A 121560-nucleotide genomic window follows, 5' to 3' on the forward strand; every position below is an offset into this window, starting at 1 on the left:
AGTATGGCAATATGATTTATAGTGGTGTTTAATTATGGACCTGAAATAAGGTCATGCATGTTTACAGCCTTTCCTCTTCCATAAGATTAGAGATCTAACACAAAAGGCTTTATACCCTTAATAGATTTAGGTTTCTGGAAAAAAACGTTTAAAAAGGAAATATTTTAAGAATATTCATTAAAAAGTAACTTTGTTAGTTTCTGGCAGAGGAAACTAATTTATCATTAAATTATCCAATATAATAAGAGGAAAAAAATAAGAAATTTGCTCTTGGCTTTGGTGAAATGTCTTGAGAAAGCTGGGAAAAAAAGCATTTAAAGAAATGGATATGGCTGTATCAGCCTTCAAGCCTGGGACATAAGACAAGAATAGATATCATGAAAGTTACCAATTTCATAAATTTAAAAAATTCTAGCTACAGTTGGATGCAGAATACTTTCGGGAGACTTTAAACCAAATTTGCACTTCAGATAAATTATGCAAAGAAAGTACGAATATGAATTGAGAAACAGTGCTATAAATAGATGCAAACATAACTTTTTTGCATCCTTGTTTTTTCCTGCTCTCTGTGAACAATTTTTACCATTTATTGAGATTTTGATAATGTTTTGAGTCAAGTGTCATGTGGTACAGTGGAAGATATCCACAGAAATACAAACAAGGCTTTAGTATCTGACTATTTCAATCAAGTTGTAGGTTTGTCTGCTCCCTAAAAAGGATTTTTGATTATCAGATGTGGCAGGAAAACAATGCATCAGAGTTGCCTTTCTCAAAAGCATGTATGTATGTAGCTCACAGGGATTTGTGGGTATAGAAAGAGCATAGAAAGAAGAAAAACTATCTGTTCAAAAGCTTGAAGGTGGGAGGCGATAGACATGCTTGCTTTTCCTATTTCTACATCTCCTCATGAGCTTCTAGCAGAGGTACAATAAAGGTCAAAGACAAGTCTACTACAGTAAATGACTTTTATTTTTTTAAAAATGAAATAACCGTGAACATATTAACAGGCCTGCAGGTGGCACTACAGTACAGCTGGATAGAAGGTAGATACAGTCCCAATGAACAGTAAAACAATGGAATCCATCAGTTCAATGGTGACAATTCTGAATACAACTCTATCAAGCAGGAACATTTTACTGAAAATATTTCTGGACAAAGCTGATATTGAAAATTATTTCTGGGAAGCAGTAGTCCCAATCTAAAACTGATAACTGGTATTTACCAGTTTAGGGAGAGATGTACAACACCTCCAAAACATAAAAGTTCTTTTCCCCCCTTTATATCTTTGTATTGGAAGTAAAATTATTTTTAGCTCTCCTCAGGCCAATTGTGCTATTGGGAATTATTTCTAAGAATAATTTCTGGAAAAGTTTTATTGAAAGGAAGACTAAACACAATGTGCCTTTCCTTGTAGTCCAGGAACTGTTGTGGTATTTCAAATTCTAAAAATATCTACTTTCATGAAATACTGTTTCACTACAAACCTAGTTTTTCACTAAATACACATTTTTTTAAAAAAATCCTGGAGCCCTCTGGGAAAATCAGTGGTTTCTCTCTGTGTTTCTGCATTTCTACAGTGTATAAAGAACTCTTAAAGGGAGCATGAAGAACAATTTCTTTTTTCCTTAGCTATGTCAGAGACAGGAGATCTCATGTTCATGTTCTTGCAGCCAGGATGCTGGCGTGTATAATCGTTCAGAGCTAGCTATTTAGGTCTTCAATAAAATGTCCAACCTTGCATCATTCTTCCTAACTGACTGGAAAGACTAATTAGGTACGAAAAAAGAGTCACACATTTTTCTATTCATCATATGCAGGAACACCATCTGGTTTCCGTACAATTTCAATTTGCAAAAGGCCACCAGAAAGGGACTCGGCACCCTTCATTCGTCAGGAATTCTGTATATTATTGTGACCATCTATTAGATATTCAAGACTGAGGCAGCATATAGGCAGTGGCTGGAGAGTGTAATGAATGCCATGGCATCTCTTAGTGAGAGGTTTCAGAGTCCTTCAGAGGCAGCCACGTGCATCCCCTTTCTATACTGTGAGCAAAAAAAAAAAAAAAAAAAAAAACTCCGGGGGGGGGAGGGGGGGTCAGAATCATCCATTCCTAAGATCTAGCCAGTTTGGATTCATGAGCTTTCAGTGTGCCAACAGCATCTTTGACTGCATGGTAGATAATGTTCTTCACCTGCAAAGAGAACGTAATGAATGAATGTCAAGAAGAATAATACCATAAAGAAATGTTTCCATCTGACCCATTACTAATTATCAGAGTTCTTTATCAATTGCCTATAAAGTTTGAACATGAATAAGGAAAGAACATTAACTAAATCGATGGAGCTATCAGTAATTAGCTGATTTTCTCATTAATATGCATATGCAATTTGTTGATACTATTCTGTATACGCTAAGATCTTTACAAAAGGCATGCTAAACAAGTTGAATTACTTTAATTTCCACATACATGGAAATTGTGATGTTCAACAACAATACATCAATACTAATGTAATTTTAAAAACATAACTCTCAAAAATTCTTGTACTCTTTATTAGGAAATTACAGAACTGCAACCTAAACCTTTTAACCGCTGGCATTTCTGAATAAATTTTGCAACTGCATTCAGCTTGCAAATATCAAACCTCTAAACAATTTACCACTGTGTCTATCTTAAGGGAACGAAGGACGGAAAAGGAGTTTCTTCCCTGTAACTATGAGAAGATCCAAGAATATTTCATTTTTAAAGTCTCCAATAAACTCTGTGCAAGTGTAGAACCTTTATCTTTTAATTGGAGAGAGTATTATGAGAAGCCAACATATTGTATGAAATGGTCTGAAATAAACCTGAAACTGACATAGCTGTGCCCTAGAATTCATGTACTTAATATGGCCACAAAATACGTTTTTCTATAATTTTTTAAGTAGTACAATTTATTTTTTGCAAATGGTATTCCTCCCTTCTTACAAATATGATATTCATCAGATATTCTACCAGGAGATTTGCAAACATTTACCTGCAGCTTATCCTCATGGTTTGTGTGAGTATTAGATAGGTGCCTGAATTCTTGAGTCAGACGGAAGCAGTGTTTCACATGTTCTGGAGATACAAAATCTTCTGCTACTTTAATGCAGCTATACAAATTATGAACCTGAATAAAGAAGAAAAACAATTACGGTAGCGTAACAACCCCATAACGCTAAGAATCCAACATATTCACCACTGTATCTGGTATAAGAAATCTAAATAGATGGATACTATTTTAAAGTTCTCATGGACAATTAATGATACTGATGAAAAAAAATCTATTAAAAGAACATATCTTAAACTTATAACCACAATTGGGACAAGAATTTCAGTTGTTGAAATTCATTAAGCAGTCATTAAGCGAGATGTCACCTAGCCACTTTGCTCAATTACTGCAATCCTGTAACTCCTGGTTGTGCTTGTTAAGCAATCTTGTGAGCTGATATTTGCCTCTCCACTCTGGGGCTAAAAATCCTCCATGGCTGAAAATCCTGCTTGGATTTCAGCACAGACCTTTTTCAGCCAGTCCACTTTGCAGCCTTCCCTGCCAGCTTCCACACTGACTTTCGGGAGCCATTAGGGAAGATTGCAAACGGTGATCACATGATCGTAGGGTGCTTGGCAACTGACTGTTAAGTGTGAACAGGTTGCCAAGCGCTCAGATTTCAATTAGATACATGGGTGCTACAATGTCCATAACTTCAGTCACAGGTCATAAAGTCCGTTCATCATCCTAACTTTGAACAGTTGTTGAATGAATGATCATAAGTCAAGATCTGTATATTAATTACTGGATACAGGTAGTTCTCTCTTAATACTAATTGGGACCAGAATTTTCATAGTTAAGCGAAGTAGTCCTTTGGCAAAACGTCAAGTAACTGTGAGGCTTAGTGATGGCAGTTCCAGTAGTCCTTATTGTGGTTATTAGATGAGACTATGTTGTCATTAGGCAAGCACTTCACGCTTTTCCTGTCGTCCTGCTGCTGCCTCCTCCCCAGCTAGACCTGATGTGCTCCCTTCAGCAGATGAGGTTCACTGCCCTCACCTCTGCTTCTATTTCCCCACCTGTCTAGCTCACCTCTATCTATTTCTGTCCTCTAGACTACCTGTACTCTACTGACCTTCCCCGTTGACATTCTGTCCTCTTGCTGCTGGCCTGTGATCCAGGTGCCAGACATGAGGGTGGTCCCAGGACATGTGTGGTGAACGTGGCAGGGTGATGGGGATCTGTCTGCCAAAAAAAGCTCCCTGGGCCAAACTGGCAGCGGAAGTAAGGTGGCAACTCCCTGAATGAAGGGGTTACTGTCAGGCAAGGCTTTGCAAGGACTTGCACAATGTCAATAGCTGTCAGCTTTGCCCAGGGAGTTGCTAACCTGCACCTCTGCCATGCCTGCTCTGCTGGCCCATCCTCCTCCCTCCTCCCTGGGCTGGCCTTCAACAGCTCCCTTCTGCAGATGAGTTTCTACTGTGCTTGGAATGGGCTGCATCCTTTGTCAGGTATATGGATCTCGGAACAGCAGCAGAAGACAAAGGACAGCTGGAGCCATAGGGATGGCAGAGGAGGCAATGGAGGTGAATGCAGAACAGTCAAAACAGTAGAGAAGAGAGGAGATAAATGTGAATAGGTTGCCAAATGCAAAATGTTCATGAAGGTGCTACCGGTGTATCTTTTTAAAAACCCAGTGTTCCGTAGGATGGCCCAAAATTCCACTCACCTGATGTGGAGCCCCTGCAGGAATAAATACAGCATCTCCCAGGAACTGCACGATTGCCCAACCTTGCACTCCATATTCCTCGTACAGACGCTTACGAAGGATCTGGTCCAGATACCAGCTTTGGTCATGGATTGGATCATGATCAGGAGGATTTTCTTGCCCCTGTTCTTCACCAACCTAGTGCAAAATGTATTGGGATTCAATTATTCTAAATCTACTGGACAGCTGAAGGAACACCTCCTATTTGGAATTATTTCATTACTGGAATATTAGCATTTTTAATCAGTTCTATGGCAATTCGGGGGGAGGGGGGGTGGAATCCAATTTTCAGGACTAAAATTGCTGAATGTATGACCAGATGTCAATATTAATTTTATAAAGGTAAATTTAAGAGTTAGGTAAATCTCAGAAGTTTAAAATAAATTATTTGGAAAAGCAAAACCTATGGTAAATTTTCTATGTGAAATTCCCTACCTTCCGAAGAAGCTCCCTGATTTTTTCAGCATCCTTAGCCGCATATATGTGCCACAGTGCCCCTGGCTTCTCCTTTGCTTCATGGATTCGCTGTTTTGTAACATCGTCGGCATCTCCTTCATCTATGGTTTTCAACACCTCTGAAATCCAATTCAATAACATATATCGCTTTTTTACTACAATGTGCAAGAAATAAGCAATTCTGATATAAATCATCATACCATAAGCGAGAGCCAGGAAAAGCCTGTAACTGTATTTTCTTCTGATAACAGAACACCAATTACCTTATGTACAACTTAATTGTCTTAAGATAATGTATTTTTATAAGCTCAAGAGCATACCTGCCTATCTATCCTAGGGGGGAAAAACTCACAAAGCCATTCTTAATTCAGGCGATATATGTATGATTGGGGCATTGTGCTCATGCGTTGCCTTGCTCAGTTAATACTGCAAAGGCGCATTTCATAATCTTCCTCATGACGCCTGGACAGGTATCAACGGGAGAATTGTGTTGATATACCTATACAAAACTAAAAAATCACTTGTGACTAGATAGTTGTTTATTTCTCCCATTGTTCTTCAGATGATTTTTGTTCACAAATATAATAAGAAGAAAGGGCAACATATGAACAAACAAAAATAAAAACAAACAGAAATTCAAGTTATTTCCTGAAAAAAAGATCAGCTTAGAAGAAAGCTTACCATCATCATGGGAACCATCCCCAATAGGAATTCCAACATACACCATAACATTAACTGCATCTGATACATCTAAATGTAAATTAGTTGTACCAACTCTTCGGTCTTCTGCCGTTATTAGTCCTATGAACAATGCAATAGACATAATTTTTATCCTACTGGTATTAGTATTTTTATCTTTGTAGAGCAAATAACTGCTTAACTATTTTCCCTATTACGGAATGACAACTCCTTGTTGCTTTATATAGATCATTACCCTATAGTGCTGAAGGGGCTTGTGCATCCCAAATAATGCTACGAATTAAACTGTGGAGAATCTGTACTCATGCAAGAGTCACCCCGATAGCCAACGGATAAGGCTACCCAAAATGACATGTAGCTCCTGGAGGCAAAAAAAAAAAAAAAGTTTGAAACTGAAAACAGCTGAAAACATGCACATCACTGCAATGTGGAATGTCAGAGCCATGAATCTTGATGCAATCAGAGCTGAAATACAACGATAAAACACCGATATTCTGCAAATATTCAAAATGAAGTGGGTCTGGAATGGATCACTTTCCATTAAAGTCTTCTACTGCTGACCAAGAAAATCATAGAAGAAATAAAATAGCTATCATTATTAACCAAAGAATGTCACTTCTTGAATATAATCCAAAAATGGCAGACTTCAACTAATATTAAATTAGCAAGCCAGCTAATAATAAACTGATCCAAATCTATACTCCAATCATTGATGCAGAGAAAAGTGAACAATTAATTGGCCAACTTGCATTGTCAACACCACCAAAAAAAAAGATCTCATGTTAATTATAGGAGACTGGATTACTAATGCTGGAAATAAAAAAGCTTTTGGAATAAAGGAAAAATGGTCCTAGAATAAGAAATGAGGCAAGGAAGAGTGCTGTCAAATCTCTCACTCTCTCCCAACAATCATCCAACCACTATAAATGGACATCACCAGATGGCAACACAAAAAACGAATTGATTATATACACAGCAAGCAAAAGATTGATGAAAACTCTATATTTAGTCAGCAAAAACAAGATTTGTTGCTGACTTCAGGGCAAATCACAATTATTTGCAAAATTAAACTCAAGCTAAGAAAAACAAATAAAGCTATCAGATTAACAAGAACTCAGCAATTCTTCACATGACAAAGAAAAAGAATACATTTAATGAATTAACTCTGATAAATAAGAGTGCCTAGAGAATTCTAGACTGAAATTTGTGACATCATTAAAGATGAAGCAAACAACAATATCCCCAAAAGCAAAAGAAGACAAACTACCTGACATGCTAAAAGTAACTGAAAAAAGGCAGAGCTCAGTAGTTAATATAGACAGAGGAAAATTTGCTCTACTAAACATTTCCAAGAAACAGCAGATTGAGACAAGGGGTTGTATTTAAATAAGCAAGACAAAGAAATGGAAGCAAACAATCAAACTGAAAGGCCCAAGGAATTAAGAAAATTACAGAAATCAAGAGATCTTCCCATGTAAAGATGATATAAAAATGACCAGGGCAAAAAGATATTAAAAAGATATTGTATAAATATACAACAGAAGTACACAAAACACATCCCCCAAAATGACATGTATAAATATATCATCACTGAACTAGTCAAGATGTTCTGGGAAGTAGATGAGTCCTAGAAAATATTGCTAAAAATAAAAGTTGCAGGAGTTGGTGAAATATCAGCAGACCTGTTTAAAATCTTACCAGATGCTTCAGTTTGAAGAGGTACAGTACATATTTTGTAAGCATGTACAGAAAACATCGACAGTAGTCAAAAGGAATAGAAAAGGTAGATTCAAATTCCAAATATCAAAAGGAGCAATCCTAGATAATAAGCAAGCTACAGAATAATTGAACATATTTCATATCTTTGGAAGGTAATGCTTAAGACTCTGCAATTTAGATAACAACGTACAGTACTTGAAACAAGAACTACCTGATGTACAAACTGGATTCAGAAAAGCCAAGGGCATTTAGGATCACATTGCTAAGATCTAATGATTAATGCAAAAGGTAAGTAAAGTCCAAAAATATATCCATTTTTGCTTTATTGATTATACAAAGACTTTTTATTATGTAGATCTTAAATGTTTAAAAACATGGATGTACTGGGCCATATCACCTGCCTAATGAAAAATTTATATGGTGAAAGGAAGCAACAGTTGAAAAGGAAAACAAGGCAAACGAATAGTTCAAAATTGGGAAAGGAATTTTATACAATTTTATACTATCACCTTATATTTAACTTGGAGAGGAAGTTGGGATTAAAATTGCTGAGAAGAAATTAGAAATAAAATTGCTGGAAGAAACAGTCATAATCTCAAGTATGGCATGAAGGAGAGAAACACATAAGAAACCTCTTACTAAAGATGAAAGAAGAAGTGCAGAAGTTAGTTGGGCCCTCATTATTAAAATAACTAAGGATATGGCAGCAACTAGTGTTAATTCAATACTAAGAAGAGAAAAAGCCAAAATAGTAATAAACTTTGCTTTCCTAGGCTTAAAAATTCCAAGAATAGACACAAAATAAAGAGATGCTTAGGACAAAAACAGATGTAGCCAAAAATTAAATTGCAGAAACGATATACTGACCACTAGGTATACATATTGGTTTGGTTTTCCCCACTGCAATATAAGGCTGTGAAAGGCTAAATGAAGAAAAACTGGTATCACTGAAATGTGATGTTGGAAAAATTGTTGAGTATCTTATATCTCAAAAAGAATGAAAAAAACGGTATGGAACAATTGTATCAGTTGTGCTAATTATATAAATGTATGTAAATGACATAAATTATTTAATGATGTCATTGTCGAAACACCTAAACCACAGTGAAAATTTGGCAGATGAAAGCTATTTGTATACTAGAAGAGATACCAAAATCTTATATAGAAAATAATTGGTGCACAAGCCCATCATATTTCAATGTGAAAGTTATGGATTCTTAAGAAATTTCTTTTACTATGCATATTTTCATTTTTGCATTAAATTAATTTTTAATTTTAAAAAACAAATTCTAAACAAATGAATCTATAAAATTTTGTATTCACAGTCATTTCTCACTCCAAATATTTTTTACTTTTAGGATTATTAATAGGCATCAAAACACAACTTTTAAATTACACACCATATGCATTGTACATTTTGGGGCCTAGATCAGGCCGCACGAAGTAACTTGGCAACCTAGATGCCAGATTCAGTCTTCCATCTCTTTTAGTATATTCTGGAAGAGGAAGATTCTCCATTAAATCTTCAAACCTGAAATAGGCAAATATTACATTAGACACAATCATATATATATATATGTATATGAAAAACAATACAAGCCCCAAATAAGCAACCTTTGTCTTCAATCATCCAACAGAAGTAACTTACCTTGTAGGCATCATATCCCTAAAATCCTCTCCTGGAGGCCAATCTTTTAACTTCAGTACCATAGGCTGCCCATCGTCTGCCCTTAGTCGTTCTGCAAAGTAGTAATTACATGCAGGTTATTCCTCAACGTTTTCTTAAATTATAGAATAATATGCAGGGTCCCTCACCTCCACACTTTTCTTTCCCCTTCTCCTCCCCACAGTTTTTTGTATTTTTGCATTTTATTCTATAATTTAAGAAAATATTGAGGAATATCTTATGAGTTCTGTTCTCACTTTTTAAACAAAGTATAAGAGTAACAACTTAGATTTGCAACTTTACAACTGAAGTAACAAATCAGAAAAATGTTAGATTCAAAACAATTTAGCATTTATTGATTAGTTTATATTGGCCAAATCTTTTATAGCACTCTTGTGCATATTTTGTATGAATGACAGAGTATGATGGCAGGATATATGTTCATCAAAATGTTGCCTGATGTTGATGAAAAACATTGTCTGACGGTTCTGTTTGAATAATCATAAATTAGTGTGATTACCTTTAATGGGGACTGTGAGAAATACAGAGTGCATAAGATTTGGTATTGGACCCAATGAAAAAAATACTACAATACATACTTATGCAAAAAAAATCTAATCATTACCACAAGTTAAACCAACTTTTTCAACGTCTAAAATGTAAAGAAGGATATTAACATAAAAGGGGAGGTAAGGTGGAAGAACTGATCTTCATAATATTATAATTAAAAATTGTGTACTATTAACAAAAATCGCTTAGGAAAACTCCATTGTTATAATAATTTGTTCTGCGCAAATATACTTTAAAAAAAAAAGCTAAACTGAGAAAATGAGCACATTTTTCACAACTTGTACGAATTTACAAAAGAGAATGGAAGTCAGAACATGATCTCATCTATCAGACTCTACTTACTAGAAATGATTTCAAAGCCATCCCAGAAGTCACGCACTTTAACATCTGAGATTATGGCACAATTTCTACAATTGACCAGATCTACATCCTGATCTCCAAATTCTTGGCTAAATGCATCTGGTTTCCAAAGTTCAGGCTTCAGTTTCTTATGAACACCAGAAACTAGAACAGGCTGCAGAAGGATAAATAAAATATATAAGGAATTATTCTAATATATAAGATTTCTTAAAAAGATAATGAATGTACGTAATAAAAATAATCCAGTGAAAGTCACTGAAACAAAACTGATTAAAACACACCTCACTGCAACAGAGTGAAAAAGAAAAACAATTATCATGAAGGACAGCTTTAAATAATAATAAAGAAGAGTTAACATAAGTGCTCAGTTTCTGTTTATAACGCTTTTGGACTCAAATGAAGAGTTGTGCATATTTACAAAACTAAGCCAGTTAGTTTTCTGTTGAGAACCACTGCTGCTTAGTGTGCAATTAATGAAAGTACACATTTACCTGCATAATTTAATTAAAAAGTAAAATTATTAATTTTACATGTTTTTCAACTATTTTTAGTCATGGTGAAGCTATGACTTTTACATATCTTGACTGCTAGGTATTGTGAATAGTCTATTGTCTGATAGTTTATCAGGAATTGTACATATGGCATTTTCTAATTATGGTTTGATTTTAAGCAAAGATTTGGCTTCTTAAGATATTATATTCTGTTCAGATAGTTTGCCTTAAGAATAACACGTATATTTTTATAATATAAAAGATGATCTGGCTTTTTAAAAAATTACCTGTCCTTGTTTCCAACATTCTCTGAAGATCTTCCAGTTGTTCTTGTTGCTGGGATCATGAAGACATAAAAGTCTTCCATCACAAAGCCAAGAATGAGAAGTGTGTGGATCCAGCACATTTAAACCCATTACCATTTCTTTTACTTCTTTAGGTGTATCAGCTACACTACTTGCTCGCTTGGCAGCATCAGTCATTTTCTTATTTTCCACTACTGATGCAATTATATGATCAAGGAAGTTTGGCAAACTGGCTTTACTCTTGGCCCCCTAGAAAACAGAATTCACATAACAATGCAAGCACTCTGCTAAATTAAGCAATATATCTTTGCCTGTGCCTTGTATCTTTCAACCAAATAAGCACTTCCAGAAAAATGATCAGCTAGCACAAAGGAAAAACCCTAAACCCTTGGATATGTTAATTGCATTCTCTAATAGTACAAATGAATATTGTACTAATAGGTTTTACTATTTTATAAAGTTAAACATATTTATCATCTATGGACTTAAAATATATCCACATTGCAAAAATGCAAGTCATGAATCTCAATGTAATATCTTTAAAGGAATACCCAATACATTGTTTCTGTGAGCTGAAGGGGCCAAAACCTTACTGCATTCAAGCTATGTTCTTCAAAGGGGCTTTCCTGGTCCAAAGGGACTGCTTTGGAGGAGGGACAGAGATAAGGTGAAGGAATGGCAACCTTTCTCGCAGAGTTCCACCTATTGTGGTCCAGTGCCTGTTTCATTTAATTTTAATCTCTTATATTTCATGGTATTCTCTCCTGCATCTACTTTTCCATTATCAAATCTTGTAGTTCTAACACTTCATCCCTTTCAGTGAAGTAACCACTTTTTAATCTACCTAAATGTACGTATACAGTTAAAGAAAAAAGTGTCCCTTACTGTGGAAGCTCCAGAAAAAACAGGAGGGAAAGGAATCCCTGCATCAAGTGAGGTCTGAGGCAGCTTTCCAGGCCCAGAGTTAAGCAAATCACGAAGACTGGAACCTTCTGTCTTGTTGCTTGAGGCAACTGGACCCAGCAAGAGACTATTAAAAAGCTTTGGAGTTAAAGGTGAGGCTTTTGAGTTGGAGTTAAAGGAATCCAAACCAAAAGGTGATGGTGATTCTTTATTGAGTACTGATCTCAAAGAACCTGCTTCTGAAAAACCATAAAGAAAAGCATATAGAAGAAAGAACAATTTTAAAAACAGAAGTACTTATTTTAGAACAATTTTAAAAACAGAAGTACAATAGTAGTATAACAGAGCTTGACTACAATTACTCATTAAAGATGCAAGAATAGCAATAATAACTGGCTAGGCATATGTGGGATTTAAATTGGGATGATGGTGGTGGAGGAGAAAGGAGAGGGGAAAAAAGGTTGGGTATGCAGCAGGTTACCTGTAAGACAGACTATACTGTATCATTCAGCAAGGAAATTACTTCATATTAAAGTGTTCAGGAAATGTCATGCCTCACCAAACATAATGCAGTTTTTTTAACACATTACAATTGTTGATTAATAAGCCATTCTTTGTATCTGATGAAATCAGGCATATAACATAATAACAGAATTGGAAGGGACCTTGGAAGTCCTAATCCAACCCATGCAGGAGACCTACGGAACATTACTATCATGTTACCCCATGTCTTTCTTTTCACTAGACAAGATATACCCAATTCCTGCAACCGTTCTTCATTATGTTTTAGCCTCCAGTCCCTTAATCATCTTTGTTGCTCTTCTCTGCACTCTTTCTAGAGTCTCAAAGTCTTTTTATATCAGGTGACCAAAACTGGATGCAATATTCCAAGTGTGGTCTGACCAAGGCATTATAAAATGGTATTAAAACTTTGCATGATCTTGATGATATTCTTCTATTTATGCAGCCAAGGACTGTGTTGGCTTTTTTGACAGCTGCAGCATGTTGCTGTCTGATATTTAAATAATTGCTCACTAGGACTCCAAGATCCCTCTCACAATTACTAATGTTGAGTCAGGTACCACCTATTCCAGGGGTGTCAAACTCAAGGCCTGGGGCCCAGATCTGGCCTGCGGGATGCTTAGATCTGGCCCACAGAGCTGCCCTCAGTGGAAACAGTGAAGGACTGGCCCGCAGTGCCTCTGCCAGTGAAAACGGAGCTTGGGAGGGTTGTGTTCAACCTTCCCAAGCTCCATTTTCGTTGGCAGAGGGTTGCAGGAAGTCATCTCAGCTGAAAACAGAACTCAGGAGGGCCGCAGATGGCAGTCCCAACTCTGTTGTCACTGGCAGAGGGTTGCAGGAGGCTGTTGCAGCCACAAACAGAGCTTAGGAGCCCATTTTCACTGGCAGAGTACTCAGGCCACCACAGGCATCCCCAACATGAGTGACATTGAACTAGCTACTCCCACCTTGGCCACACCAACCCCCTGAGGTCAAACACAACCCTGTGGCCCTCAGTGAAATCAAGTTTGACACCCCTGACCTACTCTATACTTGTGCATTTTACTATTCTTGCCTAAATGTAAAACCTTTTCTCTACATTGGATTTCATTTTTGTTAGATAGGGTCCAGTGTTAAAGTCAGTCAAGATCCTTCCATATCTTGAGCTATCTTTTGGAGTATTGTAGCAAAATATACTCCTATCTTCTGGAATATATGTTGCTGCTAAGGCTGAGGAGACTAATAGATCAGTAGTTAGCCTGAAGATTCAAGTTACCTTTTTCTTGAATTATTGACAAACATGTCATAGAAAATTAATAATTTCTCATCATCTGCCAATTATATAGAATAAAGATACCAAACATCAGAAAATGTTCAGTGAACATTGCCTGAATACCTAAATTATGCTAAACACACACACACACACACACGAAAAAATCCAAAGAATTATAAGGTAAAAACTATGCAAATTCTTTGCTTTAAACAGCAAAGTCAACCCTAAGTGGAAAAAAATAATTTCAACCACAGTTGCTCTTTTAGACTATGCCAATTTGATTTTCTTTTTTTTAAAAAATTTGGTAAAAAAAATGGTAAAGAATACTTGAGACTTGAAAAGGAGTTTATTTGGAAATGTCCTTGACACTTTCTGTTTTTGAGAACACTGTCCTCCTTGCCCCACTAGACACTGGTCCATTAACTAAAATGTTCAGCTTACCTTTTGTTTCTTCTTTTGCCTTCTGAGTCGCTAAATCTGCAAGCCAATGCAATGCTGATGAAGGACTTGCTTCTGGACACAGTGATTTGTTAGGCTTCATTTCCCCACTGTTGCTGGTAGCTGCAGCCTCTGCTTTAACAGGCTCCTCTACTTTGGCTTCTACAGTTTCAGATTTTGGAGCATTTGTGTCCAATGGCTCATTCTCAGTTGTCCCTGAGGCACGGGAAAACGTGCTTTCACTTGCAGGACCTGATACACCAGGATTCATGCTGGGCAGCTGCTGACATAGGATCACACTCAAAGAGTCAAAAATATCTTAATCAATTAATAAAAGCTAACATCAATACTAGTTAGAGTAAGAATAAAACTATTTCAAAACATAATAGCTATTACCATATTGTGAAAATCATGTTTACAAGTTCACTGACATCATTTGACAATTAACAATAAGTTGATATTAAGTAACCAGATCTATATTTTAATATGATTTACAGAATATTCAGTCATTTCTGGCTAAAGCTATGACTGATAACCAACAGAAACAAATACAGGATGCAAATGAACTCTTAACAAACTACTAAGGCCTCATCCATTAAAATATCCAGTAGCCAGAACCATTTTCTTCAAAATTCAAGATTCTTTATTTGATCATTTCCCCCTATAAACTATCTAGCGAATGTTATCCCCAATGCATTATATTCATAATTTTCCTTACTATGCCCCTATTGTCCAATAAACAGGTAAAGTACTTCAATGTTTTCCAGGATGACTTGATCTTTAATTTCGACATTTTCAAGTCATATGCTATGAGCTAAAACCTAATTACACCAATTCAGCTAAAAGAGAAGCAAAAATCTGTCGTCAAGTTGGGGCAGTAGACGTTGACAGACACAATCTAAAACAGCAGAAGCATTTCTGTCACCATGGTTTTGGTCTAGTAGTCTAACTTGCCTCCCTACATCTATTAGCCAGTATCCAGTCTATCCAGAAACGGCAATCTCGAACGAACACACACAGAGAGTTTTTAAGTAAGTAAATCACTAGGCCTCCGGTTGAAAGGATCTAACAACAGTCAATGAGATTTTACCATAAAATGTGGGAAATTAGGATTTATCAGAGTAGAAGCCTAATGTATAAGGGTTGCAACTTTCTAAAATTTTTCCATTTTGAAAAACAGACATTAATTGAAAAAAAGCCATGGACAAGTCAATAACATGCCAAGACTAGGTTTGGAAGTTATGTTTAACAGAGAAGAGGAATCTCTCTTAATCACTTGATGTGGAAAGCAGCAGGAAATCTGCTATTTGACGACTACAAAACTGTATATTTTCTAAACAAGATCTTCTTAAATGCATGGGGTCCAGTTGGATTTTTAGTGGAATATATACACACTTCTATTATTTTATCGTATGATCTGGGATTGAGTACCTCTTTAATAGATATAATGTAATAATGGTGAAAAGAAAGTAGCTTTTAACTGGTTATCATTAGGTCTGCCATATTATAAACTGCACAAATACAGATTTTGTTATATCTTTAGTAGGCTTGGTTATAAGTTTTTTTTTAACAGGTAAAGATAGAATTATTGTAACTAAAATTGGATAAGGTGACCAGAGCAGAAGATTATCATTTTAAAATGTAAAGGATTTTGTATTTTTTTGCCATATATCATTCAGAATAGATTAAATATGTAAAATATAAGTATCTTCCCAGGAACTACTTTGTGAGAGATCTAAAAAATTACAAAACATCCACTTAGTATAGGATATTTATTTATACCTTGCTATGGATAAGTTCATTTTATTCCACTATGCATAATGCACATTGGGATACTTTTAAGGAAAGTCCTAATTACTGTCAAACTGAAAATTCACATACCTGTGAAATCCCATTTGTGACAGCAGGTCGCAACACAGATTTGTTCTGCCGATTAATACATGGACAGTTAGCTTTAATTCCCCATTTGCCACGTGCTGCATGAACCATGTCTCCAATATTATATAATGCTAGAAAGTTAAAACATAATATAAGAAAATCTGGAAGCTTTGAAAAGCAAGCATATTTACGTTCAAACTAGGGCAGAAGTAGTGAAGGTTTTTTAAAAAACAAATAACCTACCTTCAGATAGTTCAAAAATTAACACATAACTCATTCTGAGGCTGATTAGTAAAGTTCTCTCTGGTGGAATATATTCATTTATTGTAGTATAATCTCTATAAAACTCCTCTAAGCCGCTTTAGAGGTGATTTTTTTTTAAAAAAAACCACCAGAATATATTCAAATCAGAATAAAAACAAAAACAAAATAGGTATGGAAAAGCATTAATGATTTTACCTGTTCCAGGAATGATTTGTGTTGGCATGAGATTCTCTGGTTCATGTGACTGCCCTTTTGCACACTTCAGCCATGAGAAAACCTCTTCATCACCCATCTCCTCTGTTTCTGGAATACAGGAGGCGGGGGAAATCCAGTTTTTCCAGATGTTATGCTTTGATGGCTTCAAAGTATTGTATGTTAATAATTTTTCAAGAAAGCCATCCTTTGATTTTAGTGGGCAATGGTTTCATAATAAGAAAATTTGTACTAATCTGCATCGTGTGCTAATTGCATATCTAGCACATATTATTTACATTGTTTAATATCCTGCTGGACAGTACCAATATAACAGGTTTATAAGACTAAAACCTAAACAAGCTTAGAATCAACCTTCCAACCTATTTCCCCATCAAATAAATCTCCCCAAGGTAAACTACTTAATCTCAGTAATGAAAACCTGCATATCTATATTCTATTTTTTCACATCATGTAAACAGAAACGCTATCACTTTGCATATTATACAGATAGTCCTTCACTGTTTGTTTAGTTATCAATTCAAAATTTCAATGCGCTGAAAAAAGTGACTTATGATTTTAGCAGCAACCCCGTACTCACATCATCAAAATTTGGATGCTTGGCAACTGGCATGCATTTATGACAGCTGCAATGTCCTGGAGTCATGTGATCACTTTTGCGACCTTCTGACAAGCAAAGTCAATGGGGAAACTAGATTCATTTAACAACTGTATTACTAATGTAACAACTGCAGTGATTAACTTAACTGTTGTAAAGGAAGGTCATAAAATGGGGCAACATTCACTAAACAATTATCTTGTTTAGCAACAGAAATTTTGGACTCAATTATGGTCGTTAAGTCAAGCACTACCTGTATTTTTGGAATTAAAGAATGAGAGTTCATTACTGCAGCCTAAGATATTGTTTTCTAGGCTAGACTTGAATTCACATATACTTATAATTGGAATCTCCTTCCCAGTATCCTTCCATCTTCAGAGTTTAACATCAAAACGACAAAAGAAGTCTCTTGTTCCTTCTGCTGCTAAATGGGAGAAACTCTTCATGATCAATACACAATACTCAGAGATCCATCTCTCCTCTAATCATGAATTGATCTCTTCAAAAGACAACCTGCTAGGTACAGACTATTTGTTTAGGTTTTACAATATTCTTGGATAGTTCTAAATACTCACCACTACGTGGACGGCTTTTTCTCAGACGGTAACAGTCCAAACAAACCCCAAAGCCACATTTGCGACATACCCAGTGAATATTGAACAAGGTTGTTTCACATACATCACACATCTCTCTCACACCACGTACAGCTCTCTTCCAGGCCACTTTCTCTACAAGGAAAAAAAAACAACCATTAAAGGTTAGCCAGTTATTCATAGCAGCCATTTTAAAAATGTAGAGTACTTTATAAAACACCTCCAAAACAGTTTATTATGATTTAATTCAATTTTGAGGCTGCTCAACTCCTCTGCAAGTTTAGAAATGAAAAACAATCATATATAGGAAAAGTAGCAATTGACTAGAAAACCACCAAACCATAAGGGATTTAGAGGGCACAAACCTACCCCAAGGCTGCATATCATTAAGGTGAGAACTATATGAATCCTTGGGAAGAATATTATTCAGGAGAGCAGGCCTGGCAACAAAGAAGGCATACTTCCTAAGTTCTGAGAGCTTATCTAACAGGATTTAGGACACGCCCATTCTTCCTGACTTCATGGAAAGGAAGACATAACTGGAGACAAGCAGTCACTCAACTATCCAGGCTCTATATGATGAAGGGCTTAGCACCTCCAATTACATCTGGAAGCCAACTGGTAACCAGTGCAGTGGGGGATGAGCATAACATGACACATCTGCTTTTGTCACTGCATTCTGGATCAGCTGTAGTTTCCAAATGGTCTTCAAGAACAGCTTCACGTACAGTGTAGCAAATTACAGTAATCCAATTTTGAGGTGACCGAGCCATGAGTGACAGCACCTCCCAATCCAGGAATAGGTGCAACTGATGCACCAGGGGAACCTGTGAAAAAGGCCCTCTTGCCAATAGATTTCTTCTGCTCGCATAAATATCCTTATGCATTTCTATACTGGATTCAGGATAACCTCTTTCATATTTTGAAGCAGATGTGTCACATTTTTGAAGATTTACATTGGGAACAAACTCTTGAAGTCCAACTCATCTGGAAGGTTCCATGCTGAGAAAAGCTGCATCAGCACAAGGCAAATAAAGGAAATTATGCCTATCTAATTCCATAGAACCTTATGTTAACCTAGCTTCAATAGAAAAGCAAGGGTTTTTTTACATTATTTACTGCAACAAATATTGGTTTTTAAGAGATTCTCCTGCATAAAATGCTGTTTTCACACCTCAAAAAGAAACATTTTGGAAAAAGAGGCAGCTCCTCTTCAAACTCCACAAGGACCAAATTTGCAAAAAAAAAAAAAAAAGGCAAATCATTAATAACGACTTCCATTTTTTTTCCTTTTGATTATTCCCATTTCTATACATTTCACAGACAAGATTAAAAAGAAAAAAGGAACTTACGGTGTGGTTCTACCATCATCATTGCTTCTTTCTCAGACATTACTAGCTGACAAAACTGATCACCAACATTGGCCAGGATATATTTAGAGGTCTCCAAATCAATCCCTTCTGCAGGTGAGGCTGATGGGATCCACAAGCTCATAGCATCAGAATCACTTTGCTGGGGATTTAAGAATCCTTCCACTCGCAATATCCCCTTCCTAGTAAATATCAGTCTGAAACAGAATTGCAGGTATCAGTTGCTCTTCAACAGAAAAATGGAATTCAACCTTTCTTTATGGTATCATTCAAAATTAGCAAAATCAATCAATCATTTATGAATTCTTAAAAAAAAAAAATCCTAAATTTTCAAAGGACCTTTTGGAAACGATACAGCAGAAGAGAAGCCTAGAATGCCACGGAAGGAAAATAAAGGAGAAATCCAACTGAACAAGGATAAGAGCCTAATCCTATAAGCAAAATGGTGATGTTTCCCCACTTATATTGCATTTTGAAAATTACCATGCCATGGCACTGTTTAAGGTGACCCCTTGGGAGGGTATCAGTAAAGATTATTTGAAGGGCTGCTGTGAGGAATTATTTAGATACCTGTCAACTAAAATTGCTCAGATAAGTTGCATACCTGTGCTGCTGAGTTGACTAAGGCAATGAGTTATATTGCTATCTAGGAAGAGTTTGAGCCTGCTGGTCTCTAGGAACCCTCAGAACTAATGCAAAACTGCCTACAAATTACAACCACGACCACAACTGAGACCAGAATTTCAGCTGCTAATGTGAGAAGGAGACCCTTAACTCTCTTACCTGTGTCTATGTTTCCTAGCCCTGTACCTGGCTTGTACTGATTCTTATACGACAGTATATTAAAGCACTAGCTTGATAAAAGACGCAAACTAAGGGGAAATTTGTAATATGTATTGTGTAAAACTTAAATAGTTGCAATTTAATCAGTTTTGGGGCTATTTTGGACATGACCATCTTGGATATTATGAGAATAAGGAACCTAAAGTGCAGATATCAAGAGTTTTTCAGATAAGCACATGGAAGTGCCAAGCAATCGGATGGCACAGTGAAACAGGGAAGTTACCCTGGTAATCTTCCAGAGGAACGGAAGAGATGAGAGAAAAAGGGTATATAAGAAGGGGTGGGCAGCTAAACAGTGGATTTGTTGGAGTCCTGACAGGAGTTCTATCTCAGATCATGGCCACTGGTGGTAGCTGCTCTTTGCTGGACATAGCTATTATCTGGCCCTCATTGCAATGAGTTATTGATGTAAGTACCATCTTCTGAAATGTTGTTTGTGCTAGGATGGCTTTCATGTTCCAAATTGCTCGTGAAATAAACTTTTGATTCAAAGCAGAAATGAGGTTGCATGCTTGTATTTCCTCTTTTACTTGTCTCGTCTTATGACATGAAGCAAGGTAAGTTATTGAGTAAATCATAACAAATGCCCCCCCCCCTTTTTGCCACGGTTGTTAAGTGTATCACTTCAATTCAGTGAATCATGTGGTTTTTAAGCCAATTCTGCCTTCCCACATTGACTTTGCTTGTCAGAAGCCAGCTGGGAAGGTAGCAAATGACCATCGCATGACTCCCTGGATGCTGCAACTGTTGCAAATACCTACTGGTGGCCAAGTGCCCAAATTTTGCTCTCTTAATTGTGGGGATGCTGTGATGGTCATAAGTGCGTGGAAATTTGAGTAGCCTTGTAACTTCAAACGGTCACTTAATAAATGACTGTAAACCGAGGACTACCTATATTAGATTTATGTTCCTCCTGGGTGGTGAAACGTACCGTAAATTCATCCTTGAGTGGTTCTCAGTGTGGTTGTGCTCACACTTAAGGATCCATCCCCTCCCTCTAGAAGCCCCCCCCAGGAATTTTTGAAAATCACCTTCCCAGTGATATTTTTTTTAAATGATAGCATGCTTTGATATACAGATCTGCAGTTTAAAGTACCAGCATACAGAATATATTCCAGGCTTATTACAGAATGGCCCATATATAAGCTTTTGAACCACAAAACTGTATTATTTAAACAACTGAAATATGGAAAATATTACTGTTGATTAATGCTCAACTCTATCCCAAAGGGTCCCTGGAAATTTTGGAAATGCATTGGAAAATTGTTACACGAGTGGAACTCTGCACATGTGATGCTGCACGTGATCTTAAGTAATTTTTTCCCCCTAGTTTGACTGCTTACATCCAAGAGAGTTAAGTAAGGTTTCTCATGGAAGCAACAGTGGTAAGAAACTCCAGTCAGATGTTTCCATGCCAGTCAAGGTATTTCCAGTTTTAATATTCGATATTATTCTATTGCACTGATCTGAGCCATGCATGTAGCATTTCTCTGGAACTATAGAGGACTGTGGAAACTAAGTAAGATCAAAAGAGATCTTACTTACTGTAATGACTTACAGAACAATGCTAACAAAGGAGAGAGTACAAATAACTTAAGAGAGCCTTATCACCTGCGGAAGTGAAAGAACCGACAGGCTACAGTAGAGTCATCCTGTTCCTGTTCCTTGAACTTTCGGTAGCGTTCCAACCGGCATTCTCGGCACTTGTGCAGATGTGGAGCCACATTGATGCAGGAGCCATCCTGGAGGAAGGGCTCCCCTGATTGCTTCAGCTTCCTCACCTTACTCATGTCTTTCAGTACAGACTGACCAACTACAAAGCAAAGCATCTATTAGAGTATTACAAGCAGGTTATAAAACAGCATTTTTGCTAGTATCGGAAAGTATTTACTTAATCTGTGAAATGTACGTTTACTTACACAGAGCTGTTTATTAGATAGGAGGAGAAGGATTCTACTTGCTGCGAGCTGGTAAGGCAATAGGCCTTATCCAATTTTTGTACAATACAATCAGCACACAGGTTTAATATTTAAGCAGAAACAGTAGTATAGCCCTACTCTCCCCACTATACTTATCCTTTGTTCAAATTAAATATTTAAATGACAATCAATATATTTCACACTACAGCTATCACAGAGATTATAAGTATGTAGGTCTATCGGATATGAGCCATGTATACTTAGATTCATTTTTTTTAGCAGTCACTTCTAACTTCCTATTCAGCTTGTACCTATATTTTTTCCCAGTAATTAGATTTCTTCCATTTTTAGAGGTTGGAAATGTGAATAATTTAAATAAATGCTTTCAACACCCAAATCTGATGCAACGATCTCAGGGACATGGTATATCCCAAAGGTGTTTGTCAAGAAGCAACTGGACTTTCTGGTTTTTCTTTGAAGATGTTTCGCTTGTCATCCAAGAAGCTTCTTCAGCTCTGAGAATGTCTTCAAAGAAAAACCACAAAGTCTAGCTGCCTCTTGAAAAAGCATCTTTGGGACAACCATGGCCTGGATGAGAATTTCAATGGACATGGTATATGTTTGCTTGTTAAATAAGCATGTTCAGTAAGGATAAATGCTATTAGATATATTGCCTTACTTGGAGAAATGCTGGTGTCAGCCATTTCCTAGTATAACTTCTAGACTGCTACAAAGAGCTGCAGAGATTTTTGTGATTATACAAAATGCCTCTCTGGTTTATTAATTTCTTTCTTTTTATGTTAATTCTCCAACCATTCTTTCTAGTACCTATGTAATGCTGCCTTCCAATTCCCCAGTATTTTGTCTTGCTATTCAAATTCCTTTTAAATCAATCCCACATATAAAATCTGTAATAACACAAAGTATTATTGTTTTCTTCCTAATTTCTAAATAACATTTACTATGGTAGAAGTATCATGAATCTGAATTGAAGGCCAAGCCACATTTCTTCTCTAAAATACCATCTATTTTAACTAGCCTTGTATACAGGGCTGAGTTTTACCACTGCACAACATATTTTTCCTGACATTTAGCATCTTTAGAAAACAACACTTTTAGGATTCTCAATTTTACTATCTTCCGAGTTTGCACACACCGGGGAGGAGGGAGAGAGAGAGAGAGAGAGAGAGAGAGAGAGAGAGAGAGAGAGAGAGAGAGCCACAAACACAAACACTTCACTGAAAAACCTTGCAAAATGACCTAAAATAATTACGATTCACTTAAACCCTGTTATGTATCATGTGATTGACAGTATAGCAGGTATATAAATACTGAACTAAGTAGCCCATCATCTGTCGTCCCCAAATTACCAGACTCTGCCTTTAAAAAAAAAAAAAAAACACATCACCTTTCAGGGGGGCTGTGCGAGGCCTGCCCTTAGGGGTTTGTTTCCCCTTTCCCTTGCCCATGAGTAGTTCAGCATTCCGCTCGTCATTGGGACCCAGTTTGCCAATCAAATGCTCTGGGATTCCCTTCAGACAAGCTTTGGTATGCAGTTGCTCCTCAGAATCGCTCATATCCGAGAGGTCACTATTGGTGCTAGAATCAGAATCCTGTTTAGATGGCATGCTCCGCTCATCTAGAGAAAACCTTTTTACAGATTCAAAGGGGGGTTTGTTCTCCAGTCCTAGCTCTGCCTGTGGAGAGAAAAAGCCACATGGATGTCTGCCAAACACATTAGAAAAAGTTTTCATTAAAGGATTGTCCTGTTGCCCAGGCCCAACAGATGGCTTTTCTTCTGTTGGACTAGAGGAGAGAGTGGGCATTTCAATAGGTTGTGCCAGACTGCCAACTGGCGAACTAGAACGGCCATTCCCCAGAGTAGATGAACTCTGAACACCAGCAAAGAGAGTTGCACTAGGCACATTGGGCAGTGTCTTGGAGGAATCTGTCATTATAAACAAGTTTTTCTTTTTAGCTGAAGAGTCAGTTGAGGTGTGCAAATCTGGCCAGCCAGAAGCTATCTTGGGACCAAGGCCTGAAGAGGGAGAAGTAGAAGCTCCTGACTGCTGAGCTGAAGATGCAAAGCTACTGAAAGGGCTAAGTTCTGATTTTTCTGCAAATGCCAGAAAGGGGTTGGAGGGCTCTTCTCGTGACAATTTGGGAGGTTGTAAAAAGAGATTTTCGTGATTATCAGGAGTTCGTGTGCTCATGAGGTTTCGTGGAAAAGCCGGAGTAAGAGTAGGCATGGATTCCAGTGGTAGCTTCCGTTCTGGAGGGGTGCCCGACTGAGTTCCAGGATTAATTTCTCCAGTGAGGCCTTTACTTTTGCAGATCCCCAAACTCGAGTTCTCTGAACTTTTTTTTAACGAGTCCTGATCTGGGGATTCTTCGGTCAAATTTTCTGACAAAGTTGTGAAGTAGTTACTGGAGGGAAGATTCTGGGACATGCACTGAAAAAATAAGTTCTTTGATGGATCTGAGTCTTGCTGGACTTCGTCACCAGTGTTATTACCAAAGGAAAATCCAACAGGTGCCTTCTCGGAAGCTAATACGCCATTGGACTGGCTTTGCCCATCATCAAACACTAAAGGCTGAGATGCAGATGACTGCGTCATTCCAAATCCTGCAGGAGCCGATGCTGAATTTTGGGTATTCTGAAATGAAAGAGTTAGGCAGCTAATTATGTTCACCCCACAAAATTCAAATTTCACCATACCCAAGGCAATTTCCCCAATAAACTGGCCTAGCGGATCTTAGCAATATACTCCGTATCAAAATGTATATATTGTGCAAAAAAAAAAACCCAAAAAGATATGGCAGGCTGCCAAAATTAATTCAGACTGATTGCTACATCTATATACACAGGTGAGTTGTTTTCACAAAGCTGATTTTGTAATTCTTTTCTAAAAAAGAGCATATGATTCCGGATTTTTATTCCCATTTCTGAAACCCCTAAATTGTCAATTTGTGTATTATAGAAATAGTAACGTGTTTCCTCAAAACAGAAATAGTAAATATCTGGTCTACCAGTTCTGTCCACTGGTCTCTTTTCTCCTCCCCCCCCCCCAAAGCCCCTCCCTCTTTTGCAACTCTGTTACATTTTTTTTCTCTTCCAAAGGGAGGGTGGGGGAGGTCCAGATGGAACTGGCAGAGATGGCTCTTGCTGGCATTCTTTCAAAAATACCATCAAGATTTGTTCTGCTTTGCCTGAACTTCGTATTTCCTCCATGAAGTGAATAGAAGATGTGAGTGAGTGAAATCAGTAAGTTTATTGAAAGTTGCCTCTGCCTTCTTCAAAACTTCTCTGATGGAGGAAAACAAGTACTGGATAAATTACTTCTGCCATATGTTCTTTGATCGGGGAAAGAATAAAGGACATTCCATGCTGGACTGCCTTTATATAAGGCAGGGAAGGGAAAGACTGGGAGCAATAGCTCAGTATGTTCTGCACATAGACTTTTTCTCTGTGCAAAAGGAAAATAGAACATCATGATTTTGAATCTCATTTCTAGACCAGATCCAGTTCCCCACTTGTTCCAATTATTTAAAAAAAACCTCGATAAATAGCCCATCTTCTCCAAATAATTATATAACTTGCCTTTTTAAAAAACACCTTTACTAAAATAATCAACATACACTAAACTGGAGACTTTTGAATTCCAGTTTCATTTATTGTGCAAATTAGTATCATTTTTCTAATGAGGCAAGAGAAGGATTCACTTGTATAGTTGCTCTTCACTTGTATAGTTGCTTGCTATTCACATACTGTATTTAGCCTTCTTTACGGAATACTTACTCTTGCAATTCCACGAAAAAACTGTTCCAAAATCCTATTATACATCTCCTTCATTACTGTGACCCCATCAAAACTGAACAAATTTATATAAAACTATTGTGTGTGTGTGTGTGTGTGTGTGTGTGTGTGTGTGTGTGTGTGTAAAAACAAATCCAAAGTTGTAAGGTTTATAACCAGAGATGGTATTCAGCAAGTTCTGACCAGTTCTGCAGAACCAGAACCGGAAATTTTGTGTAGTTTGGAGAACCTGCAAATACCACCTCTGACTGGCCCCGCCCCCATCTATTCTCTGAATCCCAAGTCCCAGCTGATTGGCTGGGTCTTCTTTTGTTGCCCTGCACAGGAGAACGGAGCTGGAAAGCAGGTTAGTGGGGTAGGGAGGGAATGGGAATTTGCAGTAACCTTCCCCTGGAGTAGGGTGGGAATAGTGATTTTGTAGTATCCTTCCCCTGCCACGCTCACCAAGGCACAACACGCCCACAGAACTGGTAGTAAAAAAACCTGAATCCCACCACTGTTTATAACGTATCTTTTGATGCTATCTGATATAAAATCCTAGCAATTCCCCAAAAGTCTGAGCATTCTATATACTGGCATCAGCTTTGCAATGCTAGATATTCATCAAACTGGCAATAAACAACTTACCTCTCCCTGGATCTGTGAATGGCCCGTTTTCTGCTTTTCTTGATCAGAAGTTGCCGACAGGCTAGTATCCGAGACCTGTACAGTAGCTGGCATTGTCCCAGTTGTAGCGATTACTGTGGGAGGTGCCACTAGACCTTGACTGCTCTGTTCTAAGGATTTTGTCATCTCTTCACTTCCAGCTCCACTCAACAGGGCTTGCGCAGAAGCAGAAGGAAAGGAAGTGAAGGTTGCGTGAGTGTCACCACCCACTGGTTCATCTTGGACCACAAGAGTTCGTCCATTCTCCTTCGTGTATGTGGCAAAGCGAATACTTCGATTAGCTGGAGAAACAAATGGGGGAAGTTGCTTGGTCTTTGGATCCAGAGTCATGTCACCGCTTCCCTTCCATGCACCTTTATTTGCCTCGCCACCATCATTTCCATTAGTATCTACTTCGCCCCTCTCCTTTAGCTTCTTTGAAGCATGGTCACAACCAGTGTCAGAAGCATTTTTTCTTCTTCGTCCATCTTTCCCATCCACACACTCTCTCTTTTTTTTCCCTTTGGAGGATTTACCTGCCTTTAGGGGTCCCCCCTGTAATAGAGAAAAACATTACACACCTCTGAATAAAGTCAGTAGAAATCATTATTGCTATCTACCCAAAGATTTTAAGACATATTGCTTAATGTTAAGGAACTTTAAACAAGATGCTTTAAATAATATTTAAAAGGTATGTTAAATAATAGATCAATATGTAACCTGACATTCATTAATTTGTACGTAATTCCATGCCTGCCAATTTAGGCTATGTTTGATTGAATTCCATACAGCTTATCCTTAAGTGTGAATAGGATCTGGTTATAATTAGCAAGTCATACTTACATAAACAAATCAAACAATTATGAAGGCTCTATTAAACTATTGCAATAACTACTTTGATTAATTCATCTATCAGACCAAGTCAAGCTTTATTTAAAATAGTTTATTAAATGAACCAGAACTGTTTGGAATCATGCACTGCCCTTCTGAACAAACCCTGGCTTACATATCACCATGATTGGGTTCATATAACATGCAAAACCAAGTTCAAATAAATTATATGAGCCAGATCTTCTGAGTTAGCTATATGTAGCTCACATCTCAAACGCAGTTCTTAAAAGTTTCAAGTGGTCGATTGTAGATGCTTATCACTTCCCTTCAACATAGTCTTTGTTTCATCATCTTCACTAGAATTGATAGTAGCACTCTTAATATAATCACTGAATAACAGAGACTCACTACTCTCATCTTTCTACAGTAATCTTCCCTGAATTAGGGAGAAGTGGAAGATTAGAATCTCCTGATAGGTGCAGAACAGAATACACACCTACGTGTAGCACAGCTAGATCCACCTAGAGATATTGGATAGACAATGAAGCTCTAGCTACACACCTTTATTTAGCCCACAACTATTTATATCACGATCTACTAAAACATGGTACCTCATTCTGAATAGATGCATCCATCACAACATGAATCAGTCGAGGATCTACTGACTTGATTTCACCAGTCTGTTTTTTATGCAATGAATCCAGAAACAAAAAAGGAAAAGAAAATCCAGTATTAGAGAAAAAAATACACTGTCCACAAAGCAGCAATTAGCATCTGCAAAGTATGTCCCCAAGCTATGTAAACTTCTATTTTGACATCTCACTTCTTTATCATACTCATTGTTTTAAATGTGGCCTATTATATGATGCGCTATCACTGATTTCTCTTATTTGAAAATTGTTCTAATTATGTATTAATTATATAAATCTAATATTAGGTATTGTAACTTGTATTAATGCTTTCTGTTTATATAAACATTCACGGTGGCTGTAATTTTCAATTATACCAGATAATACAAAGATAAGACCGAAGATATCACTTTTCCTAAATAAAAGAATGAGATATTCCTTATATTCCCTCCAGTACTATCTAAAGTTCTACAGAGAGTGAGATCTAAATTCAATTTGGACACAGTACTAAATCACTTATTAGTATTAGATGTATGAGTTTCATCAAACTCTGGGTTCACTGAAAAAGGAAACTAGAAATATTTATTCTTTTTAAAAATAAACCACAATTTCTTTAAAGTACAGGGCGCTCTGCACTTCTGGATAGAAAATAAATAAAGTTCTGGTTAGAAAATAAATCAGGACCATAACCTAAAATTTAACTGGTCTTATTACTTCTGGTTAAAATGAAACAAAAATTTATGCTCACATCACATTTAAAGTCATCATTGTTTAAAACTAAAAGCAGATACATTCTATCTCCCTCTTTTATACACAAAAGGCAAGGAAGACAAACTATACACAGGCCTCAACTAAAGAATTTCCATTATCTCTAAATTATAACTTGCTATTATTTCTGAACAATCTGCTGTTATTCCAATTGCATGAATCCAACAATCTGAACAAAAACATCTCAGCAAATAAACCAAATATTTGACAGAATAAGGATATTAATGTTGTGAGGTGAGACTTTGAGTAGGCACATTCTTCTTCCATAGCCACTTTTTGTTACACATTCTTGGCAGCAGAGAAAGCTGCTAAAGATTTTTGAAAGAGTTGATATAAAAATCCACGGACAGAAGAGAATACATTTTAATAATATTCTGAATTTTTACACAAGCATTGAAAGAGTTGGCAACACGTGGAGTACAATGTTCCAAGACACTACCTATGAAATCCCAAAATAATATCTGTGATATGTTCTTGCATAAAATGACATCTCATGGATGAAATAACTGTAATCTTGTGACATTTAACAATCTCACAATATTGTGGCTTTTTTTGTACCTTCAAAAGACACCAATATTTATTTACTGTATGGTAACACATGCTAAAAAGTTTTTTTGCCTGCATAAATGGACCTGACTTCTCAAAAAAATTTCCTTGAACCACAAGATGGGCAGCATATAAATTTAATAAAGAAATCTAATAAATAAAAAATGCAAGATGTTTAGCAGCATGTCAAAAAAACCAAACGCATGTTTTTAAATATATAATAGGCAGATTTTAGAAAATTAAGAATCTAGCAGCTCTCTAAAAGTTATAAATTCAAATAAATTTCCATTAATCTCATTTTTTGTCATGAGCATTACAAACCTTGAAACAGATAGTTAACTCTGACAGAGCCCTGAACTGTGGAATGAGGATGTACAGAATGAATTCATAATAGACCACAACCTATATTAGATCATCTGGAAAATTGGACATGACTGATCTCAAGTGTCTATCATATATGTGGAAGTCCACTCGCAGATAAGCTGACCTTCAAATTTTTATAAAAATACCAGAAAAAAAATGTGCCATCCATGGATGATCCGTGTTTTGGTTTCAAATCTGAGGGTCACTTATATCCATGAGTATATACGGGAAATATGGATATTTTTTAAATATACAACGATACTTGCAGGTAAACCAAAGCCAGGTTTGGGAATGCATTTGCCACTTAAAAATTCTTTGCTTATCTGCAAGTACACACCTTAGTTTTCATGTCTGTGGCCTTGTGAGAACTTGGGCCACCATACAAACACTGAAAAAGCAGAAGCACCAGAGATTGTGGAATGATCTGCTTTCAATATTTTTCCCAGGAAGCCACTTGTACTGTCATGCTGGAGTTTCTTAATCCTGGACAACACAAGACTCAAGTGTATGTTCTTTGCCCAGGCATAATAAGGACAATTTATGTATATTCAAGAGGAGGAAGTTTCTCCAGCAACTATGGCAATTACAGAACAGGACCTTCAATGTCATAAATGGAAGAAAGTACCAACTAAATCTTAAACAAAACAATAAATGAATAATTACGATAAAATGAACACCAAAGAAGAATAGAGAGTCTAAGAGGAAGCCATGACTAGGAGCATTTGTTATATGCAAACATGCAGGGCATCCATTAAAAATTTAAGTTTTGTTATGATCCAAATAATTACTCACAACTGCGAAACTTGAAGATTTCAATGCAAAACAGTACAAAATTAAAATCATTTCAAGGAGCAAAAAAAAAAAAACAAGTTACAGTTACTAGTAAATGTGAATTAAATATATGTACACATAGTAGAATTATAGTAAGCATAATTTACAAATTTATCATGCATTTAGCATAAATGTTTTCTTAAATAAGTAGAACAACTAGTCATCAAAAGATTCCTAGAGAAAGTATCAACTTTGCCCTACAAACAAAGCAGGGAGATAATCTGTAACCTCCTGTTCAGTAAACTGAAATGAAGAAATTGGACCTCAAAATCCCGTAAGAAAAGCTTCACACCTCAGTCAAAACCACCTCCATCAGACGTGTAAGAGGATCTTGACAACTCACAACTGCAGAGACCCAGCTGATTTCCTCTTCAGGCTGATACACTTTAACTCTTTGACCCTGTATACTGTAAAGTCCTGGAAAAGAGTTCCATGATCATATAAGACAGAAATAAATTCTTTTCGAAAGGATTTAACAGAAAAAAACAAAAGTGCTTATTTCTTAATATACAAAACATATACAAAATTGTAAGTATTTGTAGAATATAAAGTAAAAATGTTTTAAAAGATATTATTGTGAGAAATAGTTACCACAAATGTATAGAATCATTTCTAAAATGGATTTTAAAATATTTTAACTTGCTGACAGTAACTTCTAAATATTTTTTTACTTTTTTTCAATCACCTTTTATATGATCAAATTAGCAATAGCTAGTGAAAACATGCAATGGAATTGGAGGACACCTTTGGACAAACTATCTTTATTCAATACAAGGCCATGCAGCTTATTGTTCTCCAGAATTTTCAATTACAACCCACATTATTTTTTCACATAATTACTCACTCTTGGCTCAAGTATTTATAGCAATACCAAACTCATCTTTGATTTACTACATATCCCAATTTCCAGCCACAGGGACAGCAACAAAACCAACCATCTACCTCTACTCAAAGCATTAAATACAAACATATCAGTAAAAAACTAAATCTATGTGCTCTGGCATCAAAAAACAATTCAATACAGCAGGTCTACCATGCCAAGTCTAGAAAGGAGATCAGACTTTGACAAAGAGAATATGATTGCCTGAGAAAAGGCCTTCTTCTCTGTACATTTTAAATATTCTTTAATATTACCTGGCCAAAAGAAGACTGTGAGTTAAGAACAGATTTATAATGGAAATCGTGATTCTTCAGATAACTTAATCTAAGATATTTAGGACTTTTAAAGATTATGACCAGTATTTTGAACTATGCCCTAGTCAATTATCTCAAATCTAATATTTTGAACCAGATGAAATTTTCCAACATTTTTCAAAGGAAGCTCAGAGTAAAGATGATTATAGTACTCTAAAAAGCACGTGTTCCTGAAGCTTGAAAGAATGGATGCAAGTGCTCAGTAATATTAGCTTCTGGCCACATTTAATACTTCAACAACAGAGATTTGAAACTAAAATGTAAGAATATACATATGTAACATAAAAGGGATGTAAAGGCCCAAGACCAAAAGAAGCTAAGCCCTATATATTGATATATTGCTTGTAGTGTCCAGGAGCACCATTATCTAATTATCTGCAGATATCAGGCCTTTTCTTCTAAGGCTTGAATACTGAAACCTATTCAGTGAAGAACAGAAAAGTTGCTTCAGGTGATGCAGAACAATACTTGATTAATTTTGGGGTTTGGGCTTGAGAAGCCTAATACAAGAAACATTTCAAACAAAATGAGGCTTTAAGTAGCGCTTATCAGTATAATCTAATTGCCATCAAAATCAAACACATTTAAAAAAAAACTTGTTGATCTTACCTCTGCTAAAGATCTCTTGAAGCTTCTGATCACCAAGCCATGCATTGACAGCTTCTCTTAATAAAGGCTGCTGTTGGAGAAGTTGACTCTCACTTTCTGTTGTCATCTGCCAACATGTTTTTAATATGAAAAAATAGACGAGAAATAAGACAAAAGCATGAGTAACACTGCCAAAGTTGTTCACAGATAATGACAGGAGTCCAAGTTTTGGAACTGCTTCTAAGTTCTAAAATTTATTTTGGTATTATACAGTTCTGCTCCTTCTCTCAAGCACATTGTAAAGTTTGATAGATATTTTTGCCAGACACAACTTAGAGAAACAGAATACTCTGATGAATTTATGCACGACCTTTATACTGCTTTAATTACGAGTAACAATATGTGTTAAAAACCCTTTCCACAGTGCATACCCTAAACTGAAAGTTTTGCACCCACATTTTACAGTAGAACCTCTGGTCATGAACGCTTTTGACCACAACCAAATTGTGTTCGGAGCAAAAAATGCACAATATTTTTTTTTGCAGCCAATTTCTCCTTCCATGCCATTTTTTTTTTTGTAAGCGCCAAATTTCCAAAATTAGGCCCAGGTCAAATCAGATTGTGACCAAAGTTATAGAACAAATTACGGTTGTTACCAGAGGTTCTACTATACTTGCTTGTATGCAACCCATTCCCCAAAAAAGTTCATGGTGGGTAATAGTAGCAACAAAAAACAATAATTCAAAATCTCAAGTACCCCACATAAAAAAGTAACAAATGAAAACATAAAATTTAAATATTAAAAACTGACAAATACAAATGCCGCACGCTTGCAAGCCTGATTATAGCATACCATCTTCCTGCATCACAGGAATATTCTCCTGAAGCTCAAGGGGGATGAAGCTTATCAAATCTCTACTGGGGTGGGTGGGTGGGTGGGTGGGGACTACTAAAATGCCTGTTTATGAAGATTTTATCATGATGGTCTGATAGGAATGGGATTTAGAGTGACTTTATTTGATCTTGTCGAATGGGCAAATGAACATAGGAGAAAGTGCTTCCACAGCTAGTCAAGTCCAGAGCCATGTATAGTTTTAAAGGTGACCATCAGCACACTGAACTACATCTAGAAGCCAAATGGCAATCAGTGCAACTCTCAGAGCAGTGGAGACAACAAGAAAACCGGACCATACCCATTACTACCATGCCACCAAATTCTGTAATACCGACAGCTTCCAAATACTTTTCAAGAATAGCCTTATACAGAATGAGTTACAGTAGTCAAAACAGGTAGACCATAGGCGATTGCAAGCAGGGACTCCTTGTCTGATATATAAGATGCAGCAGAACAAAAGTTCCCCTGGCCACTACTGCCACCAGTTTAAACAGACATTGTAAATCTAGGAGGATCCTCAAATTGTGTGCATCTGAGTAGAAGTACACAACTCTGTTCAGAGTCAACAATGGAGCTTTCTTGAAATTGGTAGGTCTAAAGCCATTCCCATCTTGCAGGGATTCAGTTGCAGTCTCTTCTTCCCCATTCAGACTATGACTGCTCAGTTACTGTTTCCACTACATAAGCTGTTTGGTTCAGAAGTGAGATGTATAGTTAGGCATCATCACCATACTGATGATACCGAACCTGAAGTGAGATGGAAATATTCCCTCACTCAAATGAAGCACTGATATCTGCTCAAATCCAACCTGCCATCTCATGAGAGATCTTGGACAAAGATCCAACCAGAAGTAGTGGGGCTGATACTGCATAGAGCTCTATCTCAGGCCTCACAGACTCAAAATGATCCCAAATCATTTCACAATACAAGGCCCCAGTCATCTCTACTAACAGAGTCCAGCAGTAATCTGGCTCCTCTTGAATTTCAGTAGTTTTGTCTGCCAATATATGAAAATTCTTCACAGTGGCCCTTCAGATACTCTTGGCAAACCTCCTTCCCTAAAAAGGGAATGTGTTGTTTTGAAAAGGGCCACTGGGCAGCATTCAGCACAGGCAATAGGGGTAGCAAAAAAACAAACAAACCCAACAACCCTGTATTTTGCCACTCCAATCACCATTGTGTAGCTCTACTATAAAGTTATATTAGTATCTCGTCAAATTCAAGACGGATCTTCAGGCAACACTCTAGCTGCCCCTTCTATTGCTTCTTCTCCATGCATGTTGTTTGGAGCTTCTCATGCATGTTGGCAACTTGGTTCATAATTGTAATGGAAACTATGAACTTGTGGGTTGCTCCAGACCATCCAGAAGGCAAGGCCAAAATTTTTAGCCAAGGGAACGCCATAATCGCCTTAGCAACCAGGTTGAGTATTCCTGGAACAGATGCTACTATGTAAGAAGTGCAAGAATACACAATCTGCAAACTCTTCTGGGCCCTTGGGCCCAACTGCACAAACAAGGTCTCACATCTAGTTATCTGCACAATAGTGACTCTTGACACTAGCAGAGCCTCATGGATGAGAACAGCTACCTTCTTCTACTACTAGAGGTAGTCCTTGCCTTATGACCAGACATTTAATGACTTACAATTGCAACTATTTGCAACCAAAATTCTGGATTCAATTTTGGTCATAATTTGAGGCCTACCTAGACCCAGAATCCAGGTCAAATATTAAAACTGAAACCCAGGAGATTTCCGAAGAAGGAACACCCCTTACTTCTCCACCCAGGTTTCAGTGATATAAGTCTGTCCACTCATCCATAAAATTGTGGATGAAGGTGTTTTTTATACAGATCTATAATTTAATTGCAAGAGCCAAAATCAATAGCTTCAAGAATCTAGTCCTGGTTCCTGGTTTTAAAAGTGAATGCTGGAAGAAGTGATCAATCTAATGTATTGAATATACTGAATCTACCTTCCCAGAGTATGATCAGCTGACATTCTTCTTCCAGCCAATACTTAAGAGAGTAGGTAACCAGGAAATATTCCTCCAAAACATCCTCATAAGTGGTCCAGATGACACCAAAAGTTTCTGCAGCAAAATCTGGCTAAGAACTCATCATTTAAACCCAACCCTAGGCCAGAAGACATACAGTAAATGCAAATTTCCTACAACCTTCACCTTTCTTGAAATTCCCATCTGCTCCCACTGTTGGTAGGCTCAGGTTTTTGAAAAAATGATGGAGAAGCAGCCAAAATAGTGACCATAAGACTGAAGCTATCCAAGCTCTGACACTATGGGCTAGGAAACATTCCAGGAAATGTCCTTTAGGCAATAACTATTGCTCAAGTTATGGTGCCAAGCTTTCCCCCAGTAAGCAGGCTGGCAAAGGCCTTAACAGGTTTTCCAATACATTCCATGTATCATGTTGAAAGAACACTGCCAACTATTAGCTGGAAAGTTCTCTGGCATTCCAACTCACTCGCTATCTTCAAATCCCAAACTATGGGATTAACCATACTCTGCATCTTCTGACACATTCTTACACTTTTTCAAAGCATTCTGATTGAGGTGCCATAATTTAAGCAGGGGTGGGATAAGCATAATTTAATTTAAGCAGGGGTGGGATGCTACTGGTTCGGCCCAGTTCTATAGAACTGATAGCTCCAAAGAGCAGCTGACACTGAACTGGTTCGCTGCAACAACCATCTGACTGTCTGTTTGGCCCACCCACCCAGGCTCTAGGCTGTCCTTTATCCTATGCTTTTACCTCCTCAGCTGCTTTGCGTGGCACAGCTGAGTGCCACTCGTCAGCTGGAGAAGGTAAATGCTCACCAGAGATGGTAGCGCGCGCACGTGGGTGCAGCATGCGTTTGGCATGCATGTGTGCACTTCCCGAACCAGCTGTTATGCTGGTAGGACCCCATTCCTGCATTTAAGCTTTTAAACTAATGATGTTTGACTTCAGTGAAGGCCAACTTGTCCAAATGCAACATTACATAAGCTTTTCCAGCAGAAACCAATGTTAAAGCAGTCTCAAATGTCAATTATTTAACATGTACTAAGAAGCATCACAGAATAAAACTTAGCAGCCTTTCACAGCAGACCAGGTCAGGAAGTAGATAACCTAAGAACTACTTTAACTCTACTGATACAGACTATAATAACAGAATCCTGATTGCCTTTCTCCTTCCTTCCCTCCTATAGCAAATATGATTTCCATTTCACTGCAAAGGTTGCTTATCATGCAGCATGATAGATCCTAGCAGTACTTTATCTTATTACTGCATTCCTTTTATCCCCAAACAAGATAGTGTTGTGGAAGAAAATTGAAGACAAAGCACAATTAAAAATCAAGCTCACATTGCCTTCATATTGATTTCATGACAAATAAAAGGTGTATAATACTGGAGTAAGTTACCTGGAAAAGATGTAATCCATTAGCATCAGACAGGAATCTCAAGTCTCGGTCTACAAGAGATTCTACTGGAACCACAGACCCTAAACCGAGCTTATCTACCAAAGGAGTGAATGTCTGAGAATAAAAACAGAACAAAAGTAAAAATACACATTAGGAAGACTGCACAGACATATACACACAGACAAGGCTCTTTAGTTTCAAACAAGTTATTTTTAACATGATCAGAATAATCAAAAATTTTGTTTGAGAAATATTTTCATCTGCTAAAAGGAATTACATAATTTTCTGTAAAACTGAAGCTGGCTGCATTTTCATCTGCGCCCCCCCCCCACACACACACAATATGCTTTGCTTTTTACATAGAATGATACCAATACTTTTAAAATAACTCCATAATACAGATTGTCTTAACTTATGACCAAAATTGGGGTGGAATTTCCATCATTAAGTTGGTGTGCTTGTAAAGTGAGACATCACAGGCCCAGACTGAGTTATTTTGGGAATCTTGGTTCTCTTCATTGTAGTCGTTAGTTGTTAAGTGAGAATTGCAGGTCATTCAGTGAGTATCCATGCCAATCCAATCCTTTCTGAGTTTGGCCAGCCCAGAAATATAGTGAGGGTCTGCCTCTAACTCACCCCGGCACCTATCTTCCCCACCCCATCTCTGTCGTTTTTGCCTCCCTTCATCCTGACTGGTGGGGCAGGAAGCAGGACAGCAAGCAGCCCCAGAACCACAGGGCTCTGCAGCTGCTTGCCATGCAAAACCACACAGTTCTGGGGATGCTTGCCACCCTCCAAAGCAGGGTGAAGCATGGAGAAAAGGGCAGAGATTGGAGGGAGAGAAAGGGAGATGGGGGAGTTAAAGGACCCCTGCAAGCACTCAAAGTTTGATCATGTGACCACAGGGACATTGCAATGGCTATAATTTCAGGCTTAGATCATAAGTCATTTTTTTCAGCAATCGCTGAATTGAACAATCGCTGAATGAATGCTTGTAAATTAAGGACTACCTGTAGGGTAAAAAATTTTCATTGTAGGTTTTTTTTTCATTTCGATAAGGTTTCCCACCACCACCACCACACACACTACAGCCTAAATCCATATTTTAACCAAAAATTAACCTAAAAGACAAGTAGATTTTAGGTCTCCTACAGTAATATCTGATATTACGTAAGCTGCTTCAAATTAACTATAACAAATAGTGAAAGTACTCACCAATGCAGGCCAATGTTCAACTGACACCCTGGTTCCTTGCAACAAAACTGGTTCACTTCTAGGAACCCAAACAAGGGAACCTTCCAGCATCAAAACTATAACTTCTTCTGCATGCACTTTTACCCAAGCATGTTGCTTCCAACTGCATCGATCAAATTCCACAAATATCTGCAAGAGATTCCAGAATGTGCTCATTCAGATATAAATGCAAACAGTTACTTTATGCCAAGCTGTCATACAGTATATGTATTCCTAAGAGTATCTAGTAATATCAGCTTAGCTTTTCAACTAAGACTCTATTTATGTACTTAGTAGTACAACCTCCTTCCCTTGAGACATACAAGCACACAGAAAGGGCACCACACACTGGTATAAGAAACAAGCAATCTCTGGGGTTCCTTCCCCCCACCCAAACTCCCAAGAAAGTGACAAGGTTCTGTCTCTTTTTCAAAAGCGCATAGAGACAGTCTATCCTGATAGCAATATAGTTGTGGGTAGTAGAAAAAAAAACAGCAGGCATTTGCCAAAAAAATCCCACTGTGAAAAAAAAAAATCTAATTTCTCTTCCAAGCCTATGACTGCTTCTCATCCAGACTCTAAAATACTTTGTTACCTAATAGGAAGCTCTAGAGAAGGTATAAAAAGATGGTGAAATTGCTACTGTTCTTTGCCAATTCTTCTTGCAATCAGCAGAGAGTGCTACAAGTAGGAATTTGGATTCCTGAAGTTTAAACTCAATGACTTGAATGGACTCTTCTAATTCTATGACACACAAACCTCTTTTCAACAAAAAGTTCCTGGAAGAGCATAAAGGTTTCCCCACCTTCAAAACTTCCTGGAAGAGAACATCCTACCTGTTCTTTCTAACCTTCATACTCATCAGAGGGAGTCAAAGAAAAAGGAAAGCATTTTAATAGTAATTGTTGTCTCTCATGAAAAGACAAGGTAAACTGAGTTCTTTGGAGTAACAAATGTATTTACAGCATTGTTTCCAGACATTCCACAGTACAGATCAAGGCAATACAGTATGCCAAATCCTGGGCCCTCTGATTTAATATGAGACATTAAAGGGAAAAGAGAATAAAGCATGTTTATTGTTTGTATTTTAAGACAATGAAAAAAAAGATAGAACAAAGAGCTTGATCTTGATCTAGGACTAGGCAAGAAGCCGGGTAGGAATTTATGCAGGGATCGAAGTTAGTCAACAGTTAACCAGGAAGGCAATTACAGACATCTTGGGGAGAGAGCAGGACAGGGCACTTTGTTTTTCTTGAGATGTATGTCACTATCTTTGCAGTGCTGTTCAGAAGGAAGTGTTTCAACCTGACAGGAGATCATCTACAACAGGGGTGTCAAAAAGGCCCGTGAGCCAAATTCGGCCCACAGGGTGCTTAGGTCTGGCCCATGGGGCCGCCCTGGAAACAGCGAAGAACCATGGTGATTCTGCCAGTGAAAGCCATTTTCGCTGACAGAGTGCTCAGGCCACAATTGGCGCCCGACAAGCGTGATGTTGAGCTAGTCACACCCACCCTGGCCACATCCCACACATCCTGAGGTGAAACACAACCCTGATGCAACAACAGGCAGAATATTAGCAGAGCATGTCCATGACTAATTATCAGTCAGAAGACATGACTGAAAATTCCTTAATTGCACAATGCATGGACATACTTAAACCATGGTTAATGTACATTATACAGAGAATTATGCATTCTATGTATAATGTTGTCCATTAACTATGGTTAAGTCTTCCCAGGCATTGTGAAATTAAAGAAGTTTTCATCAAGTCTTTTGACTGCTAGTTGGTGTCCATGCCAATAAACTGAACACATTGGGAAAAAAATGGAAAATGTTACTGCTTTTTCTTCCACCTAAGAAATAGTTGATTAACTCCATTAACAGATTAGAAATAAAAACAAGAGGCCTTGAGACAGAGAAATCTAATCTTAGACATACTGAATTTAAGATACTGATAAATAATAGAAAAATACCACAGAAATAGCTGGAGACCTTAGACTGGCATGAATTATCTGTAACAATTGTACCTTACATCTAATGTTAAGACTGGTTTTAACCTAATTTTCAACTTTGAATTATTTATGTGTTTTCATTAAAAACATCTCTCTATTCTTAAACATCACATAGATTTATGAGCTGAACTTTTATTCTTGAGTTACAGAACTGTAATTCTGTACCTAAATACTTCAATATTCTTATATTGCCTATCTGAAAATTGTATCAAGACTGAATTACATTCATCCCCAAAATATAAAATTATGACCTAAAATGTCTATTCTCCTCAATAATTTTTCTTATATCTCCCATAAGAAAAGTCTGAAAGTTTAGTTTTTAGTTTGATTAGTGTATCTCTTACTATTGTGTCTGCACTTTAAGAGTTTTGTGTTCTAACTTTTTTGAAAATGAATATATAAGAGCAATGTTTCAGTAACATATTCAAATGCCATATTTAACAAGAAAAATGTTATTTAATATTTTCATGAAATGGGCGTTCATTCTTACCTGACACACCCCTTCTCGGCGAGCTGCGAGGAGCATCCAGAGTGGGAGGTGCTTCAGACTGCTCTCACAGGCTGAGCTTGAATTGAGGAACGCTCCTCCTCCTCCACATGACTCCTCCGTAGCGTTCCCCAGTTTTGCGAGGACGAGAAGAAAAAAACGTGTTCTCATCCTAACTAATGGATCATTGGCCGAAACAAGATTCCCCACCAGACAGTGAAATTAGGGTGGGGCTGGATGATCCTCGCAGCTCGCTGAGAAGGGGCCTGTCAGGTAAGAACCAACACCCATTCTCCATAGAGCTGCTTGGAGCATCCAGAGTGGGACATACCAAAGCTTGGCTGTCCTATGGGAGGGACTCCATCTGGTTAGGGAGCCTCTCTGGGTCCTTGAGGACCCACTGTAGGACTTGTCTGCCAAACGAGGCCTCCGCTGAGGCAAATATGTCGATCTTGTAATGCCTAATGAAGGGAGACAGGGAAGCCCAGGTGGCAGCCCGACAAATATCAGTGATTGGGGCCTGGGTGGCCCAAGCTGCCGAAGTAGCCGCGCTCCTAGTGGAATGTGCTGTTATTCCGCTGGATACTGGCAGAGCTTGTGACAAGTAAGATCTAGAGATAGTTGCTCTGATCCAGCGGCTGATGGTTGAAGGGGATACTTTGTGACCCAATGTCTTGGGCTGGAAGGAAAGGAATAGGGATTCAGACCTCCTAAAGGGCTGAGTGCGCTTGATGTAGATGTGCAGGGCACGTCTCACGTCCAGGGTATGCCAAAGTGTTTCCCTATCCCGCGAGGGTCTGGGGCAAAAGTTTGGGAGAATGAGTTCCTGTGCTCTGTGGAAGGCTGAGTTGACCTTGGGCAAGAAGGTAGGGTCGGGCCGGAGAACCACCCGACCGGCGTGAAAAATGCAGAGGTCCTTTCTAACTGATAAGGCTGCGATTTCCGATATCCGACGGGCCGATGTAATGGCCACCAGGAACACAACTTTGAATGTTAAAAACTGGAGCTTGGACTCCCTTAGAGGCTCAAAGGGGTGTTTAGTGAGTGAAACAAGGACCTTATTAAGATCCCAGGTAGGGTACCGGTGAACAGTCAGAGAGCACAAATTAGTGGCTCCTCTGAGGAATGCCCTAATGCGAGGGTGGTGGGAAAGGGAGCCAATGTTGCCGCAAGAGATAACAGTTGTTAGGGCTGCGACCTGTCATCTCAAGGTGTTAGGGGAAAGCCCTTTATTCAGTCCCTCTTGGAGGAAATCCAAAATCTGAGCGAGAGAGGGCGAGAGTGGGTTGACTTGGGATTTATGACACCACTTGCAGAAACTATTCCAAGTGGCATCGTAGATTCAGGTGGTTGAGGGCTGCCTGGTGGCTAAGATGGTGCCAATAATCTGGTTAAAGAACTTCTCATTCCTTAGGCGGTTCCGCTCAACCTCCAGACGGCTAACTGGAGCCATTGGGGATCCGGATGCAGATGGGGCCCCTGAGAGAGACCCTGTTCGGGGGGATCCTCCAGGGGGGGCTACTGATAGGTTGCAGAGGTCCGCAAACCACGGGCACCTGGGCCAGTAGGAGGCCACCAGAAGCAGTTCCGCCTTCTCGTGGATCAGTTTTTGGATGACTCTGGGAACTAGGGGTAGTGGGGGAATGCGTATAGGAGCCCTGGGGGCCAGGGACAACGTAGCGCGTTGTGACTCTCCGCCCTGTGGGAGGGGTACCTCGAGAAGAATCTTGGGAGTTGTGCGTTGAGTGGGGATGTGAAAAGATCCACTACCAGTTGGCCGAAGATTGTGGGCGCCTCCCTGAACAGTGATGGGTGGAAGCGCCATTCTGACTGGTCCACTGTGGCCCTGCTCAACCAGTCTGCCTGGATGTTTGAAACTCCTGAGATATGCTCTGCTTTGAGAGGAGATTGGACTCCGCCCAACGACAGAGGCGCTCAGCCTCCCTCATTAACCGTATGGACTGTGTGCCCCCTTGTCTGTTGATGTGTGCCTTGACTGTGACGTTGTCCATGAGAATGAGGACATGACGTCTGCGCACCTGGGGGAGGAATCTGCGCAAGGCCAGGTGTACGGCGTGAAGTTCCAACCAGTTTATAGTGCATACTTGTTCTGTCTCCGACCATCTGCCCTGTGCCGTGAGCGAGTGGACATGAGCGCCCCATCCGGATAGGCTGGCATCTGTGGTGAGGGTGAGCCTCTGGGGCTCCTTGAAGTAATGACCTTTGTTGATGGCGGGGTTGGTCCACCAGAGGAGGGACGTGAGGATCTTTGGAGGTACCCTGACCATGGATTTCGAATTGATTCTGCCGGATCTTTGAAATGGAAGCAGGAACCACTGTAGTGATCTGGTGTGTAAACGGGCCCAGGGAACAATGGAAATGCATGAAACCATCTTACCTAATAACTTAGACAAGTCTAATAAAGTTACCTTTTTTGATCGTCTGATCTGTTTTACAGATTTCTGAATACTAAAGAATCTTTCCGAGGATAGGAAGACCTTTCCTTTGATCGAATTGATTATGGACCCCAAATGGGTAATTCGGGTAGATGGTGACAGTTGGCTCTTTTGCCAGTTTATAAGGAACCCATGGTCTTGGAGGGCAGAGAGAGTAACTCTGGTGTCCCTCTCTGCTTGACGTCTGGAGGGGGACAGGATGAGGATATCATCCAGGTAACAGTGGAGGCGTACGGGAAGGTTCCTAAGGTGAGCCGCTAGTGCCGCAAGGACCTTGGTAAAGGTCCTAGGGGCCGATGCCAACCCAAAGGGGAGGGCCACATATTGGAAGTGGTGATTATTGTAACAAAACCTGAGGAATTTGTAATGGGAGGGCCGGATTGGGATGTGTAAATACGCTTCTGAAAGGTCTATAGAGGAGAGCCAGTCCCCTTGCCTGGTATCCAAGAGAATAGACTGTAAGGTGTGCATCTTAAACTTGTGATGGATCAGGTAACGATTAAGTCGTTTTAGGTCTAAGATTGCCCTCCATCCACCTGAATGTTTGGGAACCACGAAGAGGTGGGAGTAAAAACCCTGCCCTCTTTGAGAGGGTGGGACGGGTTGGATAGCCTGTATGTCGAGGAGATGCTGAATAGCGGAATCCATCAAACTGTGTTTGGTGGGGTCCTTCGAAGGGGGGGATGCCATGAAAAGTTGGAGGGGGCGGACTGAAATTCAAGGGCGAGACCGAACCTGATGGTGTCTCTGACCCGGGCATCGGAGGTAGAGGAATCCCATTGGTCGGAGAAATGTCTGAGACATCCGCCAATTGGGGGGGAGGAATGGGATCTATCTTGGGTGCCGGAAGGGTCTCCCACCTGATCCCCTAAAACGTCTTTTTAGCTGCCGCCCCTTCTGCTCCTGTCGCCTGAATCGGCTCAATCCTGGGGTTGGCATGGCCGAAAGGAGGGGGGTCTCGGGTACCTGGGCGGGAAGGAAGACTGGTAGAAGGGTCAAAAGGACCCTCTCCGAAAGGGCTGAGGGGCTCTGGGCTCTGATCTCCAAAAAAGAGAGGGGAGAAATTTTTTCTTGCTTCGGCTCTCAACTAACAGGGGCTCCAGAGCTGGGCCGAATAATTTGTCTCCCTTAATGGGAGCAGTGGCCAATTTGATTTTGTTTTTGACATCCGCCTGCCAGTGTTTGAGCCAGAGCAGGCGGCAGGCTGTGACATGTGAAGTTATAGCTCTAGTGGAAAACTTAACTGAATGGTAGATGGCGTAGGCCGAGAATTCTGCTGCGGCCGCAAGCTTAGTGATGTCCTGATGCGCCCTTACATTAGAGGTGGGGACATGCTGTTTTAATTGGCAGAGCCACTGGATCGAAGACCTGGTGAAAAAGGAAGCGGCCGTAGCCGATCTAATGGCCCAAGCGTCAGATTGGTGAGCCCGGCGTAAGGCCAGTTCAGCCCGCCTGTCTTTGGGTTTCAGAGCCTCCAGAGGGTCACTTGGGGAGGAGGAGGATGCTAAGCCAACAATGGGCTCATCAACCTCGGGGGTATTTAGTAGGCTAGAGAAGTCTGAATCGAGGTTGAAAAATCTCTTATCCTGGCTGGATGGGGCGGGAGGGGCCCCTGTGGAAGCCAGCTGTTTTGATACCAGGTCACAAAAAATGGGCGGAGCCAGAATGACTTCAGCCTCCACAACGGGCTGCTTAAAAATGGAATCCTCTGGACCTTCCGCTGAGGAAGGGGGGGCAGAGGGAGACTGTGTGTACAGGCCAGAGATGTTTTTGGCCTTAAAGAGGAGTGATTTATACAGGTGTGGCTTGAACCAACCCACAAAGGTGGGTTGGTCGGGGGTGAGGCCCTCATCCTCAGGCATCTTTCCCTCCATTGGCTCTGTCTCCGATAGGGGTTCACTGTAATGTGTCGACCCCAATTCGAATTCTTCCTCCTCCCTGAATTGATCCAGGCCCCCTGCCTCCTCCTCCTGCTCCCTTTCTGGGAGAGGGCTGTCCCTCTGTGAAAGACCTGACCGTGGGGAGGATCCGATCTGGGCAGGGATCTGACAGATAGAGACTCATGTTCGGGGGCCATCGGGAAGAAGCCGGGTCTGGACATCTGTTGGAGACCTTCCGCAATCCCCTGGCGGATAGCCAGCTCCATCCATGATCTCACTTGCTCTGGAACCTCAACAATGGAGGGTTCCTCTTGGTGCAGACCAGCAGCCGTAGGAGTAAAGGTAGCTTTGGGTGTCCGTCTGGTCGTTGTTCCGGGAGCCTGATGACCCTGGGGTGAGCTGCGCCTGGATAGGGAAGAATAGTCTGGAGGAGGGGGTGAGTAGAGGTGGAAGGAGTAGGTGGGAGGGCTGGAGGCACTGAGTGTGACTTCCTGGTTCGCCTGTCGATTTCCTTCTCCAACGCCTTAGGGCGCCTTAAGGCGTCCCTCTGAGAGGCCTTGGAAGTTTCCTTAGCCTGTATGCGCAAATGGTGAGATTTAGATTTGGCCTTCAAAGAAGGGCCTTTAGAAGAATTGTCATCTGCCATTTTAAGAAGTAATGAGCGTATACAAGGATACTAAAGGCGGTTGGCTCGCCTAGGGTTCAACCTGCAACAAAGGCCGGATGTCCTTTCAATTGGTCCGAATTTGATATGCATTATGATATATTATTGTTGTTGTTGTTGTTGTTGTTATTATTATTATTATTATTATTATTATTATTATTATTATTATTATTATTATTATTATTATTATAATTAATTAATTAATTAAATTTATTTATTTTAATATTAAAATATATAAATTTGACCGGTATAAATTTGGATCTTGGTCCAATAAGAGGAGTAATAACTTTGGCCATTAAAAATCAGCAAAAGGATTATAAAGGAAGACAAGTTGATTAATTATCCAATTAGCCGAATGAACGCCTGAGGCCAAAGGGAAAAGAGAGAGATAAGGCCTCCAGCAGCTGTCCTCCCAGGAGAAAACTGGGGTGGTGGTGGTGCTGCTATTACTTCGCCCTGAGTGTGGCTGCGGGATAGGCCAACAATATAAACAGAAAAAAACCAACAAGGAGTTACAGGAATCCGATTATAAGGAAAGATGCTCTAAACAGGCTGATAAGGCCTGTTTTGGTGAGCTAAAGTGGCCCGCAGCAGAAATCAGCGAGAACGGAAAAAAACCAAAATGGGGCCCAAGCACGAGGCGGCACCCAAAATGGCGGACGCCTACTGAGCTAGGGTGTCGGGGCCTCTCAGGAGCGGAATTATGCTCCTCCGGCAAGCTCAGAATGCCAAGAGGGGCAGCAAAGGAGAGAGTCGCCTTTCCTTAGATGATCAGCGTTTGTGGGGGGGGGGTACCAACGGCGCTTTAAAGCGCAAGAAAATCAAGCCGCAAATGAGGGCGGCGTGGAAAGTGGCAGGGAGAGGTTAGATCGAGGATGGGGGGGTTAGTGCGAGAGCGCTGCTAAACCGCCCGCTTTTTTCCCCCTAAGGGGCGAAGAAAATGCTCCCCTGAAGCTAGTGCAGGAAACCAATTGCGCAGAGGCTAGAGGGGAAAAAAACAATCAAACCTGATAGCTAGAAATAGAAGAGATCCTGAATCGGCCAAGGAGCTTATTCAGAAACTGCCTCTCTCTCACGAGGCTAAGCATAAACTGGGGAACGCTACGGAGGAGTCACGTGGAGGAGGAGGAGGAACGTTCCTCAATTCAAGCTCAGTCTGTGAGAGCGGAGTCTGAAGCACCTCCCACTCTGGATGCTCCGAGCAGCTCTATGGAGAATGTTTCATGTAATTTTTATTTTATTCTAGAAAAAACATTTATTTGACGTACATTTAAAACAGACAAATATAATACAAATACAAATACATATACATATACGTTTTTTTCTTCATCCTGATTGTTTGGGAGTCTTGGTCTGTGTTTATTGGTCACACAGCAAACTCCAAGACCAATAAACACAGACCAAGACTCCCGACCAATCAGGATGAAGAAAAAACCATCCTGGCACAGCAGTAGGCTAGCACCAAATTTAAAACAGAAACGGCTGTGAAAGTCTGACTCACAGATGAACATAATACAGAAGCCTGATGATGGCAGATGAGATTCTGCCGAAACATTGCTACAACTTTAAAAGCACAACTATAATGACGTGGGAAAATACCCGAACAAAGCTGAATAACATACATGTAAGTACCCGCAAAAACTTAAGAAAATATACATACATACACACACACACATATATATTACAGCGTATATTGAGCAATGGTTACATTTTTTTTCTTTATCTTTATCATTGACATGATCTGCCTTGTTACCATAACTCCTTTGTTCTTTTAATGTTTTAATTTCTCTATAGTTTGTCATTAAATGCATGTCTTCTGTCATTTCCATAACTTATCCAAATATCAAATATTACCTTTTCTTTAACCACTCATACCAAATGTTCCATATTTCAAAATAGTCACTATCTTGTTTATTTTTTAACAGTTTGGTTAGGCTATCCATCTCAGTGCATTCATGTATTTTTTTAATTACCATATCCCCTGAAGGAATGGAAGACAGTTTCCAGTTTTGTGCGTAGGTTATTCTAGCCGCAGTTATGATAAGCAAAATTAAATATTGATATTTTTTCTCCATGTTTGAATCTATCATACTTAGCAGAAAGGTTTCGGGTTCAAGTTTTAAATTTTGTTTTGTTATATTTAAAATCCAATTTCTAAAATTTCTCCAAAATTTCTTAGCACATGGGCAAGTCCACCACATGTGAAAATATGTTCCTTGTGCGTAGTTACATTTCCAACAATTGGGTGGTACGTTGGGGAACATCTTAGCCAGTCTCGCAGGAGGTAGGTGCCAGCGATGAACCATTTTATGTAAGTTTTCTTTATAAGAGACTGACATGGTTAATTTGTAATTTGTTTGCCAGATGTGTTCCCACTTATCTAATTCAATACTATGACCCACGTTTTTAGCCCAAATTATCACAGATTCTGTGACTATTTCTTCTTTTAATTTGTAATCCAAAAGATATTTATATGTTTTACTAATCGTTTTCTTTTCCTCTTCTAGCCATATTTTATCTAATTCTTGTGGGGTCGTATTAAAGCCAAATTGTTCTCTATCTTTTTTATAATGGGTTTGTATTTGTGCAAAGGGCCACCATGCTATCTCCTTTCCTTGAATTTGTATTTGGTTCCTATTTTTAAGCTCTCCAGTGTCATATAATAAATCTTTATACCTAACAATATTTTCATAATCCAATACATTTGGATGAGTAACTGCTTCCAGTGTAGATAGCCACAGTGGGTAGTGGTTTTTTTAAACCTTTCCCTAGATATTAAACAACACATTTCTTACATGGTGCCTTTGGAAATATGAATGTTGTTTAGATTTTCCATCCCACATGAAGGTGTGTTGGAGATCAAAACCCTCTAATTCTAATAACCTTCTATTTTTTAATTTAACCCAATCCTTAAGCCAGTTTACTATTGCAGCATCATAATATAATTCAAAATCTGGAAGACCAAATCCTCCTTTTTTCTTGGCATCCTGTTATAATTTATATTTCACTCTGCTATATAAATTTAGATATACATTTGTTTAATTCTACAAAAAAAAATCTTTTCCAACTTGACTGGCACTGTTTGAAACAAGAACAACAATTTTGGCAAAATATTCATTTTTACTGTTGAAATATGTCCCAATAGCGACAACTGCAATTTGACCAAATTATCTAAATCTTCAACTATTTGAGTTATTAACTTATCATAGTTATCTTTTTTAATCGATGAACATCTAGCAGTCAACCAGATCCTTAGGTATTTTACTTTATTTACCACCTGCATACCTAATTTATTTGCTAGTTCTTCCTTCTGCTCCTTTGTACAGTTTTTTGTTAACACTTTTGTTTTTTCTTTGTTAATTTTTAATGCTGCCACCTTTCCGTATTCTTTCACTTAGTAGTATAGGGCTCGCTTCTAAGGGTTCTTCTAATATAAATGCCATATCATCAGCGAATGCCTGGAGTTTATATTCCTCTTTTTTAATTTTTAGTCCTCTAATCTCTTGGTTTTGCCTAATTTGTACTAAAAGAGCCTCTTCTGCCAATATATACAATAGGAGAGCTAGAGGGCAGCCTTGTCATGCAATTTCTTAAAGCAGATAAGAAAAAGAAATTTGGATTTTAAAAATGAACATTAGATGTAGACTTAAGCAAATTAAGTATCAAGTTACTTCTAAAAGCAAAGCACAATTACAGATAAACTGAAAAACAAACACTGATTCTTCTACTAGAGTTGGTCATGACTAGACGGGGAAGTTTCTCTTGCAGAACACCATTCTCTAGAAAAACACCCCTGGCTTCAATTATGAGCTGATCCCCGGCTGACTTTTAAAAATTAGGTGCCTCATAATTTCTTGTATTTATTGGGCAAATGCCTTATAAAATAACTTTTGTAGATACAGTACTGGGTAGGGATAAAATATTATAAAACCTAACAGCCAAGAATAGAGCCAGTTTGTTCCAAGAGTTAAAGCATGAACTGGGAATCCAGCATATCCAACTATCAGTTCGAAAGCATGCAAATGGGAGTAGATAAATAGTGGGAAGATAACAGCATTCCATGTATCATTGGCTTATGTTGGCCACATGACCATGGAAATATCTTCAGACAATGCTTCCTCGACTGAGTAACAGAGGTGAGCACCATCCCCTAGAGTTGGTCATGACTAGACAGGGAAAACCTTTACCTTTAGCAATAAGGCAACCTAGTTTTTTAGTCTTGCATTTAGCAGGGAATTTAGTTGGGAGACTTTGCTAGTCATTATCAATTAGCCATAGGAGAAGCACAGGCAAATCACTACTGAAGATGTTGCCAGAAAAATAAGAAACCTGCACATGAAGTCATCACTAGAAATCATGACTGATTCAAAGACACACATCCATAATCCTTCCCGCTGCAAGAATATAACAGAATTTAACAATATGAAATAATTTATTCTGAATCAATCAAATATAAATATTTCAAAAGCCTTGAAGAACAGAAAAGCCTTAGTCTGAGGTAAAAAAGACAACAAAACGAGGCTGAAACAGTCCCAAAGGTACTTTTTAAAGAGGCAACTGGACTTTCTGAAGAAGCTTCTTGGATGAGAAGCAAAACAAAACCTTTTGGATGAGAAGCAAAACATATTCAAAGAAAAACCAGAAAGTCCAGTTGCCTCTTGAAAAAAGCATTTTTGGGACAACCATGACCTGGATGACTGAGAATTTAGACATTTAAGCTGAAATAGCATTCCAGAGGTACAAATGAAAATATCTTTTTTTATCAGAAAAATGAAGTATTTGAAACAAGGTTCTGTGGATGGTCTTAAAAGTTCTAATTTTACTCATAAAAACTAGAGCTAGCTGAATAAATCCTTTCACTTAAAAGTTAGAATGAAATTACAAATAAAGTATAAAAACATAATTGGCTGGGGAAATCCAAAAAGAATCTATAGAGTAGTTATCACTAATGTTCATATCTTACTCAAGAACAGCTTGAAGAGACCTATTGGAGAACCTGCAGCTTCTTTAGGCCAAAATGTAAAAGCAGTTTGCGCGTGTGTGTGTGTGTACACACTACTTAATAGTGAAACATACAATATACAAATGTGCATTTAGCTAAAAAGAAGTTAAGGTTAGACATTATTTATTTAAACAGAGCTAGGATAAATTACGTTTAAATATTCTATAATATCATACATTTTAAATAATCAAAATAATTGAGATAAACTCTAATGAATAATAATGAATTTCTATAATAACTAAATTAGGAAATATAATTTAGTCATTTAGTCATTCTGGGCAAGCCAACATAAGCAACCATCTACTTTTTAATTATAAAGCTATAATACGTTATTGTACAGAATATCTATGAAACTCCAAAGCAGCGGATTAAGCTTTTCTCTACAAATTGATACAATTTCAGTATAAGATTATGTTAGATAATTCATGAACTCACTCTAAAACACTATATGTCAATACTTGAAAGAAAATAAACCACCAAAATCAATGAATCATTTTAAACTATTTATATTCAACTGGAAGTAAAGGTGATCAGGCATAGTATTTAAAAACCATGAATTTCTCTAAAGAAAATTGCAAATAAGTGCACAAGGAGTATTTTGGGAGGCTAAAATAGTTTTACTGGTTTGTATGAAGATTGAGCAAGTCTGAAATGGACAAATCCTAAAAAGATTATGGACATATCTGTGATTGATCTATGATCCAAAAACTGGAAAGTTGATTTGTCTCTTTATCTTTTTATGATTTAGCTTCATAATGTTAGATTCCCATGAAAGACACAGTAACCTGAACATTTTCTCAGGATGTAATGTAGAAAATAAAAGCACCTTCAGAAAGCAGCAAACTTCCACAATACAAGTATGTAGAATGTTTAAAATGTGTTCGAATTGTTATAGCTTAGGAAGGTGTAACAAAAGTCTATGGATTAAATGGCATTAAAAATCCAGTTGAGTAATTATTGAAGGAAAGTGCAGTAAATGGGTCTTTTTAATTTAGACAAATGATTACTGAAAATGACAGCAATGTATGGTTATTAAAAATCACATGTGGGGTGAAAGAAGCAAAAGCATTTAATGTAAAAGTTTCTATTACACCTTGTGTTGGGGGAATTCAAATGACAAAAATTCAGAGATGTTGAGGCAGAGGATTTGTTCTGGGGTTGAAACATCTATCAGAAGACTGTTAAATTAGAAACTAGATATTAATATATCTCAGTACAGTGGGTCTTTTTGTTATCACTTTGTACTTACAAAGCTAGTAAGTGACAATAACAGTTATGTTTATAGATCAGTTCCTTCCCATTTTGATTGTCATGTTATGAACTGAAACATTCAATTTCTAAAACATACTTCAGTCCAGAATATTTTATTTTAATATTTATTCTAGTCATATATATATACTGTAATTCTAGACCTCTGTCATTTACATTGTAAACATTTTCTACAGATCTTCAATATCCATTTAAAAAATACAACCTGATCTGGATAATAACGTCAATTTAATTTTTTAAAATTCCCAGATTATATGTCCATAGTAGAAAGCCAAATCAAATGGCATTGCTCCATCTACCATTTCTTCATTATCCATCATGAAAAATGTCAACTACAGTATAATTCCAGGTATTGAGAGACATCTGTGATCATATGCTATGATAAGCTAAAATACATTTTGCTTTTGGCTTAGAGTTATGAGCAAATCCAGTTAAATTATCCAATATATAGCCCAACACTGTTAAAACAATGGTTGATACAATATACAAACTCTGCCACCAACTACCAATTCTCAATAAATACTCCCCCAAAACTGAATTATTAGTAATAAACATGAAATATAGAGGTGCAGAGAAGAATTGCTACATAGGTCTACTGAAGCTAGCATTTCTTTTTAATGTACCTAAAGCTCCTTTGAAAAATAGGCAATGAGGAAACTGCTAAGGTCAAGCAAGGACATATTGTGATGTACCCAATTCTGTTGAAATTTTTTGGAAACGAGTTAAATCATGATAGGGATGTCTCAGAGTATCAAGCAGATGATAAAACAAAACAAAGCTTCTGGGTTCATATAACTTTGCTCCAAAAATCCATATATTTTGCTTTAGATAGACTATTTTACACACTACACTAAGAAAATATAGGTAGCTCAGGGTTCAACTGTGGAATTCTTGGTGCTCTATGAGCTTGGTTATTTGCTTGCAGAAATTTTATTACCCAAGTAGGTAACATCATCTGTGCTACAAAGGAGTTTGTTCCCTGATCACATACAGCAATTCCCCTGCTAGTGTTGATGGGGATACGATTTTCTCTTTAGTGATTCATTTATTATTTTATTTTCTGCTTGATTGTTTGTCAGGTATCAATCCCAGCTTCTCTGGGTATTGGTTGCTGGAGAGGAGGTATTCTGATCCTTTTGTTTCCTTCTTCACTAGACTCACAGAGATAAACCACATTTCCACACCATTCAAAAGAGACAATAAAAAAGGAAACAAAAAGACCAGAACACATCCTCTCCAGCAGCCAATATTCAGATAAGGAGGGATTAACATCAGACAAAAAGAAAACAATACCCTAATCATGATACTACGCAGGAGAAAACCACACCCCCACCAACACTGGCAGGGCACTCACTAGCACTGTTGTTACCTAGTTGGGTAACGAAATGTCTGTAAGCAAATAACCAAATTCAGAGAGCACCAAGATCTCCAGAAATTAAATATTTGAGGTTGAAATCCAAACTGCATTTAACAATTAAAGCCAATTTATGTATGGATCCCATAACCAAGAAAAACGCCAAGCCCTACATGCCCCCCTTAAGTCTCACATGTGAGGCTTACATGCGAAGAATTCCATCAAAATATTTTGATTAACCCCGCACACACACACACACACATTATCCCAGATGCAATTTCCCATAATTCTGGAGACGTTTGCGCTTAAGGCAAAGTATCCTTAAGTGACAAAAAGCACTTAAAAATGATCGATCTCTAAAAGATCCAACTAAATTAGAAAAGCGTGATTTAAAAAGCAACAACATCATCGTACTCCAAACCCACTGCAGCTAAACGGCGCTGCCGTGAAAGAAATTTGCAAACCTACCAGCCAAACTATTGCGAATATTGTTTAAGCAACACACAGTTCGCTTCCTAAACGGATCCTCGCATTTTTCAGCTCAGGATTCGGGGATCCGAAACGCGATTTTTTCGCCGAGAAAGGAACCCTCCCCCACCCCAAGAACTGCCGTAAACGCAGCACCTGAAATCCGAGATAGGTGGCCCAAGAGCGGCCTTACGCCAGAACCCACCGCTTCCACATAAGGGATTTCGCGCAAAGGCGTAAAAAACGGACGTTTCCTCCAGATCCCCCCCCACTCCCCGCTCCCAAAAAAAAGGAGGCAGCTGCTCCGCCATCCCTTCCTCTCCGGGGACACGGACCCCAGGGGAATCACGAGCACGCCAAGGGGACGTGCCCCCGCCCTCTCCTCTCCCCTCCCCGCCCGAGGGCTCTTACCGCTAGGTCCTGAGGGACGGCTCCGCTCATAGCCCGCACGGTCCCGCTCCGCCAGGCCCGGGAGGGCAGAGCAGGCCCAGGCTCCGAACCCGCCGCTTCTCCCTCGCCCGGACCTGCTACCAGCAACAGGAGGAGTCGCTTCCCCACCGGGGAGGCCGTCGCGTCTGCCATCCCTAACCGGGCAGAAGCCGCCTCCGCCGCGGTTCTCGAGCTCAACAGCCTCCAGAGACACCGAGCGAGTCAGCGACAGCTCTCCCTCTGGGCCCCCCGAAACACTGCCCGCCCTGTTCCCGGCGTGCCCCGCGGCAGGCTCCGATTCATCCCGGCGTGCCCTGCGCTCGCCGAACCCTCCCACGGGTCTGGGCTCCCAGAATGCAGCGCGCGCGGGACCTTTTTATTTATTTACCTTTTCGCTTCCGGCAGGCAATGCTGACCTTGGTGGTTCCGTTTGTTCCGCCGTTCCCCGCAGGAGGGCAGAGGGGATATACTGCTTGGTACGCGGTTAAAACACACGCAAGACGCGCCCTCCTGGCCCGGCCGCTTAACTTGTCCAGCGGTGTTTTACAATAACAGGCCACATGTTAATGGAAGAGAAGGAGTACAACCACTCTATATCGATTTTGTTTCCAAGGAGCTGGCATTGGAAGGGATATTACTTTGCTACTATGGTAATAGATTATCATAACAAATATCCATTGATAAGCTTTGCCTGAACGCTAATTCTGGTGACTTATTTTGTCAAACATGTATGAGAAAACAAGCATGAGCATAACATATAAGCATGTAAGTATAAACAGGTATAACTCAACTATATGTTATGGCCAAATGGTATGGAAAATATTAAAAAGGTGTGTGTGTGTTGCAGGCCTTTGAGTCAGTTGATTCCTGGCAACTTGTCTGAACTAAGTCCCTGAAATTTTCTTGGCAGGATTTCAAATACGATTTGCCCTTGCCTCCTTCCTAGGGCTGAGACAACTAATTCAAGGTCACCCACCTGCTTCATTCACAAGGCAGGACCAGAACTGGGAGTCTCCTGGTTTCGAGCTTCATGTCTTAACCACTACACCAAAGTAGCTCAGATAATTACAGTGGGAAATGAAGGGTAAGAAGACTCCACATTTTTAAAGCAGGAAGACTACCGTGTTTTACAATTGCTGACCAAGCCAAAGATTGAGATTATGACAGTAGATGCTCAAAACTTCACTTCTACGTTCTCAGAAATGTGTAAAAGAACCTCCTTTTTCCAGATTATATAAATAACCTTTTGGGGGTAGTAAAATATTTTCTTTGTGAAAAACTGTTTATTTCTTTTATTTACATTATTACAGTTAAAGGTCTTTACCAGTCTCTTCAAAGTGAACTTTGATTTTTGAACAGAAAGCTCAATTTTCTGTAACATTGTGGAAGATGGTACATTTAAAGGGACGAGTTTGTGTACTTAATGTTTGCAGAGTCATCTTACCATTAATTATTCTCCATAGGTTTATTTTACATCCTCACCTATTTTTAACTTTACTAGCTTTTTCATTTTAAGGAAAAGAAAGTGTATACCTGCACAATTAGATAAGGCAACATTTAAAGATACATATCATCAGCATTAGTCAAGGTAGCCACACACTTAAATGAGAAGACCCACATAACCGTAAACGAAATATTTATTAAAATATATTCAAGAAACTGTCAAACTTCTAACAAAAGCCAAGAGGGAATTGAAGGGAGAAAAATCTGTACAGGAAAACATTGGAAATGCTTTTACATGCCTTATTAAGTTTCACAGTTTAGTTATTGTCTACAAAAATATATTTCTGAAACTCTTGAGTCCTCTATAAAAAGAAGCTGGCCAGCAACAGCAAATCTGACAAGCAGAATATTTCATAGGACAGAGTGAACTCCTCTTGCAGATTAACCTTGGCATGACCCAGAGCACTCCTGTCTTAATAACATTATGAAAAGACATTCTTTGGGATTAAGCTCCACATTAATTTTGAAGGAAAATTTAAAATGAATTTTCATTCTAATTTACTTCCTTAGCATGCATAAAATTTGGAGCTGGGAGCTGCACGTCTAAACACATTAAGGGGTCGCTGAATAATGTTTGGTATCAGGAGTAAAATTTAGCATTTATGTCCACTTTTACCCATTTTTGTGGTAAATGTTCTAAGAAACAAAAACATCACAATGTGCAACTGGAGCACTTTATAATCAGACCTAGCCTGTCCTGCCTTTTAGAACATAAGTTTGATTAGCTAAAGTCTTAAACCTGATACGAATTATTATTTAATGCTACTTGGTAAGCTCAAAATTTCTAAATTCCCAAATAAAGGTTTGGGTAATACTGGTTATTTTTGAGGATTTAAGATTTAAATCATTTTCCACCAGTAATAAGGAGACTGTTGCAACTGTTCTACTGTTAATATTTTTCTAGTATGTCAAATAGCATATTTTCTAATCAAAACAAATATCTCGCTGTCAACCAGCTGAGATCTTCCCACTATTTCTCTGTTTGGAGGTTTTATATCTTATAAATCTTTAGAGGTATCCATGTGTAAAAAATATTTTGCTTACTAATGTAGGCTGCCACCATGAAGTGAGCGTATCTTACACTATTCCCTGAAACAGGCAAGATAGGAGACTCTGAGCAATCCCACAGCTTGGAACCTTGAAAACAAAAGACAGGAGCAGTCAGCAACAAAGCAGTTGCTGATAAACTGTACTAGAAACACAATATGATTCTGTGGCTATCACTTCCCAAATCTCTACAGTGGAACCATAGGCATCCATGGATGGACAAATAGAGGCAAGTGATGAAATGTGCATTGCAATGTAAATGGAAATACAAAAGCATGGGTCTTGGGTCACCACGTCATAATGCAAAATTCCTTCCTTGTGGTAGCAAACTAGACATCTGTGTCTGTAACACTAAACCTATAGGTTCTTAGAATTTAAAACTGTAGCTATAAAGCTACAGTGACATTATATGGGTTGCAAGAGGCTAGTAAAATATACATCATTGTCAGACTAAGAATATATAAAGACTCATATCCTCATGTCCAGGGCAGTATGTATTTGACATCATACAAGTACAGAATCTTTAGTATTAGAATTTAATATCCTGAGAATCCCAGCTTTCACTTTTAAAGCATACAGTATTTATGCTTTTATGGTTGGAGCCAATAAATTTCATGTATTAACAACTAGTGAAGTTGAACTAAAAAAATAGCATTCTAGGGCTTCAATTATCTTTCACAATTCTCTTTTTCCATGGCTACTATTTCCTACAATCTAATTTTCATTTCCTTCATCCTCTGTTTTTATGCCTTCTCACTCACAATAAAACATCTCAAATATGCCTATTGGAAATAACTATCTCTCTTATGCTTTATAGATCATTTTATCATTTCCATGCATGGAATGTGAACATCGTACACAGCATTAAATCTGAGCTAAACTGGAGAATACAGCTTTTCAAGGGATGTTGCAAAAATATCTGCAAAGCTGCAGCATCACATACTGTGATTCCTTTTGCCATCCTTAGCTGGTTCAAAGTTGTCCAAACAAACTTAATACTGGTTTACATGCAGAATTAATATTATCACGCTCCTATTTTTTTATATCGGGAAAGAAAAGTATAGAAAATTTATGAAGAGATGGGCAAGGGAGTGAGCCACCTCATCACCACTCCTGATTTTTCAACCTTCTTAAAGGCTAGCATTAAATTATGCTTGTACCTCAATTCCAGTTTTTAATTGGTTAGAGATTTAGTACAAAGATTAAATAAAAAGCTGCATTTGTTGCTTTTTCCCTAAATAAAAATTTTCTAAAAGTTCACTGAAGAATAGCTGAAAGGCCCCTATACTTAACTGTCACATATGTAGTACTAACTTGTTAATTTACCCCACCCGATACTGCTAAAAAAAACCTGAGCATCCCAAGAGGTATCTGAATTTTAAACACATAATCATAATCATCCATGCCATTATAAAGCAACTATGCCTCCCAATTATCAGAGCTTATGCTATATCAAACACTTCCAACTTACATTCTAACATAACATATCAAGGAATATGCCATCTCAAGCAAAAACAAAATCAGAATATGATCAATATAAAAATTAATTTGCTTTTCTCCATTAGTATCTCATATTAAAGGGGATATGCACCTGCCAGTTAGCCACTGGCATTTAAGTCTGAAGAACAATCTGAAGTTTGGGAATGTGCTAACCAATTATTAACTTTTAGCTATAAGCACAGATTGAAGTGGGTGGGAATCTTACTTTATCTTTTTCCAGATTGCCTGACTGATAATTCTGTTTAAAAACCCCACCACAAAGCAAATAAAGAGAACTCCCAGGAAAGAATTGCCATTTTCCACTCCCCAAATTCATCTCTTAGCTGTATACTTAAGCAGATTGGTTAAAAAAAACATAATTTTTCATGCTCAAAATTCCAAACAATGTAAAAATAATATATATGAACATTAATAAATATTTTGTTTCATGATGAAATATATGCTGTGTAGACAATATGCTAAGGAAAAAGCAATTTCCCGCCCACCCCCCCAAAAAGTACACCCTAGTACTGCCTCTATATAGGATTTAAATGCCTCATTTAAAACACACTCAAGTTAAAAAACTGTCATAGAATAGAACAACTGCATCTTTCAGGAAGATGTGCATAGCCAGCTGCAGGCTTGAGAATAAGATCTGTTGGTTTGTTTGTTGCAAGACAAGGAATTGAGAGAAGAGTAGGAATAAAAAAAAAAAGAAGATTGGACACACATATCCCTAATACATTTCACACTAGACAAAGTCAAAAGGGAAAAATCCTAGCTTGGCCTTTGAAGCTATAAAGAGACAGGTCAAAGAAACTTCAGTCCTAAATTAAGTTCTAGGATTTTACCTTTTTTGTTGGTGCAGAGTTTGCACTATTTGTACACAGACATCCTGTAACACGAAGTCTTGAGCTCTAAAATTCTTCCTACTTTCCTGCGTGGAGCTGAGTCCTCATTCCCTGAGCTGGGCTCAAAATCTCAATTCAATCATCTTCCTTCCCATAACCTGCCAAGCATCTTAACTATTAACAATTCAACTGATTTTCTGTAAATGTTTTAGGTACAAATTCCAGTCAGAATTCTACATCTACTCTGTGTTTTTGTAATTATTTATCCAGAGCCCAGGGAACAAATCATTCAACAACCACATTGGGTTAATGTAAGCAGGAAGGATTGAAGCACTGCTCACAACTGAGCAAGAACTCTACTTCTTTCTATCAGTCAATCCAGATGCACAGCTTCCCCCACCCTATCCCAATACAGTGTTTTTATTACTTGTACCTGAGACGTAAGGATACTCAACATAAGAAATCATGTTAAAAACCACGCCAGTCATAGAAATCACTGGAATTCATGTGTTCATCCAGGTACTGTTCAGTTTGGTACTGTTTTCCTCTATATCATACACTGGAGGCAGGGGCATATGAATTCGCATGTTAAAACTAAGCATTATCAAAATAATGAAAAATCACTACTTCATTGCCCCAGGTAAAGAAAGAGATTCACCAAGAGATTTAAACTAAATTCATTATAAAAATACCTGTTTAAAGGCAAAAGCTAGAATTTGCCAATAATGAAATGCATTCTCTTGTCCGTTGAGGAAGCAGTCCAGGAGAGGAGGAGGGGGTGTCACAATATGTCCTAAAAACAGGAGACTTTCCCTGTTTTATTTTAAGGGCTGAATAAAACAAGAGAGGTGCTACTGGTCAGTGGAGATTTCTCTGTCTGGCTCCAATTTGCTCGACTCTCCTGGAGAAGGAGTGTGTGGTGCAGAGTGAGACACAGAGGGAATGCTGTGAGCTACAATTCCCTCAACTGGTGGCTCTGGCAGCCCAGAGGTTCCTACTCCTACTACTCCTGGAGGAAACCTGCCATAAGAAGAAAACATAGGTAATTGAAAGTCACTTTGATAAGCATCCCTTTTACAATTTCACTGCTATAAATTCAGAGGTATGTATCTCACCTGTAAGCTGTAGCTCCATTAAGCTCTGGGTGTACAGCTGCAGGATCAATGCTAGACCACTGAGCCGCTAAAAGCAAGTATTCCTTGTTAACACAGTTCCTCAAACCATCAGGTATGTGACCTATGTCAAAGTCCACAAATGAAGAGAAAGATTATGCCAACATCCATGCTTGTATATAAATATATATTCCAAAACGTATCAAAAGTTCCTCTGACTATCTTGCTAATTTGCAGTTGAACAAGCAAACAAAAAAATGCACAGCAAATCACGCACACATGAATAATCTGAGTTTTCTCTGCAAAATTAGAGCCATAAAAAGATCCCTTGTTATGTGCCCTATTAGAACAATAATTTAAAACAACTATCCAAATGATCATTCCCTATAAAGGCAGCAACAAATTTAAAACTAGATACATACCTCTGGTTCATGATTCTTCTTTTTCCCCTCTCTCCAGTAATTACACTTCTAATGTCCGGTAGAACAAGTAGAAGATTTTAATTTTTTTAAAAAAATATTATTGTGCCCAAGATGGGGGCTTACAACTAAAAATGCAAGAATTCATTTTTCTCTCCAGATGCCCTGTGAACACTGCAAACAGTTTTTCTGCATATATTTAAGCTTGACACTTAACTGTCCACAATTGTTTCAAAGGGGTGGGGTAGAGAGATAGCTGAGTAGTCTAGAAGCTAAGCAGCATCAAGCCTGATTAGGATTTGGATGGGAGATTTCCAAGGAATATCTAGAGCTGGAAGCACGTCTTGGGAATAAAGATATCCCAGATAGAAGATACTTTGGATCTGTTGTAAGAAAACTGTATGTCCAAAAAATCAAGCTTGACTCAAAGGAGATTGCACTTTTATTCCTTCTGCCATTAATGATATGGAACAAAGCAATCTCCTGGTCATTTACTTCAGATTAATGTTTTCCTACTGCCAATAACAAGAAACAGCTATTTAGAACAGTCACTGAAAGGAAGACAAGACTATATATGCACATAAACAGATCTGAAAAAAAAACTTGTGACTTGGAAAAAATATAAAATATCCAGTCAAAACTAGGGATCAAAAAAGCAGAGTCCATATATACCATGACACACAAAACACAATTGAAGAGGAAAGTCAAATTATTTTTAAAGGTTCTTATTATTTGATCACACACAAAATGGTGTGTAACCTGTTGCTATTACACAGACCTAGTCCAGTGAAGTCATTTGGGAAGCAACTACAGAGCTGGTTTTTCAATTACCTGTGATGGCTCTTCGGATCTCCTTAGCAGCATCCTCTCTCGACTCAATAGAAGCCTGTTCACTGTACCAGGCTGTGTGAGGAGTACAAATCACATTGGGAGCATCTTTTAGGGGCCCATTAGCAAAACTGTGATGTAGAGAAACAGGCATGTTTTGGATTATGATCGCTGGTGGCTCTAAGATGCAGAGAGACATGTATCCTTTTGAAAACTGACAAAGGCCAGATAATGTAATTGTTACCTGAAAGGTTCTGACTCATGCACATCAAGAGCAGCCCCTCTGATCCTCCCTTCCTTTAAGGCTTGAGCTAGGGCCTTCTCTTCAATCAGACCTCCACGAGCTGTATTCACTAGAAAGCAACCCTGACGCATCTATATAGCAAAATATAAAAAGGGCCATTGAGATTAAATTACTGCACTTAAACAGCAGTATGAAAATGATCGTTGTAAAATTCAAATGTATGTACTCATTTAATTCATTTGTGTCTTGCCACTATACATATGTGATGCTGTATGTAAATTAAACTGGCTTATCGAAACCTTGCTCCTCTTCTTTCCAAACTAAAGGTAACTTATATGAATAAAGAGTTCTACAAGAGTGTCAAGACAACTAAATCAAATAGTAACAACATGAATAAAACCTCCATAAATCCTAACGCATTTGTTCCAATGGACTTAACTTTTAACAAATTTGTTTTAAATAAAATATATACTACAGGCAGTCCCTGGGTTCAGAACAAGTTATGTTCCTAACTGTCTTTAACTGAAGTTTTTATGTTAAGTCAGAACTTTACAGATTGTCTATTACTAAAAATGATGGATAGCATTGTCCTTCCTTGGGCAGAGAAACTGCTGAAATTGCTCAGTTTTAAAAGAAATCACTACAAACTTCGGTAAACAGGCTGCATATTAACAATGTGCAGTTTCAGCAGTTCCTTAAAGTATTGCACAACTTCAATGGTTTGTCAGCTCAAGGAAGGATAATGCTGTCCGTCATTTTTAACAATGGACAGCCCAGGATATCTAGGGGTTGTCCTTAAGTCCGTTGTTCTTAACCAAGGGACTGCCTGTACCTCAAAAATACACAGATTTGCACAAAATAGGTTTTCCTGCTGTTCCAAAGATGAAGATGGACAGGTACAGAGTGAATCATTTTTCACATCCCAAAATATTTCAGGCTTTGTAACTCAGAATCAGCATATTGAATTGGGCCCATTTAACAAGTCCATTTCGGGTTCAGTATCATAAGATCTCTAATAGCTATACTTACCCGTGTCCTGATTGCTCCAGTTTAGACCAACTATACTTTCAGGATCATTTTCATCAATACCCCAAAATAAATGGGCTTATAGCAATCCATGTCAGAGGACTGGCAACTTCACATTAGCCAATACTGGAAAAGGGTAATTCTCTATTATTGAGACCACTTGTTTCTCTGTGATAAAACTGAATCAAGAAAGTCCCAAATGTGCACACCTTCTTTTAAAAGTACTGCACTCCCATTCATCATAGATTATGTACCTGCTTCTTAGAGGTGAAAATTATCTGCCAAAGGTATCTAATGACATCGGTCATTAGAATTAAGTTGAAATTTGTGCCCGCATGGAACTATTGTCTTCAAAATTTTATCTAGCACCTATATGAAAATTACATCTACTTAGGCAATGAGCATAGGCGCCCCTCAGGGTGTGTGCTCTGTCTCACTTGCTCTTTTCCAATGACTACACCTCAAGGGTACCTTCTGTTAAAGTTCTGAGATTTGCAGATGATAGATCGATTATTGGCCTCATTCGAGAGAGTGATGTGGCCTTATATAGACAGGAGGTTGAACAACTGGCCCTAGGTGCAATTGCAACAGTCTGGAGCTGAACTTGCTTAAAACCTCTGACCATCACTCTGCTGAAGACTTATTTCTCACAGTGCTGTCTAATGTCTATGTACAGTATATTTTCCCACATAGTATGGCTGCAGTGTTATTTATCATTATCTTTCTTATTCCCCCCTCATTGATATCAATATTATGGTTATCATTAAACTGTTGCTTTGCATGTACACTGAGCGCTTCTGCACTGGAAGCTCTCAGCATACAAATTCCTTACGTATCTAATCACACTTTGATTCAATTCAATTGCTATGCATGGCATTACTTTCCTGAAATGTGCATGATGCCCAGCTGTACCTGTTTAATGGTGAAGTCATTGATGAGATGATGATTATGCTCATTTAGACTGCAGTGTAATGTGATGCAATCACTGTGCATTAGGAGGTCTTGCAAAGTGGCCATTCGCTGTAATCCCAGGGAACGCTCCACTCCATCAGGCAAATAAGGATCATAAAAAATAACGTTGAAACCAAAGGGTTTTGCGCGTAAGGCAACTGCTTGCCCAATTCGGCCTTAAAAAAGGAAATATGAGACTCTTAAACACAGCATAAGGCACTGGTTGTATTCACACTTAATACTAAGACATACTATTCACACTTAATACTAAGATTTGTTTAGACAAAATAAACATAAGTTGCCCAATGCTTAACTTGCTTTTCTCCAATTTTTTCTGCCAATATGGTTCACATATCTCTAATATTTTAGGCATGGTAAAGGTGGGTTTTATGTATTTGTAGGAATAATGGGCTGTGTGTATGTGAGAGAGACAATTTACCTAAATGTTTGTGGTGGAGGAGGGCATATATTTAGGGACCTTTAATGATTTTGTGCTTTATTTATTGGGATATTTGATTTTTCTGAGATAAGACTGTTGCCTTTTTTTAATTTGAGCTTCTAAGTTTTTGTATTTCTATGGAACACAATTAAATTTTGTCTGGCTTTAAGGATTTCTGTTTATTGTGGATATGCATTAATAAATGGGAAAATGTTTGGGGTTTTAATATTAAGCTATAATTCTATCACCTAGGACAGGGGTGTCAAACTCAATTTCATTATGGGCCACATCAGGGTTGTGTTTGACCTCTGGGGGCCAGGGTGGGCATGGCCAGCATGGTGTCACTTGTGTTGGGGTGACCCAAGCATTCTGCCAGCAAAATAGGCTCCCAAACTCCATTTTTGGCTGTGACGGCCTCCTGCAACCCTCTGCCAGCAAAAATGGAGCTCAGTGGGGCCACATGCAGTCTTCTCAAGCTCCATTTTAGCTGGCAGAGGCACCGCAGGCCGGTCCTTCACTATTTCCAGGGTGGCCCCGTGAATCAGATCTAAGCACTCTGTGTGGCAGATCTGGCCCCTGGGCCTTGAGTTTGACTTCCTTGACCCAGGAGAAGCCATGGTGTGAGATGCTAAGAACAACAGAGTTTCTGTTACTGAGAGAAATAAAAATACAGTAAATAGAAATGATAATTGCAGTCCAGTTTGGATGTGCAGCTATCCAGTTCTGAGCCAGGGAAGGTACTTCCACATAAGTGCTCTCAAAGTTGTCTAATGGTCCCAAGCAAATATGCAAAATAATCACATATTTTTATTTAAAAACAATACAGCTATTAGATATTTTCCACTTTAATGACAAAAGAACAACTTCAATTTAGAAAAACACATGCATCAAGTACAACGCCTACTCATCAGAGATGTGCAAAATATATTGATTTGGAAAGAGAATATTCCATTCTTTAATCAGTTGTGAGTTTGCACATCTCTATTATTTACTCTCTCTTTCAATTCACTGCTCTCCTTCTGAAATTGAAGAATTCCAATACTTGGGTATACCTGATACTCTTAGATATTAGTTATTAGTTTGTCTGATTATGTAAGCATTAGCAGATGTAGAATTATAATCTTGGAAGAGCATGTTTAATAATTCAGGTGTGACAAATTGTGTGTGTGTGTATACACACACGTATACATACATTAAAAAAAAACATTTATTGGCTGCCCACCTTACTATAGAGTAATTCTGGGCTGCTTACAGTTACATAAAAACTAAGAGTTAAAAAGTTAAAAACTAGTACAGTATTTGTTAAAACCAAATATTCAATCTTTCTCTAACCTGCAACAAACGGCTTTTCTAATTGTGGGTTTCAGAGTAAGCACAAATCCTAACTTTGCTACCAAATTAAATGGAAAGCAATGGATTCCTTCGAATCATGAAAATAGAAAAGTAACAGGCACACGAGAGAAGTACAAAAAACCGAAATGTTTGAATGTGTGGTCACATTACCCAAGCTCCAAAAAGCACTAACTGCTTACCAAGGCCAATGATGCCCAAGGTCTCACCACGTATACGTACAGCACCACCAGCCACTTCTCTGATTTGCTCCATACTTGAAGCTCTGTTTCCTTCTCGCATGGCTTGATGAAGCCATGTAACCCGACGATAAAGGTTCAGGATGTGGCAGAGGGTAGAATCAGCTGTTTCTTCTACAGAAGAGGAAGGGATGTTGCATACTGCAATGCCTAAGGAAATGGGAACATAGACTACATTTTACTGACCTCCTGGTATAATCTCAGCATTTTGTTATCAATCTGATCCCGCACTTGAATTTTCTGTAAGCCAAAATAGGAAGCTTTTCATCGCCTGCCAATTATATTCCCTTGGAAGTAATCTACTGAGAATCACACACCATTAGTGAATGAGACTACTCCCTGCCTTCTTTTTCTTTTTTAAATTTCATTATCTTTATTAACTATTTTTCATAGAATAAAAGAGAATTCAAAGAAAAATGGAAGAAAATTAAAAAGGAGAAAAAAGGTAAGATTAAGAAAATGATTTCCAACATTCTTTACAACAGTTACAATCTTATAGTCCCTCTTCCTTTTAAATGTTATACAAGTTCCTTAACCCCTCATTTTTCTTTTCCTTTCTCCTACAGAATCTACTCTCTCCTCCTCTCTGTCTAACAGTTACTAAGAAAAGAGCAGCTAACCTTCACCAGATTGCAGGACTGATTATCTGCATAGGGCTGTTGACTGCATTACACCACTCAAATGGTAGGTTCACCTAATGTCTTTTATCCTGGCAGAATCTTCCTGGCCCTGCTTCTTGAAATTATTTTAATTGACTGAACTTGAAAGGACTTTCATTATTTGTTATGAAGTTACTTCTCACACAAAAGAACTGCTTCGCCTCAAGCATACCATAACTTTAGGAATATTATTATTTTGGCAAAATTCTCATTTCAAGAAAGTATAAACTTGAAACTCAAACAAACATTCAACAGCAGAGGTGTCAACCTCGATTTCACTGAGGGCCACATCAGGGCTGTGTTTGGCTTTGGGTGGTCGGGGTGGGTATAATCAGGGTGGTCGTGGCCAGCTCGACATCACTTGTGTCAGGGGCACCTGTGGTGGCCAAGTGCTAAGGCAGGACTTGACTTCCCTTAGACTCTCCTTCCTCTCATTATAAACTCCTTCCTTCCTCCCTCCCTCCCTCTTCTTTTTCCTTCCCTCTTCATTCTTTCTTCTTCCTTCCCCTCTTTCCTTTTTTTTTTGATTCCTTGCTCTCTTCCCTTCTTTGTCTTTCCACTTTCCCTTTCTCCTTTCTTGTCCCTTCTTGCATGCTCAAATGAAAAAGGGGAAACATTTCTCCTTTTGTTTTGTTTTTAGTTTGCTTTGTTAGCCTTCTGCAGCGAAAATTGAGCTCAGGGGGGCATACGCAGGGGGACCCCAGGCCTCATTTTTGCCTGTGACATCCTCCTGCAGCCCTCTGCCAGTGAAAACAGGGCCCATTTTCACTGGCAGAGGACTGCAGGAGGCCGTTGTGGCTAAAAATGGGGCCCAGGGGACCGCAGGCAGCCCTCCTGAGCTCCATTTTTGCTGGCAGAGGCACCAATTGGCTGGTCCTTTTCTGTATCCATGGCGGCCCTGCAGGCCAGATCTAAGCACCATGGGCCTTGAATTTGACACCCCTGTTCAAAAGGATCTCAATAATTTAGTACCAAAAAGGTGTATTGACTAGAGATCTGGACCTAAAGAAATTAGAAACTTCTTCAACTCACTCTCAAAATACTGAGACAAACCAATTGATGAAATGTTAAATTATAGGTTTTTTTCTTCAGTTATATCAGGTTGATTCAATTATCTGAATTTAATAAACCCAATTTATATGAATAATTTAGATCTCATTTCAATATGTATTTGTTTAAAACAATATAAATCCACATGAATTATCAGGAAATAAAAAGATTTTAAGACCGAAGAGTTACACTACTGCTTTCAAACAAAGAAAGCAACCAATCACATGCCTAAAGAAACTGGATAGACAATATATGGGCTCCATTTATATTTATGCAAAAGCATATCATACTTATGGGTTTCAAGCCATACTTATGGGTTTTTAGCCAAGTAACTATTTTTCAGTTCTTTATTTCCAATATAAGAATAGCTTAAAACAATTAATATTCTTATGAAAACAATGTAAATTTATTTTTGCAAATTTTTCTTAATAGGAAATATTCCACTTGCCTCTCAGAAATTTGAAATTTTTTTGGTAAATTTCCACCCAAACCCCAAAGCTGAATATAGAAGAAAGATATACTCCCTACCCACCCACTCTCCAATATTCCTTTTTTTTTTAAAATTGCACTGTGATCACCATACCTAATTCTGCAGCTGACTTGATATCCACATTGTCATAGCCACTGCCAATTCGCACAATGACCCGGAGAGCTTTGAACTTCTCCAGGTCCTGGCGCGACAAGGTAATGGTGTGGTACATCAGAGCCCCAACAGCTTCATTTAGAACCTAGAGGAAGACAGAACAACAGAATAATGCTTACTTCATAGCATTAGAACTAGTGAGCTCAGGATTCCACAACCTCACTTATTATTCAGCTTTCCACTTTTGATTGACGCTTTATTTGCTGTTCAATGAACTGCAAAGTACTCCAAGGAAGGAATGGAATGTGAAAGACAGAAAGAGAATATAATTGCTTCTACAAAAGGACAAACACCATCACTCTTTTCCTTCACGTCCTTTTAAATTCACAGAAGAGAGAGAAAGAAGGGTTTCACTCCCTTCCCACTGGCCTTTCATACTTAAGCAGAGTAGCATGGTGAAGTATGCATTTTCTGCAAAATCTGCTAGAAAAGGACCACCCCTTCTGAGTTCTTTTAAGTTCCCATTGGTTTCCATAGAATTTGGTTTAAAATGAGGGTGGAAAGCAACTACAAATAATGGCTAGCTCTCAAAGCAGAATTTATGAATTCCGGAACCGACTCATTTTTCATTGGAAAGTGAAATTTCCCTCCTCCCCTTTTTTTTAAAAAAAAAACACACTTACCTTTTCATGGATTTCCTGAGTTGATTGCGCATCACAGAAAGCCACTGTGGCAACATCTTTCAGGATAGGCATTTCTACAGTGCAATCCCTACCATCAAGGAGGGCAACCAATGGACGAGCTGGCATTGGACCATTACCAATAGGAGGCCTTATGCCTACAAAAGAAAATAGCATTATTCACTCACAATACTTTCAAGATACAATACTAGTTTTCCCAACAATGATATAACTCAAAGATGGAAATTGAATCCATAGTTCTCATTAAGTTACAACACATTGGTTTTGCTTTATCAAGATATGTGTGTAATGTAAAGTAAAATGATTATGAATTTGTAAGTCTATAAGCCTAGCCAACTGTAACACTAACATTGTGTCAACTGGACATGCACTACGGACAAGTGAGACATTGATGATGTCACCTAGTTTGGTAGTAAAATGTCTGCAAAAAAGCAACCAAGCTCAAAGGACACCAAGGACCCCTCAGTTCAACCCTTGGCTACAAATATTCTCTTTTATCGCTAGCCAATTGTATTTATGCAATGAACCATGATTTAGCAAACCCCAGGTAAGTGTGATATGTTAATCCAACTAAATATATCATAAGTTTATATGCAATTAATATAATTTGAAACCCAAATAAAGTAAAAAAAACCCTTCTAATCTCTGGCTATTAATGAAATAATTCTCAGAGCAAGCGTCAAAAAGTTCTGGCTGGTTTTGTTAGCCAGACAGAAAATAATTGGGAAGTTCAGACACTTTGGCATGTTGCTTTTCTGTTCGAAAGAAGCACCCAAAGAAGAAGGCATTCATTAGGCATAAAAGTCTGACGTTAGAATCAGAAGAGCTTGCTCTTCTAGATGGGAGGAACCTGAATCACCTGTGTTCACTAATGGCTTTCTCTCAATATCGTAAGGGACAAGTGTAATTATTATCTTCTGTATGAAGTAAACAACACTAAATTGAGCAAAACTTAATGTCATACATCTCTATGTATCTATCATTCCCTAGCATCATTTAGGCTTCATTTAAAAGAAGACTAACTTATATGCAACTATTTGCTTCGTTTAAATTATTTATTTTTGATTTAGTTCAGGGGCAATTTTATTAGCTTTTATCCTATTATTGTTACATGGGGGTGTGGTGTGTATAAACAGCTTCATAATCTGCCCGGAAAACTTGAGTTAGGTGTCATAAAATATAATTTAAGTATATATAATATAAAAATATAATAAGTAATATCCCACAAAAATAAAAAAATACAACAACTGGTCCTCAATTCCTACTACTTAATACAAGAAGGTGAAGGATAAAAGGTACAGACAATTCAAATGTGCTTCTTAGACAGCAGAAAACTGGTTTAGATTAAAAGGGTGAAAGGCTAAAGTTTTTTGACACATTGTAACAACATGCAAGAAACCAGAGGGTGCACATGAATAGAGAAAACATACTTTTCTGCTTTTGAATGGCAAATAATTATCTATGGTATCTTTTGCAAGAGACACTTCACATACTGGGACACCTTAAAAAAAAACAACCCCACTATTAGACCTTTTCTCCTCCCTTCTGTCAAAGTGGGGATCCTAAGGCTACCCGGGTTCATGGGGTACCACAAGGGCTGAGATAGTGGTCTGCACCAAGGAAAGGCGATACAGACCGCGGCTTTTAAGTAAGGGGTCGGGACTGGCGGTGTAATCTGGGCTTCTCGGTCTACGGGCAGGGCCGTAACTCGAGGAGCTCCCAACGCCTCACGGCAGAGGCGGGCGGGCGCAAACACTTCCACGAGCAGCCTTCTGTCACAACACCACGTGGAGGGAAGACCGGGGACACGAGGTCCCCGAATCGTCACGCAGCTTCCCGACACCGGGAGAGTTTCTTGCCGCCCGGTTCTTGCCCGCCATCCCTCCCTTCCGGAGCTCAGGAAGTTTTCGTTTTTTGTGTTTTACCTTCGCAAATGCGGTCCAGCCTCTGGCGCTTCACTTTGTGTCTGTCCATGGGACTCACCGGAGAAGGGCCTGGGGGCGGCTCTGAGCCGAGGCGCGGGCAGCGAGGCGGGAAGGAGTAAACGAGATCTACGAAAGCCGATAGCTGGCTGGGTGAGCGGAACACGCGAACTCGTCTCCCGCCGAGAGCTGGCGGCGGAGGCGGCCTGGGCCTCCTAAGTCGGAGGTGGTGTGGGGCCGGGGAGCGGGAAAAAGAGCCAGGCCGGCTGGCCCGACGAGCCGCAGGATTCCCGCTGCCGCTGCCTCCTCCTCCTCCTCCTCCGGTTGTCTCTTCCCCGCCGCTGCCCTTCCCCCCTCCCCTCACCGGCCTCCGAAACGGAAACGGAAGGGCTGGGCTGAGGCCTCGGAAAACAAGATTTCCCGGCACAGGCCCGACGAGAAGAAAATCAGCCTCGGCAACCATAGAGTCGCTTCTGAAAGTTTCCCACGCTTCCGGTCCGCTCCCGAGTCGTAATAAATGCGGATTCCGTGGGAAATGATCAGTAATATCTGGTGATGTCAGCACAATACATGCGATTTCCTCATTTAATGTTATCTTGACTAAGAATCCGGTGTTTTATTTTTGTGGGTGATAAGCGATACCAGGTTGAAAAATATTAATAGGGCACTGGGGCTCACACGGCTGTGCCAGCTAGAGGAAAATTTGAATTTACTGAATTTCTGCATAGTAATCTTGTAAGAGCATATGTGGTTTTTTTCCCCACTTATTAAATAAAATAAAATGTATGATATACATTTCATGCAAAGGAGTGTATTAAAATACATTTTGTCTTCATTCCTTTTCTTTCAATAAGGAAACCACAGGTTTGAGAGATAACATACAGCATCATTCAAAAAACCGTTCTCATGTACATTTTTGTATGTCTGGCAAACAGGAAAATGTTAATTCTTTTCAATGGAGTGAAATAAAGCTTTATAGTCAGACAACAGGATATTTCTTGAATTCAAAAGCTAAGGGTAAAATGCTTGCTTTTGGAAAAATTCTTCATTGAGAAAAACAAATGTCTATGCGGTGTTGAGTTAAAATTTTGCTGCTTTTCTATATCTTCCTATATTAGGCTGTAGATTAGAATTCTAAACTGACAAGTAATGTGGATGATGATTCATCCAGTAAAAACACTTGACAGGATTATAACATTTCAAATTACTGTATCGCTGTATTTTAATTTTAAAAAACCAATCAATTATATTGTTATGCTTATATGCAGGACTTTATTAAGTATATATCATATTTTCTTTTTTTAAAATAAAGGTCTCTTTTGAGTGTTGTGTTCTGGGACAGACCAAAAAGCTTGCCAAGAAAAGCAAATTTGTCAAATTGCTGACAAGGTTTTCTTCCTGTCTCATGTTTGACAGGCTTTATCATCCCATCTTAGAGACATACAACTCCCTTTAGTAATTTCTTTTTATTTTCTCTTTTAATACAAAAGAAACAAGCAGACAAAACCCCGTTATCCTACCTCCACTTTCCCTTCTACCCCCACCCCGCTCCCCCACCCTCATCCAGGAGTGCAGCCTCCCCTTTGCTGCTGACTCCAAAGTCAGTTTTTCAAGGAGACATCCAAAATGCTAGTTCTCTTCAATCAAAGTTAGATCCAGATCACTGAAGTCTGGTTGGAAGAGTGTCCTTTTGCTTGCTAAATTCCAATTTATTTGTCTTGCTGCTTGTACTGCTGCTGCTTCTTCTTCATCATCATCTTCTTCGCTTTCACTGAGCACCTGGATACAATTATTAATGGGACTGCAAGGAGCTGAGGGTGATTGTGGGCTGCAAGTCAAGAGCCATGATGGATAGCCACTTTCCTCAGATTTGTCTAACTGACAGACTTCCCCTGCAAATGGTTTCTGTCAAAAAAAATAAAGAAATGTGTATTTCAACACGTTTATCTTGTGTTCTAATGTCAACTTGTAGGCATACACATGGTTAGGTGAATTGGAACACTAGTATGACTTACTATAGTGATTGCTCAGTTCCAGAAATTAAATATCATTATCAAAATTGCATTATTATATAAGAAGCTGCTATTATGACTAGAGACATTTTAAGTGTCCGGCTTGGCTGGGATACAGACATGAATGTCCAAAAACTGCTTTCATTAACAAACCAAATCTGACAAATCTATAGCAAAGTAGTGCTCCCATACTTTCTAAAACATTCTAGATATATATAACCCATTGTTCTATTGACATCTCTACTACTTCTAAGCTATCTTTATTGTTTTATCATAGTAATTTTATCTACGGTTTCTGCAACCTCTGTCTATAGATTGCATTACAGATAAACTAACAACCAGTTGTTCAAAGTTATAATGGCAATGAATGAGTGGTACTTACGATCAGTCCTTGAAGTTCTGTTTTGTCCCAGTACCCACATGATCACCACTTGTGACCTTCCTGGTCAGCTTCTCACAATCCAACTCAATGGGGAAGCCAGCAGGAATGGCTTCTGTTACTTTCTCCCAATTCTGCAGTACCCATCCGCACCTAGCCACACTTATGCTGAGCTGCAGCAGCCACTTATGTATTCTGCCCTCCAGGGCACCAACCCCACCCCATGTTCTGCCATGCCTACATTGTGCTGCAACAACCACCTATGTTCTATCTAGAGCAGGGGTCTCTAACCTTGGCAACTTTAAGCCTGACAGACTTCAACTCCCAGAATTCTCAGCGTTGAAGTCCTCCGGGCTTAAAGTTGCCAGGGTTGGAGACCCCTGATCCAGAGCACTCACCCTGCCCTTGAATGCACCGCATCAGCCACCCATCCACTGTTTGCAAGCCACCTGGGATTTGCAACTTTTTGTCAGCTTCCCACTTATTTTGCTTGTTGGAAGGTGGCAGAAAGTAGTGAGGAGGTCCTGACTTAACAGCAATAGGGACTACAAGGATCTCTGTTGCTAAGCAACACGGTCCTGTGACATTCCACTTTACAACCACATCCTTCGTGACAAATTCCAGTTCAATTACCATTGTTTAAAAGGGGACCCACCTGTGGACTAATCTGAAAAAAAAATCAGGAGTTTTCCATCAAGGATCATTGAGTAATTTTTTGCTTGTGAATTCAAAAGAAAAAACAGGATCTATAGTGGAATGCTTTGTTCTAAGTATGAAGAATACTGTGAACTGTCTTCAGCTATTTGGCTCTAATTCTTTCTCATGAATGGTTTCAAATAACCATTGACTCTTCTAACAATAAATTAATATCCTACTAATACAGGTCATTATAAATCCCAGCATTCATCAAGACAAGATTATTTCACTGACGATATTACCTAGTTTATCTGCAATGTAAACAACCAAGCTCAGAGAACACTAAGGACCCCTCAAAATTATTTCAATATAACTGCCAATGCAAGTCTCCTCTTTGGAAGGATCTGTGTTATATAAGATCTGGTCTGCCATTTCTAATAAATCTACATGGAACAAACTCCTCAATTTGCAACCACAATAGAGGCCAAAAATTTAGCTATCTAAAATTTAGTGGTGCAATCATTAAGTGAGGCATCATGTGACGGAACACGATTTTATCTTTTTTGCCCTGACAATCATGACTGCAACTTGTGACCTTCCACGTCAGCTTCCCAAGTGATTGGTTGGAAAGGTCGCAGATGGCAAGTGACTATAGGATGTTGCAACCGTTATAAATGTGTGTTGGTTGCCAAATGGCCAAATCATGATCACATGACTATAGGGATGCTGCAGCAGTCATAACTGCAAGGACCAATCACAAGTGACTTTTTTCAGCGCCGTAATATCTTCAAATGGTCACAAAACAAATTGTTGTAAGTTTATGAATTTTGTTGGGTGCAATATACAGGTAGTCCTCAACTTGCGATGGTTGCTTAGTGACTCTTCCAAAGTTATGATAGCCCCCAAAAGTCACTTATGATCCAGATTTGAAGACAGCCCGGATTCTTCCCTTGGTCACATTTTGGGCTTAGCAATTGGTCCACATGTATGGCTGTTTGCAGCCATGTGACTGCATTTTACAGTCATGTAGTCTGCAATTGGTCATGTGACTGCAAGTTAGTGTTTTTTTCCCCTCTGGAAACCAGCATTTAACTTCTGGGTTCCAGCAAACAACACCCATTGCAGACAATAGGTTTGCTTAACCACCATGGATTCATTTAACCACTGCAAAAAATATTGTAAAAATGGGTTGATCACGTGATGAGCCACTTAATGATAGGCAAAACTTGCAACCGTATTTGCAAGCTCAATTACAGTTATAAATCGAGGACTACCTGTAGATAACCCCCAATGCTTTCCAGAGTGGGTTGTACTCATTTTAACGCATTGCTTAGCGCCATATAATTGTTGAATGTAATGTGTTTTGCTCCCCAGAACAATCCAATTTTATTTCAGTGGTTTTTCAGGTTTTTTACTTCCCTTTCACTTCAACTTTTCATTGATTTTACGGGGAGGTTTCGATCAACATCAAATGATGCTTCCTTTCTTACCTGATTCATCTTGTAGAAATCAAGTGAGGGCCGATGCCACCTCACATCCTCTTCATGGCGCCGCTTGAGACCACATTTCCTGGTGTCCAAGTCACAAGGCTGTGAGCGGCTGCGAGGGAGGCTGTGCTGGTGCCGAAGGAGCTCTGGTGTGGAAGTGGTAGAGCTCTGCGGGGATGGCAAGAATCTGACCGGTGACAGAGAGAAACGGCGTTGCAGAGGGTAGGGCTGCAATGTCTCTCCAGCCTCCCATGGTACACTTGCTGGCGATTCTCGAGACAGAGCCAGACTGAAAAACGGTGGGCTCCTGCCACCAACAGCACCATCTTGAACACACTGATAAGAGGCACTGGGGACTGGATTGAAGCAAAGTCTGTTGGCTTCCTGAACCAGGTTCTGGGATTGTACTGCTAAAGTGTCCACTCCACTGGTCTCCCGACGTTTGATATGTGTCCACACTTTGGAGCCCAGGGGTCTCCAGACAGCTTGCCAGCGGGAAAGGTCTTCGGGCACTGAGAGTGAACGACAGTGTCTTTTGGTAGGGGGCACAGAAACTTTTTCTGAAACTAAAGAGTTGGTGGCCAGTGCTTGGGATGCAAGATTGTTCAGAGGGCTGTTTTCTGGGCTGCAAGTTGGCAAGGGAAGGCTTACGCTGGACTGTTGGTAAGGAACCGTGTTGTCTTGGAGATGGATCTTTGGACAGGGAGCTAGGTCCCTCCATGAAGTCCCCTCTGTAAAGAACAACATAAGATAAGAAATTTAAGTTGAGAGGCGTAGCTGTCATCCAGATCAACTTAGTTAAATATTCTATGACATGCAATTTAACAAAAAGATACTGGATTCCTCACATGAAGTTGGAACACTTTCCAGCCTACTCCTTTAAACATTTTAAATATATTTAACAACTATAAAGAACTGCTTAGTATATTAACTCATAAATGATCTAAATTTAATTATTCTTCCTTACCTGTTTAACTAATGTTTAACTTAATTCTCCAGACAAATATTCACAATCTGGTTCTTTCTAGTCCCTTAATGATGATAATGGCAGATAAATAAGAGGTTTCTGAATTAAGGATGTGATTATTTCTTACTGTACTGGAAAAGGAGATGTTTATGGATCAAAGAAAGACTAATGCTTCTTGGAGAAAATCACATTTTCATAGAGAAGCAGCAGCATACAGACAGAGGTTTACATCATCTATGTCTAGACAACATCTTCTCTATGGTCTGCAAATCAGCTAATTGGAGTTTAAAATCTAGAAAAGGCTTCCTTAGATCAATGGAAGACTTCAAAGAATTTAAAAGCAGAGAGGACCTATGAAAAGCTGCAAAGAACCAACACTGGATGGATTCATCGGGGGAGCTGGAACCAGGGCCTGGGAAGGATGGAAAACACTGAACAGACTGTGCACAAGTGTAACAAGATCCAAAGATACTTGAACAAATGGCAGTATCCGGTAACTTCTGCCCTTTTTCAATTGTGGTGACATGCAGACAACAACACATATGTTAATCTGTCCTTTGTGTCCTGATCAATGTACACTTGAGGACCTCATGACAGCACGACAGAACGCAATTAATATTGCTAGTTTCTAGGCAGGATCTGTTTAATACCGGTACTTTAATGTTGTATTTTATATTTTATGTCATAGATTTTAAATTTTATGTCATAAAGTATGCCTTATTTTAATTGTGATGCTTCTGACACGAATAAACAAACATTGTTGCATTCCATTTATAGTTGGATGTTAAAAAGGGGGGCGGGGAATAGACACTATCACTTTTATTTCTTTCTACTGGAGAAATTAGAGAGAGAGAGAACTGACTGATCAATGTAAAACACACTTTTAGTTTATTTAAAAACTTCCTGTTTTCAAATGTTTAGCATTCCTGAGGATATGTTTTCTATTGTTCTCTTCCATCTATATGGAAAAATACATTTAATGCAACTACTGGATTTTAATACTGCTACTTCCTTCCTAGTCATATCTTTAGAAAAGAAAGGCAAAAAACATACTTTTTAAATTCTATTAAGATTCCTTTGCCCAACACCCTGCGTGTAACTGCAAAAACAGCCAGAATTACTCGTGAAAATCATCAAATGGGTGAAGTACAAGTTAAAAATACATGCAGTTATGAAGTAAACACAAAGAAGAAACTCTTAAGAATTATCTGTTTTTATATGTATAACATTTGGTTTTCTCAAAATAGCTAAAAATCAATATTGATTATTTGAGCCAAAAACTTCCACCCACAAGTAAAAATATTTATGTTAGGTTTGGACATGCAATTAAGGGAACTAATCTATAGTGTAAGGAACAGACATCAGATAGCGAACACCAGATAAATTGTGAAACGTAAAATTATGATTTTAGACAAGACAGAAGGGAGAAGAATCATTATCTGCAAGACCAACAGAATGATAGCCATATTAAATAATAAGCTTTAACATCATAGTTAATATATAGTAGCATAAGCAATAGATATAGAACTCTAAAGACGTATTCCTTTAGTTTTTCTTAATTTGAGAAGTAACATTTTGTAGAAGAAACAAGATCCCTGAGTTAGATTCAAATTCTGACAGGCCAGTAATAATCTATACAATAAGTAAATGAACAGGTTTAATGCCAAATTTTATATTTTACAAACTATCCAGGAACTTGCTAATGAGAAAAGTAAACATTATGGCACTTATTACTTTAAACAATATTTTCAGCCAATGCATTAAAACATTTATATATAAACTATTCCAATTCCAAATGTTTACAATATAATGGTGTTTAAGGCAAATTGCTGTGCAATATATGGTAATAACTATATAATATAGTCGCAAGATGTTCAGAACAGTTACAGGAATGATTCATTTTGGGAAACCGTATTTCCTTTCTCTCTTGTATAAAATGTGCCCAAAAGGAATTGGGCATGTCTTAGGGACTAAACAATAAAAAAAGAAATCATACAGCAAATTAAAGTCTTACTTTTAAAAATAAAAGCTATTTTATTCAGGAGCCAATTTCAGGAACAAAGTTTGCTTTATTTAAGGGCCATTTAGGAATCCTGTAATATATATAACTTAAAATATGACTTTATAAGTAATATTATTCCAACATTCTATTTGTAATAAGAGTGGTAGCATATTAATTTTAAATGTTAGAATATATGCTTTAATTTATTCACCTTGAATTTCTTACACTGCATGCTAAAATTGCTCTATTTATGTATTAAGCTTGTAATATTATTGACTATTAAAGTCCCTTTAAAATTATTCATCACGATAGGTTTTTACTTTTTTGCTAGAGCCAGTTTTTAGAAAGAGTTTTATTATATTATACATCCTAAAATTCTTACATAAGAATACCACTGGAACTATTTATTCAAGTTATACATTTACCATCGGAAGCAGCTAATATGGATACTGCAACATGAAACTATTGAGAACTTCCAGTACATACATACAGAAATAAGAAACCTACAGTTTAAAACCTATTAAATTTTTAAAACATTTTCCTCCCCTACAGATAGCCTGAAAATAGTAATCATTGTTACTATTTAAACATTCCAGCTTTTATCTTACTGATTAAAAATGAATTTTTAAACTGAAAAATGAATTTTGCTATTTTGACCAAAGGTTCATTTAAGAAGGGTAACCGTATTTCAAATATATAGCCTACACAAGAAGACCAGAAAGTAAGTTTATCTTGTTAACTATGTGCTTCATGTAGAAAACATAAGAAAAAGAAGACAAGAGATGTAGGCACAAAGAGTGGAAGTCCAGCCAGATGTTCTTACCAGGCGTTATCTGGAAGGGGCTGCCACAGCTGGCCACATTAGCATGATCGGGCAAAGGCTAGGAAGGGAAACACAAAAAGTCACCATATCACAGCAAGGACCAGCACTTTATAAACAGGTTTAGTTCTGCAATTGCCACCATTCTAACAGCATTCAAATATGATGCCCCCTTCCCAATTCAGCATTCTCTCTAAGTATACAACATTTAAGTTTTACCCCAAGGGAATCTTTCTAGCTTTTCAAATAAACTGAAAGCTGAGATAGTTGGGATAAAATAATCAATCAGAAACTATGATTTACTCAAGCTTGATCACTAGACTTCTATGCCACGCTGTCAACCCTAGACTAATAATTATGATGTTTGACAGAGTTTTAAAATTTTCCATTTATGCTTTGCCAATTTTAGATTAAAATTTTAAAGATACTTCCCTACCCCACCCCCACGGGAAATGTGAAAATGCCAGTGGAAAAAAAACTTTTACATTTTATCCATGAAATTAATTTACGGTACTTGTTTAGTTGGATTCCATTTTTAGTTTTTGTATTTTTTCCAATTTTTCAAAAGCTCTCTGAATCAATGACAATATAATGTTAATTATTTATCTGTATGAAAGCTCTATTATTGAGAAAATGAGCAGTTTTAAGATAATTTTCTGAAATATGACTTACCAGATTATCTACATTCTAATATCTTCAAAAATCTTTAACAATGACAAAATATGCCCGACTGAATTTCATGTCCAGCAGAAAATTAGTTGGAAAGGCCCATTTATGGCATCTTTATCCCTCCCCATCCTGTAATGGTTTGCTTTCAAATGCTGACAGACTAACATATAGCCACATTACTGGGGTATATTTTCCATTCCAGATCACTAGTTTCCTGTCGCATAGCTTCATCTACTCAAAGAACATTACAAGAACAAACTTGATCGTACCTTTCCTGCAAAAGCTTCATTAGGCCACATCCCATTCTTGGAAGTCTACACCTCAGTGTTCAAACTTCTGGATGGAAAAGATAAGTTCTATTCCTGGCTGCACCTGCAGGGACTTTGTGCTGCTATAATGTATTAATTTCCAGGCACGTTCACCATGGACTCCAGACCTAAAAAGAATCAGGAAGCACATGCTTCATATTCCACTGAATCACTCCCTTTTAATTTATATTTTGATATAGGAGCATATAATCCTTGGTTTTTCAAGTCAGCTCAGCTCTCCTTAGGTTACAAGGATAGTCTGTGGAGGGAATTTCTTTGTACAGCTGTTTCTGCCCCTATTAAGAAAAAAAACATGGGAAAAGTACAGACCTAGAAATGCTTTACATTAAATAATTAGGATGACTGGAAATTAAGACGACATTTACACAAGCTTAAAATTGGTGGGAGAACAAGACTGTCTTTACCCTGGTTCATCTTATCCTCCAGTTGCACTGTTGCTGGAGTGGCTCTGCTCACAGGTACTCATGCTTTAGCAACCTCTGTCTTGTTGCAACATACTGTACATGAGTTTCAGCTGATCTATAATATACCAGCATGCATAGTATTGTGTGTACCAAAGTTTTGCCCGTGTAACACTTCAGATGTGAGAGCTGTATTAGTGTTCCCAGGATTCTTCCAGGTGCAATTCAAAGTGCGGGCTATCACCTTTAAAGCTCTACATGGCACAAGGTCAGACCACATGCGAGCTGCCTGTTTCCATTCATTTGTGCCCATCTCACCAGATCTGGCAGGGCAAGCATGCACTGGATCCCTTTAGTGACATAGATTCATTAGGCAGACATAAGGGACATTTCTTTTCTGTTGCCATGTCTGTACAGTAGAACAATTTCCCCTTAGAAGTAAGGATGGTACTGACCTCCTTGGCCTTAAGGAAAGCTGTAATAAAACTAGTTTTTTCTCATATAAGCATTAGGGCTAAGTTGTTAATGAAGCTTGAAGTTAGTGAATTTGATACTGAGGATTAGGTGTGATATACCTTGACTTTCATATTCTGCATGTTATAGTTCACTGCTTTTTTGCATTTCCATTCATACTGTTTTATTGTTTTGCACTGTGATGTGTCCAGAGTTGTTTAATATCAGTGATCATATACATTTTATGAATAATAACCCTTAGAAAACAAGCAATTACATATAAATTGAGTTTCTATACTTCTGCCATAAAGGCTGCATTTAGAAGCCTAAGACATTTAGCATGGAATGGTTCTGGCATCAATTCTTGTCAATGTACATGTGCAGTTATTATACCAAAATATTTGCTTAACGGTCATCCTATGGAAGCAATACACTTGGTATTTATTCTTTCAAGCAACAGAATATTGTAAGATAGGAACAAGCAAGTAGCACCATCAGAAGGTGATGGAAACACTGGTAACAGCAAACAAAACCAGGTGGTGAGAAAGGCCTGAAATAAACACACATTTTTCTAATTTATTCTATCATGTCATCTTAATTTTGTGAGAAGAGAATATAATAATACAAGATGTTGCAACAAACTAAACTCCTAATGCTTAAGACAGGCTTATTATGTGATCCAAATAAACAAATTTATACTTATCTGAAATTTTCCTTCTGCAAACTCCATAATTTTAAGAACTCTGTTACCAGTTCACAGAATATCTCTTATCCTTACTATTATTTAATAAAATTCAGTCTTTCTCCATAAATGCAATATAATTGTTATGCTAAATCAAAGCAGAGAAACATGTGCTTCAGAACTTATTTTAGTAGTGGCCAGCCAGAAGGCAAAAAAAATGTTGTAAGTAGAGTATTTTAGCAAAATTCTTCCATTTTTTGTGACTACAGCTACCTATAGCATATAATTTATGTAGTAGGTATCATCATGCAGCATTAAATTCCACACCTTAATCATGTCTACACATAAAATAGCCTTTCTGTTCTTAAACAGGCTACCAATGATATTTTTCTAGTGGAAGAGAATCTATTACCCACCACTATGAAATTTAATCCCAACAGACACTAGTAGTTTGATAAATATACAAATATATGGGGTGGGTGGAGCAGGAAAGTGCCTAATGATGTTTCTATTGATTTTTAAATATTAAAAACTAGTTATTCCATAATCTCAAAAGTAAAATAGTCTAAGCAAGTGCCTAGATGATCAAAAACTGCTTCAGGTCTACTCAGTTTTATTCTTTCAGCAAGAAAATACTCTGTTGTTGAATGACAGGTTGCTAATTACTCTTTTTTTGAGCTACCTGTTGCTCATCTCAGCTTTATATGTATTTAAAAAAAACACTTAGGCATACAGGTTACAGGTTCTCACCCATCCTTTCACATATTTACTTTTTAAAATGTTCTGTATCTCCTGATGAGGTGTTGGATAAAGTAAGCATGAAAAATTTCACAGTCACTGATTCCTGCTCTCTCTGAATAATGGCCTCTTTAAAAATATCTACTGCAAAGATACTGGCAGTTTCTGAAGTTATTTTAGCTTTTTCAAGCTACAGAAGTGAAGCACAGATTACCTGACAAACAAAACTAAAGTTTCAAAGAAGATGTAAGTTACATAATAAACCCCATTCTGCCTCTACAGAATCTAGCATACTACTGGTTCTTACAGGTAGTCGTTATTTAGCAACTACAGCGGAGACAGCAACTTGGTTGTTAAGCAAAGCAATTGCTAAGTGGATGGTTTATTGGTTAGTCTTATGACCATATTAAAAATATAAAATTAAAATAAAATACAGGATATAAGTCCAGGGTAAAATAGGCAAAAGGAAAATACAGCAATAAAATACATGTGTGTTAAATATTGCTAAATGAAACCATGACTGATACATAAAAATATCTATTTGAACTGCAAACTTATATTCTAAAGCTGGTTTGTTAACTTATATATATATATATGAGAAAAATCATACCAGGTTGATGCTGAATGATATGCATTTCAATTTCTCCAAGCTCTGCTTTTGTAGCTGCTCAGTTATCAGTGTGATCATGGCTTCTTAGGAACGCCTGGCATTTTCTTGAGACTCCAGCACTTGCCAGTCTTCTGCCTTCCTCAGCAAGTCCAGCTGTGTTTAATCATCATCAGTTACTATATCTGCTCATTCACCATCTAGCCAAATTCCATGTCATGCTCCTGACCCCTGCAGGAAACAGACATATTAATGCATCCTACTTGTTCAATTCTGATCTGTTCCTTAAAACTTGCACGTGCACATTATTTTTTTCCTTGTATTAATCCCTAGCTGCAATAGGCAGGGAGAAAGCAAAGTCTGACAAGCAAATCAGATTGCAAAGTAGTATTTCTTTCTTTCTTTTACTAAAAAATGTGTGTGTGTGTGTGTGTGTGTGTCTGGTGTGTGTTCTGTATATGTGTATTCTGTCCCAAAGAAGTCCCAGGGCATAAACTAACAGTCAGCAGAAGCATCCACGATTCTCTTATCCTCTTAAGCAGGACTCAACATCTTGTACCAAAACTTCAATGATGAATGAGGCTACTTAAATACTTTTTTGCAGAAACTCAAAATCTTTTGACTGTGATTCCTGAAAATTTACAATACCATAATTTATCATTCAAAGGAAAAGTCTTAAACACTTAAAAAAACAGTTTAAAATCCCATATAAGCTAACACTCACTTACACATATCACATAGTCCCACTAAATATTCAAATGCTGTAGATACCGGTAGAAGTGATTGACACAGTCATCAATGAGTTTCTTGCTATCTGGGAATTTGAACTGCCTGCCTGTCTAAAATCACCCATCATTTTCATTTTTAATTTCATTTTTTAATGTTTCAACAGACTCTCCTCCAAAGTTTCAATGCTTATTTTGTGATACAAATCTAAGAAACTATATTTTCTTCAGTATTTAGATCTCGCCCCTAATGAACCAGGTACAGTGAATGAAAATAAGTAAAACAAGTGCTAACTCCATAAAATTCAAAATATTATAAAGAGTTCTGGTTAAAAGCAGTGAACACGGAATGGAAATTAAAAATAAATATGGTAAAAACCAACTCTCAAAAATAAGGCGTTCAAATGATCATTAGCTACTCTTCAAATGCTCACTGAAATAAAATTCTCTTTACCGTCTTCCTCAAAATAGATATTGCGGGGGTGGTCAGGGCTTCTGAGGACAAGCTAACTGTCTTGTAATGGGGCAGACAATAAGAAGACCTGTCTCCAGGCTCCCACCCCCTCACTCCTAATGAAGAAAGGGATCCAAAGCATCCTCTCTCAGCTTAAATAAAAGCAGGTTCTATTTGGAGGAGACATTCCTTAAGATGTAGGGGGCAAAATCCTTGAGACTTTATAGCTTAATACCAAAACATTAAACTATATCCAGAAACCTAGTGGCAATCAAAGCCAAGCCTGCAAAATAAATATTCCATGCTAAAACAACTCTGATATGTTAGCAAGTGAGCAGCTTCCGAGTAGTTTTCCAAAGCAATAGACTACACTTGAGGTGCTAAGGGCAGGAGTTACTGTAACCAACTTTTGTGCTCCCAAAAAGGCTGCAACTGGAATACCAGCTGTGAGTGACCAAAATATAATTTCTACTTGTTGATCAACCAAGAACCATAGGTCCAGGAGAACCCCACGATTTGCTCCTTCAAGGATACTCTCTCAGTCTCCAAAACAGGAATCTAACCAAGGTAAAGGACTGATCACTGTATCTTCTAGCTCATACTTCATCTATCCTGAGGTAAAGGCTTCTTCCACGTGAGTCAGGCCAAAAAAGTCTGAGACAAGCCTATGGTTGCAACAGAAGCTATGAATTCTTGATCCCATCCAGATCACATGTCCAGAGCATGGAAACTATAGAGTCCACCAGCTCCTCCAGTGCGGAACAACTAAATACCAGTCCTTTAATTTTAGGAGGGAGGACAGTATGCCAGCAGTATACCTAATTTGCCCCCACAAGTCAACTTCAATTTGTGAGGCAGGACATTTGGTGACAACAAGATCTCTTGTAAGATCATCACCACCATCAACCCCCAAACCTTGAACTCATAGTTACAAAAGCATTCAAAGTGAGGGCAAATCTTAGATAGAACTACATACCCTTCTTTGCCCAATCAGAATCATTATCACGCCAAATCTAAACATTCATCTACCTCTTAATATGGAATGTGGTTTTATTATATAGGCTTCTGATATTCGCGAACAGCAGTCTTAGACCAGGTTGTTAAGTAATCTGGTCTTCCATATCCATAGAAGAGGTAATTGAGTAGAAAAATTCATGTTCTCCTAAAATGAGCCGTGGTGCCACAGTGGTTAGAATGCAGTACTGCGGGCTACTTCTGCTGACTGCCAGCTGCCAGCAGTTCAGCAGTTCAATTCTCACTAGCTCAAGGCTGACTTAACATTCCATCCTTCTGAAGTCGGTAAAATGAGGACCCAGATTGTTGGGGGGCAATATGCTGACTCTATAAACCATTTAGAGAGGGCTGTAAAGCAACGTGAAGTAGCACATAAGTGCTATTGCTAAAACATCCTGCTCAAGGCATACCCTTCCTCTACTATCACAGTAGTAATATGCCCTTGCTCTTAGTACTCCACCCTTAAGGTCTCAGACCTCCTGCCCCCACCATATTTCCTATAAATATAGTTAGCGGTCCAGAGTTACTTTATATGGATACCCACATAATCCAATGAATAAATAAATAGCTTCTTAAATATATTATGTCAAAGCATACAATGCTTCATGATAAGGAAACCAAACTAATTACTGTATGCAAAAATATGAACAGTCTCATAGTCCACATGACTTGTTTCTTATCAGCACTGCTCAGCATTCAATAAATTGCATTATAAATTACAGTCACTATTTAACATTGCCACCTTTATCCCAGTTTGAGATTCCTTTCTTCATTTGTTTAACTAATCTCTCATGTTGTATTTTACTAAATTATTTACTTCAATTTTCATTATACTTTACTTGCTTTTGGAATTCCTTGCTAATTTACCCTTTTGTTTTGTACAAGTTAATGAAAATTAACAGTAATATTTGTTTATCAACATAGACAAACTTATATATATATATATGCAAAACAATTTTAAACTGTAGCAGGAAACAAGTTATTTGTTTCATTAATTCCAAGGAAAAGCAGATTAATGTTTATACAATACTTTGAATATTACAAAGTTCAAATCCTATGCACATTTTACCTATAAATAACACTGGCTAAATGTGGCTTATGTCTAAGTACATAGCAACAGGTTTTCACTGAAACCAATCTAGTCTTTGTAGTACAATCCAATAGATATCAGCATACTTGCTGATTTCAATAAACCTTACTTTTGAGGAAGAATAGTATTTTTGTCAAGTAATCTACCGGTAGTTCACAAATCATGCTGTCCTAACATCTTTAAAAATAATATGTTGATTAAGCCACAGTTATTTGTACTAAGCTATAAATTACAATTCACAAATCATAATGGCTAGGTTTACACTGTAGTTGAAGTCAAAACAAAATAGGTTTATAGGTTAATTTTAGAAACTCAGTCAATTATGACTATCCAAGGATTAGTATAACTCACTCATCATTCAATCACAAGTGACTCTATTTCAGATTAAAATAGTTGGCAGCCTAACATCTATCTTAAAGAAATTAGAATAAAACAGGAAAGATCTAATGATTTTTTTAAAAAAACCATACTTTTATTTTTTTATGTTTCATTTCTTAATTATTTTTTAGTATCTTTAACTTCCATTATATCCTTTCTGCTCAAATATTAATAATAAAAGTGATACAAAAAACTTTTTGCCATCATGGGGGATAGGGGCTCCATAGATTTACTAGTCTTATCCTTTGAAGTAAATAATGATTAAATATTGCAATGATAGAGAAAAATAGAATTCTAAAGAAAAAAATACTGTACAAAGGAGAAGGGGCTTTTATTAGAAATCTAGTACTAATTTAAGTAGATTTGCTCACATTCAGTCTCTCCATCCTCCTCTTCTTACCGCCCGGTTTTATTCTCTTCTTCATTGCTTGCTTTAAATGTTAGGGTCTTTTAGGGTGGACACCTACCCCCTTTTTTATATTTGCTTTTGAAATTCAGAGAGGCAGAATATATTAGTGGTGCTAAATAAGTAGAAACAATAAAAATGCATATTCAAAAATTAGACTCATTAAGAATTAAGAGGGCTATCTAAAAAACCCTTTTTATCCTACATTTTAAAGAGATACCTACAACAGTTCAGTTACTATTACAAATTAACTGCAATTGTAAATTGAGGCTTTGTTCACACAACACGCAAGCCCATAATTAACCCAGCTCTCTGGGTATATAGAGCACACTAACCAGTAAATTAAACACACAGTACTGGCTGGGTTTGCACAATGCAAAAAGAGTCACACACTTTATTTTATCCTAGCAAGTTATGCAAAACCAGGCTTACTTTGGGGCAAATCCATTTAAGTTAATGGAACGTTCCTCTACATTCCTACATTTTCCATTTCACTTAACTAAAATAACCATTAAAATCAACATTACACTTACCATACATAGGTGTTTATAAAATTTCCTCAACTTTTTCTGGGTTAAATGTGTCTTAGATGCCAATCGAGACAATTTACATTAGCTCTATTTTAAATTTAATCAAGAATTGTAATCCTGATTCATTTAGCAGTTAATAGAGTATACTAGATTTGCATCTGAAAGAAGTTCAGACCTCTGCTCAGTCAGGGAGCCTACTGGGTGGCCTTGAATAAGTCAGTATCTTTCCACATTAACTACTAGGACTATTGTGAGAATCAGCTAAAACATGTACAATAATCTTCCACAGATCTCAAGTAAATAATGTAAAAGAAGCATGGAACAAGAAGCAGAATTTAAATCTTGTATTATCTGGAAAGCACCTCCTGATTATTCTCCAGGACTGTTAGCCAAAATTATTCTTTTGCTTCATTTCCTGTTCTGCAATTATACACTGCATCTTCCTGTACTCCTCCTTATTTTAATAGCTTCAGGTCATGGGCCTTTAAAGGCTCCAGATAAATGAAGCCATTTTCCTTGATGCCTTTTAAACATTAAAGCCGAGCATGCCAACCCCCTTAAAAGAAAGTATTTTCTTTTGCAGTTGGTTTCTCATCCCGGCCTCTGTAATTTGATTTCATTCAGTTCTTTCAATTACATAATTACCTACTTAGTAAGCACAAATCAAGAGGTAGGCCTTAAGCAACCTCAGGGTTCCCTGCTACAAGACACACACACACACACATGCTAGTAAGACTCCACGCCAAGACTGTATCACAAGCAGTGTGATTCGACTGCTTTTAAGAATGGGTCCCATCAACCTAGTTTTAGAAATGCATCCACAGGGGACGCAGTCTCTTAACAAAGCAGGCCCTGTTCCACCCTCTTCCGAAGGAGCCAATCACCTCCTCCCCACTTCTCCACCGAGGCCCTCCATTCCACCCCAAATTCCCATACAGATTCACCCACTTAGCGACAACAGCCACCTCCTTGCCCGAAATCCCCACCTTGCCTCTCCCTCTCCATCAACACCCACCCCTCCCGCACAAAAACAAAACCACCCCGACTTCCTTTTTTATGACAACATGTCCACAAGCCCCCATCTCTCACAAAGACCATCCCACCTTAGCCTGCTGCTTTACCCCCTTCACGCCCAGAGTCTCTCTCTCTCTCTACTCCCCACATTACCCATTCAGGCTCTGCAGCCCCTTCGGCACGTACCGAACACCCGATCCCTCCTCCTTCTCCCCCCCACTCCTCACGCCTGCTGGAGGGGGCGGCAGCTCCAACACCTCGCGGCGGCTCAGCCAGAGAAGTAGTGCGCCCCAATAGTCTCATGCGCCCCCCACTCCCTATTCTAAACACCGCTGGAACCAACCATCTAATTGAAGGGAGATTGCCTCCTGGACTCGCAAGCACTGGCAACCGCTGCCGGCCGGCCCTCTTCGTCTTCCAGCTGCCGCCCCCACCCGGCGGCCCGGGCTCCCAGCCCCCAGCCAGGAGCCTCCGCTCCCCTTTCCGTCAGGAGTGGATCGACCTGCTTGGGCCGAACCAACCACACAACAGTGGGGGGTGGTGGTGGAAGGGGGTCAAATCTCTCGGGCAATCGAGAAGGCAGTTTCAGAAAGAAGACTCACGCATCCGTCCGGAGATAACACACGCCTCCCTCCGGCTATGAAAAGATTTCATCTTTTACGAGGCGGACTCACGGCCCCACAAGTACCCCCCATGGACCATACCACGTAGCAAAGTATGACGGGATACGTAGTACAATGTGGTGGGTTTTTGTTTTTTTGTTTTACTAGGATGGACAACCTCTGGATGACGGGGTGCAATTCGTTCTTCGGATTTCTTCCGAGCCACAGGCATGGTTGACATTCTGAGATTGCTCAGTTTTATTAAACGCATAACATTTCCGAATTCATATTTTATGCTAAAATTACTGTATATCTAAAATACAGCTTGACGAGCATGTTGAGAGTACTTTGCTTTCTACCAGGCATCTAATTCCTATCTGAAATTGCACAACAACCACTATTACTCTTGAATGTTGTCCCTTCCATTAAGGAAAAAAAGTATCTCTAAGTCTACTTATAAAACACATAAACAAACAACTATTACCATGACTGGAAAAAAGTATGACAGATTGTAGGAGTCTAATGAATAATTATAGTGTACTCCAACATTAGTTAAGTTTCAATAAAGCAAATATTTACTTTCAGAAGAGTACATAACTTGTATTAGCACATGCTTACTTGTGGTTAACATAACCCAATCAATGTGTTCTACTACCCACCTACTAAACACATGGGCTGAGTTTGCAGATCTACAAAGCTAAAATGTGGTGAGCTAATTTCTAGTTCTATGTATCATATGAATATAGTTCTAGAATTACAACTTGACACTGTCATCATGTCTAAAGATTGACAAAGTGGCTGTATTCACTGCTACTGTAATAATGTGATTTTGGTTAGTGTTATGCAAACCCACTTATTACACTTTAACTTGCATGCACAGGTCACTAGTTCATTCAAAAATAAGAGATTCTGCTCAGTACATTGTGTGAACCACAAACATGGTATAAGACCAGGTGCCTTTTCCCCCCCCCTTAAATCCATTTTAAATAAGCAAATGAAATTCAATACTACAACCAAAGATATTTCAATGATTCTGTTGTTTGTTGCTGTCCACTACAGTTTCTATAAGACAAGCTGTCTGAATATTCCTACATAGGGCACATTTATTTGGATTTAACAGCAATGGAATAAAGCATTTTTACCCAAAAGGAAAGATGCAAATTGTACCCCTTAACTCTTATAATGAACCTAACACTTTTTGCTATGCATCACCATACAAGTGTAACATTCATATTCAAGCAAATAAAGAATGTCAATTAGGAATCAAATACAAAACATGTTATTTTATCCAACCACAGAGCATGTGTGAAGCAGACAGGAATTAACCAGTAACAAACCTAGTGACAGAACATGAGCTCAGAGCAATTTAATTACCTGTACATAGTTCAGAATTTTGATTCTCAATTTCTTTACTGCAACCAACAAGCCATAATGCTTTAGTAGCAATCAATTGCTTTATACTGTGCACTTAAATAGGAATATAAATAGTGGAGAGTCAATAGGAAATGCTTTGTGTTGTAGCTAAATAATGATTATATAGAAAACTATCAAATATAGAAATGGAAGTTCCTCTTGTTACAAAATTATGGATTTTGTAGCAAACTGAGTGACAATACAGGTGGACCCCAGTGGCAAAAACCCCTTGAAATTAGCTCTTTCTCTTAGATCATTGACTGCATTGGGATCCCATGAGAACAAAACAAGAGCCAGGAATCAAATGGATAGTCTTCAGTATCTTCCGTGAAATGTTCTCTGTTGGAGAATGTATCCTGAAACAGCGGATAAAAATGGCCAGATGACGACAATTCAGAAATCTATGGGAGCAGAACAATAACATGAAATAAGTTGTCTAAGTTAATGACTGGTCTGAAGATGTCATTTTTAAAAAGGAAGGTTTTGTGTATGTCCATAACACTAATCCCATACTTAAAATCTTATGTCACATAAAGATATAGAATGCTCAACTCTGCTGAGCATTAAATACAGGTTATGATTTTGTTCACACATTGTCAAATCCTTTTGTCATTTAACTATTCCAAAATAAGGCCATATAGAATATAATTAAACAAAATCCCAATACCTCTTCTCCTAGGACTTCTTTACAAATATTTTCCTGAATAGACCGAGCCTCAAACCAGTCGTTTGGGAGATTAGACAAAAGATCCATTTTGGTCACCAACTCCTGCCTTGCAAAACAGAGCAGGTTGTTCATACTAAGCCAGGCAGCAAATGCATTAAATAGCTTTAGAGCCTAAACTGAGAAAAAGCAATCTGCAGTTGTCTGTCTTAACAGTTGGTTTAGATCTCCAGAAAGAGCTGTCTAGGTTTTTGCTGACAACTCATTTAGAGCCTAGAGCAAAGAGGGCGACCCAATCACTTTGGACTGTGGCCTTGCCAACTGCTATGTGACCCTTCAAAACATTTTAAGCTAATTCAATCTTCAACCCACAAAAAGTTCCATACTCCTGTCTTAGAATGTAAATAAAAACACATTGGAAAAATGTAATAGGAGTAGTTGAAGATGTCAGCCGAAATGCTTCCACCTTCTGTTACAGAATCATAGCCAATATATAGGCAACCCATGGAAATTAATGGAATGAAAATATAAAATGGTACTTTACTCACTTCTTCTTTTCTCATACATATGATCCTTCTCATTTTCTACCTTAACATAGTGCAAAATACTCCCAGCCTTTAATGGGCACCAGAACCATTTGTCTCACTGAAGAGCATGACAACTCTGTTGACAATTAACTCTGTCTCCATGGTGATAAGGAACACCAAGGAGAGAGCATATGGACTGAAGATTAGGCCTGCAATTCCTAAATAGTGTGGGAGCATTACTTTGTAAGTGGGTCACCAGGCTGCTGGCAGTAAATATTGCACAACAAAGGTGGCTATTAACAATACAGAATTATAATTAAAAGTAAACCTGCCAAATGATGGATTTTATTAATAAGTTTCTGATAGCTAAATATCTGACTGGAGAAGTATATGGTTGGGTGTGTCTTAATTTACTTTTAAAAATTTCTGTTCAAACTAAATAAGCAAAATTAGAAATTTGAGGGTCTTCCTGGACTCACAGCTCCTACTTGATGAACAAGTGTTAGCTGTGGCCAGGAAGAATTTTGCACAACTCCAACTGGTGTACGTACCCCTTACACAGTTTCCTAAATTGGGGGCCCCTTCAGACAGTCATTTATACTCATGTCACCTTGTGATTTGACTTCAGTAACACGCTCTACATGAGGCTGCTCTTGAAAACCACTCAAAAGCTCTAATTGGTCCAGAATGAAGCATGCCTCTATATGCCCATATAACATCTCTACTTTGCAAGCTGCACTATTTGCCAGTTTGTAACTGGGTTTGATTCAAGATGCTGGTTGTTACATATATTTAAAAGTCATAGAGCTGGTTACTTGAGAGACTGCCATAGCATCTGCTTCACCAATTCAATTAAGATGCCCTCTAGAACAACGTTCCCAAGATCTGGAGGGACCGCACTCTGATGTTGTTTAGAAGAGCCTGAAACACTCATCCAGGTCTTTGCTTCAATGCATTTGCCATCTTTTGGCTTTAATTGCTTTAATTGTAATTTTTGTTTTTGTTGTTTTATTTGATTATTGTGAATCACTCAGATTTGTTGAGAAGCATTTTTATTATTAGAAATACTTTCCTCTCATGTCCAGGTGGATCCCAATCATGAAGTGCCCTTCGCCAAAGCTTAATCTGCATGTCCCACGAGCGACGACTGTACTTTTTATATTTATTTGGAGTACATGGATGAATACCTGATTGGCGAGCCATCCTAGAAGGAAGCATGAGAAATGAAAAAGCACCTCTAAGGCCTCCCAAAGAACAAGCACAGTGAGAATTGTTAAAGCAAGTCTTTTAGGGGTCTTTATCTCAAGACCAGATTCTAAAATGAGCAGCCCAAATTATAGGACTTTGAGGAGAACTGCTCATGATGACCACAAGTAGGAGCCCACCCAAGCTTCTGCTATATGTAGAGGTCTAATAAAAACCAAGAGAGAAGTAACAGTTACTGCTTACCTGGGAACCTGTTGGACAAAGTGCTGGTAACCAATGGTATTTTTCCCATAATCTATCTGCTTTTGTCTTCTTCGTAAGACAGCCTCATCTGTCTCTATATAAGTTCTACAAATGGAAGGAAAAATGCTAGAGAGAGAAACATATCAATTACTTAATAAACTATAGAAATATCTATTATGAAACTTACCCAGAACCTGGACTGGATTTTCTCGCCCAATCTGACCTTGTACCTACCCCCACACTCACCATTTTCACTCCAGGTGAGAAAACCTGAAATGACCTATTTGAAGAAAAAAAAAAGTTTGAATACTGAACATGGAGACACAATGCATCTGCATCTTAACTTTCCATTTGAGAAGTCACTATTCTTCAAATATTCGTGGAGTAAAAGAAATGAAGTGAGACTTTTACAGAATGTGGTAAAAATGTAACAAAATGATTTCTACACATTAGAGATAAAGAAGTAGCTCATGGTAAGAGCTCTCTCAATATGTAATCTTTTTCTCTGGAAAAACAACTGAAGCATCAAGCCTTTAAAAAAATTATCAACAGTAAAAACTGATCATTGGAATTAAACGTTTAAATTAAATACTTAAATACTTAAATGAATATTCTACCTACAGACTTCTCATGGTCTTTAAAAAAGCACAACTGAAGTGGCATAAAAGCACTCAACACAAATAATTTTGTGTAGAAATGGCTAAATATTAAAAGTACCATGATCTGCTATGTAATTCGTCACTCAAAAATGTCACTGGTGCATGTGGCAACTCTGACTAGAGAATTGAAATAGTATTAATGTAGGGGCTCATCTACTGGATGAAAATCCACAATTCATTTTGAACCACACCTTCTATTTAGGCAAGAATCTATTAGATTGTAATTTAAATGAAAAACCTTCCACAGCTTTTCCAAAACATCCAAAACAATTATCTTCACTTCTGCCGCCATAAAAACAGAAATATTATGAATCAATCTATACTTCCTCCAACTGATCCACAGAAGAATGCAATGTCCATCATGCAAGCAGATCTTTGCCCTCAAAGTAATTATATATTCTGGAATATAGTAACAAATTGTCTTCATACCCGTGCTCCAGTTCTGTCCATCCATGTGGCTAAGATGGGGAGCTACAGTATATGGGAAAAAGCCATTTGTAAGCATCCAAACTATCCCTCCAGAGATACACTGCTAAATTTAAAAACTAATAAAATAATATCTAATCTTTTAACTTTTTTATTGACTTTACATTGAACATCAAAAACATGACTAGTTCATAGATGATTTAGCAAGCAAGCATCTGTGTAATTTTCCACAATTTGAAAAAGCATGGCCTTTGAGATTTATGTAGATAGTAACTGACTTTGAAACATTGAGCTCAACACAGTAATCCAACTTCAGAAACTTTCAAACACTTCTGAGACATCAAATATTGAAATCATAACATTCAGCAGAAACATTTGTTTTTTCACTCACACTTAGAATAAGTCATTCCTAATTGTTTGCCTACATAAACTGTTTTACCTAGAGCCAAAGGATTTGGGCTTTTTTTTTGAGACTTCAAAGAAATATCCTAACCGTAGACTCCTATTATGGTAATAATGCAACTTCTCTTCCCAGTTTTTGTTACTTATTTTTAATTATCCTTTCAAACACAACTGCAGAAAATTGTTCTTCGCTGAAATGCAGCAATTCTTCCAGCAGACAGGCCAAGCAAATTACAACAGATAAGGAAAATTATCATTGCAATATAGGACTAAGCTTAATCTTCAAAAATGCTTGCCCATTCTAGCCATTCAGACGGATAGGTTCACAAATTGGCCCATAGCCCTTGATCCATAGGAGCCAAAGGAAAAAAAGAAAAAAGGAAACAGGCAAACTCTGTTGGGCAAGTGTTCCCAATCACCTAACACAACTCCAACAGTTAATCTAATGAAACAGTATACAGTTAGTCCTCGACTTACCACAGTTCATTTGGTGACCATCCAAAGCTACAAATGGCACTCCAAAAAGTGACTTATGACCGTTTTTCACACTTATCACCACAGCAGCATCCCCATGGACACATGCTTTATATTTGGATGCTTGTCAACTGTCTCACATTTAGGACAGTTTCAGGGTCCCAGTCAGAGTCATACAATACCCTTTTGCAACCTTCTGACAAGCAAAGTCAATTAGGAAACCAACTAACTAAACAATGTGACGAATTTAAGAACTGTTGCAACTCCTTTAACAAATGTGGCAAGGAAAGTCGTAAAATGGAGCAAAGCTCACTTCCGCAACATAAAATTTGGGCTCAACTGTGGTCGTAAGTTGAGGACTACCTGTAACGTTCCCCAATTAGGAAGCCAGGGGTTGCACTCCGTCTCAGCGGCCGCCACCCCGCTCACTTTACCGACTCAGAGAGATAAGAAAACTGGAGAAGGCGGTTTAAAACGAAGCTCCACCCAACACCCGAAATCCAAAGGCAACTACCGGCCAGTTACGGCAGTCGAGACGTCCGACAAAGAATTCGGGAATTGCATGATCGGCCCCAGAACCGGAGAAGCCCCGCTCCAAAAAAAAAAAAAAATCTTCATAGCCAGCATTAAACGCGGCTTTAAATCTCCCTCCGGCAAGAAGGGAGGGCGGGGCTTATTGCAGACCTCCGGCCTATCGCAGAGTAGGAAGAAAAAAGGAGGCGGTGATTGGCTGGGCGAAGAGTAAGAAACACGGGCGTTATCTCACCAACACAGCGCGGACAATAACACACGTGCATAAAAACCCCGCCTACAAAGCCCTCCTATCCAATCAGCCGCGCGCGCCACCGTCGACGTAAGACCGTCGGTTTGCCAATGAAAAAGCTGTTGACTCCGAGACGGAGGCTCTTCTCGCTCGAGCGGTTCGAGGGTTGGTCGGTCAAAGAGAAAGAGGTGGTCGGGATTGGTTGGCGCAGCGGCGATCAATTTTAATTTCTGAAGTGCTGTGGAACGTTCAGCTCGCCTTATTTTTTGGCTGGGGAGGGAGGGATTTCACAAAAAGGGCGGGGCCAGCAGAGGTGCTGCTGTTGCTGCTCCTTCCCAGGTCCTTCGGCCGTTCGTTGCCAGGCTGTGCTGGGTTGTGGGCTGATGGACGTCCAAGTCGGAAACCATCGGGGAGGGTTTCTTGGGTTGTCCGCGGCGCAGCCGATATTTTTCTCCAGCCCCTCTGCGAACGCGGGAATAAACCTGAGTTTGTTTTGGAGGCGGTGTATTTTACCTTGTTGTGAGCCAGCCGGTGATGCTGGTTATTCAAAATCCCGTCTGAAAAATGCAAAGCTCATTTCTCTTTAAGAGGAGGGCAACCGCGTAACTTTGACCAATCATTCTTTCCCAGCCCAATTTATTATCTTGTAGAGTTGATGTGGGGGGGAAATAGGCGGAAGCGTTATTGGGTATGTTTGCTGCCATCTGTGTGTGTGTATGTGTATATATGTGTGTGTGTATATGTATAGGTGCATATATGGGTGTGTGTGTGTATGTATATATGAGATTTAAGCAAAAAATCAAAAAGTTGAACTGGATATATCTCTTTTTAGCCTGATTGTTACTAGCTTCCTAGTCTAATCTCTCAGAGTTTGCTGCTGCTTGTTTCAGTTTGAGGTACCTGATTGTGAGCTCTTAAATAGTGATTACTATAATAAAGAGACAGGCTTGTAAAAATAAAAAAAGGAAACTGCTGTTTTAAGTGGTGCCTTAGTGGCGATCAGTAAAGCTGGTTTGAAATTTATCCCCCTGTAGAAATTATTGTTCATTTGTTTTAGTTCTAGCTGCAGGATGGCACTGAATATGATCAAGGATGTCAAGATATCTCTGCCATTTACTCCGGAACCTCCTCTTACTCCTGTGTTGAATCTCTCTTGGGATTTCCAAAACCTTAGCACTTTAGCAGGGTAATTTTTTTTTCCTTTTTGATACAATAATGTGGGGTGGAATATTTTCTTTTTTTTTCCAAAGGCATGGCACAGAATTAGCTGAGAAGCTAATCTGACATTTTAATTCTTTTTAAACAATCATACTAGGAATACTGTATGCCCAAGAACTATGGCAGTCAATTTATATAAGTTCCTAAATCCATCCTTAGATAATATATTTAGTTTTAGGAAAAGAAACATAGCTAAAACATGGATAAGTGATCTCCAGGTCTTCACCAGACATAAGTAGGTATAACAAATGTGCATATTGGGTTACTATAGTTACTTTATAATAAAGCTCAGATAACATGCCAACTTTGAAAATGAGTACATTGAGTTTGGTAATTGGATAAGACGGTTTATGAACTACCTGTAATTCATCCTGTATGCAATCTTGCTTGTTAAACAAGCCCAAGACCAATTTTAGATGGGTCAGAGAGGGTGACTTTTTACAATCCTCTATTTAAACAGCAGTAAATGGTAAAGAGTAATAAATTGCAGTTTTGAATTGTAGGAGAAGAAGACGATTTTTTAAAATTCCATTTTGGGGTTCTGTTTTACATCTGATATGGGAGCCATAAGGTTTAGTTCACTGCATATAGACAAACTTAGCTATTTTCTGACTTCTTTATATTGCTTTCAGTGACACTTGACTATGTTGGCTTTGATACAATCAATAGTCTTAAGTAGCATCTTAGGCTAGATGTTATCGTCTCAAGATATATTAAAATGTAGAAAACAGTTTTCAAATATAATTTGTCAGTTGATGTATGAGACTGTCTAGGGGTGTTCATCCTAATAAAACAAATGTCTATTTCAATGGTGTAATGGTAATTTCTGTGGATTTCAGTGTGCATTGCGTGTGTGTGTGTGTGCGTGTGTATCTACCTGCCTGTTCATAATTTGTAGGGACACACCAAGACGTTGCTTAGATCTGTCCAATATCATCAGCAGAGAAGAGGAAATTGCCTTCTCCTTCAGTCAGTCCCCAGGAGCACAGGAGATTGGTAATAATTGCTGCCTGCTGTAGAGTTTTAGTTCTGCTATTAGTAAGCAATTTGATCAGCATGCAGGTAGTCCTCAACTTACAACACTTACAACAACTTACATCTTACAACATTTCATTTAGTGATTGGTCAATGGCACTGAAAAAAGTAACTTATGGCCGTTTTTCACACTTACAACCCTTGCAAGCATCCTCATGGCCATGTGATAAAAATGTGGATGCTTGGCAACTGATTCATATATATGACAGTTGCAGTATTCAGAGTCCTGTGATTTTGTGACCTTCTGACATTCACTTAACAACCGTGTTGCTAACAATTGCAGTGATTCACTTAACAACTGTGATAAAGGTCATAAAATGGGGCAAAATTAACAAATGTCTCACTTAGCAACATAAATTTTGGGCTCAATTGTGGTTGTAACTTGAGGACCACCTGTATACACCTCTAAAAACAAGTTTTGTTGTCATAGACAAATCAGTTCATCTATTATATCAGAGGGGTCAAACTCACGTCCTGGCATGATGTGTCATGACATAAATGGTATGGGCATGACGAGTTTGACAGCCCTGTATTATATCAACTCTAGTATTCTAACCAGTTTAGGCAATTACTAAAGCTATGAGAAATTCTGTGTTAAATTGATTTTTCGTAATCTTAAATCTGGTTATCTGTATTATCTATTTTATTTAATATATTTGTTTCCCAAGGCAGTATATTGATATGTTTATAGAACATAACAAACCTAGCTATAAACCCAAGCCAGATATCCATGTAAATTTCACTGCTATATTCCAGATTTACAAAAAGTGTAGAGCTATTTGCCTGCACATACAGCTGCCTCTGTTATGTACTGAAATACAGTATTCCAATTACCGTTTACTCCCAAGAAATATAGTTTATAAAATTCCATTTTTTAAAAAAATTACAAAAATTACAAATTATTCCTTGATTTCACTACTTATATTAACTTTGTAATTATATGATAAGCTTGGTTTTATAGAGTTATGTGGTTTCTTATTTGTTAGGCTTGTATTTATGGTTTGGGGAACTCTAGCAATATCTTAAACAACTGAATATATTTTGCAACCCTATATTCCATATTGATTGGACATCTTTAGCTGAACCAGGATAACTAATTTTCAGATATGAAAGATAACTTAATCTGTTCACCCTGATTTAGATTCCTTAAACTCAAGTGTATGTACTATTTAATAGTATAACTATTACTAGGTTTTCAGGTTTCTATTTTCTCACTTTGTGACTTGCAGATAAAACTAACTTAACAGAATTCCAGGATCAGCTGTAAGTTCTACCTACTGATTTTATAGCTTAACTATATTAACTTTATGGAGCAGTGGTATTATAGGAACCATTCTTGGGGGCCCAAAATTACCCACACTGCTGCACTCTGCACCAGTTGTAACTTCCAAAGGTTCTTCAAGGATAGCCCCACAACACAGTTATTTTTATCTAACATATGGTGCAAACCAAGCCAACTGTGATTTATTCAATAAACTGTTGAATGGTTAAATGAAACATAACATATCCCAATATGTGAACCAGATATCCATTTTCAGTGGATGCACAGGATTAGATTGGGGAGTATGCTAAATTTTTACTCAGTTCATACCAATGATCTCTCACTAGTTCTCTTTTTCTCTCAGCAGAGACTCAGCGAAGCAGAGTGTGCAGTTGCTCCAGGTATTTCCTTTCTGCTATGATGGAGTTTAGTTACCTTATGAGAGGCTTTTTAGGTGAATCTGAGAACCAGGAGCACCAATTGTTGATGCTCTTAAGTGTTATATCAATATATAAATCAACAGACATACATACATACCAAACCAGAACTTGACAGTACCATTCATTTCCCTTGATATTTTAGCCTGAGGTATTGTGCAGCACACCAAGTTACCTCCAGCAAATTAGCGGGGAAATTCGGTGTCTTTCAGTGAACAAGAGAAATGTGAGTACCTATTGTAACAGATGGGCTTTTCTGTAAGTAACCATAACCTTCTGCCAAGATCCAGGTAGATCTTTCTGCTTCATGGCAGTGATGTCCACCCTAATTTTATCATATGGCAAAAAAATATGGATGATGCTTTCCAGAAGCAAATTGCAGATATTTCTGAGGGTCATGGGGGGATGTGAGATTTTAGTTAACTCAATATCTATTGTAACCACATTTTGTAATTGTAACCATAGAAAATGGTTGAGCCATAAGTTTAAGCCAGTTTCCAAGCACCCAAAATATGATCACATGATGGGGGAGTGCAGCCATTTTAACTTCAAAATCAGGTTAAAAGTACCTTTGGGAAGGTGATTCCTTCATAACTTTGAACAGTCTCTGAGAACTACCTGCTTATTCTAGTAGCTCTTAATAGATTTTTGCTGATTAGGACTAAATGATGAGTTTTTACGATTTGAGCATTAATAAGGGCTGAGATGAAAGGAAGTGTTTATTTTTACTGAAATAGTGCAGAAGGTGTTAAGTTACTGAAGTTGGTTATACTTGCCTGGAGGAAGGTGAGGATCAGTGGTGCAAAGTGGCAGGGGGAAAAAGGCAAGTTTTGTTGGCATTAAAAGAAATGTATTTTTTTAGATGAGGTAGATTTTCTTTATGTTTGTCAACCCCCACTTTCATTATTACATACGATTTTGGCACCATATTTTAAAAAGAATTCAGAAGATTCAAAGAAAAGCAATGAAGAAGCCATAGGAAAAAAGACCAGTTTCAATATTTTGGTTTGGAAGATTTGAATACAACATGACTGTATTTTGGGACTCATTAATCAAAGCACATATCCATTAGATGCAGGTGCTTCTTGACTTACAATCACAATCAGGACCAGAACTTCCATCACTAAATGGTACAGTTGCTAAATGAGTCATCATGAGACCACAACCAGTTTTGCCATGGTTGTTAAGCATATCGCACAGTCATTAATCAGATTGCTTGTTGGAAGCTGGCTGAGAAGGTCAGAAATGGCAATCATGGCCTTGGGACGCTGCAACCATTGTAAATATGAGCCATACCCAGATCATGATCACACAGCTGCAGGTAGTAAGTGCAAAGACTGTCAGTAATTTTTTCAGTGCCATCATAATTTTGAATGGTTGTTAAATGAACGGTCATATTTGAAAACTGGTAGATTTCATCTGTAATTGGTTTTCTTTCCAGAAAGCAGAGGATTTAATGGACTGTGAGATGAAATCTCTTGGCAGCCCAATAGATGCTTCCGGAATCCCAGAAGCCTTGGATGGCTTTTCTGAGGAGCTCTGTTCCAGTGAAAAGGAAGAAACTGAGGTGAGAAGCCGGGGTGGGATTCTGCCAGTTCGGACCAGTTTGGGTGAACCCCTAGCTCCGAAGATCAGCTGGGAGCAAACCAGTTCGCTCCGACAATCATGTGGGCCTGCCCAGCCACCCTTGCCTTGTACTGACCCTTATTGTCCCAGCTGATCAGTGCAGAAGAGCGGATTGCTACTCCTCAGCTGTGTTACTTCCCTGAAGTAACATAGCAGGTAAGGATTTTTACATTGCTGTTAACGGGCGCACATGAAGCATGCAATCGCCAAACCGGTTGTTATACCAGCAGCATCCAACCCTTGGTGAGAAGGATGAGTTAAAAGTCACTTTGTGGGCAGTTGTATTCATATCAAAAAAAGACCAGAGAAAGCAAGTAGAGATTGCCAACCATGAATGGCAATAATGCCAAGTAATAGGAGTGTTGGGTCTGATCTGCTGCCAGGCTGGAGGAAGTGCCTTTGATAAGGGCTATCAGAATGATCTTTGGGGAAATTGGAGGTAGGAGCTTGTATTCCGTTACGCTGATGCATTTTCAAACGTTAGAGAAAAATGGCTAGGTATCTTGTTCAAAGGGTAGGTTTAAATACAGTATTCCAAGACACTACAGGTAGTCCTCAACTTACAACAGTTCTTTTAGTGACCATTTGAAGTTACAACAGTACTGAGGGGAAAAATGATTTATGACCATTTTTCACACAACCGTTGCAGCATCTCCATGGACACATAATCAAAATTCAGATGCTTGGCAACTGACTCATATTTATGATGGCTGTAGTGTCCCGAAGTCATGTGATTAGTTTTTGCTACCTTCTGAGAAGCAGAGTCAATGGGGAAGCCAAATTCATGTAACAACCATGTTATTAATTTTAAGTGCACTGATAAACTGGTAAGAAACATCATAAAATGGGGCAAAACTCACTTTACAAATGCCTCACTTAGCCAACAGGAATTTTGAGCTCCCAATTGTCGTAAGTTGAGAACTACCTGTATTAATATCTAATGCTCAAGATTGTCATAGTGGTGGTGAGAAGTTTATACATTTTATCCCAAGGTGAAGATTCAGCCTTGACTTGGGACTGATCTTTAAAACCTAGATATAATTCAGTTTATTTGTTGGAACTGGCTAAATTTCTAATAATTCATTCAAACCCCCAGAGTAGCATGCTAGAATAAGAAAAGTTCATTCATTCTGGGGTTTCAATAATGAGTTTTTAGATTTTCTACTCTAGTAATTTCAGTCACAGCCTGCAACATATCTCAAAATGTTGAACACTGGAAGAGATTCTTTGAACCACTTCTATTTCTCTTCTGCCAGATAAAAATGAATAACCCTAATTAGAGCTTGCTCCAAAGTCCATCAGAAGTTCTTATGCTATTCATCTGTCATGAGTTCTAGAGCTGAATCACCTCAGAAATACCTCCCTTTCTGTACTGTATCTGTAGATTACTAAATGAATATTGATGTAAGTACAGGTAGTCCTCGACTTATGACCACAATTGAGCTCAACATTTCTGTTGCTAAGCAAAACATTGGTTAAGTAAATTTTTTCTCATTTTACGACCTTTCTTGCCACCGTTGTTAAGAGAATCACTGCAGTTGTTAAGTTAGTAACATGGTTGCTAAGTGAATCTGGCTTCCCCATTGACTTTGCTTGTCCAAAGGTCACAAAAAGTGGCCACATGACCCCGAGACACTGCAACCATTATAAATATGAGTTAGTTGCCAAACGCCTGAGCTTTGGTCATGTACCCATGGGAATGCTGCAGTGGCTGTAAGCATGAAAAACTATCATAAATCACATTTTTCACTGCCACTGTAACTTCAAATGATCACTTAATTAACTGTTATAATTTGAGGACTACCTGTACTAAAATATAGTCATTCCTTCATCCCAAAATTTTTGTTTTTGTTGACGCACATAGCCATCCTTTCTTTCCTTGTGCATTTCCTTATAACTTTGACCACGGTGGGATGAGAAAATGATCCAGATTGGGAAAGTGGGAAGTGGGCAGAATCACAGTCCTGTAGAGTATGAAATTGCCACTCAAATGCTGGCAGAATTAAAGGAAAGGTGGTATTTTTGTTAATAGAAGTGGTTCTACATTTGCCACTCTTCTGCTTCTGTATAATGAAATAGCTCAGGTTCAGCAAACATAGCCAGATGAAGAAGAGGACTGAGAATATTTTGTAAGGTGAGCTTCCCCAGTTGAAATCCTTCTTTTGTACAACTATTAAAAGCTGTAAGTACCTAATGTTCTCTTTTCATCTGGCAATTCTAATTTTTTTAATGCTCTGTTTTCTCCTGTGATTCCTCCATAGAAGTCCTTTTCTGCCCACCACTCTAGCATGGCTGCCTTGTTGTCTGGACCTCTCCGTGCTCAGGACATCAATATCAATGGGGTAAATGGGGATTTTTTTAAAATCAGCCATTTATTTAACTCGGGCTGTTGCCTTGTAGCCAACAGCAAGTAACAGCTTGTCTTCCAAATGATCCAGTCTGAAAACAGCAGCATCTAAAGGCTCAAATGTTTAATGTGTTTATGGCTAGTTCATTAAAACAGTTTGTGGGCTGATTTGCAAGGCTTTTGCAAAACTGAAGCTGTCAGACTCATCTCATAGAGCTAGCAATAGTACAGTTGTTAGAAGTATAGTTGATAGAAAAAAATATATCAATCAGCCCATCCTCCTTAATGAGACTGATGAAGTCAAATGTAGGGTCCTTTCTTGCTTCTATCTTGATCTCCATGTTTGTTTGGCACATTTAGCAGGTCTTCATGAACAAGAGCTACCTTTTCCGATCTCCATCTCTGCCAGCAAAACTAAACAGACCTGCCTCAAAGAGGACAGTGAAAAGCTACGATGATGAAACTCCAGCGAAAGTGACATGGAAGTGCAGCCCAATCCAAGAAGGGCCAGATGGGGTAAGAAACGACAGTTAATCCTCATATCCAGGACCTTTTCCCTAAATTCCTGGGTTTTGGTATCAAGGCTAGAATGATCAATGGAGTAGAGTAGAGTAGAGTAGAGTAGAGTAGAGTAGAGTAGAGTAGAGTAGAGTAGAATAGAATAGAATAGAATAGAATAGAATAGAATTAGAATTAGAATTAGAATTAGAATTAGAATTAGAATTCTTTATTGGCCAAGTGTGGTTGGACACACAAGGAATTTGTCTTGGTGTAAATATTCTCAGTATACATAAAAGAAAAGATACATTCATCAACTATGTCAAGAAGAATAGGTAGGGAAGCACAGGTATTTTTCTCTTGTTCAAATCGAAGGTAACAAACAGCCAAGATGTTTAGAGGAACCTTGCTGGCCAGAAATCTGTTTATTACAGCATTATGTTTCATCCACTGATGAGCAGAAACACCCAGTTTACACATTTGATAGGGCTAACTATTTTACTTTTTTTCCCAAACAACTGGCATTTAAGACACGATGCATTAGATTCAGCAATAATCTATAGGCCTGCTATCCCTGTATCTTCCTTCAGCTAATTAGATTCCGATGATGTTCAGACTACTTTGCAATTCCCAGCACAGCAGGATTACAGATAGTTCTAAATCAGGGGTGTCAAACTCACATCATCACGGTGGCATCATGTGACGTATCGGAACTTTCACCCCTTTTGCTAAACTGGGTGTGGGCATGGCCAGCATATGATGCATCCAGCCCATTCAATTTAGAGCAATGGTCACCAACCAGTGGGCCACGGCCCACTGGAGGTCCGTGAGAAAATTTTAGTGGTCCGCAGAGAAATGTCACCCCTCAGAGCACCCCCCAGAGCAATTAATCCAGGCTGTGTGGGAACACAAGGCTGCGCCACCCACATGGCCTGCGGGAACCCTCCCTGCCCTCTCACTTCTTACCTGGCAAATTTGCCTGCTAAGCTGCTATTTTTTCTTTTTTCTTTTCCAACCATCAGCTGTTCTGCTGTGCCAGGAGATTTAGATTATCTAGAAAGCAGGAAATCGTTGGATCTAATCTTTAGATCTTCGGCTCTGCTTTTAAGCAGAGCTGAACCTCCCTTAGGACTGAAGGTTCTATTATTCAGTGCAGACTCAGCTAGCCAATGGCAGAAATACAGATCTCTAAGTGATTCTGTGAGCAACTCAATCTGCCTGCCTGCTTTGCCTGATTTTGAGTAAAAGTTGCTCTTTTTTAATAAAAAATTCAATATTTATATAAATATTTATAATATTTACATACAAGCCATGCCCAGCCAGTCACATGACCACCAAGCCACACTCACAAATTAGGCCACACCCAAGAACCGGTTGTTAAGAAATTTGAATCCCACCCGTGCCTCTGTGTTTTTGTGTGTGTGTGTGTGTGTGTGTGTGTGTGAGAGAGAGAGAGAGAGAGAGAGAGGGAGGGAGGGAGAGAGAGAGGTTAGATCAGATCTCTCTCTCTCTCTCTCTCTCTCTCTCTCTCCCTCTCCTCTCTCCCCTCCCCCCACTAACATCAGCAAGCCACCGTCAGTCAAAATTCATATTAGTGGTCCCTGGGATTTAATATTATGAGTTTGGTAGTCCCTGAGGTCCAAAAAGTAGGCGACCCCTGATTTAGAGAGCCTCTTGGTCTTTATTTTTAATTTAGCATCCCAAATAATTTGGCATTTAAAAGGCACCAATCCCAACACTGGTCCTTAAAGAATTTTTCTTTGTAACTGTTGTCATTAGGATAATTGTCCACTTAGCCCCAATCTCTGCCTTAAAATGAATGGTTTAAATCTTTTTATCATTAAGTTCTTCATGGTCTGTTTTGTAATATTTATTGTCTATTTGTATTTTCACCATGTGTTTTGTTTTTATTTGGTTAAGAATTTTTCTTTAACTGAAGTTTCCTTGCCACTCATATAATTTCTTACATGATCATTAATTGCACAGGGATCCTCCTGTATTTATTGGGACTGTTTTTGATCCTAGTTCTACTTACAATTATGGTTTAAATTCAATGGTTTTGCTCAGACTGACAGTTGAATCAGTCAATGAACATCAAGGGTTTCATTACGCTTGTATCCAAGCTTTCATCTAGTATTAAATATTTCAATTCTCCCGCTTTGACACAGATCTTTGTATTTTTTGTAGAAATATTTAACTGTTATTAACTGTATATTTAACTTTATTATCTCAAGCTTTCTCATGCACAGAAGACTGATCCTCGCAGTTATTTGTCTGCATACGTATTGATGGATTGCCTGCTTGTTTATAGGTTATGCTTTTGAAGAAAACAGCCTCCCTTTCTGACATCAGGATCATCAGAGCCCTTGATCAAGACCAAGGCTTCAGGCAGTTAATTGGTGATTTCTCTAGCGTAGGTGCCTTCTTGTTTCTCTGATTCTTTTTGGGGGAGGGTAGGAAGAAGAATGTTGACTTTGTCCATGTTATGCTATCCCAAACCTTCCTCCTAATAATTGAACAGTGCCGAAACAGTTGTTCTGTACTGTTCAGTCTAAGCACTGATGAAAAGTTTATCAGTATGGGAAATTTGATTATGTGTTGGCAGACAAGACCTGCCATCTGGTAGGTAACAGATTAGAAGAGTTGTTTGTCATGTCCTACAGCTGGATGATTAAGACTTCCAGTTAAGAATTGTATAAGTAGCAGCACACGCTAGCATAAAGACACTACTTCACTTTTAGAAATTCAGATAGACATGATTCTAATCCATCAAGCTCAAATGAAAAGTCCCTTCTGTAACGGTGTGATGCAAGACTCATATGTGGTTGGCCATTCTCACAGATTACCAGAGAACTCTGAAATGGACACTAAATCAACCTGAAATATTCTTCTAACTTTGGAGCATGTTTTATTGTAGGGTTAGGGTTAGGAGTTTAATGTGACCCCTCTTTCCATTCTCAAACAATTCTTAAGGTTAACACTATTCTGTAGTAGTTAGTGTGATGCCAGCATAAGATAGCTGCCAGAATGCCATTAATAGATTTATATTTTGATTTATTTTTAGTACTCAACTAAAAGTGCACATTAATTTTTCTCAGATCCAATGAATCTTAAATTAATGTTCTTAATATATCTAGAGCTTATTTCTGAAAAGAAGCATTAGAATAACTATAGAAAATGGAGTCTGTAATGTTATTACATTATCCTGCATCCAGTTTAAAACAACAGTTACAAGAGCAAAATAGTGAAAAGTGATTGCAAACAAATTCTAAATCTGCCTGGATGAGCTTGCCTGCCTAGTAAAATAGAGCATCGCTTATATGAAAGTTGAGCAAAGCAATATCTCTGATACCAATACATAAATAGTCATCCAGATATAGAAATTGCATGAACTGGTACAATAATAATCAGAAACTATGGGCAACATCCCCCCACCTATACTTTTACATAATAAGTTTGTTTCTTCAAACTTATTTGTAATAATGCACTCCATGGTGCTTTTTTACCCTTGTCACATCCTGCTATTGCCATTTTGTGATCCTGATTATTTGAATAATATGAATACTATAGTATATTGTGGTGGTGTTATTACAGTGCAGTCTTGAGCAACTTGCAATAATCTCCACCATGATACTAGTCACGGTAAACTATCTTTATTTGGCTTTGAAAAATTAGAAACTCCCACAAGGGAGGGTACCAAATGTTCATTGACATTACATATGTAAGAACAAAATGGGGGGGGGGGGTAAGAAGTGATAATAAATGGACTTTCAGATCAAAACTTTTCAGGCAATAATTTTCCACAGTGCAATTTTTGAACAATGCCTGAAATAGCTCAGAAAAAACAATCTTAGTATATGGCCCAAACAATTATACTGTCTTCAAAACACGCAGGACATTTTGAATAGGGAATTATGATGTATATTTGTTATTATCTTAATATACATGTAGGTGAAATGTTTGCGAATTTACTTCAGGGCATTTTTTCCTGAATCCGGTGCATCTTATTTCCCAGCAATCACATTCAGGATTATTTTGCTGGTGTTAGGGTTTATCTTGCTGAGGCTTGAAAAAGCTAGAGGATCTTTTGAATTGTAGAAATTTTAAACATTAAATGTGATTGTGTTTCTCTAGGTCTATGCATTGCCAACAGTCACAGGAAGGCATTCGGATCTGAGATATATCACTGCAGATACTGTAAGCAATCATACCTGTTCATATATCTGACTTCCTCTTTCCATTTTGATTTTGCAAATATGTTCTCACAGGTCAGCTGAATTCTAGCTGTACCTCCTTTTCATTAGGGTCACTTGGTTCTGTAAAAGTTTCAGAAGATAGCTGAAAGGATCTTGCTGTAGTTAGTACCTAATCAAGCAAGCTTCTCTGTCCTTAAAATTCTTCTGTGGAGTATCTACGGGATTTTAGCTACACCATAGTCTCAATGCTTATTCAACTCTCCAGCCAAAATGCTTGGGACAGCATTTATTCTTTGTCTTCATAATAACTCTGTGAGCTAAGTAAAACTTAAGAGATGAAGATTACGTCAGTGTGGGTGCCATTCTTCTCTTTTTACAGATGGTAGCACTGCTCCACAATCAATTTCAAAGCCTTATAGAGAAGTTCTACATTATTGACTGCCGCTATCCCTATGAATATCATGGGGGTCACATCAAGGTGAGGGAATCATATTCTGGATGAATCGTGTTCTGCAAAGGAACTCATATGTATAACATGCTTGAGGAATGTCTTAATAGCAGCCTTCCTGGTCTGGTGGCCTTCAGTTATGTTGAAGTAGAACCCCCAGCCATCCCTACCTGGCACAGTCTGTGGCCTACTGATGGCAGAGGCCCATATTTTGTTTCTTTTTACAGGGGGCCTTGAATATTCACAGACGAGATGATTTATTTGACCTTTTCCTGAGGAAACCTCTGCTTCCATCATCACCTCAGAAGCGCCTCATCCTTGTATTCCATTGTGAATTTTCTTCTGAAAGGGGTCCCAAGATGTGAGTGTGGACCACAGCGGGCTGTGGGGGTGGAGGGGACTTTTTGGAAAAGGGAAACAGGTGAAGTCCCTAGATAGGCAGGAAAACCAGTTGTCTTGCTGTGAAGGTGTCGTTACCTGAGAGAGGAAGACCGAACTATGAATGAATATCCTGCCCTGCACTATCCTGAACTTTATGTCCTCCAAGGTGGTTACAAGGAGTTCTTTCTAGAAAACAAGGTAACAATGAGACAAAGACCATTGTTATATATTATAGAAATGCATTTTATCTGTCAGATGATGATGATTCCAACAATAGCAAAGATCATATCTTCTTTCAGTATTCCATATCTTTTTACCCAGATTGATTTTAAACTAAGAAACCTTAATAAAGAACCCTTGAACAATATAGTACAGTAATAAAAATGAAAATCTGCCTAGTAAAGAAGCAGTTAAGAATTAGATATTATTTGTATAAAAATTCAGCCAATTTAATCTAATGCTTTTAATTAATTAGCAGCAGGAAAATTTCTGGATATTCCATTTCAGGTAAGGTCTTAATCTCTATTTGCTTCTGGAAAAGATACATCATAGAAAGGTTTCCATCACTTATTTTAACGTTTAGGTTTCTACATAGTGCTGCCTATTTTGATTCAAGCTACAGAGTGCTTATAGAAACTGAAATCAGCACTTTGAAATGAGTCAAGTTCTTTTAAAATGAGAAAAATATTCTGTTTGACAAAAGATGTGGTATAAACAGAAGTCTACAAGTTGTTTTCAGAGGCAGCCCCACGGACAATACATGCCTTGGTCTAATCCAGAACTCTGCATTTCCCAGAGTGGAGCTATAGGCAGATTGTTGGGCAAAGATTTACTTGATACTGTCCCTTACTGGATTATGTTCAAATTTACCCTCAGTTAAGAGGACACTATTCGGAAAAGTGTGTGGCAATCTTATGCTTAAAGAATCTTTAAGAACAGAAAAATTTTGCATCTTGTAATTACCAGAAAAAAGAACACAATTATAAAACAACTAAATATCCTTTTCATATGCTTATAGGGCAAATCACGTGCTTTCAAATTTATCCACACAGGGTAGTTGATGCAGGATATAGAAAAAGAAAGAAAAAGTGCTTGGAACTATGTACCCATAGTGAGGCGCTTTGAGAAATCGAAGGAAGATTTCACGCATTACTTGTGTTTGGTTTGGAACATCTAGATCCAGATTTGGGAAGGAATGGCATCGAAGAATGACACTGGAATTTTATTTTTGCACTCTGTAAGGCATCCAGAGTCACAATACAATGGAACAGCTTATAAATTCCATAGATGACTAAATAAATGGAAAAGCAACATGCCTAGATATGGGCTTTTCCTCTTATCCCATTAGTATCTTTCCTGTTTTCTAAACGTTTAATGGAAACAAATTACGAGATTTTACTTGTTTCCCCCTATGAATCAAAGAGCCATAATATACTGATTCTCTTTTTTTGAAGTTGTATGTTGTTATTTTTGTGACTAATTGTTGTGATTAACTAAATTGTGGGCTTTAAATTATGGGAATATATATCATTAAAGAGGACGTGGTGGCTCAGTGGCTAAGACCCTGAGCTTGTCGATCAGAAAGGTCGGCAGTTCAGCGGTTTAGATCCCTAGCACCACGTAACAGAGTGAGCTCCCGTTACTTGTCTCAGCTTCTGCCAACCTAGCAGTTCGAAAGCATGTAAAAATGCAAGTAGAAAAATAAGGACCACTTTGGTGGGAAGGTAACAGCATTCCGTGCGCCTTTGCCATTTAGTCATGCCAGCCACATGACCACGGAGACGTCTTCAGGCAGCACGGGCTCTTTGGGTTTGTAACGGAAATAAGCACCGCCCCCTCGAGCCAGAAACGACTAGCACGCATGTGCGAGGGGAACCTTTACCTTTATATCATCGTTGATCTCCTTTTCTGATAGGAGCTATGTGAACCACAGAGTTACCGTCCCATGGATCACCAGGATTTCAAGGCAGAGATGGTCAAGTTCCATGTTAAAAGCAAGACCTGGGCAGAGGAACGGAGGCGCAGAGATCACATTGTTCGTCTCATGAAGCTATGAGTTCAGAGCCAGGAGGAGACCGCCTCCAAGAGAGTTCCTTGGCCAAAGGAAAAGCTGCAGCATCTATAAAACGTGCTGAGAGGCTAACAAAGTGAGCTTGCCAGGATCAAGCAACCCTGGCAGTGGTTACAATGAGGAGTGCTCCAAAATGCAGAGATCCCTAGTTTGAAAGTACTGTGGCCAAGTGTGGACATTCCTAATGGAACAACTCAGCAAAACTGGCAATGGCCCCTGTGAGAAACAATGCCTAGAATGTCTCCTAAAGCAGCAGGCTGAGCTGCTTTGTAATCCAGACTTTAGCTAGTTTTCAGAGGGAGACTTAATTCCTTTTAAATGTTACTTTAAGTTTTTGGGCCGTGAGTGCCTCATTTTAATGGAAGAATAAACTGTTCTGGAAGATTATCAAATGTTGTTTATGTATTTAGTTTTGTATCCATATGTAAGTAGCCTTAGTAGCTGAAAAATTAAACGCTCATTTGGAACGATACCATCCAGGTGAGAAGAAAAAGCATGAGGGAATCATTTCATACTTGTTTTCTTTCAAGGGGTTATCTTCTTCTTCTAAAGAAGAATATCTTAGCAATGAGTGACTTGGTTTAAAAAAGTATAATAAGCTGCTATGGCGCATACCTTCAGATCTTGTAAAATTGCCATTCCAGTTGAATCACTTCTTTTTGGCAGTTCTGGAAAAATGTTTTTTAATGATCGCATACACGAACAATTGTAATTCTGGACAAAAATAAAATTACATATTCAAACTTATTCTAAGTTGATACTTCTTCAGACAATAAAGGTGACAAAGTAATCTCTCAAATAAGTACATTCACAATATTGTAAAATTTTAGAGCAGAGGTCTCCAAACTTGGCAACTTTAAGACTTGTGGACTTCAACTCCCAGAATTCTCCAGCCAGCTATGCTAGCTGGAAAATTCTGGGAGATGAAGTCCACAAGTCTTAAAGTTGCCAAATTTGGGGACCCCTGTTTTAGAGGCTTATTGTAATTACCAAGGTGGCTTTCCTCAAATGCTTCTCCCCTCATCCCTTCAAGACAATGTAATGAGGTAGAATCGGTCGAGTATCTCTTGCTACTATCTCCAATAAATCCCACTAACATGTTCTTGGACTTACGTGAAAAGAAGAGTTATACAGGTAGTCCTCAACTTACGACCACTATTGAGCCCAAAATTTATGTCACTAAGTGAAAATATTGTTAAGTGAGGTTTTGCCCCATTTTACGAGCTTTCTTGCCACATTTGTTAAGTGAATCGTAGCAGTTCTTAAGTTAGTAACACAGTTGTTAAATGAACTTTTATTCCACATTGCTTGCCAGAAGGTCGCAAAATGTGATCACATGACCCTTGGACACTGCAACCGTCATAAATATGAACCAGTTGCCCAGCCTCCAAATGTAATTTACATCAGGGGTCTCCAACCTTGGCAACTTTAAGACTTGTGGACTTCAACTCTCAGAATTCTGGGAGTTGAAGTCTACAAGTCCTAAAGTTGCCAAAGTTGGAAACCCCTGATTTACATGACCATGGGGATGCTGCAGTGGTCATAAATATGAAAAATGGTCATAAGTCACTTTTTTCACTGCCGTAACTTTGAACGGTCACTAAACAAATTGCCGAGGACTACCTGTGTCACTGGGCTAGCGTAACTATGGTACGATGCTCTATTACTGGCATTCAGTTTGAGAAAGAAAGTTGAAGGCATGGAGACGGGGAATAAAGAACCTCTAGATTAGGAAATGTCAGGCTTAAGACTTTTTTTTTTAATCGTGATTTCTTACAATGGAAGGTTGAGGTGGTATTTCCCATAACTAATTCTTCGCGAAAGGAAAGCATTTCCAGCAGATGGCGCAACTGCCACACTCGGGAATGGAAAGAAAGTGGATTCTGGCAGTGCTAAGGAGCCGCCTGCCCTGGAGGAGGATGAAGCTTATAGAAGCTCATATAGAAGCACCAGGATCCAGTGAAAGAAAGCCTTCTGCATTTCAAACACAGATGTCAGAACTCACCAAAATTAAATGCCTTTCTTCTCTTTTAGCAACTCACCAAAATTAAAGCTCTGCTCTTCGCAGAAGGAGTTCTCCCAGCATTCCCCGTCCTTTTCTAACCAAGCATAAGAGTCCCATCACCACAATTGCATTATGGTGTTTATATTGAGCAAAGAGGCAATTTTGCAGCCTTCTGGCTCTATTTTACAGTTTCCTGCAGAGGGAAGGTAGGTATTGGTTGAATGACAATGTGTTAGTTCTCCCAGGTGAAACTAGACAGGAAACATGACTAGATGAGCTAAATCTACATTGTACGGTTACATTAATAGAATCTCCCAAGTTTGAAAGAACAAACTTCCTGCCTTCCATTTTAACTGTTTGCTCCATTTGGACAGGTCCTTTCTTAAGTTTTCTTTCTCTGACGGTTAAGCAACTGTGGGCTCCTGCCCCTCTTGACTGATTATTTCCTGGGCAGCATCTCTTCTCCCCTTTCCTCAAAATTGTTACTCATGAATTCTGTTACACAATGTTACTGTGTCAGTTTGATAGCTTGTCCAAATCATGGAGAGGATCAATATTGCAAGGCTGGCAATGGGGTGAAGGCAGCAACTGAGGGTTTCGGGAATGAAACCAGTGGCAGAATGGAAGAGCCCATTTGTACCTTTCCCGGCACTACCCCAGTTTAAACCAGAACCAAGAGGCTTGGTATAAATGGTGAGCTAATATATCTCTGAGGAGCAGGGACAACATTGAAATGGAGATTAGGGCCAGCCAGCGAGGCCAGACTTGGAGAACTTCTCTGGATAAGGAAAAGCCGGAGGTTGCCTAACTGTGCTTCTCAGAACTGCAAGATCTGGAAAGAACCTGCAGAAACTTGTGAGCAGAGCACCAAGAGTTCTGGAAAAAATATCAGCTACAGACTCACGCACAACCTGTGTTAAGGACCCAGAGTTTGCTCAAAACTCAGCAGAGCTGAGTTTAAAACACATAAACTGTAGGCATGGAGAATGTCTTTTGCTTCATCCATGTAATAATCCGCAGAGAAATGCATCAAAAAGTGATCTTAATACCTTAAAAAAAGTGTTGCGGGGAGAGGCACAGTCAGGCTGGCAAAGAAGCCATTGAATCCTCAGAGAAAAGACCTCATCCCAGAAACAGGGCAAGCTTAATTCCTCTTGGAACTTGGTGGAGGCTGATGCTAGCTGAACACCCAAATATTCCCGCAATGCCCTCCCTAGCAGCCTGAAGTTGGATAGGGGTCATTGAGCCGCCTGAGTCCAATCAGTCCCACTCCTGGTATGCAGGCTTTTGGTTTTCTACTTGCTATGGATAAAATTCCTGCTCAGTGTTGATAGGTTTTGTGGCCCTGGAAATGAAACGGAGTTATTTTCATCTTCCAACATTTTTTAGGAATAAAAAGCAATGTAGAAATTTCCTTTTTCTTACTTTATGTCTTTATTTGTTGGTTGGTTGGTTTTTTTTGCTTGCTATTTCATTCTCCTTTTTTTTCATACAGCATTATGTTGCTTATCCTGAAAGGGAATAGCATTAAAATATATAAGTATGTATTTCTCCTTCAAAGCCATATTTGGATTTCTTGAATCCTGGAGGATATCCTGTATTTTTTTTTTATGACTGATGCTGCTAGCCTTGTCCCTCAATCGCCCGGAACAGAGTTCCAGGCAAGTGACCCCACTAGTTCCCTCCCCTATCAGGCTTCCCTACAGCCAGCCAATGGGAGGGCTTAAAAATGACAGCCAATTAGTACCTTGCCCTCATTCAGTCCTCACTAACATTTCATAACATTTCCTGTGGAATAAAAAAATGTCTTAGTTTATAGTTAATTGGTTCACTTTCAAAATCCCAAGCCCTCTGGGTACAGTATTGCTGGGACACAGGGGCAGGGACCTGAACTTGGCTTAGCACTGAGTTCACACATCGGAAGGACCTTAATGTTAACCGTCTGGGGGAATAAAATGTTGAAGCCGATTAAAGTGCATCAACATCAGCTGTTGTATACATGCAACACATAGCAAATAAGCTTCTCTTAGTCAGGCTGTCAGGAAACAAAACTGCTGGCAATTCTTCAAATGCTAAAAACTAAATAATTCTAAAGATTTAATAGCAACTAAGAGAAAAAAACTAATCCAAAGTTTGAAATATAAAATTGGGTATATTTTTTATTTTAAAGTAGTTTTGAGTTATTGGAATAACATGTCTCTGAAAGAGAATGAAAACTGTTTAAATTTCCTAAGAAGAGAGATTGGGTGATTTTGTTTAGAAAATAAGGAGAAATTGTGAAAGATCAATGATGACCATAGAACTACGGAATGCTACATGAGACTAAAGAATTAAGAACAAAGAAAGTTCTTCTCTTTTATTATTCTCTTTTCTGAATTATAAATTTTAAAAAATAAATAGCTGCTACCAGGAAAACAACAAAAATCACAGAAGGGAGGAGAGAATTATTAACAAATATCAGATCAAATAACAGAACATTAGGGATTTTACAAATGATGTTTGAAAAAGTGAAGAAAAATGTTACAATAGGAGTGACAGCATGGGTGGCAGAATCTGTTAAGATAGATCTGCTAATCAGGGAGAATGGATGGAAAATTTGCAAATACAATAGAAAGTATTAATTAAACATTTGAAGATTGAAGATGTTAAGGAAATTAATGGAAAAAAATAAAAAAATGAAAAATAATAAACAGAGAGAAGGAAAAACTTTTAAACAATGTGGCACTACTGGAATTGAAAAAGAATTCTGCCTAAGATTGAAAGCAGAGGAACCTGGTGGACTGTTTAATCCTTGACCATTTTTTTGAAATGAGATGAAGAAGACATGCATGCTGAAGTCGACAAAGTGTACACAATTAATAGAAGATACGCAAAGCTAAGAAACATTCTTCTTGTGCACTTTGTCAGGAAGAAGACGAGACCAGGTTCTGCAACAACATTTTAATACGAAACTAAGTATTAATAATTCAGATGTAATTCTGTTTAAAGAAATACTTATTAGAATAAGGCATAAAATAAAACAGAAATTGATATTGAATTATGTACAAATGATAAATTTGTGATTGCAAAAAAAATGTAAACATTTGAAATTGGAAAACAATAAATGAAAGAGCGCATGGTAAAAAGCATTAAAGTTTTTCATTATAACACTAGACAACCTGTGACCTATTGGGTCATGATTTACAGATACTTCCTTATCTAAACAGAGAAGCAGAATGACCGTGGCAAAAAAGCAGTGGGAGTGGGATCAAGTTCTGACTTCCTGCTAGCCTCCCTATTGATTTTCCTTGAAGAATCTGGCAGAGAGTGTTGGAAATAACAGAACAACAGAGTTGGAAGGGACTGTGAAGTTCTTAGTCCAACCCCCTGATCACACAGGAGACCCTGTATCAGGGCATTCAAACTCCCAGCCCATGCGTCACATGCTGGCCACACCCAAGCCTGGCTTAGCAAAGGGGGAAAAAAGTTCCGATGTGTCACGTGATACCTCCGTGACGACATGAGTTTGATATCCCTGCTCTGTACCATTCCAGACCCGTGGCTGTCCAGGCTCTTCTTAAAAGCTTCCAGGGATGGAGCAACCACAACTTCTGAAAGCAAGCCGTTCCACTGGTTAATTGTTCTCATTGTTAGGAAAGTTCTCCTTAGTTCTAGGTTGTTTTGCTCCTTTATTAGTTTCCGTCCGTTGTTTCTTGTCTTGCTTTCTAGAGCTTTGGAAAACAGGTTGACCCTCTCTTCTTTATGGCAGCCCCTCAAGTATTGGAACACTGCTATCATGTTGCCCCTAGTCCTTCTTTTCATTAGACTAGAAATGCCCAATTTCTGCAACTGTTCTTCATATGTTTTAGCCTCTAGCCTCCTAATCGTCTTTGTTGCTCTTTTTCTGCATTCTTTCCAGAGTCTCAACATCTTTTTTTATAATATGGTGACCAAGATTGGACGCAGTATTCTAAATGTGGTCTTACTAAGCCTTTATTACAGACTTATTATTGTTATTACAGACTTCAGAGGATAATTAGGACTGCAGAAAGAACAATTACTACCCACCTGCCTTCAATTGAGGACCTCTATACTGCACGAGTCAAAAAGAGGGCTGTGAAAATTTTTACAGACCCCTCACATCCCGGACATAAATTGTTTCAACTCCTTCCCTCAAAAGGATGCTATAGAGCACTGCACACCAGAACAAAGAGACACAAGAACATTTTTTCCCGAAAGCCATCACTCTGCTAAACAAATAATTCCCTCAACACTGTTCAACTATTTACAAAGTGTACACTACTATTACTGTTAAACTTCTCACCACTCCTTATCACTTATCACTGTTTCCTAGTATGATTTGATTGTTGATTTTTACTCTATGACTATCATTAAGTGTTGTACGTTATGATTCTTAAATCTTAACGAATGTACCTTTTCTTTATGTGTACTGAGAGTATTTACACCAAGACAAATTCCTTGTGTGTCCAATCACACTTGGCCAATAAAGTATTCTACATTCTACAATAATGCAGTACTAATACTTCATGTGATCTTCTTTCTATCCCTCTGTTGAAGCAACCTAGGATTGCACTGGCTTTCTTGTATGATAAGCACATAACTGCACCAGTGCACCAGCACTGAAATAACCACACCTTTGCCAAATTTCAATCCCGTGGGAGTCATGGGTCTTGGATTTTGGATGCATTTCCTCTCATACTTCAAATTCCTGCTGCCAAGAAAGGCTCCTCATGTCTGCCTTCATTAAAGGTAAAGGCACTGCAGTAATTCATCTTATTCATATGTTAAAGCAAATGAGAAATACCTGCCCTTAAACAGACAGACAGTCAGTGTTGGAAGGGACCTTGTAGGTCATCTAGTCCAACCCCCAGGCCAAGCGGGAGACCCTACACCATTTCTGACAAGTGCCAGTCCAATCTCTTCTTGAAAGTCTCAATGGAACAGCTTGCCCTCAGTGATGGCGCTCCCACAACTTCTGAGGGCAAGCTGTTCCATTGGTTGACTGTTCTCACTGTCAGAAAGTTTCTCCTTATTTCCAGGTTAAATCTCTCCTTGTTCAGTTTCCACCTATTATTCCTTGTCTGGCCTACAGGTGCTTTAGAAAATAGCTTGACCCCTTCCTCCCTGTGGCAGCCTCTCAAATATTGGAAGACTACTATCATGTCCCCCTTGGTCTTTCTCTTCACTAGACTAGCCAAGCCCAGTTCCTGCAACCGTTCGTTGTATGTTTTAGCCTCCAGTCCTCTAATCATCCTGGTTGCTCTTCTCTGTACTTTTTCTAGAGCCTCAACATCTTTTTTATAATGTGGTGACCAAAACTGGATGCAGTACTCTAGGTGTGGTCTTACTAAGGCTTTATAGAGTGGTATTAGTACTTCCATTGATCTCGATTGTATCCCTCTTGTTAATACAATTTAGGATTGCATTAGCTTTTTTGGAGGCTGCTGCCAAATCATATTTTGTTGGTTGTCCACTTCTGCTCCAGCTGTCTGTGTTGACTGTAGCTGCAAGAAATGTGGGGAGGAGGAGGCTCTTGTGGCTTTGTTGTCAGCCAGGGGTGGGGCCTGAACACACAAAAGTCTACAAACAGATTGATCTGCTGAATGTCACTCATTGTTTTCCTCTGTCTCTTTTCTAGTTTGCACAGAACAGTAATTCTGTTTGCTAAGAGATGCCAGATTACTACTAAGTGGTAGTCAGCAAGCAATTTATGATACTCTGTCTTGCTACACCTGTAAAATGTCACTGGGACTGAAGGCTTAGCTTTCCGTTTTAGGTTTTCTGCCTATTAACACAAGCAGCGCAGAAAGCCACTTCTTTCTCTGAACAGCTGCTGCCCTGAGGTGCTGGCCCAGTTCTTGGTCTCTTTATGTGCCAGTGCACATTCAATTCAGAGTTGCTTTGGGGAAGAGCATTTCATTGCCACAAAAAAATGCAGCACATCTGCAAACTGGAAGAGAATGAAAGAGACAATCTTGAAGTATGAACAGTTGCTACTTTGTTTGATACCAAAGATAGATGTGTTTTAAAACACCTCTGGTCCATCTTTTCATTTATGTTTGTTTCTGTAGCTTGGAGATAGGACAGAAATTTTCAGTTCCATTACAGTTGTTCCATCAAATACAGCAACCTCAGATAAGTGTACATGGCAAAGTGCATAAAAACATATGCAATAGTGACCGTTACTTGCAAAAGTGCACACATTAGAAGAGTGCATACGAAAATATATAGAATATTTGTGCAGCTTATTGATATATGTGTGGACCCTACTAGAATAATTAGAATACTTATGTAACCTAAAATATTAATGGAAGGTACTACCTTGTTCCTTTCCTTTAGCCCTGATCTCTGAATTCCATGAAAACAATCTTTCTGGATCAAACCACATATGGCCAGCCTTTTCTTTCTTACAGTGACCAGACGTATTTGGAAAGTTAATGAATACTGTAGGAGGAGAATGTTTACCCATCTTCCTGTGAGTTATCTTGTAATTCGGAATTATGCTGCCCCCAACCCAAAAATAACAGGGAATAGTTAATATTTGCTGTCTTTAAGACTAATTGCCTTCAACAGACTTGTCTTGTTTGAATTTATTAGATCCCTTTTTAAAACCATGGAATTAGTAGCCATTGCATCTTATAACAATATGTTCTTCAGCTTATTTTATATTTGTACTTTGTACTTGTTTTAAAATTTATATGGTCAGTTTTATTGGGTGACCCCTGGTCCTAGTCTGTAACAGAAAAGCAGCACTTTTCCCTACCCATTTCCCTCAAACTATGTATGATTTTATAAATTTCAATCTTGTGCCTACTTAGATACCTTTTTTAACATGTCAGAAGGTCCTAAACATTCTAAGTTTTCCTTGCAGGACAGTGTCCGGTCCCCTTCTCATCTTGTCTGCCCTCTTCTACCCTTTTTCTATCTCTTTCTATGAGGATTCTCATAGAATCCTCTCCAAAGGACTGAATGTACCACAGCATATTATAGCAGATCTGTACAAAATACTTTATTGCAACACATACCTTCCTCAACAATACGCTATTGTTCTGGGTCAATTCCACCCTTTGGCAAGATGATGTTGCCACGTGAATATGTCTTTAATACTCAGGCCTTTGATACTTATTCTTTTAATACTCAGATCACACTAAAGTCTAAAAGTAAAGTAACATACAACTTTTGCCTCTTTCCAAACATTCCTGCACTCATTGGGATGAGGTGCTGCTTCTGTGTGGTTGCTCCTTTTTTAGTTCCGGGTAAAACTCCAAGCTCCAGACAGGACTCTCACCAAGATCTGCTGCTCACTGAAGCTTGTGATATTGGAAATTGAATGGTTGGGTCTGGGTGGGAGCCCAGATGTCTCCTCTCCATTTCCCAATTTCAGCTAAATCTTTCTGGAGCTGTTCCTAGTTTTTTTTTGTTTTTTTTACCACCTGAAATAATTTAGTACAGAGGTTCTCAAAACTTTTGGTTCATAGTGTTCACAGCAGTTCTCAAATTGTGCACCGCAGTGTTTTGTGGAGAGTTAGAACAGTTGAGTAGTTAAATACCCCATGGCACCTCTGGGAGTTCAACCAGTTTAGGAACCACAAGTTTATCATCATCCATAATCTTCACTAGCGAATTTGGCTTCTTTTGTCTTTTCATTGCCTCTGTACTCCTATTTTTTCTTTTCTGTTCTTTAACCAGTTAGCAGTAACAGGATAAGTCTTCTCGTCCCTTGAACATTAAATTTACTCAAGAGTTTCAAATGAGCAATTCGTTAAAAACATTTTGAAAACCCAGATATGCAGGCTGACAGGATCGCCTTAATATATATGCTCGTCTGTTTAAAAAAGGGTTGGTAAGGCAAAATTTATTTTTGCAGAATCCATGATGATTTTTGTTAAGCAAACTTTATACTAATTTGCCCTGGATACTGTATATGGGAAGCCAACATAGGCTTCCCTAGAATTGTCCTGGGTTCATTTTAAGTCAATGGGGCACTGACTACTTTCTAGTCCTATGGCACTGAGCCTGATTTGAGTGAGAAGTTATGTATTTTGGCTAAGAAGTCACCAGTTTCATATTCTTCACATTAAGAATTCTTGGGTGCATAGCATCAGGGCCTGGTAGCCACAGTATGGTTTTCCAAGATGTCCTGGAATATTTTCTATCAATATATGCATCTCTATGCATTATTGACAGGTTAATTAAATGAAGGATTGGCATGTCTCCATCTGCATAGACCATTGCCCTCAGTGAGGATTTATGTTGTATAGATTTTACATGTGGGATGATGAGGCTAATAATATTCTCCTTAATTTAAATTGTTTTGATTTCATGCAAATAACTCAGTTTGATCCTTTGTCCTTGTTATCTCTAGGTTACGTGGGGTGAATTGACTGCAGTATTGCTGCATGGAAAGAAAATTAGTAACTGATCAAACTTCAATTTAATTTATTCAATAGGGCCACCCACTTCAAAAGATTCAGGGAAATTCACAAGATCCACAGAAGCTGTAAAATACTGGTAGCCATCGAGTTACAACCGCAATTGAGCCCAAAATTTATGTTGCTAAGTGAAACATTTGTTAAGTCAGTTTTGCCCTGTTGTATGACCTTTCTTGCCACAATGGTTAAGTGAATCACTGCAATTGTTAAGTTAGTAACACAGTCATTAAGTGAACCTGGCTTCCCCATTGACTTTGCTCTTCAGAAGGTTGCAAAAGAGGATCACATGACCCCAGGACATTGCAGCCATCATAAATACGATAGTTGCCAAGCATCCAAATTTTGATCACATGACCCTGGGAATGCTGCAATGGTTGTAAGTGTGAAAAATGGTCATAAGACACT

The 121560-nt window shown here is 38.5% G+C and overlaps 5 protein-coding genes and 1 long non-coding RNA gene across 13 annotated transcripts; 2 read left to right on the forward strand and 4 right to left on the reverse strand.

Annotated features, from left to right (window-relative positions):
• Positions 1 to 951: 951 nt before the first annotated feature.
• Positions 952 to 53968, reverse strand: KDM3B (lysine demethylase 3B). Of its 2 annotated transcripts, none has more exons than XM_026726032.2 (24): positions 53608 to 53968; positions 37587 to 37754; positions 36372 to 36485; positions 32075 to 32180; positions 30564 to 30688; positions 27746 to 27814; positions 26286 to 26858; positions 23250 to 24498; positions 21534 to 21735; positions 19062 to 19276; positions 17692 to 17844; positions 16501 to 16608; positions 16045 to 16172; positions 14167 to 14446; positions 11934 to 12190; positions 11031 to 11297; positions 10235 to 10406; positions 9305 to 9395; positions 9057 to 9187; positions 5920 to 6039; positions 5218 to 5357; positions 4744 to 4920; positions 3018 to 3152; positions 952 to 2194 (listed from the first exon to the last, which is right to left on the reverse strand). In XM_026726032.2, exons 1-24 carry the CDS (start codon positions 53776 to 53778, stop codon positions 2114 to 2116), a joined length of 5232 nt encoding a protein of 1743 aa, XP_026581817.2. In that variant the 5' UTR covers positions 53779 to 53968; the 3' UTR covers positions 952 to 2113. The 2 variants fall into 2 exon arrangements, with proteins under 2 accessions (XP_026581817.2, XP_026581824.2); XM_026726039.2 differs by having other exon boundaries at positions 14167 to 14443; positions 53608 to 53916.
• Positions 53969 to 54035: 67 nt separating this feature from the next.
• Positions 54036 to 55786, forward strand: LOC148126888 (uncharacterized). Its single transcript, XR_015741688.1, has 2 exons — positions 54036 to 54390; positions 54536 to 55786. It is a non-coding gene; the product is annotated as an uncharacterized LOC148126888 (long non-coding RNA).
• LOC113454704 (C-terminal-binding protein 2) lies at positions 55245 to 70447 on the reverse strand. The gene is made up of 9 exons (XM_026726047.2): positions 70032 to 70447; positions 68089 to 68243; positions 67406 to 67550; positions 65057 to 65263; positions 63047 to 63261; positions 61109 to 61239; positions 60868 to 60995; positions 59621 to 59741; positions 55245 to 59525 (listed from the first exon to the last, which is right to left on the reverse strand). The coding sequence occupies exons 1-9, from the start codon at positions 70078 to 70080 to the stop codon at positions 59357 to 59359; spliced, it is 1320 nt and encodes a 439-aa protein (XP_026581832.1). The 5' UTR covers positions 70081 to 70447; the 3' UTR covers positions 55245 to 59356.
• A 1032-nt stretch (positions 70448 to 71479) lies between these two features.
• On the reverse strand, positions 71480 to 88521 carry FAM53C (family with sequence similarity 53 member C). 7 transcript variants are annotated; one of them, XM_087924139.1, is made up of 7 exons: positions 88165 to 88470; positions 86243 to 86355; positions 82214 to 82441; positions 79270 to 79436; positions 78335 to 78392; positions 74546 to 75273; positions 71480 to 71933 (listed from the first exon to the last, which is right to left on the reverse strand). In XM_087924139.1, the coding sequence occupies exons 4-7, from the start codon at positions 79297 to 79299 to the stop codon at positions 71658 to 71660; spliced, it is 1092 nt and encodes a 363-aa protein (XP_087780265.1). In that variant the 5' UTR covers positions 79300 to 79436; positions 82214 to 82441; positions 86243 to 86355; positions 88165 to 88470; the 3' UTR covers positions 71480 to 71657. The 7 variants fall into 7 exon arrangements, with proteins under 7 accessions (XP_087780265.1, XP_087780264.1, XP_026581850.1 ...); XM_087924138.1 differs by having other exon boundaries at positions 79270 to 79604; positions 88165 to 88309; XM_026726065.2 differs by lacking the exon at positions 86243 to 86355 and having other exon boundaries at positions 79270 to 79604; positions 88424 to 88521.
• A 1422-nt stretch (positions 88522 to 89943) lies between these two features.
• Positions 89944 to 92854, reverse strand: LOC113449911 (oocyte-specific histone RNA stem-loop-binding protein 2-like). Its single transcript, XM_026721043.2, has 5 exons — positions 92664 to 92854; positions 92477 to 92581; positions 92096 to 92231; positions 90504 to 90605; positions 89944 to 90237 (listed from the first exon to the last, which is right to left on the reverse strand). Exons 1-5 carry the CDS (start codon positions 92723 to 92725, stop codon positions 90085 to 90087), a joined length of 558 nt encoding a protein of 185 aa, XP_026576828.2. The 5' UTR covers positions 92726 to 92854; the 3' UTR covers positions 89944 to 90084.
• A 2584-nt stretch (positions 92855 to 95438) lies between these two features.
• Positions 95439 to 111463, forward strand: CDC25C (cell division cycle 25C). The gene is made up of 15 exons (XM_087924135.1): positions 95439 to 95539; positions 96258 to 96386; positions 97317 to 97414; positions 98683 to 98716; positions 99079 to 99115; positions 99297 to 99377; positions 100593 to 100718; positions 103039 to 103119; positions 103485 to 103640; positions 105934 to 106035; positions 107757 to 107819; positions 108198 to 108296; positions 108494 to 108627; positions 108734 to 108845; positions 110563 to 111463. Exons 2-15 carry the CDS (start codon positions 96271 to 96273, stop codon positions 110701 to 110703), a joined length of 1380 nt encoding a protein of 459 aa, XP_087780261.1. The 5' UTR covers positions 95439 to 95539; positions 96258 to 96270; the 3' UTR covers positions 110704 to 111463.
• Positions 111464 to 121560: the final 10097 nt, after the last annotated feature.

Source organism: Pseudonaja textilis, chromosome 2, assembly GCF_049901715.1.
Source record: "Pseudonaja textilis isolate UNSWEBS1 chromosome 2, rPseTex1.2, whole genome shotgun sequence".
Lineage (NCBI taxonomy): Eukaryota > Metazoa > Chordata > Lepidosauria > Squamata > Elapidae > Pseudonaja > Pseudonaja textilis.

Excerpts from the sequence above, each read along its gene's own strand:
- KDM3B (XM_026726032.2), bottom strand. The coding sequence starts at position 53,778 with ATGGCAGACGCGACGGCCTCCCCGGTGGGGAAGCGACTCCTCCTGTTG. Across the intron at positions 16,609-17,691 it reads AAAAAGCCGTCCACGTAGTG|AAACAGAGGAGATGGGTGAT; the intron begins GTGAGTATTTAG and ends CCTGTATTCCAG. Across the intron at positions 6,040-9,056 it reads CAAAATGTACAATGCATATG|GACTAATAACGGCAGAAGAC; the intron begins GTGTGTAATTTA and ends CATTGTTCATAG.
- LOC113454704 (XM_026726047.2), bottom strand. The coding sequence starts at position 70,080 with ATGGACAGACACAAAGTGAAGCGCCAGAGGCTGGACCGCATTTGCGAA. Across the intron at positions 60,996-61,108 it reads CATGAGTCAGAACCTTTCAG|TTTTGCTAATGGGCCCCTAA; the intron begins GTAACAATTACA and ends TCTACATCACAG. Across the intron at positions 59,742-60,867 it reads GATCCGAAGAGCCATCACAG|GTCACATACCTGATGGTTTG; the intron begins GTAATTGAAAAA and ends ACTTTGACATAG.
- FAM53C (XM_087924141.1), bottom strand. The coding sequence starts at position 82,291 with ATGATCACACTGATAACTGAGCAGCTACAAAAGCAGAGCTTGGAGAAA. Across the intron at positions 78,393-82,213 it reads TATCATTCAGCATCAACCTG|CCTTTGCCCGATCATGCTAA; the intron begins GTATGATTTTTC and ends TTCCCTTCCTAG. Across the intron at positions 75,274-78,334 it reads CCCCTTCCAGATAACGCCTG|AGGGGACTTCATGGAGGGAC; the intron begins GTAAGAACATCT and ends TGTTCTTTACAG.
- LOC113449911 (XM_026721043.2), bottom strand. The coding sequence starts at position 92,725 with ATGGTGAGTGTGGGGGTAGGTACAAGGTCAGATTGGGCGAGAAAATCC. Across the intron at positions 92,232-92,476 it reads TTTGTCCAACAGGTTCCCAG|GATGGCTCGCCAATCAGGTA; the intron begins GTAAGCAGTAAC and ends GCTTCCTTCTAG. Across the intron at positions 90,606-92,095 it reads CACCTGGACATGAGAGGAAA|GAGTTGGTGACCAAAATGGA; the intron begins GTATTTCTAATA and ends TTTGCAAGGCAG.
- CDC25C (XM_087924135.1), top strand. The coding sequence starts at position 96,271 with ATGGCACTGAATATGATCAAGGATGTCAAGATATCTCTGCCATTTACT. Across the intron at positions 107,820-108,197 it reads GATATATCACTGCAGATACT|ATGGTAGCACTGCTCCACAA; the intron begins GTAAGCAATCAT and ends CTCTTTTTACAG. Across the intron at positions 108,846-110,562 it reads AGTTCTTTCTAGAAAACAAG|GAGCTATGTGAACCACAGAG; the intron begins GTAACAATGAGA and ends CTTTTCTGATAG.